Raw genomic sequence first — 144,179 nt, forward strand, 5'->3', positions numbered from 1 at the left:
TAGAAATTTTAAAAAAGTGGTTGACCTTTGACCTTTATTGACCATTTGGCCTATGCTGATGTCAAAAATTGTTGGTGCTTGAATTCAGTTAGCTGATCTGAAAATCACATTCAAATTCCAAGTCAATCAGATGAAAATTGAGGATTTTCGATATTTTAAATTGTTGTTGACCTATGCCTATGTTGACCTTTTGGTCTATGCTGATCTCAAACATAGTTGGTGGTTGAATTCAGTTAGCCGATATGTAAATTATTTTCAATTTTCAAGTCAATCGGATGAAAATTGAGGATTTTAGAAATTTGAAAAGAAGTGGTTGACATTTGACCCATGTTGACCTTTTGACCTTTTGACATCAAAAACGTATAGGATGTTGTCGGACAACGAACTTTACCATTTGGTGAAGTTTGGTGAAGATCTGTTTAAAATTGTGGCCTGTAAGCAAGTATAAGTGAGCGGACATACAAACACACAAACACACAAACACCGGAGTGACTCCGGAGTGACAAGAGTGACCGGAGTGATCCGGAGTGATGATAACAAGCCGGAGTGATTAACATACTTGCAAATTTTTTATTTTTTTTGCCAAGTAACAAACGGACAAACAGGGGTGAAAACATAACCTCCATTCACCCTTGGTGGCGGAGGTAAATATGGGACATTAAAATGAACTGAATTGATAATTTGGGTTTCAGAAACATTTTTGTGATTTTGATGACAAAACAGTTTATTCTTGCTGTACATCATCCATCATGTTGCCTCAAGAGGTTATCTAAAAATATATAAAACAAGTACAGATACATTCAAGGTACACCGCCCCCATGCCAAATAATGAAATAGCCTCTGGCGCCTGGCAATACCGCCGTGCAGCTTATAGAGACTGTATTGGGAGGGGGAGGTGTCCAATAATTGATTGATTAATTGCATAATTAAAATCAAAACAAGATTGTCATAAAATATTTTCTCAATCAATTGGCTAATATCATAACAAAACCACTAGTGCTTCATTCGAAGATGAAACTTTTAGAAATTTTATTAAATAAGTCATTAATAAAAAAATTAAATAATTAATTTATTAATCAATAATAATAAATTAATCGATTAATTGATTCATCAATAAATCAAAAATATCCTTTATAGCCACATCACTTGGTCACTATCGTGTCCAAATATCAGCTTCCTTGCTCAAATGGTGCCTGAGATATTGCCCAGTTGAAAAAGAAAATAAATAAATGACTAATAATGAAAGTAAATAAATAATAATCATAAAAAAATTCAATAATTAATCAATTGGCTAATGGAATACAAAACTCACTACCGTTTAATCCGAATCTGTAACTAAAAAAAGAAAAGAAAATAAGTCATTAATCGAATAATTAAATAATTAATCGATTAATTGATGAATCAATAATTCAAAAATAGCCTTTGCAGCCAAATCACTTGGTCATTGGCATGTCCAAATATCAGCTTCCTAGCTCAAAAGGTGCCTGAGATAATGCCCAGAAGACAAATGAATACATAAGTACTTAATTCATCGATAATAATTAAGTAACTCGTCAAGAAATTGATGAATCAAAAATCAAAAAATAACGTTTTTGACAAAGTACTTACTCACTATTGTGCCTAAATTTAAGCTTCCCAACTCAAATGATGGCGGAGATATCGCCCGGACAAATAACAAAGAAAACAAACAAACAACCAGAGTGAAAACTGAGTACTCCTTTTCAGCGTGCGTCATTGCCGAGCCCCCTTCGGTGCCCGGCAATGATGTTATGCAGCGCCTGGAGATGGCATAGGAAAGGAGTGGTGTACAACTAGCAGGAGTACCCAGCGTGGGGGTTGGGGGAGGAGTGAGGAAAGAAGTGGGGGGGAGTGGAAGGGGGAAGTGAGGGGAGAGGGAGGGGAAAAATATACTAGATATACATGTTTGGGGGGGGGGGGGGGGGGGGGGTGGGCGTGGCTTTGTCAGGCCCCTCCGTTTTGGGGGAAAGGGGGGGGGGGGGAAGGAAGGAAAAATATTCCCATGCAAAGAGTGCTTCATAACCTCAGTGATGACAGGGTAAAAAACGAAATTGTAATACCATTTGCCACCAACACCAGGTGGCGCTGCACCGTACACCTTCACATAGATATTTTACACTACTCTTCCGGGTTCCCACATCCCCGAATGAGGCCGTGGTCACATAGCCTATGTTACCCCCCAGACAAAGTTGTATTTGTATTTGTAACCCGAGTAAAGTATAAAAGTGTTTATAGCTGGAGTACCCAGCATTGCTCAAACGAAAAATAAACATCAACATATTTGAAATGATGGCAAATATAATGGAAAAGCAATTACATACAAATCAGAATCCATCACAAATGTCAAATCATCATTTTACCTTTTCGTTGAATATATGCTGGTGAATGTGCCGTTCATCACGTTTCTGAGTTAAGTACGATGACCTTCAGGAAGAAGAAGCAGCCGTACTACCAACTTCGACCGCTTCCAGAATTGTTTGATTTATTTGTTTTCAAATGTCTGGTGATTGTTTTGTATTTATTTATGCGAATGTGTACTTGCATATAACTGTCATTAATCAAAAAGGTTTAGACACTATAGAGCGAATTTTTTTAAATCCAAAAAAAGGAACTTTTTTTTCAAACATTTTTTTTGCCTAAACCATTCCCAGGCACTCAGTAATGGACCTCTGAAAGTTTGTCGAAGATTCGTTCAGCCTTCTCTGAGAAAAATGGCGACACAGACACACAGACCAAAGGCTCTCTTATATAGTAGATGGACAACCATTCGGCATTCATAACAATTCTGGCTTAACAATGGCTTATATTAGCATGAAAATATACTGTTCCACGAGATAATTTAAAATTCATAAACAATTTTGATGCTTTTATGACGATAATTACCTCATTTTAACCTCTCAAGGTCATCAGAGGTCAAATATTAGTTCACCAACTGAAAGATTATATAAGATTTCTTATATGTTTCACAACAGCTAGTTATCTTCATGTATTATGTAGTTATAGACATTATTTGGCAAACAACCGATGACGAAAATCATACCTATTTTATGATGGGGTACCTAGCTTCAAACCCCGATTTTAGTGGTTTTGCAAGACAGGTAGCAGCTGAGCAGGGCTGTTGATTCTGAATGTGCGAACTTTAAACTAAAATAAAATTAAGCCCTGCAAAGTATAGGAAGAGGTGCCTGGTCCATCCTAAAATTCTGGGTCTGGATCCTGGACTAACTGTTCCAGACGAAATTGCCTTAAAGACTACGCTGCAAAAACTGTTTAAAGTCTGCCGGAACTCAAAGACTGCCAACGTGTTCAGTGCGTGGTATATCTAGAGTCTCGCGGCTCTGAAAACGTAATTTTGGAACAAAATTTTAAAAGGTAACTCATGTGGGGACCCTGCTAAGTCGTGTTTGTTACTTCATTTTTCACAAAGTTTAAGTTTTTCGACGCAGATGAATTAATGTGAATGTCGTGATTTTTCCCATCTACAAGAATGACGTTTTGTAGGAGGTAGTCTCGCGATAACATCTGCGTCATTATCTCGTGCTGCAATATTTTAAGCTCTCGCGATATTACCTTTTGTGTGTACCTGAGATATCGCGAGAGTGTGTGAAGATTCCGTGTGCTCTCGCGAGATGTAATTCGTGAAAAGGCGTTTGGCAGATATCGCTGTAATTGAACGGAATTTTCTGAGTTCAGATAATAATATCACGATTATTTGGTGAGTTAAATACCTTTTAGAGCATTTTTTTTATAGCTGTTGTGGTCCCCGAAACAAGCAAAGAAGCGTTGGCGCGCGTGGTTCGTCGCCCGTGTGGCGCCCGGACATGGCGGCTCAGCTTGAGACCGCGGGAAATCTCGACTCTGGTCCTTGCCAGGGAACCCAAGAGAGCAACGGTCCACAAGCGGAGTTCGAGGAGGTAAGTTTTATTTATTTTTAACCAACGGAAATGCGTGCTCCTTGACGTGTTTATTTATTTATTAATTAAAGTGTATTCAGGCCTGGCGTTCTCGGTTTACCTGTAACCGGAGGTAGAAAGGGCGCATGCTGCATGGTGGGTTCAAGAGGAAGGTGCTCGGCTTTGCTTGGGGGAAGTGATTCCTTACTGGATTGTTTATTTGATTTTGGAAGGTAGTTTGGGATCGGACGGTGTGAGCGGTGATACGAGTCGTGAGATGTATGATGTTTCTGCCCATAGATTGCTATGAGCCAAAATGGTTGAGTTGGGGTTTGATGATACTGATAGGTGGAGGGCGATCCGCCAATCCAACACGGATTTTGATCGTTTTAATGAATGGATGTGTGGATGAAAGCGAGAACCTGGTTTGTCACGGTGTTTGACTTTGAGATGAGTACATTGAACGTTTACACGGTCACGTGTGGAAAGAATCATGATTTTATCTTCCCTGATTTGGATTCCGTTTGATCGTTCTGTCCCATCGTTGGTTTCGATGATCTTAGATGAGTGCGAGGGCCGATTTCTCGTCGATGTTTAAAGCAGGGAATCGTGATTATATGGTAGTTTTAGTGTATTGGGATCAAGAGTATTAAACTTAAAGAGTGGAGTGGAGTGTGTTGAAGAGAAGAGTGGAGGGGAGTGGAGTGTGTTGAAGAGAAGAGTGGAGGGGAGTGGAGTGTGTTGAAGAGAAGAGAAGAGTGGAGGGGAGTGGAGTGTGTTGAAGAGAACAGTGGAGTGGAGGGGAGTGGAGTGGAGTGGAGTGTGTTGAAGAGAAGAGGGGAGTGGAGTGTGTTGAAGAGAAGAGGGGAGTGGAGTGTGTTGAAGAGAAGAGTGGAGGGGAGTGGAGTGTGTTGAAGAGAAGAGTGGAGGGGAGTGGAGTGTGTTGAAGAGAAGAGTGGAGTGTGTTGAAGAGAAGAGTGGAGTGTGTTGAAGAGAAGAGGGGAGTGGAGTGTGTTGAAGAGGGGAGTGGAGTGTGTTGAAGAGGGGAGTTGAGTGTGTTGAAGAGAAGAGTGGAGTGTGTTGAAGAGAAGAGTGGAGTGGAGGGGAGTGGAGTGTGTTGAAGAGGGGAGTGGAGTGTGTTGAAGAGGGGAGTGGAGTGTGTTGAAGAGGGGAGTGGAGTGTGTTGAAGAGGGGAGTGGAGTGTGTTGAAGAGGGGAGTGGAGTGTGTTGAAGAGGAGTGGAGTGTGTTGAAGAGGAGAGTGGAGTGTGTTGAAGAGGGGAGTGGAGTGTGTTGAAGAGGGGAGTGGAGTGTGTTGTTGAGAAGAGTGGAGTGTGTTGTTGAGAAGAGTGGAGTGTGTTGTTGAGAAGAGTGGAGTGTGTTGTTGAGAAGAGTGGAGTGTGTTGTTGAGAAGAGTGGAGTGTGTTGTTGAGAAGAGTGGAGTGTGTTGTTGAGAAGAGTGGAGTGTGTTGTTGAGAAGAGTGGAGTGTGTTGTTGAGAAGAGTGGAGTGTGTTGTTGAGAAGAGTGGAGTGTGTTGTTGAGAAGAGTGGAGTGTGTTGTTGAGAAGAGTGGAGTGTGTTGTTGAGAAGAGTGGAGTGTGTTGTTGAGAAGAGTGGAGTGTGTTGTTGAGAAGAGTGGAGTGTGTTGTTGAGAAGAGTGGAGTGTGTTGAAGAGAAGAGTGGAGTGTGTTGAAGGGAAGAGTGGAGTGTGTTGAAGGGAAGAGTGGAGTGTGTTGAAGGGAAGAGTGGAGTGTAGTGGAGTGTGTTGAAGAGTGGAAAAGAGGGGGGAGAAGTTTTTTTTTTTTTCTTTCTCCATTGTTTAGTTTCATTGTTTCATTGTTTTGTTTGTTTTCAAAAAGTTTCATTTTCATTGTTTAGTTTCATTTCAAAAAAAGCAATTTCATTGTTTAGTCATTCGTGCTTATTATTAGAGTAGAGTAATATTAGTAATATTATTACTATATTAGAGTGGAGTGGAGTGTGTTGAAGAGTGGAGTGCGTTAGTCATTTCAGCTGTGATGGAGGTGCTGGCTTGGAACATAAAGGAGGGATTACCGTGGGAGTTGTATGCAGATGATCTGGTGTTGATTGCAGAAAGTATGGATGGACTGAAGGAGAAGATGAACAAGTGGAAGGAATGTATGGAGACAAAAGGTCTGAAGGTGAATATCGGAAAAACGAAGGTGATTGCAAGTGGTAAAGCATGTGGTGAGGTGGAAAGAATTGGGAAGTGGCCGTGTGCTGTGTGCAGGAAGGGTGTCGGAGTGAACTCCATTCAATGTGCGCTGAGTGGGTTCATCAAAAATGTAGTGGTTTGAGAGGGTCATTAACCAGTGTGGCAGCTACATTCAAGTGAAAGGTGAGCACAGAGGGAGCTGCAGATGGAGGAAATGTTGAGTTGGATCTTGGAGACGGCGTGAAGCTGGAAGGTGTGAAAACATTTTGTTACTTAGGAGACATGCTGAATGGAGAAGGTGGATCCGACTCGGCAACGGTTGCTCGAGTGAGATGTGCATGGAAGAAGTTTCGGGAACTGAGTGGCGTGCTGACGAGGAGGGGAGTTTCGTTGAAGCTGAAGGGAAAGGTCGTTGAAGCTGCATGTGTGAGAAGTGTTATGATTTATGGGAGCGAGACATGGGTAATGAACGTGGAGCAGCAACGAAGGCTGGAAAGGGTGGAAATGCGAATGGTTCGGTGGATGTGCGGAGTATCGTTGAGAGAGAGAGGAAGACAAATGATGAATTGTGAAAGATGATGGGAATAGAGCCTGTGATTGATGCTGTGAAGAGGAACAGGTTGAGATGGTTTGGTCATGTGTTGAGGAAGGATGAAAGTGACTGGTTGAGAAGAGTGATGGAAATGAATGTAGAAGGAAGTAGAGGATGGGGAAGACCGAGAAAGACTTGTCTAAAGATGGTCGAAGAAGAAATTGCGGGCAAGGGGGTTAACAAGGGGAGATACAGAATATAGGGCAAAATGGAGAAGATTGTCATGGGGACCGCAAGGCTAACCCCCGCTCTTGCAGGGAAAATGGCCTTAAAATGCCTGTTGTTTGTTGTAGTCATTCGTGCTTAGTTCCTTGTTGTTTTTCTTTGCGGTTTACTCTTGTTTTTACAACTCCATGCCCTTTCTTTTTAATTGTGTGCTACGACTGCATATCCTCGGTAATGTGCTTAAACAGCGTTCCCCTTTCGATTCCAGATCAATCCATCATTCGATGAACGTGAAGGCGCCATTTATTGAACAGTCTGAGCGATACGTGGGGGAATTATTTTGTACAAGGAATAGGTTCACAAATTATTGGAGATGTTCAGTATAATTACAGATAACGTTTAAATGGATCTGAGTTTGAATCTGACATATTTGAGCTCTGCACAATAAATCGGACCTTAAACGTTGAATATAAATCATTATTTGGTGATTTAGTTTGGTCCTTGCCCGTATAAGTGGTTACATCAAGAGACCTTGAGAGGAATTGTGTTTTCTCTCGAGTTGTAGGTGTGGGAGGGTAATGTGTTCATGGAGGCTGGCGCTAATGATTATTTTCGGTTTAATTTGCATTATCTGCTCTCTTTCAGGTGTCCCTTAGTTATACGACAGTTGCACAGTGGGGTAACAGTGATCTGGACTTTCGCTCACCAGAGCCAATTGGAGAAGATGAGGAACAACCTGCAATGGATATGGACTTCAGTGTAGATGTGGACAGAAATGTCGAGAGCATTATTTGCTCTGACGAAGCCAGCTTGCCAGTTGAGCATGTACTCGGAGATGTGAACAACGGTGTCGTTGATCCTGTCGTAACAGAGGAGGCGCCAATCGAAAATGGGCAGCCGGTTGTGCCAATGACTGTGAGAACAACACAGAAGCAGGGACTTCCCACACTAACGGTTGCTCAGCAGGAGGCTCTGCAAAAGGCAAGTGGAAATTGAGGACCTGAAACCAGGCTTTGAATGCTGGAGATGATTAATATTTTAAGATGTATGTTAAGTAAATTGAGTAACAGCTGGGAGTTATGACCTTTTGGTTGGCATTGTTAATTTGAACTGATTGGGAGGTAGTTTCCTTGCAGTCAAATGTTTTTGTTGTTGAGGGACTTCACTTATTACCTTCTGTTTAAATTATGGACACTGTAAAGTTAATCCTGTTGATAATGACTACCCAAGGAAAAGGTCATCATGGCCTTTGTAGGCAGTATTCTCTCTATACAGGTTCAGGTGGCCATTTTGTTTTATTTAACAATAATATTTATGGTATCCATATCAATACATTTGTGTCCTTCATTAAAATTTTGTTCAAGTTGGTCTCGAGGCTTTTTACAGTCCTGTATTTGTATTATAGTACACTCGGTCCTCACTCGACGTCATAGTTGCATTCTCGAAAAATGAAACGTTAAGCGAATCATATTTGCACATGATAATCAATGCATAAATTGGAGTTGGGTTCCTTTGAACGTTTCTAATCAGGAAATAATCGCACTCGTGTCCGAATGTAGCGGTTCATTTTGGCATTTTTAGTATGATATCGGCAAAGCCTAAACATGAATGTTACCCTTTAGAATTGCTCTTTGGAATTATCCTTTAGAATTATCCTTTAGAATTGCTCTTTGGAATTACCCTTTAGAATTATCCTTTAGAATTACCCTTTAGAATTATCCTTTAGAATTATCCTTTAGAATTATCCTTTAGAATTATCCTTTAGAATTATCCTTTAGAATTATCCTTTAGAATTATCCTTTAGAATTATCCTTTAGAATTATCCTTTAGAATTATCCTTTAGAATTACCCTTTAGAATTGCTCTTTGGAATTACCCTTTAGAATTATCCTTTAGAATCGCCCTTTAGAATCGCCCTTTAGAATCACTCTTTAGAATCACCCTTTAGAATCACCCTTTAGAATCACCCTTTAGAATCACCCTTTAGAATCACCCTTTAGAATCACCCTTTAGAATCACCCTTTAGAATCACCCTTTAGAATCGCCCTTTAGAATCACCCTTTAGAATCACCCTTTAGAATCACCCTTTAGAATCACCCTTTAGAATCACCCTTTTGAATCACCCTTTAGAATCACCCTTTAGAATCACCCTTTTGAATCACTCTTTTGAATTACCCTTTAAAATCACCCTTGAGAATCACCCTTGAGAATCACCCTTTAGAATCACCCTTTAGAATCACCCTTTAGAATCACCCTTTAGAATCACCCTTTAGAATCACCCTTTAGAATCACCCTTTAGAATCACCCTTTAGAATCACCCTTTAGAATCACCCTTTAGAATCACCCTTTAGAATTGCTTTTTGGAATTACCCTTTAGAATCACCCTTTAGAATCACCCTTTAAAATCACCCATTGGAATCACCCTTTAGAATCACTCTTTTGAATTACCCTTTAAAATCACCCATTGGAATTACCCTATGGAATTCCCCTTTAGAATCACTCTTTAGAATCACCCTTTAGAATCACCCTTTAGAATCACCCTTCAAAATTACCCTTGAGAATCACCCTTTAGAATCACCCTTTAGAATCACCCTTTAGAATCACCCTTTAGAATCACCCTTTAGAATCACCCTTTGGAATCACCCTTTGGAATCACCCTTTGGAATCACCCTTTGGAATCACCCTTTGGAATCACCCTTTGGAATCACCCTTTGGAATCACCCTTTGGAATCACCCTTTGGAATCACCCTTTGGAATCACCCTTTGGAATCACCCTTTGGAATCACTCTTTTGAATTACCCTTTAAAATCACCCATTGGAATTACCCTTTAGAATCACTTTTGAATTACCCTTTAAAATCACCCATTGGAATTACCCTATGGAATTGCCCTTTAGAATCACCCTTTAGAATCACACTTTAGAATCACCCTTTAGAATCACCCTTTAGAATCACCCTTTAGAATCACTCTTTTGAATTACCCTTTAAAATCACCCATTGGAATCACCCTTTGGAATCACCCTTTAGAATTGCTCTTTGGAATTACCCTTTAGAATTATCCTTTAGAATTATCCTTTAGAATTATCCTTTAGAATTACCCTTTAGAATCACCCTTTAGAATCACCCTTTAGAATCACCCTTTAGAATCACCCTTTAGAATCACCCTTTAGAATCGCCCTTTAGAATCGCCCTTTAGAATCACCCTTTAGAATCGCCCTTTAGAATCGCCCTTTAGAATCGCCCTTTAGAATCGCCCTTTAGAATCGCCCTTTAGAATCACCCTTTAGAATCACCCTTTAGAATCACCCTTTAGAATCACCCTTTAGAATCACTTTTGAATTACCCTTTAAAATCACCCATTGGAATTACCCTATGGAATTACCCTATGGAATTGCCCTTTAGAATCACACTTTAGAATCACCCTTTAGAATCACCCTTTAGAATCACCCTTTAGAATCACCCTTTAGAATCACCCTTTAGAATCACCCTTTAGAATCACCCTTTAGAATCACCCTTTAGAATCACCCTTTAGAATCACCCTTTAGAATCACCCTTTAGAATCACCCTTTAGAATCACTCTTTTGAATTACCCTTTAAAATCACCCATTAGAATCACCCTTTAGAATCACCCTTTAGAATCACCCTTTAGAATCACCCTTTAGAATCACCCTTTAGAATCACTCTTTAGAATCACCCTTTAGAATCGCTTTTTGGAATTACCCTTTAGAATTACCCTTTAGAATCACCCTTTAGAATCACCCTTTAGAATCGCCCTTTAGAATCGCCCTTTAGAATCGCCCTTTAGAATCGCCCTTTAGAATCGCCCTTTAGAATCGCCCTTTAGAATCGCCCTTTAGAATCGCCCTTTAGAATCACCCTTTAGAATCACCCTTTAGAATCACCCTTTAGAATCACCCTTTAGAATCACCCTTTAGAATCACCCTTTAGAATCACCCTTTAGAATTGCTTTTTGGAATTACCCTTTAGAATCACCCTTTAGAATCACCCTTTAGAATCACCCTTTAGAATTGCTTTTTGGAATTACCCTTTAGAATCACCCTTTAGAATCACCCTTTAGAATCACCCTTTAGAATCACCCTTTAGAATCACCCTTTAGAATCACCCTTTAAAATCACCCATTGGAATTACCCTTTAGAATCACTCTTTTGAATTACCCTTTAAAATCACCCATTGGAATTACCCTATGGAATTCCCCTTTAGAATCACTCTTTAGAATCACCCTTTAGAATCACCCTTCAAAATTACCCTTTAGAATCACCCTTTAGAATCACCCTTTAGAATCACCCTTTAGAATCACCCTTTAGAATCACCCTTTAGAATCACCCTTTAGAATCACCCTTTAGAATCACCCTTTAGAATCACCCTTTAGAATCACCCTTTAGAATCACCCTTTAGAATCGCTTTTTGGAATTACCCTTTAGAATTACCCTTTAGAATCACCCTTTAGAATCACCCTTTAGAATCACCCTTTAGAATCGCTTTTTGTAATTACCCTTTAGAATTACCCTTTAGAATTACCCTTTAGAATTACCCTTTAGAATCACCCTTTAGAATCACCCTTTGGAATCACCCTTTGGAATCACCCTTTGGAATCACCCTTTAGAATCACCCTTTAGAATCACCCTTTAGAATCATCCTTTAGAATCATCCTTTGGAATCACCCTTTGGAATCACCCTTTAGAATCACTCTTTTGAATTACCCTTTAAAATCACCCATTGGAATTACCCTATGGAATTGCCCTTTGGAATCACCCTTTAGAATCACCCTTTAGAATCACACTTTAGAATCACCCTTTAGAATCACCCTTTAGAATCACCCTTTAGAATCACTCTTTTGAATCACCCTTTAAAATCACCCTTTGGAATCACCCTTTGGAATCACCCTTTGGAATCACCCTTTAGAATCATCCTTTAGAATCACCCTTTGGAATCACCCTTTAGAATCAGCCTTTAGAATTACCCTTTAGAATCACTCTTTTGAATTACCCTTTAAAATCACCCATTGGAATTACCCTTTAGAATCACTCTTTTGAATTACCCTTTAAAATCACCCATTGGAATTACCCTTTAAAATCACCCATTGGAATTACCCTATAGAATTACCCTTTAGAATTACCCTTTAGAATCACCCTTTAGAATCACCCTTTAGAATCGCCCTTTAGAATCGCCCTTTAGAATCGCCCTTTAGAATCGCCCTTTAGAATCACCCTTTAGAATCGCCCTTTAGAATCACCCTTTAGAATCACCCTTTAGAATTACCCTTTAGAATCACCCTTTAGAATCACCCTTTAGAATCACCCTTTAGAATCACCCTTTAGAATCACCCTTTAGAATCACCCTTTAGAATCACCCTTTAGAATCACCCTTTAGAATCACCCTTTAGAATCACCCTTTAGAATCACCCTTTAGAATCACCCTTTAGAATCACCCTTTAGAATCACCCTTTAGAATCACCCTTTAGAATCACCCTTTAGAATCACCCTTTAGAATCACCCTTTAGAATCACCCTTTAGAATCACCCTTTAGAATTGCTTTTTGGAATTACCCTTTAGAATCACCCTTTAGAATCACCCTTTAGAATCACCCTTTAAAATCACCCATTGGAATTACCCTTTAGAATCACTCTTTTGAATTACCCTTTAAAATCACCCATTGGAATTACCCTATGGAATTCCCCTTTAGAATCACTCTTTAGAATCACCCTTTAGAATCGCCCTTCAAAATTACCCTTTAGAATCACCCTTTAGAATCACCCTTTAGAATCACCCTTTAGAATCACCCTTTAGAATCACCCTTTAGAATCACCCTTTAGAATCACCCTTTAGAATCACCCTTTAGAATCGCTTTTTGGAATTACCCTTTAGAATCACCCTTTAGAATCACCCTTTAGAATCACCCTTTAGAATCACCCTTTAGAATCGCTTTTTGGAATTACCCTTTAGAATTACCCTTTAGAATCACCCTTTAGAATCACCCTTTAGAATCACCCTTTAGAATCACCCTTTAGAATCACCCTTTAGAATTGCTTTTTGGAATTACCCTTTAGAATCACCCTTTAGAATCACCCTTTAGAATCACCCTTTAAAATCACCCATTGGAATTACCCTTTAGAATCACTCTTTTGAATTACCCTTTAAAATCACCCATTGGAATTACCCTATGGAATTCCCCTTTAGAATCACTCTTTAGAATCACCCTTTAGAATCACCCTTCAAAATTACCCTTTAGAATCACCCTTTAGAATCACCCTTTAGAATCACCCTTTAGAATCACCCTTTAGAATCACCCTTTAGAATCACCCTTTGGAATCACCCTTTGGAATCACCCTTTGGAATCACCCTTTGGAATCACCCTTTAGAATCATCCTTTAGAATCATCCTTTGGAATCACCCTTTGGAATCACCCTTTAGAATCACTTTTGAATTACCCTTTAAAATCACCCATTGGAATTACCCTTTAGAATCACTCTTTTGAATTACCCTTTAAAATCACCCATTGGAATTACCCTATGGAATTGCCCTTTGGAATCACCCTTTAGAATCACACTTTAGAATCACCCTTTAGAATCACCCTTTAGAATCACACTTTAGAATCACCCTTTAGAATCACCCTTTAGAATCACTCTTTTGAATCACCCTTTAAAATCACCCATTGGAATCACCCTTTGGAATCACCCTTTGGAATCACCCTTTGGAATCACCCTTTAGAATCATCCTTTAGAATCACCCTTTGGAATCACCCTTTAGAATCACCCTTTAGAATTACCCTTTAGAATCACTCTTTTGAATTACCCTTTAAAATCACCCATTGGAATTACCCTTTAGAATCACTCTTTTGAATTACCCTTTAAAATCACCCATTGGAATTCCCCTTTAGAATCACCCTTTAGAATCACCCTTTAGAATCACCCTTTAGAATTACCCTTTAAAATCACCCATTGGAATCACCCTTTGGAATCACCCTTTAGAATCATCCTTTAGAATCACCCTTTAGAATCACCCTTTAGAATTACCCTTTAGAATCACTCTTTTGAATTACCCTTTAAAATCACCCATTGGAATTACCCTTTAGAATCACTCTTTTGAATTACCCTTTAAAATCACCCATTGGAATTACCCTATGGAATTACCCTTTAGAATCACTCTTTAGAATCACCCTTTAGAATCACCCTTTAGAATCACCCTTTAGAATCACCCTTTAGAATCACCCTTTAAAATCACCCATTGGAATTACCCTTTAGAATCACTCTTTTGAATTACCCTTTAAAATCACCCATTGGAATTACCCTATGGAATTACCCTTCAGAATCACCCTTTAGAATCACCCTTCAGAATCACCCTTTAGAATCACCCTTTAGAATCACCCTTTAGAATCACCCTTTAGAATCACCCTTTAGAATCACCCTTTGGAATCACCCTTTGGAATCACCCTTTAGAATCACCCTTTAGAATCACCCTTTGGAATCACCCTTTAGAATCACCCTTTAGAATCACCCTTTAGAATCACCCTTTGGAATCACCCTTTAGAATCACCCTTTAAAATTACCCTTTAGAATCACTCTTTTGAATTACCCTTTAAAATCACCCATTGGAATTACCCTTTAGAATCACTCTTTTGAATTACCCTTTAAAATCACCCATTGGAATTACCCTATGGAATTGCCCTTTAGAATCACCTTTTAGAATCACCCTTTAGAATCACCCTTTAGAATCACACTTTAGAATCACCCTTTAGAATCACCCTTTAGAATCACCCTTTAGAATCACCCTTTAGAATTACTCTTTTGAATTACCCTTTAAAATCACCCATTGGAATCACCCTTTGGAATCACCCTTTAGAATCATCCTTTAGAATCACCCTTTGGAATCACCCTTTAGAATCACCCTTTAGAATTACTCTTTAGAATCACACTTTAGAATCACCCTTTAGAATCACCCTTTAGAATTACTCTTTAGAATCACCCTTTAGAATCACCCTTTAGAATCACCCTTTAGAATCACCCTTTAGAATTACTCTTTTGAATTACCCTTTAAAATCACCCTTTGGAATCGCCCTTTAGAATCATCCTTTAGAATCACCCTTTGGAATCACCCTTTAGAATCACCCTTTAGAATTACCCTTTAGAATCACTCTTTTGAATTACCATTTAAAATCACCCATTGGAATTACCCTTTAGAATCACTCTTTTGAATTACCCTTTAAAATCACCCATTGGAATTACCCTTTAGAATCACTCTTTTGAATTACCCTTTAAAATCACCCATTGGAATTACCCTATGGAATTGCCCTTTAGAATCACTCTTTGGAATTACCCTTTATAATTAACCTTTAGAATTAACCTTTATAGATCCTGTTCCCTACTGTTGTTATACTTCCCTCGCTCTCTCCCCCTCTTTTCTTCCACTCCCGTTATTGCAAGTTCTTTGTGTTAGCTCTTATATGAGCCAAGACTAAGTGGACAAAAAGCCCATTTGGAATCGGCATTTAGAATTACCCTTTAGAACCACCTTTAATAACACTCTGGAATTCAACACAGATCGGTGGGTTAGAAAGGTTCTTCTTCATTTTTGATGGATGGAAGGAAGGAATAGCCAAATATTGAAGTGGCTGCACTGCTTAAAACATTAAACGTTTAAATGCTCTGCATGTAGTCATGTTTAGTACATTCTAAAATGAAATAGCATTAAAAAACGGCACTCGGCAGAGGGCATACCTCCGCGAAGCTGAACGGTTTACATTTTGTATCCCACTGATGGGCCCGGATCTGGATCATTCCATAAGTCGTCATGCAAGCTTTTTATCTTTCACTTGAATTGCCATCATAGTAAGAGGCACATGGCATTGGTTTTGATCTTTGTTCCTGATGACCAAGAGCCTTTCCATATTTCCCATGATGCTGTTTTTAGTACAGCTTATCTTGGTAGCTCTTAAAGGTGTCTCACCTTGCGCTCTTTCTTTTGATTTTTGTCAGCATTACTAAATTGTTTTTACCGTCTGAGGAGCTAGCCCATGTGCTCTCCCAATATCAACAGCTCGTTCTCTGGCATCAAATAGGTTTAAAACCTCAAATTTGCTTTACATACGTGTTGTTAGCCCACCCCCCACATAGTTGGAGACGGGGTTTTGCAACCACTTCTGTGTCTGTCTATCTTTGTCTGTGTGTCTGTCCAGGCCGTAACTTTATTTTCAAACCATTTGAGATTTTGTCATCGCATTTTCAAAACATATTTATTATAGAAGCTAAAGGACATGGAGAAGCTAAAGGAATAATTTGGTTTAAATATCAAATGGCATATAAAAACGTTAATTTTCATCCTTGAACCTGAAATTTTAAGAATTTGCAAATTGGGTCACTGAATTGGTTCGCCAATCAAAAGCGAGTAGATTGTTTTTTTGTTTTTTTATATCAAAAGGTCAAGGTCACAATCTATTTTCATTTTATTGACTTGAAATTTGAGCAGGGTTACTTTTGAGCAGGGTTACTTTGACCTTTTGACCAGAGAGCACTCTGTATTGGGTCGTAAAGCCATTGATTTTTTTTTTTTTTTGTGCTGTTTTCGACATTTTTAGCAAACGGAAGAAGAAGAAGGAAGTCCGAATGCAAAGTGGATGTACTTTGCATTTTCAGATGCTTTCTCGTTTTTGTTTTCTTAATACCAGACACTACTGTCACTTATTGAGCATTTTGACTTCTTTGAAGTATTGAATCACTTCAACAACATCAAAATGGCAGTATCCAACTGTTCAATGTCCACATACCATACACCTCTACGTTTACGCAACCCAATGTACAGACTTGGCATTTAATATGGAATATTTTTATTTCTTGACTTGTGTTTACTTTCTTAACTCAGTATATCGATCTCGTGAGTTTCTTTTACACTTTGGTGATTTATTTGTTAAAAGAACCATGTCACTGATTGTCTGTCGCAGCAAGAAGTGAACAACAGGATTATATCACAGGTGGTGTGGCAAAATGTACGGACAGGTGCATTTGATGATTGGCTTCACAGTTGGGTGTACAAGGGTTGTTGTGTTCTGTATTAGTGGAAAACAACTGCTGCACGTCTCCAAAAGTTATTGCCGCTTCCTCTGGAGATGGTCCGTCAACTCGACAATGCTGATTGTCACGGAGTGGTGGCTTTACGAAATTACAGCATGAAACGGCGTGCTATTGCTCGGCAGTATGGCATCACTCAAGGTCAGGTGTCAAAGATCCTGAAACGAAATGCTCAGAGGGGTGTCCCTACTCCAATACCGAGGCCAGGACGTCCCCGCAGAACCACAAGGAGGGATGATCGCCAGCTGCACTGGTTAGTCCGCAATGGCCGTACCAAGTCAGCTAATCGGCTTAGGGCTGAGTGGCAGCAACTGACAAATGTGCCTGTATCCAGAAGGCTAGTCAACCAACGACTGGTTCAAGCAGGCTATCGTGCCAGGCGTCCCCTGAAAAAGCCACGCCTGACCAGACAACACCGCCAGCGCCGATTGCAGTGGGCCAGAGAGCACCGTCAATGGCAGCCAGGACACTGGAATCATGTGATCTTCATTGACGAGTCTAGATTTCTGGTCTATCGTCAAGATGGCCGCGTCCAAGTGCGTAGGCAAGTGCATGAAGCCTACAACGAAGATTGTATAGTGCCAAAAGTCCAAGCTGGAGGTGGTGGGGTGACCGTTTGGGCTGCTTTTCATGCAGGGGGCAAAACTGACCTGGTTGTTCTGAATGGAAACCTGAACCAGTTCAAGTACAGGGCCTTTCTGGAAGAAACATTGCTTCCATTTGCTCGTGCAGCCTTTCGAGGAAACTTTGTCTTCCAAGATGACAATGCACGGCTTCATCGTGCTCACATGATCCAACACTTTCTTGCTGACCGTGGTGTAGAGCATATGGAGTGGCCTGCCATGTCCCCGGATATGAATCCGATAGAGAACTTGTGGGCAGAATTAACGCGTCAAATCGACCACTTGGACCAGCAGCCGACCTCTGTGCATGAATTGCAGCAGACTATTGTCACTGCATGGCAAGCGATTCCTGTCCAAACCTTGGCAATCTCGTGAACAGCATGCCTCAACGTGTACGTGCTCTCCTGAATGCTCGTGGGGGTTACACGAAGTACTGAACTGTAATTTTACTGTCTGTAATCCCAGTCGTAATTTAACTTTTGTTAAAAAATTTTTTGGCTAATGTGCAAAATAGAGATACTTCTGGAAAACGTACAGAAGTTTAACACAGTACTGTCCATGAATTGAGTTCGATATCGGTTTACATCACTTTCAAGGATCAATTTATTTGTTTCGAAATGTCAAATGGGGTTTTTGTTTCTTTTAAAGGTCACATCAACAAAATCTAGAATAATTTCAACATAATTCCAATGAACTTTTGGTTCTAAGACATCTTGAAAAGTAAGTTCACCCCCACAAAAAAAATATTCCATATTAAATGCCCAAGTCTGAAGTTCACCGTGGCCCACTGGCAAGTGACGCTAAAATGATATATGTTCGCCAATGTATCGGCAAAACGACGTCAACCGAATCAACATTGCGAGGAGTTAATTTACGTACAGTGCATTCAGAAAGTATTCAGACTAGAATAACTTCAGACCTCATCCGCAGCTCAATGGAATACTGTTCTCCCCTATGGGCCGGTGTTCCTGCCTCATACCTAGCTCGGCTTCACGCTGTTGGAACCAAAGCTTTCAGAATTATTGGAATCTCCCGCGATGAAGCTTTCTCTGAGGGCCTTTCACTCACTCACCGCAGGCAGGTAGGTGGTCTTTCTGTCTTCTACCGACTCCTCTCTGGCCTTGCACCCCCAGCTCTCTCTGTGCTCTGTCCCCCAAATATTCCTACAGGTCGCACAAGACCTGCCAGCAACCCTCTGATGGTTAAACTGCCGAAATCTCGGCTCTCTGCTCACCTTCACTCTTTCATTCCTCTTTTCTCCCACCTCTGGAACAAACTCCCTCACTCCCTTCAATCCCACTCCTCCCTCCAGGTCTTTATAACAGCTGTTCACCACCATCTCTTATCTTCCCCCATCCAAAACCTTGATCTTTTCTACCCCCGCTAATTCACCCCAGATCCACCTTGTTTGAAATTCCAACTTCTTTCCTGGAAGTCCTGGCCGTGTCCATATGTTTTATACCTCCCCCACCTCCCCCCCCCCTTCCAATGCCCCCGCCCCCCAAAGCCCTCTCCCTCTCTCAGATCTCTCGATGTCTCCATGTCTCTCGGTCCCTGCTCTCAAATGTTGTGTTTGTGTCCTTCCCCCTCTCTCCCCATCTTGTCTACCGCTCCCGATGTTATATGTTTTTGTGTCGGTTTGTCTTTCTGTGTTATTAATGTTCGCTCTTTCACGAGCCTCGATCTTGTATACAAAAAAAAAAAGACCTCTTCACTTTTTTCACATTTTGTTATGTTGCAGCCTTATGCTGACGTCGTTTAAATTCCTTTTTTCCCTCATTAATCTACACTCAATACCCCATAATGACAGAGAAAACAGGATTTTAGAAAGTTTTGCAAATTTATTAAAAAGAAAAAAACTGAAATATCACATTGACATAAGTATTCATACCCTTTGCTGTGACACTTGAGATTTAGCTCAGGTGCCTCCCATTTCTCTTGATCATCTTTGAGATGTTTCTACACCTTGATTGGAGTCCACCTGTGGTAAATTCAATTGATTGGACATGATTTGGAAAGGCACACACCTGTCTATATAAGGTCTCACAGCTGACAATGCATATCAGAGCAAAAACCAAGCCATGAGGTCGAAGGAACTGCCTGCAGAGCTTAGAGACAGGATTGTGTCGACGCACAGATCTGGGGAAGTCTACAAAGAAAAATCTCTGCTGCATTGAAGGTTCCCAAGAGCACAGTGGCCTCCATAATTCTTGGTCACCTCTCTTAACAAGGCCCTTCTCCCCCGATTGCTCAGTTTGGCCGGACGGTCAGCTCTGGGAAGAGTCCTGGTTGTTCCAAACTTCTTCCATATAAGAATTATGGAGGCCACTGTGCTCTTGGGAACCTTCAATGCAGCAGAAATTTTTTTGTAGGTTTCCCCAGATCTGTTCCTCGGCACAATCCTGGCTCTGAGCTCTGCAGGCAGTTCCTTCGACCTCATGGCTTGGTTTTTGCTCTGATATGCATTATCAGCTGTGAGACCTTATATAGACAGGTGTGTGCCTTTCCAAATCATGTCCAATCAATTGAATTTACCACAGGTGGACTCCAATCAAGGTGTAGAAACATCTCAAAGATGATCAAGAGAAATGGGAGGCACCTGAGCTAAATTTCAAGTGTCACAGCAAAGGGAATGAATACTTATGTCAATGTGATATTTCAGTTTTATTCTTTTTAATAAATTTGCAAAACTTTCTAAAATCCTGTTTTCTCTTTGTCATTATGGGGTATTGAGTGGAGATTGATGAGGGAAAAAATGAATTTAAACTATTTCCGCACAAGGCTGCAACATAACAAAATGTGAAAAAAGTGAAGAGGTCTGAATACTTTCTGAATGCACTGTATTTGACTGGTAGAACAACAGAGAAGCAAGGGACTTCCCAAACTAATGGATCTCTGGAGGGAACAAGTTTGGGTGGGGGAGGGGGGGGGGGGGTGGGGGGGATGTTTTGCAAGTGTTGGTGAGGATGCTTTTGTTAGATGTTTGTTTGTTGTTTGTTTATTTATTTCTTTTTTCTTCCCCCCACATATTTCTAGTAAGTGTGAAAGTTGTATTGCAATGTGGAAATAGAGGCAGATTTATTCACTTGCATGTTTCAAGTGGCCCCGAGGAGCAGGTGACTGTTATGCAGAGGTGTCTGCAAAGGCAGGTTTGACTGCAATTGAAATTCTGATTGTTGACAATGCTGGCGTTTATAGGATGCTGTGCAACATATCCTAGGAATACAAGGCAGGAGGAAGTTGTGTCCATAAAAACAAAATCCTTCCCCATTTTGCACTGACAACCATTGTTTGAGGTGAACATCCCAGTGTGACAATCCATTACAGGCAAAGAAATATGCGATGGAGCAGAGCATCAAGAGTGTCCTCGTGAAGCAAACGATTGCCCATCAGCAGCAACAGCTGTCTAACCTTCAGGTATTGCGAGGCACTCCTGTTTCTCTTCCACGTAGTCGTGCCTTTAACCACAACATATATTGTCATTAAATATCGTCTTGATTTGCACTTCTCCATAATCTCATAATGCCCTTCCTGCCTTTGTGCCTGTTCCACTATCAGCTCGCCGCTCAGCGCCAACGAGCATTGGCCATCATGTGCCGAGTATATGTGGGCTCCATTTATTATGAGCTGGGTGAGGAGACCATCCGTCAGGCTTTCATTCCCTTTGGTCCCATCAAAAGCATCGACATGTCCTATGATCCCGTCACCATGAAGCACAAGGTTTGAGCATGATCTTATTTTTCAAGAGACCATGAGATGTATTTGTATAATGCTTTATATTTTTGCCTTAAGTGAATCTTTCACACTCTTCTTTTACGCATTCAAAGCACTTTCAATCTGCTTTAAAGCCCAATGGACCCAATTTTGCAAAATCAGATGTAAGTTACTCAAATCGCCATAACTACAACAGTTTCACCACACAAAACGACATCTGGTTTATATGGTGAAGCAGTTGTGGCCATGGTTACTTTGAGTAACTTCCATTGGGTTTTTGTTATTGGTCCCCTGCCACTGGGTTTCACTGTAGGTTTGCTCTCAGTCTGTCCATCTGTCCATCCCACCTGTGGTTTTCCAGACTGTTTTTTCCCCATACACTTTAACTTATTCAACTGAAACTCGGTACGCAGCTTTATTATGATAAAGCCATGTACCAAGTTTTGTCATACTGTATATGGCTCACAATTGCTGAGTGCTTGGAACAAGAACATTCATTGGGACTAGTAGGGGACATGTATTGCAAAGCAATTCTCATTTTGTGCTTTTTATTTTTTATTTTTTTAAATGCAGGAGTGAGGCTCATGGAATAGCAATGTAGAACTGTTCGTGGGGTTAATATAGATGGTCAGAATTGGGGCTCTGAAGACATGGCAGTGCACTGCTTGCTTGAAGTCTTGGAGGGAATAGCGAAACAGAACCACCTCTCGAACGTGGTTCCATTAACGGAGTGAGCAATAAGAGTTTGTGTGCATTCAGCTTGGATTTTGGAGGTTTAACTGGGGTGGTGGGGGGGGGGGGGGGGGCTTGCGAGGAAATTGGATGCAGGAGGAGGCCATTCGGCACATCATGCTTGCTTTGCACCAACATCAGACCAATTATATCAGTCAGAACGATGTAATTTAATGGGAAGAATGAGGGGAGGAGTGGTGCTGAGACAATGTGGCATGCTTAGGGATATCCCAAGGTTGCAAAAATAAAAATAGAATCGTAAGTCCTGAAGCTCACCTGGATCAGGAGCAACAGTCATTCAAACCACCCACAGATCCCCTCTGACACTGATCTATCTATAATTCCAGTAATCTCTGTATGTGTGTTTGTTTGTTTGTTTGTTTGTTTGTCTGTGACCGCTGTTTCTCGACAACCACGGGTCCGATATACTTTAAACTTGCCAGGTATATTGCTGGGGACCCGAGGATGTGCCTTTTCAAGGTTTCATATTAATCGGACAAGTACTTACCGAGCTATGTCCAAAAAACGATTCAACCAATCAGAGAGCAGCGAGCTATCGCGTGTGCCGAACGTGGCGAACACACTCTGCCTCGGACGGCACATTTGAGAGCGTATTCATTTATTTCACGTTGGCAAACTATGTTGCCGCTATGTTGGCGTTAAACGATGTTTTAAAACTAATTAAAACTACTTTGCGATTCATCGTAACTGCGATTCGTAACTGCCGTTCGCTTTGGCTTTGCGAATGGACCAAACCATTTCATGTAAATAGAGGGGGGGGATTGTCACCGTACTCGCAAGCCGTTCGCTTTGGACCAAACCATTTCATGTAAATAGAGGGGGGGGATATAATTTTAGATATAGATATAGTACGGGCATGCCCTCGTATTTTTAATGCAGTGAACATACTTTGGTACATCATGTGCAATTAAGGTTGTGATTAAGTTTCATTGAAATTGTGTGTAGTTTCGGAGAACAGAGCAAATACCTATTTTGTGTGGCCAAACCTCCCTCCCCCGACACCACCACCCCCCCTTCCCCGAGACCCCCATTATGAGAGTAGATTTTGATGCGGGCAATACACCTTTGTTAGGCATCAGATATGAATCAAAATTGTATGTGTAGTTTTCGGAGAAGAGTGCAAATACCTCATTTAGGGGGTCAAGCCCCCCCCCCCCCCGGTAGACCTCCTTCATTAGGCATCAGATAATGCAGCTCGTTGCCAAGTTTCATCAAAATTGTTTGGTTCAAGCGATGATGACTAAAGTGTTTACAGACCTATTCACTCACTCACTTACTCACTCACTCACTGATTGACTTACACTACATGGCCAAAAGTATGTGGAGACCTGAACATCACACCCATATGTGCTGTTTGAACATCTCATTCCAAAATCATGGGCATCAATATGGAGTTCGTTCTAGTGCTGTTAGCTAGATTCAAAATCCCGTCTCGGAACCGTCTCGATAAATTTTCAATTTTCATAACGGGATCTCGGATCGGCTCGGTTCCCGGCAAAGTAAAAAAATAAAAAAAATAAATAAATAAATAAATAATAAGGCTTCAAAAATAATGGAATTTCATTACAATATATAAACAACAATGAAAAAAATTCATTTCTGATGTTGAGTACTTAAATTCCGACTTAGCTTCCATTTACCGGGATGAAATAAAATACACCGCCTACATGCAGATGATCGGCCACCGATGGGACCGGGTTATCTCATTACAGTTTGTATTGTCATGTAATTTATTGCTCGGAATGTCAGAGAGAGGGAGAAAATGTTTCTGCCCAGGCATATACGAGTCCCGGTTGGAGTTTCATTATCATTTTGTGAGTTGTGATCGCCAAGGGGCTCGCTCCCCCCCGTTCCCCTCCCCTCCCCCGCCCGGCAATGCCGGGTACTTCTGCTAGTAAATTATAAAGCGGGCGGTGTAGTGATCACCCCCCCCCCCCCCTCCTTATTTTGACTCTGTGACTAAAGTAAACGTAATCGACTTATCAGGCCTAAAGTGGAGATAAGATAACCAAAATACTTTCACATTCAAACCGTCAAACCAAACCCCGAGGGATTCTTACAATTTATAGATTTAGCGTTGCAATTAAAACATAAACGTCGTTCATCAAAAACTCATTTCATAAAACTACATAATGTATTGTACTTGTATTAATACATTGTGTGTAGAATAATCCGTTATAAACGTGTTTTTAATCTAAATAAACATCGTCCCTCCATTCACGGAGCCTCGAGCGAGTCCCTCGATATTAATGTGCAAAAGACCATAGCAACCACATTCCGTAACTCGTCTCCAAGGACGGACACGTGACCGCAGCGTAAAGCGGAGCGAGGCGGAGTGATACAGCGGAAGGATTCAACGGTTTAAATGACGCCGCGATGCGGTGGATTTTCATTGTGACCTTCATCCTGATGTCGTTACTTCCGCCACCAAAGGTGGATGGAGGTTATGTTTTCACTCCTGTCTGTTTGTCCGTTTGTTTGTCAACACAATATCTCAAAAAGTTGTGGACGGATTCGGACGAAATTTTGTGGAGATGCAGCGTGTGTGACAAGGACGACATGATTAGATGTTGGTGAAGATCCGGATTCGGAATTCGGATTCGTTTGCAGTGCATTGTTTGTTGACAAGGGGAAAATCCTGGAACAGTGAGTTTACTTTATCTATCATCGTTTGTGTCAGGTCAGCTGCACTTGCGAAAAATGATGCTTGTGCAGAAGCAGAGTAATGAAAGCAAGGCTCAATAAATGCCTCTATTATGGAAAATATCTGCAAGAAGTTGGAATTTTAACCGGGATTTTTTTACCGAGAAATTGCGTCAATCAATTTATCTCGGGACCGTCCCGAGACCGTCTCGAAAGCCGAAACCGCCGGGATTTCGTCCCGGTCTCGGCTCGGTTGACAGCCCTAGTTCGTTCCCCTTTTGCTGCTATAACAGCTTCCACTCTTCTGGGAAGGCTTTCCACTAGATGTTGGAACATTGCTGCAGGCATTTGCTTCCATTCAGCCACAAGGACATTAGTGAGGTCAGGCACTGATGTTGGGCCTGGCTCGCTGTCGGCGTTCCAATTCATCCCAAAGGTGTTCGAAGGGGTTGAGATCAGGGCTCTGTGCAGGCCAGTCAGGTTCTTCCACACCGATGTCGAGAAACCATTTCTGTATGGACTTTGCTTTGTGCACGGGGACATCGTCATGCTGAAACAGGAAAGGGCCTTCCCCAAACTGTTGCCACAAAGTTGGAAGCACACAATCATCTAGAATGCCATTGTATTCTGCAGTGTTAATATTTCCCTTCACTGGAACCAAGTGGCCGAGCCCGAACCATGAAAAACAGCCCCAGACCATTTTTCCTCCAACAAACTTTACAGTTGGCACTATGCATTTGGGCAGGTTGCGTTCTCCTGGCATCCGCCAAACCCAGGCTTGTGTGCGGCTGCTCGGCCATGGAAACCCATTTCATGAAGCTCCCGATGAACCTTTGTTGTGCTGACGTTGCTTCCAGAGGCAGTTTGGAACTCGGTAGTGAGTGTTACAACCGAGGACAGACGATTTTTACGCGCTTCAGCACTTTGCGGTCCCGTTCTGTGAGCTTGTGTGGCCTACCACTTCTTGGCTGAGCTGTTGTTGCTCCTAGACGTTTCCACTTCACAATAGCAGCACTTACAGTTGACTGGGGCAGCTCTTGCAGGGCAGAAAATTGATGAACTGACTTGTTGTAAAGGTGGCATCCTATGACAATGCCACATTGAAAGTCACCGAGCTCTTCAGTATGGCCCATTCCACTGCCAATGTTTGTCTATGGAGATTGCATGGCTGTGTGCTTGATTATATATACCCGAGAGGCGGGGAGGGACTTATTATAAAATATAGCATCAAAGCACAACAACAGTTGAGAACAGGGACATCGGTAGATCTGTGGAAGGGAGAGGGCTGAGGGCTTATGGCTGAGGGGGAGTGTGGGTGGAGGATTACATGGTATAAAGCAAATGAACACCACTCGGAATTTCAGGAATGAAGTTGGAGATTGAAAGAGGTGGAGGTGGAGTTGGGGTATTTTAACGGGGGTAGAAATGATCAAGGTTTTGTACGAGGGAATATAAGAGATGTTGGTGAACAGCAATTTTGAAGACCTGGAGGGATGAGTGGGATTGAAGAGAGTGTGAGTTTGTTCCAGAGGCAGGAAGAAAGAGGAATGAGAGCCGAGATTCTGATTTTGGTAATTTCACCAGAAGAGGGTTGTTGACAGATCATCTGAGACCTGAAGGAATATTTGGGGAACAAGTCAACAGACAGAGCAGGGGGGGGGGGGGTGTGCAAGGCCAGAGAGGAGTCGGTAGAAGACAAAGCCTGCATGGCTAAAGTCGGTAGGTAAGATGTTACAAGACAGAAGCCTCTCCTCAGTGAAAGATACATGAAAGCCCGCTTGGAGTTTGCAAAAAAGCAGCTGAAGGATTCTCAGACTGTGAGAAACAAGATTATGTGCTCGGATGAAACCAAGATTTTACTGTTTGGCTTCTGTCTGGCCACTCTGCCATAAAGCCCATATCGGTGGAGTGTTGCAGTGATGGTTGTCCTTCTGGAAGTTTCTCCCATCTCCACACAGGATCTCTGGAGCTCAGCCAGAGTGACCATCGAGTTCTTGGTCACCTCTCTTAGCAAGGCCCTTCTCCCCCGATCGCTCAGTTTGGCTGGGTGGCCAGCTCTAGGAAGAGTCCTGGTTGTTCCAAACTTCTTCCATTTAAGAATTATGGAGGCCACTGTGCTCTTGGGAACCTTCAATGCAGCAGAATTTTTTTTGTCGGCTTCCCCAGATCTGTACCTCGACACAATCCTGTCTCTGAGCTCTGCAGGCTGTTCCTTCGACCTAATGGCTTGGTTTTTGCTCAAATACGCATTGTCAGCTGTGGGACCTTATGTTGACAGGTGTGTGCCTTTCCAAATCACGTCCATTCAATTGAATTTACCACAGGTGGACTCCAATCAAGGTGTAGAAACATCTCAAAATTATCAAGAGAAATGGGAGTCACATGAGCTAAATTTCAAGTGTCATAGCAAGGTTCACTGGTTCATTGAGTACCAGTTCACTGGTAATTCCCTGCTTGTCGTAAAAGGCGACAAACAGGGTTGGCGGCAGGAAGGGCATCCGGCCGTAAAACATTGCTTCACAAAGGGGACCGAAAAACAACAACAACCACAGTGCCCGAAAAAGGCCAACCCCCGCTTGCGGGGAAAAATGGCCTCGAAAGGTGGGGTCTTTTTTATTATTTATAGCAAGGGGTATGAATACCTATGTCAATGTGATATTTCAGTTTTTTCGTTTTAATAAATTTGCAAAACTTTCTAAAATCCTGTTTTCTCTGTCATTATGAGGTATTGAGTGTAGACTGATGAGGGGAAAAATGAATTTAAACGATTTCAGCATAAGGCTGCAACATAACAAAATGTAAAAAAGTGAAAGGGTTTGAATACTTTCTGAATGCACTAAGTTTGCTGTCTGTCTGTCTGTCCATCCGGCTGTCAGTCCCACGTCTGTTTTCCAGAATTTTCCCCCATACCCTCTAACTCAGTGGTTCCCAACCTTTTCTGTGCCCCACACCCCCAGGAAATATTTGATTAATGTTCGCACCCCCTACAAAAGTGATATCACATTTGAAGATGAAGAAGTCAAATTTTTGAACCACATACAATACTGTGGGTGAACAAATTAAACTAAAAAATAAGATTTTAACTCTGTGCATGAAATGCAAATATAAATTGAGCAATTCGATTATAATTTATTCAGAAAAAAAATGAAACAGTAAAATCAATCCCAATTGTGAACATAAAATTCAATGACTTCTATATTTTTGAACCACAAATAGAACCACAAATTGAACCACCCACCATAGTGCCACAGGTCTGCCTGTGGATTCAGGCGATTCCTAGATTTTGTCTTGATTGACAAAAGACAACTGAATCCAGATTCATACAAGTATGTCGTTGCAAATGGAATAAGGACACGGAGTGCTTTTCCACCAAGTCTTGGGAACATATCCAGTGCTGCACACCAAAACTCCTCCAAAGTCTTGCTTTCAAATTCCAATTCAAGAGCTCGATTTGTCCGCAAATCAATAAGACCTTCCTTCAGTTCTTCAGCATTTGACATTTTCTCCATATTATAGGAATATGGATTCATGATCCATTCTTCTGAAATCTTCAGGTCTCCAGCAGCAAAATATTCATCAAACGATGCTGACAGCATTTCCAAATGAGCCGCAATTTCTTCACGCACAGTAGGAGTTATGGATCCAGCATCAACCATCTCCAAGTGAAGGAAAATTTGAGAGATTGCCTCTTTCCACCCTTTGACGCCAAAGACATAACTTTTCTTTGAAGGCATTCAACTTTTCACAAGCCTTCAATATGTTTATCCCTTTTCCTTGAAGAGAAACACTCAGGTCATTCATACGAATGAAAATGTCAGCTAAGTAAGCCAGCATTTGGGCGAATTGCTGTGATTCCAATGCCCCAACCAGATCACATTCACGCTCTTCCAGAAAAACTTTGATTTCTTCCCTCAGTTCAAAGAAGCGGGTTAAAGCTTGTCCTCGTGACAACCAACGGACTTCTGTGTGGAAAAGCAAAACTGAATGCTCACTTCCCAGATCTTTACAAAATGATCTGAAGATGCGATGGTTCAAAGCTCGCCCCCTGATCCAGTTGATGATCTTCACACAAGTATCAAGGACTTTCTTCAAATTTGGAGGCAATGTTTTTGATGCCAAAGCATGCCGATGAAGAAAACAATGGGTAACTTGCAAGTCTGGAATCTCCTTTTTCATCAATGCAGAAAAGCCAGATTTATTTCCAAGCATTGCAGGTGCCCTGTCAGTGCACACAGAACCAATGACTTTGATATCGAAATCATGTTTGGCAAATAAGTCTTTCACCAGCTGCATCACATCCTTTGCAGTTGTGCTTGTTTTCAAATCTTCACAAAACAGGAAATCTTCCTTCACAGCACCATCATTGACATACCTCACTAATGTGATGAGTTGACAACAACTGGAGACATCAGTTGACTCATTCAAATGAATAGGGATTTTAAGAGGACTAGCCCTGATATCTGAGATGACTTGGTCCAAAATATCTTCACTCAAATCACTGATTTGGTTGTGAATGACATTATTTGATAGGGGCACCTGTTCAAATTTTTTTCTTGCTTCTTTGCCCAGGATAGTTGTTGCCATTTCCAGTGCACATGGCTTGATGAGATCTTCTGCAATTGTATGGGGCTTCTTGCATTTGGCCACTGCATATGCCACTTGGTATGAAGCAAGAAGTAGTGGTTTTTCAACAGAAACGAAACCCAACTTTGGAAGAGTTCCTACAGAATCAAAACGAGCTCTTTTGATTTTCAACGACCCAACATCATCTCCTTCAACATCACCTCCGCCATGCTTGTTCTTGAAGTGCTCTTGAAGCTTGGATGGTTTCAGATTTGAGTTGCAAAACACAACGCTACAAAGAGTGCACTGGGGTTTTTGCAAGCCATTATTTCCCGTTATGCAAAAAAAATACACACAATTTTAATATTATTGAGTGGTCAAACTTTAATTTGAAGAAAATTTGAGCATTTACCTCATGAGTCACTGTTCAACGAAGCACGCATTTAATGACAACATTCTTGGTTGATCTCCCATCCTTCTTTTCTTTTCTTTTTTTTCTTGTAGTGTAAAAGATGGGAGGGGAAGAGAGACAGAGACAGAGACAGACTTAAAAGTTTTATGTTATGTTCAAAAGGCACACTGGCAGATGACCGAGTGATGACTCGTGACACACGACGACAAGGACACAAGCCACTCTTTGTCGCACCCCCAGATATTCCATCTCACACCCCAGGTTGGGAACCCCTACTCTAACTGTTAGAGTCTAACATATTCAACTGAAGCTTTGTGCACGCTGTTACTTTGATAAGTTGCAGAACAAGTTTGAGTGGAACATTTATTGGGACAAAGAGAGGACATATATTGCAAAGTAATTCTCATGGTGTGCTTGTTATTATCGTTAATTTTTCGATTATTTTTTTTGTCCTTGCTCATCAGGGCTTTGCTTTTGTTGAGTATGAACTGCCAGAGGCAGCTCAACTAGCTATGGATCAAATGAATGGCGTCACGTTGGGAGGCCGCAGCATTAAGGTAAGTGTCCCAGCACAACCCCCCTCAGCCTCTCTATTCATCCTACTCATTGTTTGTGTACGTGTGCCTGCTTCTCACTCACCTGCGTACCCTCCATTGCTCACGTTGATAAGAATTATCAGTGCTGCGTTACGATGCAGGTATCTCTGTGATGCCTACGTGCACGCTCGCAGGACGTAACCGATGCTGTGTTGAGCTTTCCACCATTGTGGCCATTTGAAAGACAAAGGGGTCGGTCGCATGCCCACGGACATGTCTTCTGGATTTGGGTCCTGTTGCACTGATTCGTGAATAGTTTTCACACTCCTGGCAGTCCGTAAGTTCCAGGTAATCTTTACGTGACGCATTAATATTCCCGGGGTTGTAAAATCCGATCAACTTGAGCAAGCTGCTGGATTTTGGCTTAGCCTGCGAGCCATCATTCCTGGACGTGACCATGAGTTTCTACAGCCGACCATTTTTCGCATGGCATTCGGTAGATTTGTTAAAGGGTACTTTACATATATGTATTGGAATTGACGAGTTACCACCGTGGTGAACAACCAGAGGTGCTGGAACTCATTGTTGTCGCCTTCTGTCACCGGTACTACTGCACACTAGCTAAACCACCAGGATTCCAGTGGGAAAAAAGTATTTGTGGTAACTTAAACCAATGGAAAGTGGGGGGGGGGGGAAAAAAAAAACCCAACTAAACCTGTTTTGCGATTAACACCTACAATGACAGGACCCAAAAGGGAGTGTCAGTGGCATTGATGGTTTAAGGCCAAAGTTGGTGTTATCCAATGGTTCTCAGATATAAACAGGTGTACGTTGAAGGCGTAGCACACAGATTTACGCTCCCGTAATAAGGCAGCATTCGAATCCTGTTGCGTTAGCCAACACTGGGGAAGGCAGTGTGCGTCTGGAGGCTTAGGCTGAATGTTTCTGGGTTTGAATGGGCAGGTCGAGAGACCGAGCGTCTCTCTTGGCGTGAACGGGCAGGTGGGAAGGCCGAGCAACATCGGACAGGCGCAGCCGATCATTGAGCAGCTTGCGGAGGAGGCGAAGATGCACAACCGTATCTATGTGGCATCCGTACACCCGGACCTTGCAGACGACGACATCAAAAGCGTGTTTGAGGCCTTCGGGAAGATCACTTTGTGCCAGCTTGCACGAGATGCCGTCACTGGAAAGCACCGTGGATACGGCTTCCTTGGTAAGGAAGTGAAGGACGTGGTTGGAGGGGCGGAGGATATTGGAGGTTATCAGCTGTGATATTTGATGAGAATCTTAGCCATGATGATAATTGTTCATTGTCCCACTTCCCACCTTTCGGCTATGTTTATCTTTAGAATACGAGAGGTACCAGTCTGCACAGGATGCGGTGACCTCTATGAATCTGTTTGACTTGGGTGGGCAGTACCTGCGTGTGGGTCGTGCAGTGACACCACCAAATGCTCTTGCCACAATGACTCCAAGTGCTGCCACTACTACAGCACTACCAGCTGCCTCTGCTGTGGCTGCTGCTGCTGCAACTGCCAAGATTACTGCACAAGTAACTGCATAACTTGAGCACCAACAAGTAAACTACAAACCACTCGTAGAATATCGTGCATCGTGTACCCTGCAAGCTTTATGCTTGCCTGCTGAACACCCATATTTTATTGTTTAGAAGTCGATCATGGATTATTCCTGATCATGATGCCTTTTATTTGCATTAACTCACCATTTAACTCTTTGTACAAGTTTGTAATTGCTTTTATAATTGAACAAAGACTTCAGCACTTGTGGACAGCTTCAAATTAGTAAAAACAACTGCACAGCTTTACCCCAACTGTAAATTGGTTTTATTGACTTATTGGTAGTGACATTTGTTGTGTTGCTTAAATTTCTCTCCTGTGTGCATTTTGCCTCCTTGCTATTGCCTTTACTACTATATGGTGTACACCCTCCTTTCTCTCTGCTCCCCTTTAAGGAGGCTGTTGCAGGTGTTACCCTGCCAATTGTTCCGCCTGCAACTACAGCTGTAGGACTTTCGCCAGGTCTTTCTCCGAGCCTTATGGTCACTCAAGCAATTGCAACAACGTCTGTGACACAGCCAGGCCTAGTTGGAGCTTCTGTACAGGGTCTGGCCCCTGGGATTGTTTCGGCTGGACTGGGACAAAGCCTTGGGCAAGGCCTAGGTGGGGGCCTTGCTCAGGCAGTTACAGCTGCCCAGGCACCTGGGCTGGTCACGGGTGAGTGATATATGAGGGAGTAAGTATAAGCAACTATTGTAACAATCATTGTGATTGTCGTGCATGACTTATTGAATTTACCAAATAGGGGATTTTCTTTGAGATGATCGGTAGATCAGACTTTGTAATTGTTAATCTTGAGACTGCTGCACATTAGCTGTTATAAGAGGATAAGACACTCCAGGATGTGAAACCTGCTGATGTCCCCTGTTCTACTCAAAAGATGGGCTTGCTTTGCAAAATGTTTTTATTCTGTGACGATCTGCTGCAGATGATGCAACACTTAAAACGTGAGTTTCTCCTTATTTCCTATGGCAGTTAGCATACCTGGATCAAGGTTCCATTGATTCCAACCATTGTTCTACCTGTCTGCCAATGCTGATCGGCTTCATGAGCAAGAATAGTATTCTTCATTCTGCTGATGAAAATTTTGAATTGAATGAAAATGAAGGCTAAAGTAAAGTCGGCAAAATATAGCAACATTGTTTGTTACCTCTGCCACCGAAGGTATGTGGAGGTTGTAATGATTTCAATTGCAAAACTCCTTTGAGATAATTAGTTTTATTGAAATCTATCTTCCACATCATCGACAAAACATAATCACATATTAGCAGGCAATCATATATAAAACCCTACGCAAAGCATGCCATATAAAGATGCTTCATTTAAACCTACCAGCTCGGATTCGTCACAAAGACAGACCGCTCCCCCGCGCTCAAGCCATCCCTCTTATAGCACATTGCTTATCTCACCACCAGAGGGAACTGCATCAGGTCTTAACCTTCATTTTTCATTACAGAGGTTATATTTTTACCTCTGTCTGTTTGTTTGCCTGTCTGTGACCAGGGTATCTCAAAAGATTTTGGACGGATTCAGACAAAACCTGGTGGACAGGTTGGGTGTGTGACAAGGACCAATCAATTCCATTTTGGTTAAGATCTGGACCCGGATCTGGATACGAGAATTAAACAAGTACAAAAAGTTTTAATTAAAACAAAAGCCGCGTCGATGTTACACAATGCCTAGATGCAGCTGTGCCTATAACGTCGATGTTATAGGCACAGGGCATTCCTATTGATTCGATTACTTGATGTTATTTTTGTGCAAAGTGAAAATATATCTCGGCAATTTCCCGTGTGTGGCGACGAATTTTTAATATATCTCGGCATTTTCCCGTCTGTTATTTCAGGCGGTGTATGACTGACCAAGCCGCGATTTAAAAAATATATATCTCGGCAATTTCCCGTGTGTGGCGACACGTGAACGAAGCTATGCTCCTCTCTCCACATTATTGTGACGACGTATAAATTAAATATTTCATCGTGACGATTGTCATCAAATGGACGAATTTTTAATATATCTCGGCATTTTCCCGTCTGTTATTTCGGGCGGTGTATGACTGAGCATGCCGCGATTTAAACAAAATATATATATCTCGGCATTTTCCCGTCTGTTATTTCGGGCGGTGTATGACTGACCATGCCGCGATTTAAAAAAAAAAATATCTCAATGGTCTTGAAGTTACAGGCCTTTGAGAATTCATTTCGTTCTATAAAGGGCAACTTTTATCGGATTTTCTTCCCGTTTTTTTTCAACCGAGTCTAAAACTATGTTAGCGACTGTGAAAAATGAAATGATATATCGAATTTGATTTGAAAGAAAACTGTGTGAGAGCAAGACACCACGGGCCTACAAAACAGGCCTCAAAGCTATGCGAGTTAATAAAATGGTGGATATTTGTTTATATGAAGCCTCTCCCACAATGGGTGGAGTTATGGTTCCCAGAATGGGTGGAGCTTTGAGGTTTTGTCTTCTCTGCAAGAACAACAAGAACAAGAAGAACAAGAACAAGAACAACAGCAGAGGGCACTCTATGACCAGCGTCTTACGACGCGGCTAAAAAATTTTTTTAAAGCGATTCTTCCTTGAGAGATGTGGCCAAAAATGTTATACTGTGTCGTGTATAGCATTAAATTTCCAAAAAATATGGTCAGATTATTACAAAACTGTGGAAGAGATGGGTAGGTGACAATAGCAAGGTGTTTCGATATTGGTTAAGGTCTGGATTCAAATCCGACCTATCAGTGGGAGAAAAAACAAAAAAAGTTCAGCCTGGCAGAGGTGTGCGCTCTACCGAGTGCCGTTCTAGTTTACTTTTATTATTATTATTATTATTACTAGGGCATGCCCGTACTATATCTATATCTAAAATTATATCCCCCCCCTCTATTTACATGAAATGGTTTGGTCCAAAGCGAACGGCTTGCGAGTGGTGACAACCCCCCCCCTCTATTTACATGCAATGGTTCGGTCCAAAGCGAACGGCTTCCGGAGTTTGGTAAAGAAATCGCCATCGCGTACACAAACGCGCAGGAAAGCGAATGAATCGCAAATTCGTTTTTATTAGTTGTAAAACATAGTTTAACGCCAACATAGTTTGCAAACGTGAAATAAATGAATACGCTCTCAAATGTGCCATCCGAGGCAGAGTGTGCCCGCCACGTTCGGCACACGCGATCGTTCGCTGCTCTCTGATTGGTTGAATCGTTTTTTGGACATAGCTCGGTAAGTAATTGTCCGATTAATATGAAACCTTGAAAAGGCACATCCTCGGGTCCCCAGCAATATACCTGGCAAGTTTCAAGTATATCGGACCGGTAGTTGTCGAGAAACAGCGGTCACAGACAAACAAACAAACGTACAGACAGACAGACAGAGATTACTGGAATTATAGATAGATTATTTCATTTTTTTTGTATATAGAATCGAGGCTCGTGAAAGAGCTAACATTTATCACAAAAAAAAAATCAAACAGACAAACAAAATATATAAAAACAGGGAGCGGTAGACAAGATGGGGAGAGAAGGGGAAGCACACAAATACAACATTTGAGAGCAGGGACATTGGGAGATGTGTGGGAGGGAGAGGGCTTGGGGGGGGGGGGGTTGGAATGGGGAGGGGGGTGGGAGAAGTATAAAACACAAGGACACCAAGGACTTCCAGGAAAGAAGTTGGTATTTCAAAAAAGTGGATTTGGGGTGAAATTAGCGGGGGTAGAAAAGATCAAGGTTTTGGATGGGGGAAGATAAGAGATGGTGGTGAACAGCTGTTTTAAAGACCTGGAGGGAGGAGTGGGATTGAAGAGAGTGAGGGAGTTTGTTCCAGAGGGGGGAGAAAAGAGGAGTGAAGGTGAGCAGACAGTCTTGATTTTGGCAGTTTAACCATAAGAGGGTTGCAGGCAGATCTTGTGCGACCTGTAGGAATATTTGGGGGACAGAGCCCAGAGAGAGCTGGGGGAGCAAGGCTGGAGAGGAGTCGGTAGAAGATGGAAAGACCACCAACCTGCCTGCGATGAGTAAGTGAAAGGCCCTCGGAGATAGCTTCATCGCGGGATATTCCAATGCTTATGAACGCTTTGGTTTCAACAGCATGAAGACGAGCTAGGTGTGAGGCAGGAGCACCAGCCCAGAGGGGAGAGCAGTACTCAATTGAGCTGCGGATGAAAGCCTTGTATGTGGTGAGGAGCTCAGGTGTGCCAAGGAAGGACTTCGCACGACAGAGGATGCCCAGTCGGCGACTGGCTTTGGAGGCCAGCTTGGAAATGTGGTTTTCCCAGGAAAGATCATGGCAGATAGTGAGACCCAAAAGCTTGAGTGACAGAACTTCTTGGAGAGGATTATTCATTTTTCATTGCAGAGGTTATGTTTTTACCTCTGTCTGTTTGTTTGCCTGTCTGTGACCAGGATATCTCAAAATCGCGGGATTTAATTACTTATTGTACAAAATTATTTGTATTTATTATACAAAAACCAAAATTTAATTATTTTCTCAAGTGATTAATTAATATCTTACTCGGTCAAATTTGAAGTTTATCTCACTGAAACACGAGTCGATTTGAAGATGGAAAACACAATCCAAATCAGGGCAGACGATAGTAATGAGCGTCCAGAATTGATGAACAATAAAACACATGCATTGAAATATTGCACTTGGGAGTTTCCTTCACTGAAACGTTTTTTTTTTTTTTTTTTTTTTTTTTTTTAATACGATCTACGGCTTGTTATGGTTCTGCCACTCATATCTTACACACATGGACATACAGATGAGACATGCCACAGGACTATTAAACGATAAAAACACATCCACTGAGTTTTGGGGAAGTGACGTCATGTCCCGAGATACTCGGTCTAACAGCGACGTCACAACAATGGTGCCACTTTTATCACCGGTTATACTGGGTGGTTTGCCATTGTATTCTCAGCATCTCCTCTCTCCTTTCTATCTATCCTTTTATCTGTCTGTCCTCTATCCTTTTAAATGATGAGCATCAAGCAAAGGAGCAGCATGTACCTTTTTCCAAGTCTTTGGTATGACTCGGTCAGGGTTCAAATGAACTATTTCATGACCATAGACGGACAAGATCATATGGGAAGGTCAAGGTCACTGGCATGTTTGTCCGTAAATGACGATAAATAGTATATATCAGCAAACCACTACACCAAGTTGGATATACATGATATGTAGATTGATATTCCTGGGGGTAGGATATCAGATGCAAAATTATTCATGACCTTGGGAAGTCAAGGTCATGAGAAAAGGTCAAGGTGACGTGTTGATATCTGCAATATATAATGCATATTGTCGCGCAACTGCCGAAATTTATATCAGGCGATCGCGGATGCCGATCACGAAGGCTTTAACTCCGAGGCGGAAACTCAATGGCGGATTCCGAAATCTAAAACACCTAAGCGCGCGGAATGGAGGGAAGCGGCGTAAGTCCCCGCAGCCTTAACTATTGAAATCAACCACCCGGTAAACTGCGTTCAGGTATTATGTACAAAAAGTAATATAAGGATTTATTGAATAAAGGCAAAGACAGTAAAAACACGCGCCAGTAATAAAATAAGGTACTAAATTGGGATCTCACGATCAGAGACGAGACGAGGGAGATGAAATACGAAAGAAACACGTCTTTTATGTCAAAATGTATGCGGAGCTCGGGCTTATCTGTCTCGTCGTCTTCCTTGGCTGCTGTCCAGCCCCGCCCGGCCCGACCGCACACCACGAGGCCTTCGCTCCAAGTCCCACCAGGCTTCGCTCCAAGCGCCACGCGTCCCACGCAGGCTAGCAGCTCCACACGAGGTCGACTCGGACCAAAGTCCTGCCGCGTCTCAAGCTCAACTGCTCAAAACTGACTCGGGCTCTGCACTGCACTGCCAGGAATCCAACTGCTCGGGATAAATTGCACTGAAATGCGAACTGCCAGGAATCCAACTGCTCTGGATCAACTGCCAACTCTGCCCGTGCGCACCTCAAACGAACTGCCTGGCGTTCTCTCAACTCAACTCGACTCAGGAATGGAACTCGACTCTCTCAATCCTCCTGCTCAACTCGGGATCAGATCTGCACTCAACTGCTTGAAAGGGCGTCCGGTGCTGTTAATATCCCTGGCTGGTGACGTCTCCTTGGCGCACTGTCCTGCCAATCAGAGCCTCCCCCGACTCGCCGGCTCGTCCAGGGCATGCCCACTGCGCCACTCTCACTCCTGTCCCCTACTCCTTGGTCACAGCACGTGCTATGCGAGGCGGGTAGGCCTCTCGGATGTGCAAATGGTGCGGCCATTATCGGCGGTGTTCTAGCCGATTTCTTTCTAAGTCATGTCAGGGGGGAAGGGCGTCATTAATGTTGTACTAAAGGCCCTAACTAGTGTCTATGTGGTCTGCAGTGCCATAAGGGACAAAGGTTTGACTACCAGGTGAGACATACAAGGGCTCTACTCATTATTCCCTACTTTACTTAACACACGAATCTCCTGGTAGATTCACAATCATACATCTTAGCCGACAAAACGCCTACACATGACTGATTACAGGTAGATTCCCTATAGCGACAGTCGAAGCATGTTACCTACTCAGATCTACTCTGCTCTACATATGTCCCTACCCAAATTCGTAACAATATATTTGTAGGCCTACATCAATTATATCAGAGGGTGTTACCAATAGGTTAAAACCAGACTCATTTATTTTGGGAAACATCCAAAAACGATAACATGACAGAATTGATTAAGCATTTCAAAGTCTCATATTCCATTGTTATGTTTTCATTATTATTAGAATTACAAGAATTATTCAATACTAGGACGTGCCCGTACGTGGGTGCCCGTTCCTTGCCAAAAAAAAAAAAAAAAAAAAATTTGTGTAGGGGTGTGTGTGTGTAAACATCCTAGGGCGTGCCCGTACGTGGGTGCAAAAAAACATGCGTGCAAACAACAACAACAAAAAAAAACTTTGAAACCACGTGGCAGTAACGACCACAGAACCCCCCCCCCCTCTATTTACATGAATGGTTTGGTCCATTCGCAACGACCACAGAACCCCCCCCCTCTATTTACATGCAATGGTTTGGTCCAAAGCGAACGGCTTGCGGTGTTTGGTAAAGAAATCGCCATAGCTCGGTAACTACTTGTCCGATTAATTTCAAACCTTGAAAAGGCACATCCTCGGGTCCCCAGCAATATACCTGGCAAGTTTAAAGTATATCGGACCGGTAGTTGTCGAGAAACAGCGGTCACAGACAAACATACATACATACATACAAACATACAAACATACAAACATACACACAGAGATTACTGGAATTATAGATAGATGCAAGATATATAAAGGTCTGAACACTGTGTACTTGCAGGATGATACTAACGATACACCATTCTAATGGTTTATTTAAAAACCATTAAATAAAATCCTATTTCAAAATGCAATGGAGAGTACCAAACATGATACATCATGCAATTTTGTCACAGATGTGGTGCCTAGGGGGTGGTGGTGGACCATGACATTCATAGCACGTACCACCACACTTGCAACGGTCAGACCAGTTGCCAGTGCAGCTTACCCGACACATTTAACTAGCTCGTCCAAAGCCTTGGCGGCCCAAAGAACCGGAGTCCAATAAGGTTCCCATCCTGACTCTCTCGATCCAACCCCATGAACTGGGACTCTAACAATTCTTGCTTGGTAACAAGAGACTGGCCCCACACATCCCCAGCTTAAATGTGTGAAAAATTTCAATGAGGAAGCATATTTAACCCTTGGATGCAGTGATTGGGCCTCGGAGGCCCACAAGGTTTTTTTTTTGTTGTAAAAACTATGCTGTACAATTTGTTTTGGAATGAGCCTCATTTTCACCGACTTTCATGTTGTTACACAAAATTCAGTGATATAAAAAAAAAATTCATTCAGGCTCGTGGGAAAATCTTCATTCTTCACTTATAACCCGAAAATCCGACACGAATGCAGGCCTGGAGCCTTTGAGGCCCCGCATAAATGTTGTTGAACTACTATGTTATGTCATTATTTTCTTGATATGAGCCTCATATGCTCTGATAACTTGGTTACAAATAATTCAGTGACAAAAATATGAAAATTAAAAAACTTTACACGAATACATTTGTGGGGCCTCCGAGGCCCAATGGCTGCATAGGTGTCGGATTTTTGACAGTTGTGGACATATACATTTTAAATAAAAGGATTAGTGAATCATATTTTTTGAGCAAATACTCCTCCATGAGCCTCAACATTTTAGAGAAAAAAAAAGTTGAAAAACCAAGAACAAATTTATTTATTTTTCCAAAAAAAAAAAAAAAGATTCATTACTTTTATGGGATTCTTCCAACTAATAGGATGAATGATTCACATTTTCTGAGCAAATGCACATCCATGAGCATCGACTTAGATTGACAAAGGATATGAAAGAAAGAAAAAATCGATAAAAAAAAAAAAATACATCACACGAATACATCCGTTGGGCCTCCGAAGCCCAATGGCTGCGTTTATGTAGGATTTTTGACACCTGCATCTTCGAGTTAAAGCTGCTTGTCAGACCATTCCAAAGTTTATGGTCAGAATAATGAATGTTATGCTGAAAAGACGCAGTTCTATGCTTATGGACATGGATACAAGACATTGATCTCATAGTATACCGGTGAATATCATATTTGAAAAGGAATAGGTTGTATAAATGAGAAGAGAGCTGTCTATTTGCATATGTATATATATATATATATATATATATATATATATATATATATATATATATATATATATATATATATATATATATATATATATATATCTATAATTCCATTAATCTCTGTGTGTTTGTATGTGTGTATGTGTGTATGTTTGTCTGTGACCGCTGTTTCTCGACAACCACGGGTCCGATATACTTTAAACTTGCCAGGTATATTGCTGGGGACCCGAGGATGTGCCTTTTCAAGGTTTCATATTAATCGGACAAGTACTTACCGAGCTATGGCGATTTCTTTACCAAACACTGCAAGCCGTTCGCTTTGGACCAAACCATTGCATGTAAATAGAGGGGGGGGTTCTGTGGTCGTTGCGAATGGACCAAACCATTCATGTAAATAGAGGGGGGGGGGGGGTTCTGTGGTCGTTACTGCCACGTGGTTTCAAAGTTTTTTTTTTTGTTGTTGTTGTTTGCACTCATGTTTTTTTGCACCCACGTACGGGCACGCCCAAGGATGTTTACACACACACACCCCTACACAAATTTTTTTTTTTTTTTTTTTTTTTGGCAAGGAACGGGCACCCACGTACGGGCACGTCCTAGCTTATATATAGTACGGGCATGCCCTAGTATATATAAACGAGAACAATGCAACTGTCGCCAATATGCCTCAGCATAGTCCTACAACGGGTAGATGCCATCACTTTGCATATGTATGGGTAGTGAATCACGTTTGTGAAGTTTCGTGTTGATCAGATAAGGTTCGTTTTTCTATCCAAGATGGCTGCCAAACCACGTGACATATGATGTCATCATTTTCAAACTATATGCAACAGTGCTGTTAGATGATATTTGTAAAATTTTGCATCAATAGGGTGAGCAGTTTCAGAGATATAATTATTTAATATTTTCCTTTAATCCAAAATGGCTGCCATCATCCACAATTATGTCATAAATTTAATATTTCAATACAAATGGGTCAAAGATCATGTGCATGCAATTTCAGATTTTTAGGATAAGGAATTCTATTAAAACATTTTTGGCTGGTATACCACTTCACCAATGATGTCATCATTATCATGCTTTTGTTCCCGATTGGGAGTACTTCACAATGTGCCAAGTTTCAAATTTTTCCATTCAGCGGTTTCTGAGAAATAATTTTTTAATTATTTGCTTTTAATCCAAGTTGGCTGCCATACCACGTGACTTATGCCATCACATTTATCATAAAATCATTCTGCACAGTGTCACTCCTACCCTGAATGTTTTGTCTCAATCGGACATGTGGTTGCTGAGAAAAACTAGGTTCAGCCCGGATGGACGGACAGATGGACAACCCGAAAACATGCCTCTGGCGCCTTTGTCGGATTAGGCAGAAAAATACCTTGTTGATAAAGTGTGAGATTGAACAGTTTTAGTAACCTTAGGTTATGAAATAATTGATCTGTTTGAGATCTCGGTTGGATCCCACATATGGAATGTTGTTTTTTTTCTGAAATATATTTCAATATATTAAGATTCAACTGAAATATATTACCCTGTGCAGGAGTACAATAGGATGAACAAGGAAGTACCTGAACAAACAACAACAACAACATGCATTTTAAGGCCATTTTCTCTGCTAGAGCGGGGGTTAGCCTTGCGGTCCCCATGACAATCTTCTCCATTTTGCCCCATTTTCTGCATCTTTCCTTGTTATAACCCCCTTGCCTGCATTTCTTCTTTCAACATCTTTAGCCAAGTCTTTCTCTGTCTTCCCCGTCCTCTACTTCCTTCTACATTCATTTCCATCACTCTTCTCAACCAGTCACATTCATCCTTCCTCAACACGTGACCAAACCATCTCAACCTGTTCCTCTTCACAGCATCAATCAGAGGCTCTATTCCCATCATCTTTCGTAATTCATCATTTGTCTTCCTCTCTCTCAATGATACTCCACACATCCACCGAACCATTCGCATTTCCACCCTTTCCAGCCTTCGTTGCTGCTCTACGTTCATTACCCATGTCTCGCTCCCATAAATCATAACACTTCTCACACATGCAGCATACCCCTTTCCCTTCAGCTTCAACGACACTCCCCTCCTCATCAGCACGCCACTCAGTTCCCGAAACTTCTTCCATGCACATCTCGCTCGAGCAACCGTTGCCGAGTCTGATCCACCTTCTCCATTCAGGATGTCTCCGAGGTAACAAAATGTTTTCACATCTTCCAGCTTCACGCCGTCTCCAAGATCCAACTCAACATTTCCTCCATATGCAGCTCCCTCTGTGCAAACCTTACATTTGAATGTAGCTGCCACACTGGTTAATGACCCTCCCAGACCACTGCATTTTTGATGAACCCACTCAGCGCACATTGTACATTGAATGGAGTTCACTCCGACACCCTTCCTGCACACAGCACACAGCCACTTCCCAGTTCTTTCCACCTCACCACATGCTTTACGACTTGCCATCACCTTCGTCTTTCCGATATTCACCTTCAGAGCTTTTGTCTCCATACATTCCTTCCACTTGTTCATCTTTTCCTTCAGTCCATCCATACTTTCCGCAATCAACACCAGATCATCTGCATACAACAACTCCCACGGTAAACCCTCCTTTAGGTTCTGAGCCAGCACCTCCATCACAGCTACAAATAGGTGTGGACTTAGTACCGAACCCTGATGCACTCCCACCTTCACCTCAAACTCACCACTGTTCCCGTCCTTCGTCCTTACATCCGTGTGCGCTCTTTTGTACGTTGCCATCACTACTCTGATCAACCATTCCTCCACTCCTACTTCCTCAATGCCCATGTCAATACTTTGTGTGGAACCCGATCGAATGCTTTCTCCAGATCAACAAACCCAAGAAACAGCTTCTTCCTCTTCTCCATGTACTTCTCCTGCAACTGCCTCACATAAAGAGCGCGTCTGTGGTTCCTCTTCCTGGCATAAATCCAAACTGCATTTCGTCGATCTTCACCTTCTTCCTTATCCTCCTCTCCAACACCCTTTCCAATACCTTCATTCCATGCTCCGTATTGCTGGGCATTTTCTACAAGCTATGGAATGTCCCTTCTTTTCTATACTTTGCCACATGCCACATACCCATATATAATAGGGCCGTTAACAAAAGGACTAAACCCGATTATAGCAGTTGGTCAAATCGTGCCACAGGTACTCAATGGGGAAAAGACTAAAGCGACCGGATGAGAGGAAGCCAAAGAATAAGAAGGGTAAAGGAAGAACAAATATGGTTTATTACTATCTACAAGAGGAAACGAAAGAAGGGAATATACAAGGAGAGGAAACAAAAGGACTTAGGGCAACCTTAGACACTCTTATACAACACGCCCCTGACAATACAAACAGACTCACACGAAAGGTAGCTGGTAGGGGAGGAAGGTCCAGGCGGATGGTTCCAGGCGAGGGGATGGTCCAGGCTCCGTGTCCGCGGGTGAAGGACGGTTGGCAGCTTGACGTCGTTGGCACGCGACCGGACCTTACAAACGCGAGGGGCTGGAATGAATGGACGTATCGTGTACCGAACGCTCTCAAAACCACGGCAGTTCGTATTGACAACGATCGTCCCAAACAATCCTCTGCGCAATGTTCTTATGTTCGCCGCCTCTGCGCTGTTCTCTCGCCTCTGCTGATCTCATTCATCTCCCTCGGTCTCTGCGTGAAAAGGCTTTGCGCTCCCGCTTTTATTGGAAGCCTCGCGTATTAAGCCGCGTCCGCTTTGCTCCGCCTACCCGTGAACACGCCTCGGCCCGGATTGGTCACAAGGGTTCATCAGTACCTCCCCTCGTGACGCGTCGATGGGGCCACGCCTATGTTCCGGGCCGCTCCTCCCTTTTTCTCCCACTCTGACCGCGTGCGTAATGGCGGCTTGGGGCCAGCAAACAAACCAAAAAGGGCAGCGAACGCTGCAATACGGCTACTGGCACTTTGGAGAGAGAGAGATGATTGGGGATAATTGAAGGGGCCTATCTTATTTGATTAATACAACGCAGAGTCAACCTATTGGAAACAGATCCTTACCTGAAACACATACTAATGAAATAACTAAAGAAGAATCGATGGTGTCCTACGTGTTGCAATATGACCTAACTAGGGTGCGACCTTTACAACAACCACGGTCCCCAAAAAAGGCCAACCCCCGCTTTGCGGGGAAAAATGGCCTCTAAATGTGGTTATTTTTTTTTTTATAAAGTGAAGGTTCTAAAAACCGTAACACAGCACCCGTCTCTTCTCCAGGGCCGTCCCGGCCTGAAAGAACTTTAACTTAATGTGACACTCAGGTGTAGTAACCCTCTACTATTAACCCTACCCTGAGTGCGACAGTTTTAAAACAATTAAGTATGTCCCGCCTGCTGCGTTGCATTCTGTCTGACTGATTCCCGCCCACAGGATAACCGAATCACGGAATTGTCTTCAAAACTACATATGGACGGTTGGGAGCATTATTTGCACAGACACTATTTGGTATTTACAAAACTAAACCCAGGACCTGTTCTTTTGGGAAACAAAAGCAGAGTTTTTGAAAAGAGGAAAGGTCATGCACTGCACTGCACCGGTACACCACACCCACGGGCGCTCCGAGACGCACAATTGATATTGCAGTGCAATCTCAGAGCACCAAAAGCACCACCATAAAGCACCCAATAAAAACACAAAGCACCATCCAGTGCACATTTCCACAATAAACAATAATCATGGCGTCCGACGTCTTCTTCTCTCTGCTGGTCCGCTGGTTCTAGACGACTTCTTGTTCTGTGCTTGCGGCCTATTTGATAATAATAAGAAGGCATAAAATGCGTCCATTTCTTAATTATGGCCAGCAGGGGCCAACTAAGGGTGGTCCACCTGCTTGGCATAGGTGCCACCTTTACTGTGGTCCGCAAGCAAGATTCCCAGCAGCGATGTCAGGCCCCAAAACGTGGGATCCATGAGTGGTGCTCAGCCACAACAACGTGCGGTCCGTAAGTGTGGTACCGGTCCAGGCAGGCAGCAGCGAGGGTGCGGGCACACAACTGCGGTGCCTGCACGCTTGCCCCTCGGTGCCCAGAGAGCACGGTCCATAGGTGGGGAAGGAAGGCAAAGCAGAGTTAGCGGGGTGCAAGGGCGCAAGAGTACACATCAACACAAGGTAATGCAGAGGTGAGGTGCGCAGGAGAGCGAGCCGAGAAAGCTCGTCCCTACTGTACGTTCCCCCCCTGTGACCTAATCTACCCTTGCCCTTACCCCGTATTTACACAATTTACAAATCCGTCACTATCGTCTTGTCTTCCCCATATTTCCCCTCTATACCAAATTCGTCCACAATCCCTCTAACCAAATTTGCCATCAATCAATTCCCCATCAATCCCTCCTAAGGAGGAAGAGATGGAATCACGAGCACAATGTCACCCCCACGTCATGATGCGTCTTACATACCAAATATTTGCAAAAACCGGTGGTGTGAGTCCTGTCACCCTGGTGAGTGAATGCGGATGGTGCGAAGAGACTTTCTCCTAACTACCTTCTAAATGATTTTAACACTCTTTACTCTACCCGGGGTCTTTCCCTGCAAAACGATTGGCCATCTTACACTATGTGGTTCTAAGAACCGAACTCCCATTGACCAAACTGTAGTGCTCACCAATTTGGGGTCTCACTCCCCCGAAACTACTCCCTGTGCCCTCGCACAATTTCCGGTCTGGGTCGTGTGGCACTCCCAGCAGGTCCGCTCACCTGCGCACCTCCGCCACTGCAGTTGTCTCCGAGCTTACCTGCTCCTTACCCTAATCTACCTGGGGAAGGCCCTCTGGCGCTCTCACCCCCTACCGCCCTCTCTGGCGTCGGGCTACCCGGGTCCGTCCTCCGGATCCTCGGGCCCCATTGAACAACTCTACTGGCTCCCAGAGCCTACCTGCGGCCTCACCTGGCCGACATACTAACAGTGGCGGAGTGCTCATTTAATCTTTCTCAGCAACAGGCCACACGCCCAGCCATGCCACTTTACTCATGCACCAATCACAACACTCTTGTGCAACTACCCGCACCACAGTTGCCAATATCCACCCACAATTTACCTACTCCCTCTACCTACTTTTAAACTACCCTCCCCGGGTAATCGTGAAGGGGGTCCATCTTCCCCATCCACTCCTTTCGCACCAACCACTCCACTCCACATATTCCACACGACTCACCCCACACCATCCATTCCATACTCCATACCATCTATTCCAGGGGTCAGGAACCTTTTTGACTGGGAGAGCCATAAAAGCCAAATATTTCTAAATATATTTCATTGAGAGCCATATAGTATTTTTAACGTATAATAAATTAAATATGTCTTACTTTTAATGCGACTTCTGCTCTGGTGCTGCATGGTTTTGCTGATGGCCTTGTAGTCTGGTTCATACGTGGTGAGGTTGAGCTTCATGCAGGCGTTGAGGCTTCCATCAGTTAAACGTGAGCGTAGGTTGGTCTTAATGTTCCTCATATGCGAGAATGACTGCTCACATGCATATGTAGAGCCAAACATGGTCAATACGGCAATACTCACACGCTGCATTGTGTGGTATGTCACAGGAAGCTCGTCCTGTGACACATCTTCTTCAAAACTTCTTCAAAACTTTATCTTCAAAACTAATTTCTGTTTACTTTAAAATGACACAGTATTATTAAGAAATATCACAAGTATTTTAAAATCAGTTCCAAACTGATTTTTTTTTTTAATTTTTTTTTTTTCAACTCAAAATTGTCTGGGAGCCATCCATATGCCGTCACCGGAAGAGCCATATATGGCTCGCGAGCCATAGGTTCCCGACCGCTGATCTATTCCATAACCATACCATCTATTCCATACTCCATACCATCTATTCCATGCTCCATTCATTCCATGCTCCATTCACTCCAGACCATCTATTCCATGCAACCGTTCTCCATTCACCTGTATTCCACTTGCACACCTGTGCCCACACACCTGGTGTCACCTGCACCCTCCTTCCCTCCAGGACCATTCACTCAATACAATACACTATCGCACCTTTCACAATACTCTGCTCAATCACTTCCTACACACACACTGCATCATCTGATCTGACTACTCCCTTCTGAAACTCGTGCTTCCCAGTCGCCCCTTATACTATTGCACATCCCACGTCGTTATCATCCAAACTAATCTACCTACGTCCCCTACTACAGGTATGATGTCGCTACTTAACTCTACAGTTACCTATGGTCATCTTTCTAAACCCTAACATTATAACCTAACCCTCCCGGGCTAGTTTTCACAGCCATACCCCACAAATCCTATTGCTCCTTTTCCCCCACGAATGTGAGGTGAATGGTAAAGCTACCATTTGCCACCACTATCGCCATTACTATCGCTATCCAGTCCACTATCTCGAGCCTCGGTACGTCATTACATCATCAAAGCTCGGCTTTTGAATACAGGTGGTTTGGTCTCCTGCGGTTGGGTCCGTCCGGTATTCGATTCAGGGGAGGAGGTTTCGTCGGACCAAGGTTCAAAGCACCACCCCTACGCGGGGCCTTGCGCTCCCAAGCACGATGGCCTAGCCTTGCCCGGGTGGAATGCCGCCACCACAAGGGGGCGCCGTTCCGACCCCTGCTGCCTCCCCTCGAACCGGGCCGGTGGCTTTGCCTAGCAAAGCGTGGAACTGACCGTGCAGGGCGGGGCCCGGCGCGGATCGTGCACGACGATCCGAACAGGAGCGATGCGACACCGATCCCCGCCGGCTCCCGCAGTACACAAAGCCCGGCACGGACTGGGAGCTCGCGTCGGCTATACGTCGGCCTAACTGCTGCCCCGGTCAACGTCTGCTCCCCGTACATGCTCACACGACTCGTTCCGTTCTTTGCTCATACATCCCATGCACTCCGTCAACTCCACCACCGCACTCTGTTACACACCACTCGCTGTACGCACACTCCATAAAACACCACTCCTCTGTTACGTACTCCGTAACACTCACCACGGGTGTGCACTCCTGCACATACCCACTGACGCGCTCCGATGTGCCCTCCCGCACACGCGCCACAAACAACTCAGGTGTGCGTTCTCGCACACTCTCAACCATTCCAAGTGTGCATCCTCGCACCCGCTCCTCATCCATCTCACTCTACGTATCACTCATCGTTCCACTTCCACACTCCGATGTGCATTCACTCTCGCACTCGGTATCACTCCCACACTTTGTAACACACTTGCTCTTCGACGCACACTTTTTTCTCACACACGTGCCATTTTCTCTCACACAGCGCACCACGGACCTCCCACAACCGCCCGCGGTACGCTGGGATCCCAAGCGCGCGAAAATTCTTTTCGCGCCAAACACTGTCCTGCAAAATCTTTTTGCACCATATACCACCTTACTCACCTTTGGGATCCTCCTCTCCACCCGCACCTGCAAATCTTTATAAGGATTAGCAAGTACGGCATCAGGATGTGAATTCAGACTTTGTACATTATCCATTTCTCCCTGCCGCGAGTGCTTTTCTGCATCTGCGGTCTCTCCAATTCCAATTTCTGCGACTATTTGTTCTGTTTCTTTTCCAATTCTAATTTCTTTTTCCGCCACTGCACATGAATTTGCCTTGTCCAATTCGGCGGCCGTCGGGTTTTCCACACCCTGTGTCGCGATCTCTACCCCGGTCCAGTTACCTGCGCTGCGCCTTGCTCCGCCTCGCTCAATCCGCGCTCCTCGAGTCGCGTTACCTCGCTGCGTACAAATGCGCTTTTCCCGCTTGACCTGCGGTCAAAGTCCTTCCCCAATGCTTTTATTTGGCCACCTATTCGGGTTCTAAACCCTTCAATTTGATTTCCCATGCCATTTCTTAATTCACCAATTTGGCTTCCCATATCATTTCTTAATTCACCAATTTGGCTTCCCATCTCAGTTTTTAATCCACCAATTTGGCTTCCCAAATGTTCACCCATTCTAGTTTCCATTCCCTCACTATCGGCCCTCATTTCTCCCATCTCCTTCCTCAATCCCCCAATTTGGCTTCCCATATCAATTTTTAATTCCTCATTCCCCATTTGTATGGCTGCATAGATCTGCGCCATGAGGTCCAGCACATTCATTCCCCCGATTTGTGCCGTGGCCACGTGCGAGGTGCCGCCATCTTGTGCGCCTGCAACCCCGTGTGAGGCGCCGCCATCTTGTGCGCCTGCAACCCCCTCTACCACACCTTCCTCAACTCCCTCTTCCATTACCCACAATTGTGCCCTGGGTCGATTCTAACCCCTCTTCTATCTCCCCCACCGGCATCCGATCGCCTTGACCATCCATGGCATGACTCAATTTGGATGTTAAACAAAATTTCGGCCGCTCGTAATTTTGACCAAATTTTTCAGATGGTTTAAAATTTGGTTCGGGTCCAATCCCACTCCTGACACCAATTGTTACGGCCAATAGCACAAGTGGTGTCCAAAATTTGGTCTAAATAAATTTAGTCCCAGGTTCTAAATCCCAACTCCTGACTACCAATTGTTGCGGATCTCGGTTACGGCACTCCCCTTACCGAGGGGGGTTTAATCCCCTCGTCTATCACACTGGCCGTCCGAGTCCTAGAAGGTATCGCGCTCCTTTGCGGGGTTGAGGCTGACCAGGGTGACTGGTCAATGGAGTCCCAGATACCTTCGCCTACCTCGCCACAAAGCAGGGCGCTACTTCTGCCCGAGCCACGGACAAGATGGAAGATTGCCGAGCGGCTTAGCAACCCGCAGCTCGAGCCGTTAACAAAGGGACAAACCAGATTATAGCGGTTGGCCAAATCGTGCCACAGGTACTCAATGGGGAAAAGACTAAAGCGACCGGATGAGAGGAAGCCAAAGAATAAGAAGGGTAAAGGAAGAACAAATATGGTTTATTACTATCTACAAGAGGAAACGAAAGAAGGGAATATACAAGGAGAGGAAACAAAAGGACATAGGGCAACCTCAGACACTCTTATATAACACGCCCCTGACAATACAAACAGACTCACATGAAAGGTAGCTGGTAGGGGAGGAAGGTCCAGGCGGATGGTTCCAGGCGAGGGGATGGTCCAGGCTCCGTGTCTGCGGGTGAAGGACGGCTGGCAGCTTGACGTCGTTGGCACGCGACCGGACCTTACAACCATACGCATATCGCGTACCGAACGCTCTCAAAACCACGGCAGTTCGTATTGACAACGATCGTCCCAAACGATCCTCTGCGCAATGTTCTTATGTTCGCCGCCTCTGCGCTGTTCTCTCGCCTCTGCCGATCTCGTTCATCTCCCTCGGTCTCTGCGTGAAAAGGCTTTGCGCTCCCGCTTTTATTGGAAGCCTCGCGTATCAAGCCGCGTCCGCTTTGCTCCGCCTACCCGTGAACACGCCTCGGCCCGGATTGGTCACAAGGGTTCATCAGTACCTCCCCTCGTGACGCGTCGATGGGGCCATGCCTATGTTCCGGGCCGCTCCTCCCTTTCTCTCCCACTCTGACCGCGTTCGTATGGCGGCTTGGGGCCAGCAAACAAACCAAAAAGGGCAGCGAACGCTGCAATACGGCTACTGGCACTTTGGAGAGAGAGGGATGATTGGGGATAATTGAAGGGGCCTATCTTATTTGATTAATACAACGCAGAGTCAAACTATTGGAAACGGATCCTTACCTGAAACACATACTAATGAAATAACTAAAGAAGAATCTATGGTGTCCTACGTGTTGCAATATGACCTAACTAGGGTGCGATCTTTACAAAGGGGGATATTTACAAGAATTATTATTTTACAAAGTGAAGGTTCTAAAAACTAACAATATATATATATATTATTTTATACTTTTTTTTTCTGGCATTACTCCACGGACCGGTAAGCCCTGCCTGTCTGTGGATCGGCGGTTAAGACTATTTTAGAAGACCCTGCATCATTGGCGGTAAATTCCTGAATTTTTTGTTTTAAGACTTTCAAATCTTTATTTTATTTCAATTGAATTATATACTTGAACACTGCAGAACACAAATTGCCTTCTTGTCACTTCTAAAACCCTTCCGTTTTGCAGTACTTGGACAAATTAAATGGGGTGTTGTATAATAATGCTTCAATGGTACTAATACTAATAGTAGTTCTAATAATAACTAATTATCGTTCAATGGTACAAATAGTAATGCAACTAAACAAACCGGAACTTTTTAAAACGTTCTTTAAAATCATTATTTTATTTAAATTGCAGGACGTACTTGAACACTGCATGGGGTGACATGTTGTTTGAACTGTCTAGTCTTTCTTTCTTTGTTTTAAATACGAGTTTAATTGGTTTTTCTTTAATCCCCAGGACTCTTGTATAATATTTTTCTCTTTTTTTTCCTTTTCTTCTTGCAGGTGTTACACCAATCCGTCCTGGCTTGTTGTTACCTCTTGGAATTCCCCAGGTGGGGCTTGTTAATCCCATTCTCTCCACGCTACCGCTCACAGCCATGGCAAAGACAGAGGAGCCCCATGTACCGACCATTGAGCCAGACAAGTTGGAAACCCTGAGCGAACAGGAGCACATGACAATCTCAGGAAGTAGTGCTCGGCACATGGTCATGCGGAAGTTGCTACGCAAACAAGAGGTACTTGCAAGTTCCAAAAAAAAAAAAAGTGAATTTCAGCCATCACCTTTGTTGATAGCTGTACGATTCAACATTGCTACCGTGGTCACCAGCTTTGTTTTTTGCCACATAGAGTTAACAATTGTGTTCCTGCTATTGCTTCACGATTTTTCAACTTGCCTGCCTTCCTTTACCAAGCAAAGGATGTGTTGTGCTTCTACAACAGCCAACACAGTTGATGTTGGCTGTTGTAGAAGCACAGAATATCCTTTTGCTTGGTAAACTTTTATTTCTTTACTTGGTGAAGGTAAAATTTTATTTCTTTACAAAGTCAAAGCTCATGGACAAGTTCAAACACAGAACTGACCCAAACATAATGGAACAAAGAAAACATTGTGGAAAGGGAGGAAACACCAACAGCAAGGTAAAATGACAGAGGGACACTTAGGAAGAATGAGCATGGGTAAGAAGTCGATCAAGGGGAGTGGGAGGAGGACACATGGTGTGAACAGGCTGGATGCAAGCTCACAAGGCAAAAAATAAGGGGAAACCAGTGGATGAAACAGAAATGGAATAAAAAGTGAAAAACAGTGTCAGGGAGAGAAAACTGACCACAGGTAATGTTGAACAACAGCCTTGAATGAGATTGAACAGACTGAGGAAGTTGTTTCCACAGGTGAGAGAGAAGAGGAATAATGAGTGGAAGTGAGAGGTAAGCCAGGATATTGAGAGTTTCATCAGAAGTAGGTTGCTGGCAGACAGTTGCACCCTGGAGAAAGCTGGTAGGGGTGTGGGAGACAGAGAGAAGGTGCAAGACCAAAAAGGATTCTGGAGAAGGCAGAGGTCATCAACTTGCCTGTGATGTGAGTAACAGGCCCAGAGACTTTGCTTCATTGTGAGAGATTTCAATGATTTTTGTGGGTAATAGCTTGCACATCGGGTAGTGTAAGGTATGGGACATGGGTGGTAGTCCAAAGGGGAGGGTAGTACTCAATCGAGCTGAATATTGTTGTGGATATGAGGACTGTATTTTTTTTATTGTGTGTATTATTATTATTGTTATTCTGCGCCTCCTGCCTCCGGAGCTGTGTAAAGGTCAAAGGGCGTCCCATAATTAGTCCATAAAGCATCCACACCACAGCTAATCATAGACTACCCCTGTTCGATAGCTTATATCTTATTATGTGTTTTAGGGTAAGGCTGTGTCTCCCATTAATTGAAATATTCCATTGCACCAGTGAAAGAGATAGATTCCCTTCATCCCATTCCCAAAACCTCCATTCCCCCTTTTCGTAAATTGCCATTCGCATTGCCAACTGCATTTTGGGCGGTTTTCTCTTCATCCGCCATTGACCACGAGGCAGGGTTGGGGAAGAAAGGCGGGTCCCCACCTCGTCATAGAGGGGAGGAGTGAGTCAGCCCCACTCAACCAACCACGAACAAGGGGTTGGACTTGGAGAGGGTGTGGAGAGAAACATCGAGGAGGTTCGCGAAGGTTGAGGGGCGGGGCCTATATAACCCGCAGGCAGGGCGTGTCCCCAGGAGATGAACCATTACAGGGAGACGAGAGGAGGTCCAAAGAGATGAGCTTTGACAGAGACACGAGAGGAGGTCCAAAAGAGATGAGCCTTTACAGAGAGACGAGAGGGAGTCCAAGGAGTTGAGTCCAACCAAGAAGTCCAGAGTTGAACTGCAGCTCGAGCCACCGCAACTGCATTTGCTGCAGCTGGAGCCACCGAAACTGCAGCCACAGCAGCGTGAGGCCTGGACGGCAGTTTGGAGCAGGGCCGCGAAGGAGCGGCGGCTGCCCACGAGTCGATCGGCTGCAGGACCAGTTGGACCTCCCTATCCGGCCAGCCATCCATCTCCAGCCAAGTCCTATCATCATTCCCCGCGTGAGTCTGTCCTTGTTTGTTCTGTCCCTGGGTTAATTAAGACTGTAGGTAAGCTAGCGTTGCACTGTGTATCTAATCTCGTCTGTAAATAAACGTGACTGCTTCCTTCCTACTTATATGTGTAAATAATAAATCAAATTACTCTTCTGTACGTCTTCTTCCTCTTTGTATTCGGTCGCTTTAGAGTTTTCCCGATTGAATAGCGGTGGCGCGATCCGGCCAAAGTTTGGGGCAAATCGGGTATTAATCAAGGAAGCACTGTTCGGTCGCGGTAATACCACCGCTCGGTCAAAATAACATCTTTAACCGCGTCCGTAACAATATGAAAGCTTTGTAAATTGAGAAAAGTTAATATTTTTCCAAGGAAAGACTGATGCATCATCGGAGGCTGGCTTTGGGGGCCAACTTGGATGTATTCTTTGCCCGTGAATGATCATGGCTGATGGGAGGCCCAGAGGTTTGTGTGGCTGAACGTCTTCCAGAGGTTTGTTAACGAAGATGGGAGGGTTCGGCATAGTCCTTTCGGAGAGAATGAGAGTGTGTGTTATTTGTCAAGATTGAAAGACGTATTCCAAGCGTTTGACCAGTTCATGATTCTGTAAAGGTCTGTAGAGAGGGATTCAGGCTGCTATCTGCCTTTCTGAAGAATACGAGATGATGTGGCAGAAGCTGAAGTCATCATCAAAGAGATAGGCAAGATTTTCCAGAGAATGGGAAAGATCATTGATGAAGATGACGCACTGGACTAGGCCAAAATACTGCAATTGGGCACTCCAGCCTTGATAGGCAAAGGAGATGATGAAGTCCTTTTAAGAGCCACATGCTAGTTACGAGGAGGCAATCCATGAGAGGTGGTGGCCTGGGATGCTGTAGAGTGTTGACAGAGATTGGAGAGCAACCTGTGTGCCAGACTTGTCAAATGCCTCACATCTTGCTCGGCTTCACGGTGCAGAAACCAAACCTTTCAGAATCGTTGGTATCTCCCACGATTAAGCCGAATCTGAGGGCCTTTCACTCACTCACCACAGGCAGTTTGGTGGTCTTTCTGTCTTCTACTGACTCCTCTCTGGTCTAGCTCCCCCTGCTCTGTCTGTGCTCTGTCCCCGAAATATTCCTCTTCTGGTGAAACTCATTGTTCTCCATAAAGGCCAGCGGTATACGTACACCTGTTGGAGACAGTACCGCCGGCTGTTTTGGATAAATTAGCAATAAAAACAACTGATTTTTGGGTAACTATACATTCGTACAATGTTTGTTGTTACTTCCCTCTCCACTGAAACTAAATCTCCATTCACATTATACTTTCTACGAACCACATCTGTAAAACAGATCATTGTCGAAATGCTGTCGAAATCTGATCACTTTCCAATAGGAACGATTTCCTGTTCCATTTCATTACGCTTCTATTGGTTGGCGGATACTGGAAATGTAGCCAATCAGCGAGCGTGATACAATTAGGTCACGGTTCACTCCAAATGCACATGGTCTGTGTATTGGTGACTGTCATATTCGTTACAACAAAACAAACGTGTTATGAAACGAGTTAGACAAATCAGCTTGGCGGAAGCCTTCACCCAAAGTAAAAGACTTCACAATGAAAGTCAAGGGACAAATGACAACGAAACTGATGATGTGCATGACGACGACATGCCCACAACAACAACAGACGTTGATGAAGTAGAACTTGTAGGTAAGCCTTTTGATCCGAAGTTGGTCAGTTACTATGCGAGTTCATTTTCCATTGGTCGTTGTAAAATCGTTTATTTGTTGTCCAATGGATGGGTTGCACAAATTTTGTTACTTCCTATTATTTCATTTCCTAATTTCATTGTATCATTACTTAGTATCCACGATGCTAAGCATAAATATCAGTCCAATGGATGGGATGGGTTTTGTTTGGGGGGAGGGGGGGGTGGTCTGTGAATTCTGAACTGATAATTATTCAATTCACATCCTTGACTTGAGCATAGTTGTTCTTATGAATAATTAATAACAATAACACAATTCTGTGTGTACTTTTAAAACAATTTATTCTTTCTTTCCACAAACTGCTGAGATCATCCATGATCAGCTGGAAAATGAAACTGAACACAGATTAACACCAAATGCATCCATACCAACTTCAAGTGATCACGCAAACATCCATTCCCATGATAGATGCATCCAAGAGAACTGCTGTGCAGTGTCCAGCACAGAACAGACAAGGCTGTCTAAGTTACCAGATCGATTTCAGCATAATTGGTTCATGAATAAAGTAACATTTTGTGAGAAGACCCAGTCATGGTGGCTTTTGTACGAGGAGAAACGGGGGGTGTTCTTTTTGCTCTGTCAGAAGCATGATGCTAAGAACAGGCACAATCATCAAAAGAAGTGGAATGTGGAAGCTTCTGTCAGATATACAGTCACGTGAAAAAGTAAGTACACCCCATGCAAAGTTTTGACTTTTTCAACATATTTCAACATACAGCTATTTGATCTTCATTTCAACAATATTGATAGATAAAGGTGATATAATATAACAAATATCATGAAACATTTACATTTTGTAGTCCATTGTATAATTTAAATAAACATAAATGCAAATTTCGCATGTGGAAAAAGTAAGTACACCCTTGGCTCTCATAGGTGGTATTGCCCCCTTTGGCAGAAACAACCTCAAGTAGGCGTTTCTTATAAGTCTACCAGTCTCTGACATCGACTGGGAGAAATTTTTTCCCACTCCTCCATGCAGAATTCTTTCAGCTGTGCGATGATTGAGGGGTTTCTTGCATGCACAGCTTGTTTCAAATCCCTCCACAACATCTCGATGGGATTTAGATCCGGGCTTTGACTTGGCCATTCCAGAACCCTCCATTTCTTTCTTTTCAGCCATTCCTTGGTGGATTTACTAGTATGTTTAGGGTCATTGTCATGTTGCAAGGTCCACCTTCGGTTGAGCTTCAACTTTACGACAGATGGCCTCACATTATCCTCAATCACCCTCTGGTATAATGAAGAATTCATAGTAGTCCATGGGCTGGATAGACCCACCGTGCACGCCCCCCCCCCCCCCCCCAGATTCCTCACCCACTGGTATATTTTTGTCCGTTCGGGTCTCCTTGATGGAAAAAAAGATGTTAACAAGGAAAATGTAGGGATGGACTTTGTTATCACCCTATTTTCATAGGTACCCCCTGGACGACATTTTGTGATTTTTGAATATTTAATTTAAGGGGGTATGGTTACTTTTTTGGCTAGTATGTCAGTATCAACAATCTGATCAATTACAATTTATATATCATTTAAAAGGTAATTGAATTACCTCTCCAATGGTGTATTAATATTTCAGCTTCCACCACAACTCATACATCTACAACCGTTCGAAGTGAATATATATCGACATGTCTCATAAAACATCGAAAATATCCCCTCGTATACCAAAACATATTTTTAAATATATTTTTTAAACAGGTACACGCTATTAATGAGTATTTATAAGATGGAAACACATACAAGAAGATAATCAAAACATATTTTGACTTTCAGATTATTATAAGCCTCAGGAAAATGTGAAAAACCAAGATGGCCGCCAAATCGTCAGACGAAAATCTGTAAATTCTCATATTTTCCCCCTCAGATGCGATACATACATGAATGAAAGTTCCTTTTGTACGTTTTCAGACCCAAGGAATCCATTTCCACCAATGTGTTTAGAAAATAAGTACAACTTATCAAGATGGCAGCCATGTCCAATTGAAAATTGCTAAACATTGGTGATAAATTGATAATAATATGCAGTACTAAAATAACAAATACAAAACTATGTTTCGTAACCTTTCGTAACCATGATTAATTCCAAATATGATCAAAATCCATTAACCATGTTCACATTTGTAGACTGCAGAGCTGTCGCAAGGAAATCTCTCGGACGCCGCGTATCCCTAAACCACGGCGTTCCCGACTTTCGTCCGGGGGATACAATATTTAATCACCCCCGGAAATCAAAACAAAATACAAAGTGAGTGAGTGATATGGAAGTTTTACAACCCTGTCGACACCTTAATGGACCATATTATGGTTAAAAACATGTCGACTATGCACAATAACAACTAAAAATTGGTAAAACCAAGGCAGGTCAACTACCGAACAGCAAATAACAAAATACAAAGACTTATTTCATTATGGTAATACTGAATTAAATGACCAGGTAATTAATGTGGACAGTAACATGGTAAATCACATCTGCAGAAACATAATATACATAATTATATTGTGAAAGTATTCCTAATTGATTAACGATGTTTTTGCAATATCAAAGAGCAAACTCTTTCATGAAACAGCTGGCTAAGTGCCATCATCATCATCATCATCACTGTCATCATCGTCTTGCGAGAAGTCGTCGACTCCTTCATCTTCATCCTCATCGGAGGCACCCGAATCATCTGAGTCCTCGGTGTCGGTATCACTATCTACATCCGCACGGTCGACTGGTAGTGCGTCTCCTTCAAACCACACCGGTTCAAGCTTGTCACCTTTTCCAACTTTCCAACCATTACCGTCTGCAGGACTTGGGACATCAGGTTGTGGAACGTGTGCCCTCTTCCAGATGGCCACCTGGTAGTTTACTCGCCTAATATGCTGATGCAGTACTGTTACGCAAGGGGGAAGCTGGCTGAGGTCAATATTCCGACCGAGATTAACTGCTCCATCAGGACTGCCACATTTCTCCTTAAGCATTGCGTCGCGTAAGTTGTCTACCTTCTTATACCGGGGTTTCCCGTAGATAGCACACGTGAATGCCTCCAATTCAGTGTACACAGCTTCAGGAACAGTCCATTCGTCTCCAAGGCTCGCTAATACAGACTGGAATGCTGGCATCTTTTGGAGCACTTTAATTGGTCACATTTTCCCAATGCCCTTGAAGGCACTAGTGGTATCACAGTGCGTAAATGCATGTAAGGCCATCACGGCAGTGCAGAACTGTTGACCATAGCCATGTGCAAGATCTGTGACATTTATGAGCCACTTTTTATTTCCAGAGCCTGTGTCGAATAGCAGTGTTACATCTAGGGTCGGAGCGTGATGAAGAGAAATGAAGAACACATCGCTATCTGGACTTCGGATACGTACAACCTGGTATCCTCTCTTGTGCAAAGAGACAGTATATGATGACTCGCGTGTCTGTCTCCTCTTGTGTTGAATACAGGGAAGTAATTTCAGTTCTTTTCATTGTGTTTCCATCATCTGAGCTCAACATGTAGGCATGTCCTTCAACTACGACAACCATCTTATGCTGGAGCAGTTTTGAAGCGAATTCGTTCTCACTCCAAACATCACTCAGAACTTGGCTCAGTTGTATTTTGTTGTGATCATTCATTAAGAAGAGCTTCCAATTGATGGGTTTCTTTGTCAGTGGTCCACGGATAATCAACTTGTCTCCGCATCCTCGTCTTTCACGTTCCATCCCCTTCACCGATTGAGCTTTGTACATGTCTGTGCTGAATACAATGTCGTTCTGCTTGGGCATAGCATCATATATTCTGTAAGCGATTTGTTGGAAATTGCCTGGGATGTCCTGCAAGGTGTGAAATAAGGCATTGCCATCTTGAATAATTAGGGTATCAGCTCTTGGTAGTGGAACATCTTCTGTATCCTTCAGGAGATATTGCAGACCCTTCGCTTTGTCTGTCTTGGCCAGGAATCCGTCTGCGGTACCCATGCTGTATGGAACTGGAGTGATAGGGTTCCATCTTGATCACGGGCTACACATCGTTATGGAACATATACCTGAAATGATACAAAAACAGGATTCGGTCATAAACTGTACAAAACAACCTTTCATTGTTGTAACGATAATTTCACTATGGTACAAAAATGTTAAAACATAATTGATGTTCAGCAATTTTCAATTGGACATGGCTGCCATCTTGATAAGTTGTACTTATTTTCTAAACACATTGGTGGAAATGGATTCCTTGGGTCTGAAAACATACAAAAGGAACTTTCATTCATGTATGTATCTCATCTGAGGGAAAATATGAGAATTTACAGATTTTTCTTATGACGATTTGGCGGCCGTCTTGGTTTTTCACATTTTCCTGAGGCTTATAATAATCTGAAAGTCAAAATATGTTTTGATTATCTTCTTGTATGTGTTTCCATCTTACAAATACTCATTAATAGCATGTACCTGTTTAAAATATATATATTTAAAAATATGTTTTGGTATACGAGGGGATATTTTCGATGTTTTATGAGACTTGTCGATATATATTCACTTCGAACGGTTGTAGATGTATGAGTAGTGGTGGTAGCTGAAATATTAATACACGATTGGAGAGGTAATTCAATTACCTTTTAAATGATATATAAATTGTAATGATCAGATTGTTACTGACATACTAGCCAAAAAAGTAACCATACCCCCTTTTTTTTTTCTTTTTCTTTTTTGTATACAAGATCGAGGCTCGTGAAAGAGCTAGCATTAATCACACAAAAAGACAAACCGACACACAAAACGCAAAAAACAAGGGGAGCGGCAGACAAGATGGGGAGAGAGGGGGAAGGACACAAACACAACATTTGAGAGCAGGGACATCGGGAGGACTTGGGGGGGAGGTGGGAGAGGAATAAAACATATGAACACTGCAAGGACTCTGGGGTGAATTACCGGGGGTAGAAAAGATCAAGGTTTTCGATGGGGGAAGATAAGAGATGGTGGTGAACAGCTGTTTTAAAGACCTGGAGGGAGGAGTGGGATTGAAGGGAGTGGGGGAGTTTGTTCCAGAGGCGGGAGAAAAGGGGAATGAAAGAGTGAAGGTGAGCAGAAAGCCTAGACGTTGGCAGTTTAACCATAAATATTTATTAAATTAAAATTAAATATTCCTTAAATTAAATTAAATATTCGCTTAAATTAAATATTCAAAAATCGCAAAATGTCGTCTAGGGGAGGGGGTACCTATGAAAATAGGGTGAGAATTATAACATAAAATCCATCCCTACATTTTCCTTGTTAACATCTTTTTTTTCATCAAGGAGACCCTAATGGACAAAAATATACCAGTGGGTGAGGAATCTGGGGGGCGGGGGGGGGGGGTGCACGGTGGGTCTATCCAGCCCATGGACTATAGTGGATTCTATGATGGTGAGCTACCCAGGCCCTGATGCAACAAAGCTGCCCCAAACCATAATATATCCACCACCATGCTTTACAGTTGGTATCAGGTTCTTGTGGTCAAATGCTGTCTGGTTTTCGCCAAACATGTCTTCTGGTACTGTGGCCAAATAGCTCTAGCTTTGACCATTTGTCCAGAGCACATTGTTCCAGAAGTGCTGGTCTTTTCCTAGGTGTTCATTGACAAACTTTAGTCTTGCCCTGATGTTCTTTCTGGACAGCAAAGGTTTCCTCCTGGCACACCTCCCATGCAGATCAAATTTGTGCAGCCTCTTTCTAATGGTAGACTCGTGCACTTTGACATCAACAGTGGCAAGAGCTACCTGTAGGTCCCGTGATGACATTCTGGGGTTCTTAGAGACTTCTTTCAGCATCTTGCGGTCTGCTCTCGGGCTGAACTTGCTGGGGCAGCCTGGCCTGAACAAGTTGGCAGTTGTTTGGAATCTTCTCCACTTGTAGATGATCTTCCGGACAGTCGAATGATTGATTTCAAATTGTTTGGAGATCTTTTTAAATCCCTTCCCAGACTCGTAGGCATCTATAACCTTCTTTCTGAAGGCCTCAGAGAGCTCTTTTGATTTTGGCATGGTGATGCCGCACACTTTAACAATAAAGAGCAAACCAAACTAAATGTCTGAGGTTTAAATAAGACAGGTTCCTCCAAGATCCTCTCTGACGATGTTCTTATCATTTGCACCTGAGCTGGTGCACCTGATTCTAATTTTAGGTATTTGAAGTAGTGATAAATGTAGGGGTGTACTTACTTTTTCCACATATGAAATTTGCATTTATGTTTATTTAAATTATACAATGGACTACAAAATGTAAATGTTTCATGATATTTGTTATATTATATCACCTTTATCTTTCAATATTGTTGAAATAAAGATCAAATAGCTGTATGTTGAAATATGTTGAAAAAGTCAAAATTTTACATGGGGTGTACTTACTTTTTCACGTGACTGTAAACGTAGCCAACTAGACCTCCATAACAACTCTCAGCAACACCAGAATGCCATATCTGCAGAATTGAATCAACGTGTGAGTTTCTTCCACATGGAGAAAGAGAAGAAAGATCGGGTAAAAGATAAAGTCCTGTTTAATGCATTTCTTAGTGCTTACTGGATGGCGAAAGAAGAGGTCAGTAACAGAAAGCTGCCATCGCTTCTGGAACTTCTACAGACAGCTGGTCTCAACTATATGAAATACTTTGCACACCGTTCCGCCAGTTCAGTGCATGAAATATTTCTTGCCATTGGACAGACCATTCAACTATACTTTCTGGATTCGGTTCAGAAGTCTCCTTCGTTCGGATTGCCAGCTGATGAAGTCACGGGCATTGCAATTAAAGAACAACTCCTGCTCTTTGTCCAATACGTTTCTCAAGATGCCACTGTCCAAGCGAAGTTCCTAGTTGTGAGAGATGTTTTGGACCAATTCACAAGCCCAGCTGCAGAATCCCTCCATGTAGTCATCACGCAAACTCTCCAGGATTTGGCCCTCGAAAGCCGATGCCTGGCATCATTTGTCAGTGATGGAGCCAGTGTCATGACCTGAAGAAACACAGGTGGAGCTGCACGATTGAAAAGATCAACAAATCCACGGATGATCAGCATTCACTGCATTTGCCATAGACTTGCGCTGGCCTGCACAGATTCGACAGATGAGATCTTCTCAAAACCTGCTGGAAGTTTTTCAACAACTCAGCCAAATTTCAACGACAGACATCGACTTTCCTTGCCACATACAGGTAAATGGAATTGAAGGGAGAACACTGGAAACTGCCAAAATCAAGACTCTCTGCTCACCTTCACTCTTCCATTCCTCTTTTTTCCTGCCTCTGGATCAAACTCACACACTCTCTTAAATCCCTCTTCTCCCTCCAGGTCTTTAAAACAGCTGTCACCATCATCTCGTATATTCCCTCATCCAAAATCTTGATCTTTTCTACCCCTGTTAAAATACCCCAAATCCACCTCTTTCAATCTCCAACTTCATTCATGAAATTGCGAGTAGTGTTCATTTGCTTTATACCGTGCAACCCTCCAACCACCCTCCCCCTCAGCCCTCTCCCTTCTACAGATCTACCGATGTCCCTGTTCTCTGCTGTTGTGCCTGTGTGCTGTGCTTCTTGTCTCCCTCTCCCTTTGTTGTATGTGTTATGTGTCCGTGCATGTTTTCGTGTTTAATGTGTTAGCTCTTCCACAAGCTTCCACAAGGGGGGGGGGGGGGGGGGGGTGAATAAATAAAGCCTTGTAACACGACACCCGTAAAAAAAGAAGTATTTTTCCATTAAAGACAACAACATCCATGAACGGGGGATATCGTTTAACCATGACACTCTTCATCCCGACCAACAACAAACAACAGGCATTTTAAGGCCATTTTCCCCGCTAGAGCGGGGGTTAGCCTTGCGGTCCCCATGACGATCTTCTCCATTTTGCCCTATTTTCTGCATCTCTCCTTGTTAACCCCCTTGCCCACATTTCTTCTTCCACCATCTTTAGCCAAGTCTTTCTCGGTCTTCCCCGTCCTCTACTTCCTTCTACATTCATTTCCATCACTTCTCAACCAGTCGCTTTCATCCTTCCTCAACACATGACCAAACCATCTCAACCTGTTCCTCTTCACAGCATCAATCACAGGCTCTATTCCCATCATCTTTCGCAATTCATCATTTGTCTTGCTCTCTCTAAACGATACTCCACACATCCACCGAACCATTCGCATTTCCTCCCTTCCCAGCCACTTCATCCTGACCATTCAAGATAAATGAGGTTCTACTGTATGTTGTAATTTGACCTAATCCTGACTTATTTTTGTTTTTTCAATAATTTACTTATTTTCTGTCTTTTTCCATGTTGGATTCAATTTTGAGTTTCAAGTCACCGATTCTTTAAATGCTGTCTGTTTTGGATGACTGTGAAGAAATGACTGGCTCTACCCATGCTCTTTTTTTTTTTTTTTTTTTTTTTTTGTATACAAGTTCGAGGCTCGTGAAAGAGCGAACATTAATCACACAGAAAGACAAACCGACACATAAAACATATAACATCGGGAGCGGTAGACAAGATGGGGAGAGAGAGGAGGAAGGACACAAACACAACATTATTTTGAGAGCAGGGACCGAGAGACATGGAGACATCGAGAGATCTGTGAGAGGGAGAGGGCATTGGTGGGGGGGGGGTAGGGGGGGGGGCAAATGCTCTGGAAAACATCTTCCATTTTGCAGACTACTCCACATTGTGTTGTGTGGTACCTCATCCCACTGCTAGGCAGACTGCAGCTGCATCATTCTCCACTCATCTGGAATTGATAAAGTGTTAGTCTGAAAAATGGAACATGTTCTTCAATCCTGTAAATCTCAGTATCACCCTTTTGCTTCAGGATTGCCAAACGAACCCACCTGTCTAGTTTCCATCATCAGCTACTGGAAATAGTTCAATCTTTATAATTTATCGGCCTTCCCATCAAGCATGACCTCTCCTGGGCCAACCATACAGCAAAGCTGGCCTCCAAAGCCATCCACAGACTGGGCATCCTCTGCCGATTGAATCTTTCCTTGTGAATTCGGAGATACTCACTCTAGATGACCTTTGTCCGTTGCTCAATGTAGTACTGTACTCTCCCCTGTGGTCTCCTGGGTTCTGTGGGATTCTATGGAATGTCTCCTGGATTCACATGCCTCCTGGATACACCAATTCATTCATTCCTCATCATAAAAATCTCTTCCTCCTCTTTTTCAAAACGCTTATTTCACAAAACCTTTTCACTCCCAAATGCTGAGTTCACCCAGCCTCCTCTCGTACCCACGGTTCCCATTTTCTCCATGCCTTCAATGGAAAACATTATTACCACCCCACCCATGAAGTGTGTCACCATATATGAATGATCGTTTTAAGGCCATTTCCCCCGCTAGAGCGGGGGTTAGCCTTGCGGGCCCAATGACAATCATGGTTCCCTGTTTGAGGCAACGTTTTTATGGCCGGATGCCCTTCCTGACGCCAACCCTTGGTCACGCTCTTTCGATGCGCAGGGATACGGTGTACCTATTCTAAATCGGGGTACACACCGTGATAATTCATCCCAGCAAGCTGGTACTCAATTTGCCGACCTCGGAAGGATGACAGGCTGAGTCAACCCCCCTGGCGTTAATTCAGCGATCGACTGGGATTGAAACCCAGGATCCTAGGATCCCAAGCCGGCACCCTAACCACTAAACCAACACCAGGCTATATCCAGTTATATGGATATAGGATAGTTATATGTTAGTTATATAGTTATATAGGATAGTTATATGGATATATAACACCAGGCTATATCCATATCCAGATATATGTGTCACCATATATCCAGTTTGGGAATCCTGAGAATCCATTTTGCAGAGGCTGTGTGTACAAGACATTCAATTCACCTTGAAGTCCATTCAAGGTGTCAAATCCATATATATTGTTGCGGACGCGGTTAAAGATGTTATTTTACCGAGCGGTTGGTATTGCCGCGACCGAACAGTTATTCCCCGATTAGAACCCGATTCCACCCAAACGTTGGCCGGATCGCACCGCGGCTGCTCAATGAGGGAAAAGACTAAAACGACGAATGCAAAGAGGAAGACGAAGGCAAAGAAAGGTTTGGAAATACTACTAAATTTATTTACTATTTACACACATAAGCAAAAAGAAAGCAGTCACGTTTATTTACAACACATAAGACGCAGGTGACACAGGGCAAATACTAGCTTACCTACAGTCTTAATTAACCCAGGACAGAACAAACAAAAGACAGACTCACGCGGGGAATGATGACAGGAATCGCAGGAGGTGGATGGCTGGAGGTGAACGCTTGGTGGAGCCAACGCGGAGCTTGGTGGAGCTTTGGTGGAGGTGAACGCTTGGTGGAGCCAACGCGGAGCTTGGTGGAGCCTTGGTGGAGGTGAACGCTTGGTGGAGCCAACGCGGAGCTTGGTGGAGCCTTGGTGGAGGTGAACGCTTGGTGGAGCCAACGCGGCTGGTGGGGGGTTGGTGTGACGGGTTCTCTCTCCTTCCCTCACAAGCTTCAGGACTCTTTCTCTCTCTTTCTTAGTCCCACCCAGTCCAACAACTTCCTCTCTTGCTTAGTCCAACTCAAGGCCTTTCTGTCTTCTGATCTCCTCCCTCCTCGACTCTCTCTGGGGGCCTCTGCCTCGGGTTATATAAGCCCCACCCTTGACCCTTTTGCGAACCTCCCCAAAACGTTCTCTCTCCGCCCTCTAAAGCCAACCCCTCGTTCTGGGTTGGTCGGCAAGGGCTGGTTCACTCCTCCCCTCTATGACGAGGTGGGGACCCGCCTTTCTTCCCCAACCCTGCCTCGTGGTCAATGGCGGCAATTGGAGCGGAGGTAGTTGGCAATGGCACTCGAGGCCTGGCAAAGACGAAAGGGGAAATGGAAGTTTTGGGAATGGGAATGAAGGGAATCGATCTCTTTCACTTGGTGCAATGGAGTACTTCTATTAATGGGAGACACAGCCTTACCCTAAAACACAGAATAAGATATAACTATCGAACAGGGGTATTCTTTGATTGGCTGACGTGTATGCTTGTGGACTAATTATGGGACGCCCTTTGACCTTTACACAGCTCCGGAGGCAGGAGGCGCAGAATAACAATAATAATAATAATAAAGCACACAATCAAAAAAAATACAGTCCTCATATCCGCAACTATATATATATGTATATATATATATATATATATATATATATATATATATATATATATATATATATATGTATATATTCAAAACACACCTGGTCACAAGTGTGCCGCACTGACCGGGTCCTCAGTCGAGGTCCTCAGCATCATCCCGTTTCGGCCCTTCAACCTCGATACGGTCAGCTAAGGTGGGCCAGCAGGGGCACATACACATCCACATGCAGCAACTGCACCTGGATGCGTACATACCCCCACCCCCAGCCAGTGCGAACAACAACAACAACAACAACAACAACACCTCCACATCCAGAATCCACAGCACCAAACAAACATGGTGGAACACTCAAACACCCACCTTTATACCCTTCACCACTCACCAACAAAACACACCAGATCATTCATATACACACATACACCCCCATACACACACATACTACACACATACACACACAACACCAACCAACCAACCACCTACCCTTGCATCATACACCACTCAACACACAAAAACACACTCATGCAAAAATTAATTCATGCAAAAACACACACCCTCACCCACTCACTCATATACACAAAATAAGAAATAATAATGGAAACAAAAAACAAACAAACAAAAAAACACACACAACCAACCTGCACCGTTCGACGTGCCTCCGTAAACTTCCTCCATATCCAACATGAGCCTTTCAAGGCAACCTGGGCCACCTTGTCACACATCCTCCTTCTTTCTGTCCCACACACTCCCAGCCTAGCAAGAAATGCAGAAAAGGAATTGCCAATATACCCTCTACACCCCACCTCAATTGGCTGACACGAAACTCGCCAACCCTTCTCCCGGCAGTCTGCCTCCAGCTGACTGTACTTTCCTCTGTTCCTCTCGTGCACCTCCTCCATGTTCTCTTCCCAAGGTACCGACAACTCCCCGAAGATGACGTGTCTTGTTGCACTTGACCAAATGACAATGTCAGGCCGCAACCTTGTCACACAGATCTCCTCTGGGAATACCAATTGTGGCTTTAGGTCTGCCACTACCTGCCAATCACAAGCATCTGGCAGCCGTCTTGCTTTCCACCTCCTCCTCTTTCCACTACCTGCCAATCACAAGCATCTGGCAGCCGTCTTGCTTTCCACCTCCTCCTCTTTCCACTTCTTACCAATTGGCCCTCTTTGACAAACCACACCTCTCCCCCATCAGTCTCCTTCTCTCTCTCGATCTCAGCACCTCTTGTTGCACCATCTGCACCACCACCGCCAGCACCTGATCATGTCGCCACCTGTATCTTCCTGCTGCCAATGCTACTGAGCATGCACTCAGTGCATGCTGCACTGTTCCCACACCTCCACACAAATAACATCTCTCCTCCTGCAACAACCCCCACAATCTCAAGTTTACTGGTGACGGAAGCACATCATACGTTGCCCGCAACAGGAAATTCAACAATATTGGCTCCATCCTCCAAATCTCTTGCCACTTCAATATCCTCACCCGCACACCTTCCCACTTAGTCCAAGCACCTTGCTGTGCCTGACCGATTGCTTTCACATATCTCCCCTCCTCTTCCTTTCTTCTCACCTCCCTCTCAACCATCTTCCTCCTCTCTTTCACACATGCCTTTCCCCATCGCTCATGCTCCATCCACCCCAAGCCATATATATATATATATGACTCCAGGGTAAGATCTCCAACCTTTAATTGAACAAACAATGACTCAACGTTTCGATTAACAACATGTGACAAAGCCACACGCCTCCGTTAATCTTCCTCAAGAGTGATAAAATCATCTCAACATCCCCTTATATGCAAAGTGGGCGGGGTATATGCAAAGTGGGGTGGGCAAAGCTGGACAGCCAATGAAACCGTATCACACCGCTCTCGTGAACGGAGACGTTACTGACCAAATTCAAAAATCAACCGCATATTAACGGCTCAAAACAATCCTGAAAGCAATGCTGGATTATAACTCAAGTGATTAGAAAATCATGAACAATCATTACATTTAATTAAAAGTTAAACTTGTAAACAATTAAATTGTAAATTACATTAAAACTAAATATATTAAAGCAAAAATTTTGAAGATAAAATAAAATTGCCATAATATCAAGAGCATCACATGTGGCCCTATGCGGTAAAGGGGAATGCGGGAAGGAGGGGGGTTTCAAGGGGGGATAAAATGGGGGGGGGGGGGGAATCGGAGGGTGGGTTGAAGCGAAGGGGGGGGGGGGGGTTTGGGAGAGTGGTGGTTTGGAGGGAAGGGGGAGGGGGCAAATTGTCCGAATAAAAACCTTGTGTGTGACATATTATGTGGACTCGTTCAAAGTACGGAATGCCTGCTTCGTTTACACAAGAGTGGGTCAAACGCTACCGGTAAGTCAACTACCTCTTGTGTGATCGAGGTAACAGTTTGTTCTGTGTGCCAAGCCTCCAAAACACGTCTTCTGTTTCTGTTGGGTGTGGAACCCAAAATATTAACCCTATCCCATAAAGGTGTATGGCCTTCCTTAAGGCCGTGTTTGGCAATAGCAGATCTGCTGGGATAATTACATTCAAATGCTTTTTGGTGTTCAGCAATACGTTGACCTAAGGTCCTCCCGGTTTCACCCACATACTCAGATCCACAACCACAGGGCACTACGTATACCACCCCTGACCTATCCTTCCTCGGAAGCTTGTCCTTGACCCTCATGAGGGCTTGGCGAAGGGTGAAAATGTTCCTTGTTCGCCAAGCCAAGCCAGTTCGTGTACCTATTCTAACCAGGGTACACACCGGGAGACCAGGGTACACACCGGGATCTGTGCTCTGTCCCCCAAATATTCCTGCAGGTCGCACAGGATCTGCCAGCAACCATGTTATGGTTAAACTGCAAAAATCTGGGCTCTCTGCTCTCCTTCACTCTTTCATTCCCCTTTTCTCCAGCCTCTGGAACAAACTCCCCCACTCCCTTCAATCCCATTCCTCCCTCCAGGTCTTTAAAACAGCTGTTCACCACCATCTCTCATCTTCCCCCATCCAAAACCTTGATCTTTTCTACCCCTGCTAATTCACCCCAGATACCCTTTTTCGAAATTCCAACTTCTTTCCTGGAAGTCCTTGAGTCTCCCACCTCCCCCCAATCCCTCTCCCTCCCACAGTTCTCTCAATGTCCCTGCTCTCAAATGTTGTGTTTGTATCCTTCCCCCTCTCTCCACATCTTGTCTGTAAGGCGAAGAAGTCTGACCATGTTACTCCGCTTCTTGAATCTTTACACTGGCTGCCTGTCTCTGCTCGTGTGCAATACAAAATTTGCACACTATGTTATAAATCATTGTGTGGAGCGGGACCTCACTATCTCTCCGATTTGCTCACTCTCTATGAACCTCGGCGACGGCTTCGTTCAAGCGACGACTCTATGACATTAGAGCCGCCGCGCACCAGCACCAAGTCGTTTGGCGAAAAGCCTTTTCCTTTGCTGCACCTCTGCTCTGGAATGACTTGCCTTCCTCTGTTCGACATGTTGACTCTCTTCCTGCCTTTAAAACCTCCCTCAAAATCTATCTGTTTCACAAGTCTTTCAAAGTCTAAGTCCTGTTTTCCCTTTGGTTTGAGGTGGGACAGAGATCGAGAGTATGTCTGTGTACATGTGCGGGGGAGGGAGGAGGAGGGGGAGTACACATCTGTGGGTTTTGAATGGGGAGGGAGAGGAATATGGCAAGAGTGAAGGTGTGTCTGTGTGTGTGTATGCTTGTGTATGTGTGTGTGGTGTGTGTGCGTTCGCATGATAATGTAAAGCGCCATGAGGGTAGTTTACTCTGCTTGATGGGGCTATATAAGACTCCTTTATTGTCCCCCGTCGCACAGCGGAGCGAAAGGGGGACTATGGTTTTCCCCTCCGTCCGTGTGTCTGTCCGTGTGTGCGTGCGTGTTTGCGTGCGGGTGTGCGTGCGTGCGTAAGCGAAGGACCGCATTCGAATTTGATGTGTGGGTGCAACCCATGTCAAAATCCAAGATGGCCACCGCCATGTATGTCTGATGCCATGTATGTCTTGAAAAATAAGCAAAGTACCAACTTCTAATCAGGTGTGTGGGTGTATCTAGGCATAAGGAAGAACGTTATTGAAAATTGGGTCGCCACGTCAAAATCCAAGATGGCCGCCTCCATGTATGTCTGACCCTTGTGAGCGAAATATCATATCATAGCATGTTTTCTGCGTCTTCCACTTTGTCAACTCACATCACTTCACCGACGGGGGAGCTAGGCGTAACGCTTGTTGTTATTATTATTATTATTGTCTACCGCTCCCCTTATTTTGTGTTTCATGTATTGGTTTGACTTTTTCTGTGATTAATGTTCGCTCTTTCACGAGCCGCGATCTTGTATACAAAACAAAACAAAACAAAAAAAAAAAAAAAAAAAAAAAAAAAAAAAAAAAAAAAAAAAAAAAAAAAAAAAAAAAAAAAAAAAAAAAAAAAAAAAAAAAAAAAAAAAAAAAAAAAAAAAAAAAAAAAAAAAAAAAGCCAAAAAATTTCTCCCAGTCGATGTCAGAGACTGGTAGACAGTTGTAAGAAACGCCTACTTGAGGTTGTTTCTGCCAAAGGGGGCAATACCACCTATTAGAGCCAAGGGTGTACTTACTTTTTCCACATGCGAAATTTGCATTTATGTTCATTTAAATGATACAATGGACGACAAAATGTAAATGTTTCATGATATTTGTTATATTATATCATATCACCTTTATCTATCAATATTGTTGAAATGAAGATCAAATAGCTGTATGTTGAAATATGTTGAAAAAGTCAAAACTTTACATGGGGTGTACTTACTTTTTCACGTGACTGTATCTGAAGGGGCGTGGGTTAAACAAAGCACAAAATCCCCTCCCCAATGCATCAGAAGCGGGGTAAGGCACACCACCCTTAACTAGTAAAGCAATTTACATGGGCCATTTTTGTATTTTATTTTGGTGTAAAGCAGGAGTTCCTCCTCAAATATCTTTCTTTATAGTCAATCATCATCCCGATCCCAATTGTCACAACAACCCCAACTCTGGACCTATTCAAGCACCCCAATGGATCCAAAACTGCCTCCCCTCAGTCGCAATAAAAATGACTCGACTCCTCCATTGCATTGTTGCATACCCAAAGTTTGTGACCCCCAATTAACCAGGCCTTCCACAGACTGCGCGGGTGGGGGTATGTGACCCCATGTTGTACACTCTGTGACCCCATAAGTCATAAGTGACACTTATGTGACCCCATAAGTACACCCCATGTAAAGTTTTCACAGGTGATCCAAGCACTCTGGAATTGCAGCCCCAGGACTCCAATCGCATAGCCAAACTGTGCCCTTTCCTGTACCTCAGCACTGTGATCTCCTGGCACTTAATCTCCAAGGGGGGTACAGTTGCATGGGCTCTCCCACCTACATGTGCCACTGGCCCATAACCCCTTGCTCAATCTAATTCCCGTGACCCACAGGCATCTACATCCCGAGGCTGGGTGCGCCTCGCTCCATTACTGTCATCGAACCGGGTGGCATAACTTCACTTTTAAGATCCACGCTACTAACAGGTTCAGTGTCCAGTCCACGGTGGCGCCACAGTTTCCAGTGGTGTGGGGTTCCGTTAACTCCAATTACTCGCCCTTCCAACTACAATCATAGCTCTCCAGTTTGCAGTACACCACTGCTCATCATAACAGACCTCAGAACACCAATCGCCTCACACTCAGCTTTCACGTTTATAGTTGAACATATCTCCTATGTTTGATCCATCCCTGTCGCCATCCCTCTCATTGTCCTTCAATTTCTATTTCTGTATGCGGCATGTTCTCACTACTCCTTCCCCTCAATTATCACCTGCTGCATTGATTTTTTTTTTGATTTTTTTTTTTTTTTTTTTTTGTATACAAGATCGAGGCTCGTGAAAGAGCGAACATTAATCACACAGAAAGACAAACCGACACATAAAACATATAACATCGGGAGCGGTAGACAAGATGGGGAGAGAGAGGGAAGGACACAAACACAACATTTGAGAGCAGGGACCGAGAGACATGGAGACATCGAGAGATCTGAGAGAGGGCGAGGGCTTTGGGGGGGGGGGGGGCATGGGAAGGGGGCGGTGGGAGAGGTATAAAACATATGGACACTGCCAGGACTTCCAGGAAAGAAGTTGGAATTTCAAACAAGGTGGATCTGGGGTGAATTAGCGGGGGTAGAAAAGATCAAGGTTTTGGATGGGGGAAGATAAGAGATGGTGGTGAACAGCTGTTTTAAAGACCTGGAGGGAGGAGTGGGATTGAAGGGAGTGAGGGAGTTTGTTCCAGAGGCGGGAGAAAAGAGGAATGAAAGAGTGAAGGTGAGCAGAGAGCCGAGATTTCGGCAGTTTAACCATCAGAGGGTTGCTGGCAGATCTTGTGCGACCTGTAGGAATATTTGGGGGACAGAGCACAGAGAGAGCTGGGGGTGCAAGGCCGGAGAGGAGTCGGTAGAAGACAGAAAGACCACCTACCTGCCTGCGGTGAGTGAGTGAAAGGCCCTCAGAGATGGCTTCATCGCGGGAGATTCCAATAATTCTGAAAGCTTTGGTTTCAACAGCGTGAAGCCGAGCTAGGTGTGAGGCAGGAGCACCGGCCCATAGGGGAGAACAGTATTCCATTGAGCTGCGGATGAAAGCCTTGTATGTGGTGAGGAGCTCAGGTGTGCCGAGGAAGGACTTCGCACGACGGAGGATGCCCAGTCGGCGACTGGCTTTGGAGGCCAGCTTGGAAATGTGGTTTTCCCAAGAAAGATCATGGCAGATAGTGAGACCCAAAATCTTGAGCGACAGAACTTCTTGGAGAGGATTGTTGAGAAAGTAATGGGAGGGTTGTCCAGTCGATCTTTTCGGAGAGACATAGTAAGAGTGTGAGATTTGTCAGGATTGAAAGACATGTTCCACTTGTTTGACCAGTCTGTGATTTTGTCCAGGTCTTCAGAGAGTGAGGAGGCAGCAGACTGCCGATCTGAGGGAAGAGGAATGGAGCGGCAGAGAGTGGAGTCATCAGCAAAGAGATAGAGAGGATTTTCGAGAGAGTCAGAGAGATCATTGATGAAGACCAGAAAAAGCACGGGGCCCAGAACACTGCCTTGGGGAACTCCAGCCTGAACAGGAAGAGGAGATGAGAGAAACCCATTCAGGGCCACACGTTGACGACGACTAGAGAGGAAGTCCGCCAGCCATGCGTGGAGATTTCCATGGATACCAAAGGAGGAGAGTTTGGTGAGCAGAGCGGGGTGCCAGACCGTGTCGAAGGCACGTGATATGTCGAGGGAGACAGCTCTAATTTCCTGTTTGGCATTGAGGACCTCCATCCATTGTTGAGACAGCAGAAGCAGCATGTCCAGAGTAGAGTGACCTGGTCTGAAACCAAATTGATGATCAGAGATCAAGCCATTGGAGAAGAGGAAAGATTTCATATCCGAAGCAATGATGGATTCCATGACTTTGCTGATAATTGGGAGAAGGCTGATTGGTCTGTAGTTGCTAGGATCTGTTTTTGCACCTTTTTTGTGCAAAGCGGTGATGTTGGCTGATTTCCAAGCAGATGGCAGTTGACCTTGAGCAAAAGAGAGGGTGAAGAGAACAGAGAGAGGGTGAGATAGAGCAGCAGAGCAGGATTTTAGGACCCGTGGGCTGATGCCGTCGGGTCCAGTTGCAGAATCAGAGTCGAGGGTTGACAGAAACTTTTCCACCTTGTCAGGAGGAAAGGACACGGAGTCCAGGAGCAGCAGGGTACGACTGGGTATGGTGGGTACAGAGAGGGATGGGTTTGGGACACAAGATTTAGAGGCAAACACAGAGTTGAGGCATTCAGCTTTTTCACGTGCGGAGTCAGCTGTGTAGCCGTTTGAGGTAAGGGAGGGGATTGTGGGGGAACAAACACCAGAAACGGATTTGACCAGACGCCACCAGGATTTGGAAGAGGGAGACAGATAAGAGAGTTCGGTCTTGAGAACGGAGAGATATTGTTTCCTGGCTCTCCTGAGGGTGGACACACACTTGTTTCGGGCTTTGTGAAAGGAAATGAGATTTCCTTCCGTTGGATTTGCTTTCCAGGAGACGAAGGCAAGTTGTTTCTGGGCAACAGCCTCACCACAAGATTCCGTGTACCATGGATGGGAGGAAGGGTATGACAACTGAAGACGAGATGGGATAAATCTGTGCATGAGAGAGAGCAATTTACTTTGGAAGAATTCCCAGGATGAGTTGATGGCAGAGGTGGTAGAGATGGGAGACCAGTCCAGATGATTGATGGCTGCTTGAAGACCGTGCCAGTTGGCCTGAGTGAAATGCCAGACTCGTCGACGCTGAGCAGGCTACCTGAGGATGGTCAGAGAGATGTCCACTTTAACAAGGACATGATCAGATGATCCGATCGGAGCAGAAGAAGAGCAGCAGACATTTTCAGGGAAGTTAGTCATAACCAAGTCCAGAAGAGAAGATGTTCCGTTGACTGAGATCCGGGTCGGGAAATTGACAGATTGTGTCAGTCCCAGTGAGTCGCAGAAGTCCTTTGCTGAGGAGCCATGGCTGGTGAGAGAGGTACCCACACCCAGTCAACTGGCATGATGACAGTTGAAATCACCACATATGAGGAAGAGAGAGTTGGGATGAGTAGATAGAAGTTGGTCCATATCATCAGACAGCGAGATGTAGATGGAGTCATCACTGTTTGGTGGACGGTACAACACACATATGAACAAGAGGTGGGAGCGAAGGGGAAGCCGTAGCCAGAGGTATTCCTGGGGGTGAGGTGGAGAGAGTGCAGTGCAGGGCGAGTGAGGAAGAGAGTTTTTGATAAAGATAGCAACCCCGCCTCCAGGACGAGGCTCAGGTCTATCATACCGGAGGAGGGAGTAGCCCGGGAGAGATACTATGGAATCAGAGACATCATAAAGGAGGAAAGTTTCTGTTAAGCAGATCACGTCTGGTTTGACAGAAGCAACCTGTATGGAGAGATCAGTTAAGTTTGAACGAAGGCCCCGGATGTTTGAGGTCCATACCGTTAATGAAGAGGAAGGGGGAGCATCAGATACAGAACAGGGGGGAGGAGGGGTAGGGTAAGATGTGGAAGAGGTGGAAGAGGTAGGGAGAGCTGTTGAAGGTGTGTCAGAGATTTCAGAATAGCTCGGAGAAAGGGAAGGATGGGGCGGACAAAAGGTTTGATGGTGATTGGGTGAGCCACAATGAGGTGTTATTTGAGGAGGGGGAAGAGCGAGGCAGAAGGTTGGGGGAGATGGAGGTGAGAGTTTGAAGGGGGAAGAAGCGGGGAGGACGCTTTGAGGAGGGGGAGTGAGAGGGGGGAAATTGAGAAGCAATGAGGGTGGGGAGATTTGAAGGGGAGGGGTGAGGGGGGAGTTTGGGAGGGAAGGGACAAGGGGAGGGATTTGAAAGGGATGGGATATGGGGGAGATTTGGAGGGGAGGGGTGAGGCAGGAGTCTAGGAGGGGAGGGGGCGTCTTGGCGGGGAGGGGTGAGGGGGTAGTTTAGGAGGGAGGGGGCAAGGGGGGAGATTTGAAAGGGATGGGTGATGGGGAAGATTTGGAGGGGAGGGGTGATGGGGAAGATTTGGAGGGGAGGGGTTATGGGGAAGATTTGGAGGGGAGGGGTGAGATTGGATTTTTGAAAGTGTACGATTTATGGGAAACGAACATTTATTGCAAAATGAGTTTCTTGTGACCTTCGAGTTAAAAATTAACGTTTAAGGACGCTGGATGGAGGATGGAGTACAGGAGAGTTTAGGGAATGTAGAAAAAAGGCACTATAGGAGATGGATATTTTTTTTGGGATGAATTGATTTGGTGAGCAAGTCGAAAGCAGCCTTTTAAAGAAGAAGAAGAAAAAGGTGTTATAAAATATGACGGAATACATAACTTGAGGGGAAAGTGTAAACATTGAAGGTTAATGAGTGAAAACTATCTACTGGGGAAATGGGGGAGAAACACGTGGTCGAAGAACGAACGAACGAATAAGAATGAATAAACGAATGAGAACAGAGAAGGAAATGATTTTTTTTTTTTTGGATTCAGGGGGTTTATAACCATAATGAATATTGGTGTTCCTCTTCTTCCTTGCTTTGTAATTCTGTTGTTTCCTATCGAAACAACAATGAACCTTGCTCATTTTTGTTTTCTTTCCTGACTTTATAATTTTGGCTGGTTCTTGGCTGAAGAACCATGAACCTTGCACCTCTTCTTTTTCTTCCTGACTTTATAATCCTGCCGTTTGTCTGAAGATACGTGTGTGTGTGTGTGTGTGTGTGTGTGTGTGTGTGTGTGTGTGTGTGTGTGTGTGTGTGTGTGTGTGTGTGTGTGTGTGTGTGTGTGTGTGTGTGTGTGTGTGTGTGTGTGTGTGTGTGTGTGTGTGTGTGTGTGTGTGTGTGACGTACGTACGTATGTATGTATATATATATATAATATATATATATATATCTATATACAGTGAAACCTTGACTTACGAGTGCACCAACTTACGAGTTTTCCGAGATATGAGCCGTCGCGTCGGTCGGTTTTTTTGCTTTGTGATGCGAGCCGAGATCTGAGTTACGAGCGAGCGAGCTTGGATATAAAACACGTAATCGTCGAAAAACATGAGCGAGGGTGTGCGTGTTGTCGACTTGGCGAGGCAGTACGATCGTAGTACTTCTACGATATGTACGATTTTGAAGCAGAAGGAGTCGATAAAGGCTATAACGCCAGCCAAGGGCGTTAAGATTATTTCAAAGCTCCGGACCTCAGTCCATGAAGAGATGGAGAAGTTGTTGTTTGTGTGGTTGACGGAGAAGCAGCTCGCAGGAGATACCGTGACCGAGAGCATCATCTGTGAGAAGGCACGAGACATTTACGGGATTTGGTGCAGCAGACGGCGGGAACATCAACGGACGAGGCATCGGAAGAGTCATTCAAAGCCAGTCGGGGATGGTTTGATAATTTTAAGAAGAGGACCGGCATTCACACTCCGTCGTCAGGCATGGTGAGGCAGCAAGCTCGGATGTGAAGGCAGCTGAAGATTTTATTATAACTTTTGCCGAACTGATAGAAGCCGAAGGATACATCCCCCAGCAAATCTTCAACTGTGACGAGACAGGGCTCTTCTGGAAAAAGATGTCGAGGAGGTCGTATATAACGGCAGAGGAGAAGAGCATGCCAGGCCACAACTTGTTCAGAGTGCCGGCGATAGCTCGCCTTCTCTTTGTGGAAGACACGGTGAGATCCTTAACATCCAACAACTAATGGGACGCAAACGGGGCGCCCAGTTTAGCGGTACACACATTGATGAATCACCCTGCCTGTGAAACACCGACATGACAGGTTATAGCTGGGTCGGGATTCAAACCCAGGCTGGACAGTTTAGAGTCAAGTGTGCGTACCTCCAGTCCAGGCCATCCTGCCAACTTGTATGCTGCATACAGGTGAAATATAAAGCGTGAGATATTTATTTATATATATATATTTCAAAAAAAATTGGTGTGGTTTTTGGGGGGGCTGGAACGGATTAATAGCATTTCAATTCATTTTAATGGGGAAATTTAATTTGAGAAACGAGCAAATTGAGTTACGAGCTCGGTCACAGAACGAATTAAACTCGTAAGTCAAGGTTTTCACTGTATATCTATATATATCTATATATATCTATATTATAATAGCCGTAGATGATTCTGTCTGTTGGGCGTCTGTCCGGGGTGTGGCTTACTCGGTTTGCAAAGTAGCTCCACCCATAGCTCCACCCATTCTGGGAGTGGCTTCGCCTCATTTTTTTTTTTTTTTTTTTTGTTTGTATACAAGATCGAGGCTCGTGAAAGAGCGAACATTAATCACACAGAAAGACAAACAGACACACAAAACAAATAACATCGGGAGCGGTAGACAAGATGGGGAGAGAGGGGGAAGGACACAAACACAACATTTGAGAGCAGGGACCGAGAGACATGGAGACATCGAGAGAACTGTGGGAGGGAGAGGGCTTTGGGGGGGAGGCATGGGAAGGGGGGGGGGGGTTGGGAGAGGTATAAAACATATGGACACTGCCAAGACTTCCAGGAAAGAAGTTGGAATTTCAAACAAGGTGGATCTGGGGTGAATTAGTGGGGGTAGAAAAGATCAAGGTTTTGGAAGGGGGAAGATAAGAGATGGTGGTGAACAGCTGTTTTGAAGACCTGGAGCGAGGAGTGTGATTGAAGTGAGTGTGGGAGTTTGTTCCAGAGGCGGGAGAAAAGAGGAATGAAAGAGTGAAGGTGAGCAGAGAGCCGAGATTTCGGCAGTTTAACCATCAGAGGGTGGCTGGCAGATCTTGTGCGACCTGTAGGAATATTTGGGGGACAGAGCACAGAGAGAGCTGGGGGAGCAAGGCGGGAGAGGAGTCGGTAGAAGACAGAAAGACCACCTACCTGCCTGCGGTGAGTGAGTGAAAAATAAAATACCACCATTTTTCATATAAACAAATATCCACCATTTTATTAACTCGCATAGCTTTGAGGCCTGTTTTGTAGGCCCGTGGTGTCTTGCTCTCTCTCCCAGTTTTATTTCAAATCTAATTCGATATATCATTTCATTTTTCACAGTCGCTAACATAGTTTTAGACTCAGTTGAAAAAAAACGGGAAGAAAATCCGATGAAAGCTGCCATTTATAGAACGAAATGAATTCTCAAAGGCCTGTAACTTCAAGGCCATTGAGTCTCTCACGCCTTTATCTCCAATCTAACTCACCATCTGATTTCATTTTTATCGATGGTTTTAGACTCAGTGTCAGCAATAATTGAGAACATTCCACACACGCGGGAAAATGCAGAGATATATTTTTAAAAATCGCCTCATGATGTATCATACACCGCCCAACATGACACCGATGGCAACGTGTCGACATATATTAAAAATTCGCTTTTGCTTTTCCGTTAAGATATATTACTTTTTCGTTTGATGACAGTCGTCACAAAAACGTCAACAATGATGCCGACATATATTTCTTCGTTTTTATTTCATTCAACATTATTATCCGGAAGTATAATATGTTTCAGGAAATTACCGAGAGATATTTCTTCGTTTTTTTTAAATTCGTTATGTGCGCAAACACTTTAAATAGGTTTATTTGAAATCTTTAATTTTCCACAATATAATTTACTTGCCATTTATCATTTGATGATTACGAGACACTTCCTCAGTCCTCTTGAGGATCGTGACAATTCATGCGCTGCATGGAAACTTCCATTTCTAAAATGAATGAGACGATCGATGAAGAACGCAGACTTGAACAGGATGCAGCAAGAAAACGAATGAGACGGGCGAACGAGTCCGTCGACGAACGTCAATGCAAACTTGAACATGATGGAGCAAGAAAAAGAACGAGACGGGAGAAAAGCCGATTGGAGAGGCGAGTGAGGAGCGATTGGAGGGGAGTGTGAGGCGCAATTGGAGAAGAGTGCGAGGCGCGATTGGAGAGTGTGAGGCGTGATTGGAGAGGAGTGCGAGGCACGATTGGAGAGGCGAGTGAGGAGCGATTGGAGAGGAGTGTGAGGCACGATTGGAGGGGAGTGTGAGGAGCGATTGGAGAGGAGTGTGAGGTGCGATTGCAAAGGCGAGTGAGGAGCGATTGGAGGGGAGTGTGGGGCACGATTGGAGGGGAGTGTGACGTGATGGGAGAGGAGTGTGAGGCGCGATGGGAGAGGAGTGAGGCGCGATGGGAGAGGAGTGTGAGGTGCGATGGGAGAGGAGTGTGAGGCGCGATGGGAGAGGAGTGTGAGGCGCGATGGGAGAGGAGTGTGAGGCGCGATGGGAGAGGAGTGTGAGGCGCGATGGGAGAGGAGTGTGAGGCGCGATGGGAGAGGAGTGTGAGGCGCGATGGGAGAGGAGTGTGAGGCGCGATGGGAGAGGAGTGTGAGGCGCGATGGGAGAGGAGTGTGAGGCGCGATGGGAGAGGAGTGTGAGGCGCGATGGGAGAGGAGTGTGAGGCGCGATGGGAGAGGAGTGTGAGGCGCGATGGGAGAGGAGTGTGAGGCGCGATGGGAGAGGAGTGTGAGGCGCGATGGGAGAGGAGTGTGAGGCGCGATGGGAGAGGAGTGTGAGGCGCGATGGGAGAGGAGTGTGAGGCGCGATGGGAGAGGAGTGTGAGGCGCGATGGGAGAGGAGTGTGAGGCGCGATGGGAGAGGAGTGTGAGGCGCGATGGGAGAGGAGCGTGAGGCGCGATGGGAGAGGAGCGTGAGGCGCGATGGGAGAGGAGCGTGAGGCGCGATGGGAGAGGAGCGTGAGGCGCGATGGGAGAGGAGCGTGAGGCGCGATGGGAGAGGAGCGTGAGGCGCGATGGGAGAGGAGCGTGAGGCGCGATGGGAGAGGAGCGTGAGGCGCGATGGGAGAGGAGCGTGAGGCGCGATGGGAGAGGAGCGTGAGGCGCGATGGGAGAGGAGCGTGAGGCGCGATGGGAGAGGAGCGTGAGGCGCGATGGGAGAGGCATGGGAGAGGCGCGATGGGAGAGGCGCGTGGGGCGCGATGGGAGAGGCGCGTGGGGCGCGATGGGAGAGGCGCGTGGGGCGCGATGGGAGAGGCGCGTGGGGCGCGATGGGAGAGGCGCGTGGGGCGCGATGGGAGAGGCGCGAGGGGCGCGATGGGAGAGGCGCGAGAGGCGCGATGGGAGAGGCGCGAGAGGCGCGATGGGAGAGGCGCGAGAGGCGCGAGAGGCGCGATGGGAGAGAGGAGAGTGTCAGGTGGAGAGGAGTGAGGGGTCACATATTATGTGAAATAAATAAATTGTGTTCATTACACTATTTCTGGATCTGATGACTTGCCAGTAACCATTTTGTGAAAATGAATGTGCAGCATCTAACTCAATATGTCGAAATGTCACACACGTCCATGCCAGTGGGATTCCCACGGGTGACCCCACTAGTGTGTGTATATATATATATATATATATATATATATATATATATATATATATATATATATATATATATATATATATATATATAACATAAGTTCAAAACACACCTGGTCACAAGTGTGCCGCACTGAGCGGGTCCTCAGTCGAGGTCCTCAGCATCATCCCGTTTCGGCCCTTCAACCTCGATACGGTCAGCTAAGGTGGGCCAGCAGGGGCACATACACATCCACATGCAGCAACTACACCTGGATGCGTACATACCCCCACCCCCAGCCAGTGTGAATGCAGACTACAATAACAAAATCGCCTCCACATCCAGAATCCACAGCACCAAACAAACATGGTGGAACACTCAAACACCCACCTTTATACTTCCCTTTCTCCCATACCTGGCCGTGTGTGTGTGTGTGTGTGTGTGTGTGTGTGTGTGTGTGTGTGTGTGTGTGTGTGTGTGTGTGTGTGTGTGTGTGTGTGTGTGTGTGTGTGTGTGTGTGTGTGTGTGTGTGTGTGTGTGTGTGTGTGTGTGTGTGTGTGTGTGTGTGTGTGTGTGTGTATATGTGTATATATTTATATATTTATATATATATATATATATATATATATATATATATATATATATATATATATATACACATATATATATACAGTATATATATATATATATATATTCATATTCCGGAGATTAAATCAGACGCGGACGTAGCTTCAGGACTTCGATCTTTAATTTGACAAGCTTTCGACCAACAAAGGTCTTCTTCTGAGTCGGCCCCAAGTTCAACAGAAGTCAGAAGAGGGGCCGACTCAGAAGAAGACCTTTGTTGGTCGAAAGCTTGTCAAATTAAAGATCGAAGTCCTGAAGCTACATCCGAGTCTGATTTAATCTCCCGATTATTTATTCAATGCAAATGAGACGCCCTGCTCGTACTGTGGAGTTTCTACTATTTCTCAGTTATATATATATATATACGAGACGACCCATGACCCGTTGGGTCAATGTTATTATATATAATTAAGGGGTTACCATGGTTACAGTGGGGGTCAAAGGTCAACCTATGGCGAAGATATATAATTTTCTCACACTTTCTAATAGAGAGGCAAAATGCCATATAAAACTAAATTTACTGGTTGTAATTGCTTTTATTTATCAATCCTCACATAGAAGAGCAGTTTTTAGTAATGAGCAGTGAGGAGAAGACCCCTCAGCCAATGATGCCACCCCGCAGCCAATGATGTGACCCCTCAGCCAATGATGCTACCCCTCAGCCAATGATGTGACCCCTCAGCCAATGATGCTACCCCTCAGCCAATGATGCTTCCCCTCAGCCAATGATGCTACCCCTCAGCCAATGATGCCACCCCTCAGCCAATGATGCCACCCCTCAGCCAATGATGCCACCCCTCAGCCAATGATGCCACCCCTCAGCCAATGATGCTACCCCTCAGCCAATGATGCTACCCCTCAGCCAATGATGCTACCCCTCAGCCAATGATGCTACCCCTCAGCCAATGATGCTACCCCTCAGCCAATGATGCTACCCCTCAGCCAATGATGCTACCCCTCAGCCAATGATGCTACACCTCAGCCAATGATGCTACACCTCAGCCAATGATGTCGCCCCTCAGCCAATGATGTCTCCCCTCAGCCAATGATGTCGCTCCTCAGCCAATGATGTCGCCCCTCAGCCAATGATGCCGCCCCTCAGCCAATGATGTCGCCCCTCAGCCAATGATGTCGCCCCTCAGCCAATGATGTCGCCCCTCAGCCAATGATGTCGCCCCTCAGCCAATGATGTCGCCCCTCAGCCAATGATGTCGCCCCTCAGCCAATGATGTCGCCCCTCAGCCAATGATGTCGCCCCTCAGCCAATGATGTCGCCCCTCAGCCAATGATGTCGCCCCTCAGCCAATGATGCTACACCTCAGCCAATGATGTCGCCCCTCAGCCAATGATGTCGCCCCTCAGCCAATGATGTCGCTCCTCAGCCAATGATGTCGCCCCTCAGCCAATGATGCCGCCGCTCAGCCAATGATGTCGCCCCTCAGCCAATGATGTCGCCCCTCAGCCAATGATGTCGCCCCTCAGCCAATGATGTCGCCCCTCAGCCAATGATGTCGCCCCTCAGCCAATGATGTCGCCCCTCAGCCAATGATGTCGCCCCTCAGCCAATGATGTCGCCCCTCAGCCAATGATGTCGCCCCTCAGCCAATGATGTCGCCCCTCAGCCAATGATGTCGCCCCTCAGCCAATGATGTCGCCCCTCAGCCAATGATGTCGCCCCTCAGCCAATGATGTCGCCCCTCAGCCAATGATGTCGCCCCTCAGCCAATGATGTCGCCCCTCAGCCAATGATGTCGCCCCTCAGCCAATGATGTCGCCCCTCAGCCAATGATGTCGCCCCTCAGCCAATGATGTCGCCCCTCAGCCAATGATGTCGCCCCTCAGCCAATGATGTCGCCCCTCAGCCAATGATGTCGCCCCTCAGCCAATGATGTCGCCCCTCAGCCAATGATGTCGCCCCTCAGCCAATGATGTCGCCCCTCAGCCAATGATGTCGCCCCTCAGCCAATGATGTCGCCCCTCAGCCAATGATGTCGCCCCTCAGCCAATGATGTCGCCCCTCAGCCAATGATGTCGCCCCTCAGCCAATGATGTCGCCCCTCAGCCAATGATGTCGCCCCTCAGCCAATGATGTCGCCGCTCAGCCAATGATGTCGCCCCTCAGCCAATGATGTCGCCCCTCAGCCAATGATGTCGCCCCTCAGCCAATGATGTCGCCCCTCAGCCAATGATGTCGCCCCTCAGCCAATGATGTCGCCCCTCAGCCAATGATGTCGCCCCTCAGCCAATGATGTCGCCCCTCAGCCAATGATGTCGCCCCTCAGCCAATGATGTCGCCCCTCAGCCAATGATGTCGCCCCTCAGCCAATGATGTCGCCGCTCAGCCAATGATGTCGCCGCTCAGCCAATGATGTCGCCCCTCAGCCAATGATGTCGCCCCTCAGCCAATGATGTCGCCCCTCAGCCAATGATGTCGCCCCTCAGCCAATGATGTCGCCCCTCAGCCAATGATGTCGCCCCTCAGCCAATGATGTCGCCCCTCAGCCAATGATGTCGCCCCTCAGCCAATGATGTCGCCCCTCAGCCAATGATGTCGCCCCTCAGCCAATGATGCCGCCCCTCAGCCAATGATGCCGCCCCTCAGCCAATGATGCCGCCCCTCAGCCAATGATGCCGCCCCTCAGCCAATGATGCCGCCCCTCAGCCAATGATGCCGCCCCTCAGCCAATGATGCCGCCCCTCAGCCAATGATGCCACCCCTCAGCCAATGATGCCACCCCTCAGCCAATGATGCCACCCCTCAGCCAATGATGCCACCCCTCAGCCAATGATGCTACCCCTCAGCCAATGATGCTACCCCTCAGCCAATGATGCTACACCTCAGCCAATGATGCTACCCCTCAGCCAATGATGCTACCCCTCAGCCAATGATGCTACCCCTCAGCCAATGATGCTACCCCTCAGCCAATGATGCTACCCCTCAGCCAATGATGCTACCCCTCAGCCAATGATGCTACCCCTCAGCCAATGATGCTACCCCTCAGCCAATGATGCTACCCCTCAGCCAATGATGCTACCCCTCAGCCAATGATGCTACCCCTCAGCCAATGATGCTACCCCTCAGCCAATGATGCTACGCCTCAGCCAATGATGCTACCCCTCAGCCAATGATGCTACCCCTCAGCCAATGATGCTATAGTGTAGCAGCATAGCAAACCTGTTGTGCATTTTGTGATACAAGCACCAAATTTGGTACACTAGTAGACTATCATATTATGAAAAGATCTGGATATTGGGCCATCTCAGATTCAGAGATATGATTTTTGCAAGATTTCGATTCGATTGGGATCGAAGAGAACACCTTCTTCGTCTTCTGTACAGTGAAGTTGCCAGCCCTGAATTCTCTGGCTACATCTGGGTGCTTCATTGGGAGTGCAACCGTGTCCCTCAGGTGAACAGGGACCCACCTGGCATAGTGTGTGTGGTCTAAGGCATGGAACCATGGGACCAGTTCCGTCAGGGCATCAAGGTACGTCGTGAATGAAGCCCTGCCGCAGAGAACGCATGTAGACCAGTTCCAACATCTCTAGTTCCAGCACAGTTGCCCAGTACTGAAAGTTGGGAATGTCTTCTCCTCTCTGGTGACACCAGTCTTCGAACTCAGGCAGGTCTTCTGCATCATCAGCATATGTCATACAGTGGCGTTCATACGCACGGTGTTGCAGGATGTGCAGTGCCGCTGCAGTGATTTGATGAGCTCTTCTTGTGCGGGTGACGTGGGCAGCTCGTAGGAAGGAGTCGGCCGTCCCTGGCGTTGCAATCTCAGCTTGCAAAATCTGCAAATCTTGCAAAAATCAAATCTCTGAATCTGAGATGGCCCAATATCCAGATCTTTTCATAATATGATAGTCTACTAGTGTGCCAAATTTGGTGCTTGTATCACAAAATGCACAATTCTTTTGAATATTTGGGCTAAGCCGCCCCACTACTACGCCTCAGCCAATGATGCTACCAATCAGCCAATGATGATGATGATGCTACCCCTAGACGACCCATGACCCATGGGGTCAATGTCAGTTTGAATAGATATGAGAATAGAACTAAAGCGAATGCTGGACATCATCAGGGAGATTATTTGGGCCAGCAAGCCATAAGGCTCACCTCTCCAGCGTTCTAAATCACTTACCTGTGACACGTGATTTCGGCCCTTATCTCCGATCACGTTGACGGAAATCACCACAGCATATCGTCAAGATCCCTCCAAAAGGCTCGTCTTTGTCACATACATCACGCAACGTGCGATCCACAGCCTCGAAACTCTCTCTCCTGATCATAGGACACTCATCCCACACGATGAGTTTTGTACTTCGAAAGAGGTCTGCGATAGTGGAATTTTTATCGATGTTGCATACGCCATCTTCCCTCGGTGTCAGAGGGATTTGGAACCTTGAGTGCACTGTTCTTCCACCAGGCATGAGGGTAGCAGCTATGCCAGATGAGGCCACCGCAGGGGGCAACTTCTCCACTCGCTCTCACTTTAGAGAGAATCAGGTTAATAAGAAACGTCTTCCCTGTGCCTCCAGGCGCGTCAATGAAAATCATTGATGACTGATTCGTGCGGATGTTGCTATTCGCGTCCATAGACGTGAGGTGTGATTCGTTGTCCGCGTCCGTAGCGCCGTCGGAGGGTTGATACGACATTCTTCCTGCAAATAGTATTGTGTTTGTGCTATCGTTTTGCCGATCATCAAATGACAAATAAATTACATTGTGAAAATTAAAGATTTCAAATAAACCTATTTAAAGTGTATGCGCATATTAATAATAAAAAAAATCGAAGAAATATCTCTCGGTAATTTCCTGAAACATAATTTACTTCCGGGTAATAATGTTGAATGAAATGACGAAGATATATACTGTATGCCTGTTATTTTAGGCGGTGTATTTTCGTATATCAACGTGGCGCGATTTTTAAAATATATCTCTGCAATTTCCCGTGTGTGCGTGAATGTTCTCAATTATTTCTTTTACCGAGTCTAAAACCATCGATAAAAATGAAATCAGATGGCGACTTAGATTGAAGATAAAGGCGGGAAACAGACTCAATGGCCTTGAAGATACAAGCCTTTCAGAATTCATTTCGTTCTATAAACGGAAACTTTCATCGGATTTTCTTCCCGTTTTTTTTCAACCGAGTCTAAAACTATGTTAGCGACTGTGAAAAATGAAATGATATATCGAATTTGATTTGAAATAAAACTCAGAGATAGAGCAAGACACCACGGGCCTACAAAACAGGCCTCAAAGCTATGCGAGTTAATAAAATGGTGGATATTACTACTCTCTCAAAGGGGTAAGCCACGCCCCCGGACCGATCGAATGTTACATACAAACACGCAAGATTTCAATTTTATAATTATATAGATTAGGGTGGTCCTCAAATGTACACCAAAAAATAAAATTGGACTTTTTCAGGTGCTTGTTGCTAAAATTGTTCCTTATTGTGAAAAAATGAAATGTACCAAAGATGGTTTCTATACGACTTTATTTACTACTGTCTCACATGGGTTGAAAATTACAATGTTTCAGTATCGACACACAAAATTGTTTTTAATAAACTAACACTCAGATGTAATCCCAAATCAGTAAGAATGTATGACAATCATCATAAACACACAGAGTAAGAGTCCTCCAGACAATTGATTCCTCATTAATAAGTTCTGTGGTAAATTATTTCCTCCTTATCTTCTTTGCGTCGGGGAACTGATGGTGATGCCACTCAACAACTTGCAACAGGTACTGGCGCTGCTGTTCATCCTTTGTCAAGACTTGATTGTAGTCCTGTATTAATGCTACACCACGTTCTGCAAAGTCGTTGACAGTGGCAATACCGCGCAAGACTTGTTGTGATGACTGAAATGATGTGTCATCGGCCCACTCACCAGGGTCCTTTTCTAGGAAGTCAGTATTGACTTTGAATGCAGTAAAAATTCGCAGTGAGGCAGAAGTAACAAAATCTGCAACAGTCTTGGCAGCGATGGCTTCTTTTGCTGTAAGATACACATGTACCTGTGGTTGAGGATTCCCTTGGCATTCTTCTTTAAGAGCAGCTACTATCATTCGCTTGACATCAAGCTCAACACTATCGTCAAACAGAGCAAGGCCTGCCAGTTCTTCGCTGAGGTACCACAAGTGTTTGGAAAGCTTTTTGCTGGTGGCTTCGGCAATCACTGAATCAGGATAGAAAATGAGTGCTTTTAAGAGAGCTAGGTCTCCAGCGGGAGCACCAATGGCAGATGGAGCGCTGAACCAGGCTTTGGTATACACTGCTCCAACAAATGCTGTAAAACGCTTTATGCCAGTGAGTTCCTTTGGGGTCAGTCGAAACTGATCACGGAACAAGTAGATCTTGATTCCATAAATCACACGGGCCATCCATCTTGCCCGATGCATGGCTCCTGGCTGCATGAACCTGAATCCTCTCGGAGGACGCTCACCAAACAGAATAATAGTCAACTCAAGAAGTTCACGGTAGTCATCTCGTAGTTGGCCTGATGCCAGTTTCTGGATGCAGAATGAAACGACATCTTCTTTGCAACTTAAAAATACACCTGAAACTACAGAGTCCAGGTCATCAGGCATCATTGGCTTAAACTTGCTTTGGTCAATGGAATTCCAGTTTGACTGGAAACGCTTGAAGACGGCTATCTCAGGTCCTTTTGATGGACCAAGAAATGGTTTGAATGCTGCCATTGCTGCCTCTACCACTAGTTCCAGAATGTGATGCCGGCATGCAAAATGTAATAGTGGTCGTCCAAGCTTTTGCTGCAAAATAGTGCATGCACCAAGTGCTGAACCAGTGTTGCTGGCTGTCGTGTCAAAGCTCATACCTGCCACCATGTCTTGCAAATGCCATTCTTCGAGGCATTGCATAACAGCAGCAGCTGTTGCTAGTCAAGTTCCTGCTGGCAGCTTTGGCACACCCAGAAGCTTTCCAGTTCCTTGTGGGTCACTGACAATGACAGGAAGGCGATCAACTTCGCTGAAAATGTCTGCTGCTCTTCCTCTGCTACAATCGGCTTTTCTGATCATGTGCTTGTTAAAGTGGACATCTCTCTGACCATTCTCAGAGAGCCTCCTCAGCGTCGACGAGTCTGGCATTTCACTCAGGCCAACTGGCATGGTCTTCAAGCAGCCATCAATCATCTGGACTGATCTCCCATCTCTACCGCCTCTGACATCAACTCATCCTGGGAATTCTTCCAAAGTAAATTGCTCTCTCTCATGCACAGATTTATCCTATCTCGTCTTCAGTTGTCATACCCTTCCTCCCGTCCATGGTACACGGAATCTTGTGGTGAGGCTTTGCCCAGAAACAACTTTCTTTCGTCTCCTGGAAAGCAAATCCAACGGAAGGAAATCTCATTTCCTTTCACAAAGCCCGAAACAAGTGTGTGTCCACCCTCAGGAGAGCCAGGAAACAATATCTCTCCGTTCTCAGGACCGAACTCTCTTATCTGTCTCCCTCTTCCAAATCCTGGTGGCGTCTGGTCAAATCTGTTTCTGGTGTTTGTTCCCCCTCCATCCCCTCCCTCACCTCAAATGGCCACATGGCTGACTCCGCACGTGAAAAAGCTGAATGCCTCAATTCTGTGTTTGCCTCTAAATCTTGTGTCCCAAACCCATCCCTCTCTGTACCCACCGTACCCAGTCGTACCCAGCTGCTCCTGGACTCTGTGTCCTTTCCTCCTGACAAGGTGGAAAAGTTTCTGTCAACCCTCGACTCTGATTATGCAACTGGACCTGATGGCATCAGCCCACGGATCCTAAAATCCTGTTCTTCCGCTCTTTCACTCCCTCTCTCTGTTCTCTTCACCCTCTCTTTTGCTCAAGGTCATCTTCCATCTGCTTGGAAATCTGCCAACATCACCGCTTTGCACAAAAAAGGTGCAAAAACAGATCCCAGCAACTACAGACCAATCAGCCTTCTCCCAATTATCAGCAAAGTCATGGAATCCACCAGCCTACCTCTGTGCGTGAATTGCAGCAGGCTATTGTCACTGCATGGCAAGCGATTCCTGTCCAAACCTTGGCAAATCTCGTGAACAGCATGCCTCGACGTGTACGTGCTCTCCTGAATGCTCGTGGGGGTTACACAAAGTACTGAACTGTAATTTTACTGTCCGTAATCCCAGTCACAATTTAGCTTTTGTTTTTGTTGAAAAATTTTTTTGGCTGATGTGCAAAATAAAGATATAGTTCTGGAAAACGTACAGAAGTTTAACACAGTACTGTCCGTGAATTGAGTTCGATATCGGTTTACATCACTTTCAAGGATCAATTTATTTGCTTCGAAATGTCAAATGTGGTTTTTGTTTCTTTTAAAGGTCACATTAACAAAAGCTAGAATAATTTCAACGTAATTCCAATGAACTTTTGGTTCTAAGTCATCTTGAAAAGTAAGTTCACCCCCACAAAAATAATATTCCATATTAAATGCCATGTATATATACAGTGGGGAGAACAAGTATTTGATACACTGCCGATTTTGCAGGTTTTCCCACTTACAAAGCACGTAAAGGTCTGTAATTTTTATCATAGGTACACTTCAACTGTGGAAGACGGAATCTAAAACAAAAATCCTGAAAATCACATTGTATGATTTTAAAGTAATTAATTTGCATTTTATTGCATGAAATAAGTATTTGATCACCTACCAACCAGTAAGAATTCCGGCTCTCACAGACCTGTTAGTTTTTTCTTTAAGAAGCCCTCCCATTCTCCACTCATTACCTGTATTAACTGCACCTGTTTGAACTCGTTATCTGCATAAAAGACGTCTCCAGACCGTCTCCGACCACAAAGACCGCAAAGACCGACCGCAAAGCCGTCTCCAGACCTGTCCACACTCAATCAGACTCCAACCTCTCCACAATGGGCAAGACCAGAGAGCTGTCTAAGGACATCAGGGACAAATTTGTAGACTTGCACAAGGCTGGGATGGGCTACAGGACAATAGGCAAGCAGCTTGGTGAGAAGGCAACAACTGTTGGCGCAATTATTAGAAAATGGAAGAAGTTCAAGATGACAGTCAATCTCCCTCGGTCTGGGGCTCCATGCAAGATCTCACCTCGTGGAGCCTCAATGATCATGAGAAAGGTGAGGGATCAGCCCAGAACTACACGGCAGGACCTGGTCAATGACCTGAAGAGAGCTGGGACCACAGTATCAAAGAAAACCATAAGTAACACACTACGCCGTCATGGATTAAAATCCTGCAGCGCACGCAAGGTCCCTCTGCTCAAGCCAGCGCATGTCCAGGCCCGTCTGAAGTTTGCCAATGACCATCTGGATGATCCAGAGGAGGAATGGGAGAAGGTCATGTGGTCTGATGAGACCAAAATAGAGCTTTTTGGTTTAAACTCCACTCGCCGTGTTTGGAGGAAGAAGAAGGATGAGTACAACCCCAAGAACACCATCCCAACCATGAAGCATGGAGGTGGAAACATCATTCTTTGGGGATGCTTTTCTGCAAAGGGGACAGGACGACTGCACCGTATTGAGGGGAGGATGGATGGGGCCATGTATCGCGAGATCTTGGCCAACAATCTCCTTCCCTCAATAAGAGCATTGAAGATGGGGCGTGGCTGGGTCTTCCAGCATGACAACGACCCGAAACACACAGCCAGGGCAACTAAGGAGTGGCTCCGTACGAAGCATCTCAAGGTCCTGGAGTGGCCTAGCCAGTCTCCAGACCTGAACCCAATAGAAAATCTTTGGAGGGAGCTGAAAGTCTGTGTTGCGCAGCGACAGCCCCGAAACCTGAAGGATCTGGTGAAGATCTGTATGGAGGAGTGGGCCAAAATCCCTGCTGCAGTGTGTGCAAACCTGGTTAAGAACTACAGGAAACGTCTGATCTCTGTAATTGCAAACAAAGGTTTCTGTACCAAATATTAAGTTCTGTTTTTCTGATGTATCAAATACTTATTTCATGCAATAAAATGCAAATTAATTACTTAAAAATCATACAATGTGATTTTCAGGATTTTTGTTTTAGATTCCGTCTTCCACAGTTGAAGTGTACCTATGATAAAAATTACAGACCTTGACGTGCTTTGTAAGTGGGAAAACCTGCAAAATCGGCAGTGTATCAAATACTTGTTCTCCCCACTGTATACTCATTGCAAGACACCATGATCCTCACTCTGTGAAAGAAGTGATAAACTGAACCTAAACGCATACCTAGACCAGACCCTCTGACTTACAAACCCAAACCTGAAACTAACCATGTCCCACTGGTAACCACCTACTTCCCTACATCATCACAATTGCCAAGTGTTTTCAATAAGGCCTTTCCTCTCCTCCATCAGTCAGAAACACTCTGCACCACATTTCCTCAACCTTCACTGTCATCATTTCGACGTGGTCAGACACTCGGGGACCTTTTAGTAAAAGCAAAGCACCCACAGCCCCACAGCAAAAAAACTAAGATTATTCAGGCTTCCATAAATACACAGCAAACAAATGTATTATTCAGAAGCACTTATTAGAAGGAAACAAATTCTGTAGTTCTAGCACTGGACTAAAGTTCCCCATCACCACCTATACTGTAAATTTACATGGGTCATATTCCTAATCACTTGTCAAAAGTGCATCAAATAATATGTTGGAAAAACTGAAAACGCTCGACATATGCTTCAATAATACATGGTCAGAGATTAGTAACTTTCACACCAATCAGGGTAAATCTCTCCCTTACACTGTACTTTTAACCAATCGGATCATTCTATTAGTCAGGTTCACTATGTTTTTTCGTTCCAAATTTTTGGAGATTAGCAAAACTATACGTTTTTGGAATATTCAGAGCATGAGGAATCCAAAAATTAATGTTGGCATTTGCGTAGACACCTTTGTGAAAATGACTCAGGACAGTGATGAAGATCTGTAAAAGCATATTCCTGAACGGTATAGACCTGGTAGATCCTGTGTATAGGACTTATAGTTCAATCTGATACGAACAAGGCTGCTTTCTTGCTTTGTAATGTTACAGATTCGTCACTTCCGTTGTTGTGGTTTTCATCCACTGTAAACATTTTTGATTCCATGTACTATTATTGTTGTCGTTTAAGGGAAATAGAGGTTACTATTTTCAAAAGGTAAAAAAGTCAATGTTTTAAATGGAACCGGATGAAGATGAAGAGGAAGAGGAGGAAGAGAAGGCGGAGCGAGTGAGTCGGACAAGAAGCCTAGTTGCTTTGAGGTCTGGAGCGAACGTTGGCGAACGAGTCACGCGTGAACTTTGGGTTTCCCAGGAAAGGGATTCCTGCGACAATTGTTATCGCTGTGACAGATCAACCTGCGTGTCAGGTTTTGCGGTTGATTCCGAGGAGAATCATCGTCGTGCCGTTACGCCTGGAGAACGGGCCGTCGGCCATTTTGACTCGCGCGCTTTGTGCATCGCTCAAGGTTTTTCACTTCGCTTCAACCATTCTCACCGCATCCAGACGTTAATTTGGTGTGTGTGTGTGTGTGTGTGTAACCTGGCTTTTGAATGGGAAATCTGCGGTTCGCCGATTGAGAGCCATCAAATGGCCATACCTGTAGGTGTGATTTCCCCGTCGCTTTTCGAGGACACCTTCGCCCATCTTTGGCAGTGTAACTGTCAACCCAACGGGATTCTGGTCTCGATACGACATCGTACGGACGATCACTGGAGTGGATCGACTTTGGCTTGAAGCCAGAAGCAACTTTGGCTTGAAGCCGGGAAAGAGACATTGGGGATGTTCTTTTCGCTCACTTGGAGCACAGTGAGTTATATATTACGAAACTGATGGTACCATCATAGGAAATATATATTGGTTGTACAATTGATTACTATTGTTGTTGTACTGTTATTCTTGTGTGATCTTAATACAATACTTGTTTGTTGGTAACAATTTGTGTGGTTACACCATTGATCTTTGACATACAGAATAACACATCTTTCTGCCGTGACTCCTATCGGGGCTCGGAGGTACACCCTGACCGGGGTTTGGGGAGGAGCACGTAACAGTAAACCCATACCTATAACTTCAAAGGACTTACAATATCATGTATTATGTAATACAGTTATATCACAAATATAAAGATAATGGTTTTCAATTACCTTTGTTTGTTGCTTTTCTATAATCCTGAGCACTTTTGAGGCCTTTATTGGATTATTTGATCCAGAAAACATAGGATCAGCATATTTAATTAAGTTTCTAGGTTGACTTGAAGCAACGATAGCGCAAAATATGTATTTTATGGCGGCCATTTTGAAAATCCAAGATGGCGGCCATGCAGGTGTCTGTGCAAATGCCAACATTGATTTTCGGATTCTCCATGCTCTGATTCCAAAAATGTACAGGTTTGCTAATCTCCCAAAATTTTGAACGAAATTATATTTCTTAACATAGTGAACCTGACTGTATAGACTATATTCAAATCTCTGCCATTGAATCGATTACATACCGTAATACTGAGACGTGTCTTTTTTGATAAACACTTCGAACAAACTTCCCTCATGGCATAAATTTTGACGATTAATGGATGTTCCAACTCATTCAATCGACCTCCCTTTATTCACTGTAACTCATTCACTTTTATTTTTTTCATCATTTTTTTTTTCATAAACATCCCTTTTACTTTTATATATGTCGTTAACAAATGTAGGCACTGTATTTTTAAAATATGAACAGTATATGAATATGTGCTTGTATGTGTTTATATATGTGCGCGTGTACAGTACCAACTGTAACGTAAGCTTACTTTCGTTTAAATCCAGGAAGGTGAGTGAGTGTTAATTCCTGCTGCTTCTTTTTGTATTTATTTTATTAATATATTAACATCATACCAATGATATGCATTCCTGCTGCTCTTGTAGACTAAGAAGAAGGCCGTTGTTGGCCGAAAGCTTGTCTGAATATTACAGATCGATAGTCTTGAAGCTACGTCCGCTACCTATTTAATTTCCTCCGATTATTTATTTAATGCAAATCAGGCACCTTGCTCGTATCGTGGAGTTTCTGCTATTTCTCACAGGGGAGGGGATGGTCATGGAGGAGGAAAAGGGGGGTTTGTGTGCACACCTGTAATTGTTCATTCGAAGACGAATTCATTACTCACTGCCCTGGCTGGAAAGTAAATGTTTAATAGTAAAGAATGTAATGACCAAGAGTGTGGATATGCCACAAATAGTTTCCCTGTCTTCCCCGTGGATTCCTCGTTTGATTTTGAAGACTCATTTTGAATCTGTGCTCCTTTTGCAGTCGTATGCCATGGTGTTGCGTAACATGGTGGGTCCCGAGGACATCGATGACGATCTTGAGGGAGAAGTTACAGAGGAATGTGGGAAGTATGGGGCTGTGAAACGTGTTGTCATCTACCAGGAGCGCCAGGGTGAGGAGGAGGATGCGGAGGTTATTGTCAAAATATTTGTGGAGTTTTTGTCGAATGAGGAAGTCACAAGAGCCATTCACGGGCTCAATGACCGCTGGTTTGGTGGCCGCAAGATCATTGCCCAGATCTACGACCAGGAACGCTTTGACAGCAATGACCTTTCGGCCTGAGTGTTACATCGGCTTGTACAACCTCACGTTCTTCACAACAATCTACCCCATGCCACTTACAATGCATTTCGTGCACTCTGTCCATCGTGCACAGCACTGCACATACTGTACTCAGAACTGTGCCAAGAAGGGTGGGTGGAGAAGGGGTGAAGGTGTGACGTAAGTGATGAGAGGGGTGTTGATTGTGGGTGGGAGAGTTTTGGATGCCTGTTATGTTGGGATAGAAGGTATCGTTAATAAATTTTAACCTTATCCTTCGATTTTGTTTTTTTAGACAAATCCTGTCTTTGCTCTTTATACTCGTGTTGTAAGCAGTTTGATACATCCTGGTTTGGTTTCATTCCAGGGACATGCACTCGGCTTCACTTCATGTTTTGTGCCCTTTGGTCGCATACCTCTGTGACTTGGTTTTATAAGTAAATAAATCGAAATGGTCATGCTGAAATGTTTGCACATTTTGAGCCTTCTAGTGTGTCCTGCACTGGTGTGACGACCAGCGATGTATATTTTGATGAGCTGTTAATATCTGCAGGTTCCAATAAGAGTGTTTACTTTTAACGAGTCCTTACACTTAACTGCGCAGATGATCCACTTATGGACATGTTATATGTGGTTGTGTTTTCAGGAAAGATACACCATTGAAGTTGTAGCTCTATGGGTCCCACCCCTGCACACATGTCTTTGTAGCCCAATCATTGTACTTGCAGAAGTGGATGTAGCATTTCCATGATATTATGCCACACAGCAACCCTGTAAAATGTCGAAATGGTGCATACCACAATGACACCATCAAAGGAGATAAACAAAATTTAAATGTACAGTAGTTTATTTTTATTTTTATTTTTATCCCCCTCCCCCATCTCCCCGACCAACAGACAGGAAAGCGAAATAGCCCAAAATTTTAAGCAACCTCTTCAATAGTCTGCCTTATTGCTTGCACCAATGTTTCACTATTCATTATTTCTGATTTTCCCTTCCCCCCCCCCCCCCCCCCCCCCACCATTGTACATAAGCCAAAACTGTATAAGCTTTTCATCAATGGTAATTGGCTTTTCCTTGAGCCTTCAATCCTTTATACAAAAGTCATGTGCTCTTGGGATCTGACAGCATTGTTAAAAATTTTCATTTTTTCTAATACACACCCAGCTGTGAACAGTGGACTCTGATTTTAATAGGTATATTTGCGTGACCATTTAAAATGGTGGGGGAAAAAAAAAAACCCCATGCCCAACTTCCTGCATCCTTTTGCTTCTGCGACTTTACTGTACATTGTTGGTCATTGTAATAAAAAAGAAAGTATTAATAATTACATTTTACTTTACATTATAAAAAAAGGCAATTGGAAAAATTGTTGGTGTTTGAATTTGTGAGAGTGGTCCCCATTTAACCATTAGAGTGGTCCTATTCTGCTTTTTTCATTTTTATTTGGATGTATTCAAATTGCTGTCAATTGTTACATCTTGATTACGAAACTGTCATAATTTCATGTACAGTTCAAACAATTTGTGAAGATTAAAACTAACTTTTATAACGTTGAATATATCTTTTGTAAACGATTCTATTTTTGACCATTTCGAAGTGTATTGTTCAGAAAAAGATCCACCTTAAAATTTGATCCTCAAATTTAATTGGTGAGAATTGAGCCCAGCCTATATGCCAAAGGTGCTCTTGATTAGATGCAAACAAAAAGTCTTGTTTTTCTTTAAAAAAAAAAAAAAATTCATATTGATGGGGATCAAACTGTTGTGGAAGATTTCTGCAGGTAGAAATTTCCGTAGTAGTCTCGTGACTGAGGTTGGTCCTGTTTGCGTTTTGATGTGCCCTAAGTTACACTTCATTTTCTTTTAGATTTTAGAACATACGTAGGGGCAATAAGAAAAAATCGAGGGTAAAATTTCCCAACACCGACGAGAGGGTGGGAATCAATTAAATACGTGATGCCTCTTTTTTGCTTCAACAAAAGTAATGATGTTTAATTGTTGTCCACCGTCGCACCGCGAAGCGAAAGGGGGACTATGGTTTTCCCCTCCGTCCGTGTGTGCGTCCGTCCGTCCGTCCATGCGTGCGTAAGCGAAGGACCGAATTCTAATTTGGTGTGTGGGTGTGTCGAGGCATCAGGAAGAACGCTATTGAAAATTGGGTCGCCACGTCAAAATCCAAGATGGCCGCCGCCATGTATGTCTGAACCTTGTGAGCGGAATATTTTGAAAAATAAGCGAAGTACCAACTTCTAATCTGGTGTGTGGGTGTATCTAGGCATAAGGAAGAACGCTATTGAAAATTGGGTCGCCACGTCAAAATCCAAGATGGCCGCCACCATATATGTCTGAACCTTGTGAGCGGAGTATCTTGAAAAATAAACCAACTACTCACTTCTAATCTGGTGCGCGACTGTATCTAGGCAGAAGGAAGAACGATATTGAAAATTGGGTCGCCACGTCAAAATGCAAGATGGCCGCCACCATATATGTCTGAACCTTGTGAGCGGAATATCTTGAAAAATAAATGAACTACTAACTTCTAATCTGGTGTGTGGGTGTGTCTCCAACCCACTCGCAAATATTATCGACTCTTCCATGTTTTCTGCGTCTTCCACTTTGTGAACTCGCATCACTTCACCGACAGGGGACATAGGCGTAACGCTTGTTTTTTTTGCAACACCTATCAATTTGCATATTAAATGAAAGGTTATAACTCCCTTGTGAAAAAAACATTTCCCACCAGCCACGCACATCACTTCGAAAAGCATCTTCCAGTGTCATGCACAAAGTAGCAGTATGTGCGTGTAAACCATCCTCCACCATGCCATTCGACGTTTGCAGTTTTTCGGGAGCATATTTGCAGTGTACTTAGCGGTTTTTGCGCGCATATTCGGTTTTCACAGGATTTTTTATTTTCCCTTATGAATGACGAACTGCTGGGAACCTATCCCCCTTTTTCCATTGAAACAGTCCCCACATTCGTGGATTCAACATTCACGGCGTTTTCCAGGAACGTTTCCCTCGCGAATGTCAGGGTCTGACTGTATACATACTAGTGGAGTATGCTTACACATTGTGTAAGCAATAACCGTGCCTCGCACAGAGTACATAATAAATAGGTAAGGATCATAATAAATATAGCAAGCATATTAAATAGGTACATCATAAATAGGCAATATAAGCTTTATGATTTTTGGCAAGCATCACCGACCTGCTGCTGGATATTAATTTGTTTATTTATTTATTTTTAAATAAATTTTCATAGGGGTTTTTATTTCACAGTTTATAGTTATAGAAATAAAAAAATTTAAATGCTAGATATTGATTGAGGTGTTTTTTTTGTTTTTTGATTTTTAAGGATGCGTTTTTTATTTTTCATTTACGGATATTATGACTTGCAAAATCGAAGATTATTCAAGTATATGGATCGGTCGACTTTGGTATTCTGTCTGTTTGTCTGTCTCTTTGTCACTCGCCTGCAGGACACAATTCCAAACTGATCATCATGAAACTGCCAAGTTGTGGAGATAATCACAACTTAGAAGCCTATTGATTTTGAGGTCAAAGGCCATCTTTAGGTCGCATTTCTAAAATCATTTTTCATCCGATTGACTTGAAAAAAAAAAAAAAAAAAAACACCTTTAGAGGCCATTTTTCCCCGCAAGCGGGGGTTGGCCTTTTTCGGGAACTGTGGTTGTTGTTGTTTTTCGGTCCCCTTTTTTGAAGCAATGTTTTACGGCCGGATGCCCTTCCTGACGCCAACCCTTTTTGCCGCCTTTAACGACAAGCAGGGAATTACCAGTGAACTGGTACTCAATTTGCCGACCTCGGAAGGATGACAGGCTGAGTCAACCCCCCTGGCGTTAATTCAGCGATTGACCGGGATTCGAACCCAGGATCCTAGGATCCTAAGCCGGCACCCTAGCCGCTAGCCCAACACCAGGGACTATCCGATTGACTTGAAAGTTTAACAGAATTTCCATACTGAGTCAATGATTTGGGAAACCAACTATTTTCGAGGTCAAAGGTCAACTCAAGGTCAAACTTCTAAAATCATTAATTTTCATTAGAAAAATGACCAATTTTCATCTGATTGACTGAAGCTACGATTAAGGTCATCAATTTTAATCTTGATAAGATGGACAATTTGATGTTTCCATGGCAACCTTTTTTAGGGGAGAGAATTGGGGTGGATTTTGTGGACAACTTCTTTCTTGTTTGTCTGTTATTTGCCTGCAGGTCACAATTCTAATCTGTTCATCATGAAACTTTACCCTGTTTTAGAGGTAGACAACTGAGAAGCCTAATGATTTTGAGCTCAAAGGCCATCTTGAGGTCGAATTTCTAAAATCGTCATTTTTCATTGGATTTACTTGAAAGTTGAACAGGATTTGCATATAGGGTCACTGAATTTGGAAACCAACTTTAGGGTCAAAGGTCAACTCAAGGTCAAACTTATAAAATCATCAATTTTAATCTGAAAAATCATAAATTTTTCAACGATTGACCTCGGTATTAAGATCGTAAGATCGTCAGTTTTAATCTTTATGAAATGGACAATTTGATGCATCCATGGCAACTTTTTTTGGGGGGCGTGGGGGCTTATTTTGCAAGTATCATGCTCTGCATGACGTTTTTTGTTTGTTACTTGCAAAAATTGAAGATTTTTCAAGTATACGCATTGTTTGGTCTTGTGCGTTATTCTGTCTGTTTGGCTATCTATCTGCATGTCAATCACCTACAGGTCACAATTTAAAACTGATCTTTACGAAACTTCACCAGATGGTGTCGTTGGCCATAAGGAAGAAGCCGTTTGATTTTAAGGTCAACATAGGCCAACAGTTTGAGATGGTTTGGTCATGTGTTGAGGAAGGATGAAAGTAACTGGTTGAGAAGAGTGATGGAAATGAATGTAGAAGGAAGTAGAGGCCGGGGAAGACCGAGAAAGACTTGGCTAAAGATGGTCGAAGAAGAAATGCGGGCAAGGGGGTTAACAAGGGGAGATGCAGAAGATCGGGCAAAATGGAGAAGATTGTCATGGGGACCGCAAGGCTAACCCCCGCTCTTGCAGGGAAAATGGCCTTATAATGCCTGTGGTAGTGTAGTAGTATAGGCCAAAGGTCACCAACTTTGTCAAATTTCGAAAATCCTAAATTTTCATCTGATTGACTTGAAATTTGAAGAGGATTTCCATATCAGACAACTGACCAACTACCAATTGTTTTTGAGGACATCACAGTCCAATAGGCCAAAAGTCAACAACTTATTTGAGGGATTTTTGAAGTATCATGCTATGCATGACATTTATTGTTTATTTGTCTGTCAATCACCTGCAGGTCACAATTCTAAACTGATAATCATGAAACTTTACCAAGCTGTGGAGGTCATCACACCTGAGAAGCCTATTAATTTTGAGGTCAAAGGCCATCTTTAGGTCGCATTTCTAAAATCATTTTTCATCCGATTGACTTGAAAGTTTAACAGAATTTCCATACTGAGTCACTGATTTGGGAAACCAACTGTTTTCGAGGTCAAAGGTCAACTCAAGGTCAAACTTCTAAAATCATTAATTTTCGTCTGAAAAAAAAAATCGATTCTCATCTGATTGACCCAAGCTACGATTAAGATCATCAATTTAAATCTTGATGAAATGGACAATTGGATGTCTCCATGGCATTTTTTTTTTTTTTTTTAGTGGTGGGGGATCGTGGTTGGATTTTGCAGACATCTTTCTTGTTTGTTTGTCTGTCATTCGCCGACAGGTCACAATTCTAAACTGATAGTCATGAAACTTTACCCAGTTGTAGAGGTAGGCACAACTGAGAAGCCTATTGATTTTGAGGTCAAAGGCCATCTTGAGGTCCAATTTCTAAAATCGTCATTTTTCATTTTATTTACTTGAATGTTGAACAGGATTTGCATGCAGGGTCACTGAATTTGGAAACCAACTTTGAGGTAAAAGGTCAACTCAAGGTCAAACTTATAAAATCATCAATTTTCATCTGAAAAATTGTCAATTTTCTTATGATTAACCTGAAAGTTAAAGATAAATTGCATAGTGCATCACTGAATTGGGAAAGCAACTTTTTGAGGTCAAAAGGTCAAAGGTCAACTCATGGTCAAACTTCTAAAATCATCAATTTTAATCTGAAAATCGATTTTTCTCCCATTGGCCTGAGCTTTGATTAAGATCGTCAATTTTAATCTTTATGAAATGGACATTTTTATTATTTTATTTTTTTGTATACTGAATCGAGGCTCGTGAAAGAGCTAACATTTCTTTCACTAACAAATCAACCAGACAAACAAAATATATAAAAAGAGGGAGCGGAAGACAAGATGGGGAGAGAAGGGGAAGCACACAAACATAACATTTGAGAGCAAGGAGATGTGTTGGAGGGAGAGGGCTTGGGTGTAGGAGGTGTGGGAAGGGGGGGTGGGGGTGGTGGGAGAAGTATAAAACACAAGGACACCAAGGATTTCCAGGACAGAAGTTGGTATTTCAAAAAAGTGGATTTGGGGTGAAATTAGCGGGAGTAGAAAAGATCAAGGTTTTGGATGGGGGAAGATAAGAGATGGTGGTGAACAGCTGTTTTAAAGACCTGGAGGGTGGAGTGGGATTGAAGAGAGTGAGGGAGTTTGTTCCAGAGGCAGGAGAAAAGAGGAATGAAGGAGTGAAGGTGAGCAGAGAGTCTTGATTTTGGCAGTTTAACCATAAGAGGGTTGCAGGCAGATCTTGTGCGACCTGTAGGAATATTTGGGGGACAGAGCCCAGAGAGAGCCGGGGGGAGGGCAAGGCCAGAGAGGACTCGGTAGAAGACGGAAAGACCACCCACCTGCCTGCGGTGAGTGAGTGAAAGGCCCTTGGAGTTAGCTTCATCGCTGGAGATTCCAATGATTCTGAACGCTTTGGTTTCAACAGCGTGAAGACGAGCGAGGTGTGAGGCAGGAGCACCAGCGCAGAGGGGAGAGCAGCATTTCATTGAGCTGCGGATGAAAGCCTTGTATGTGGTGAGGAGCTCAGGTGTGCCAAGGAAGGACTTCGCACGACGGAGGATGCCCAGTCGGCGACTGGCTTTGGAGGCCAGATTTGAAATGTGGTTTTCCCAGGAAAGATCATGGCAGATAGTGAGACCCAAAAGCTTGAGTGACAGAACTTCTTGGAGAGGATTATTCAGAAAGTGGATGGGAGGGTTGTCCAGTCGGTCTTTTCAGAGAGACATCGTAAGAGTGTGAGATTTGTCAGGATTGAAAGACATGTTCCACTTGTTTGCCCAGTCTGTGATTTTGTCCAGGTCTGCAGAGAGTGAGGAGGCTGCAGACTGCCGATCTGAGGGATGAGGAATGGAGCGACAGAGAGTAGAGTCATCAACAAAGAGATCGAGAGGATTTTCAAGAGAGTCAGAGAGATCATTGATACAACAACAACAACATGCATTTTAAAGGCCATTTTCCCTGCTCGAGCGGGGGTTAGCCTTGCGGTTCCCATGACAATCTTCTCCATTTTGCCCTATTTTCTGCATCTCTCCTTGTTAACCCCCTTGCCCGCATTTCCTCTTCCACCATCTTCAGCCAAGTCTTTCTCGGTCTTCCCCGTCTTCTACTTCCTTCTACATTCATTTCCATCACTCTTCTCAACCAGTCACTTTCATCCTTCCTCAACACATGACTAAACCATCTCAACCTGTTCCTCTTCACAGCATCAATCACAGGCTCTATTCCCATCATCTTTCGCAATTCATCATCATCATTCATCACATCATCCATCACATCATCATCATCATCATCAGAGAGATCATTGATGAAGACCAGAAAAAGCACAGGGCCCAGAACACTGCCTTGGGGAACTCCAGCCTGAGCAGGAAGAGGAGATGAGAGAAACCCATTCAGGGCCACACGTTGACTACGACTAGAGAGGAAGTCCGCCAGCCATGCGTGGAGATTTCCATGGATACCAAAGGAGGAGAGTTTGGTGAGCAGAGCAGGGTGCCAGACCGTATCGAAGGCACGTGATATGTCAAGGGAGACAGCTCTAATTTCCTGTTTGGCATTGAGGACCTCCATCCATTGTTGAGAAAGCAGAAGCAGCATGTCCAGAGTAGAGTGACCAGGTCTGAAACCAAATTGATGATCAGAGATCAAGCCATTGGAGAAGAGGAAAGATTTCATATCTGAAGCAATGATGGATTCCATGACTTTGCTGATAATTGGGAGAAGGCTGATTGGTCTGTAGTTGCTAGTATCTGTTTTTGCACCTTTTTTGTGCAAAGCGGTGATGTTGGCTGATTTCCAAGCAGATGGCAGATGACCTTGAGCAAAAGAGAGGGTGAAGAGAACAGAGAGAGGGAGTGAAAGAGCGGAAGAACAGGATTTTAGGACCCGTGGGCTGATGCCGTCAGGTCCAGTTGCAGAATCAGAGTCGAGGGTTGACAGAAACTTTTCCACCTTGTCAGGAGGAAAGGACACATAGTCCAGGAGCATCTGGGTACGACTGGGTACGGTGGGTACAGAGAGGGATGGGTTTGGGACACAAGATTTAGAGGCAAACACAGAGTTGAGGCATTCAGCTTTTTCATGTGCGGAGTCAGCTGTGTAGCTGTTTGAGGTGAGGGAGGGGATTGAGGGGGAACAAACACCAGAAACAGATTTGACCAGACGCCACTAGGATTTGAACGAGGGAGACAGATCAGAGAGTTCGGTCTTGAGAACGGAGAGATATTGTTTCCTGGCTCTCCTGAGGGTGGACACACTTGTTTCGAGCTTTGTGAAAGGAAATGAGATTTCCTTCCGTTGGATTTGCTTTCCAGGAGACGAAAGCAAGTTCTTTCTGGGCAACAGCCTCACCACAAGAATCCGTGTACCATGGACGGGAGGAAGGGTATGACAACTGAAGACGAGATGGGATAAATCTGTGCATTTGAGAGAGCAATTTACTTTGGAAGAATTCCCAGGATGAGTTGATCTCAGAGGCGGTAGAGATGGGAGACCAGTCCAGATGATTGATGGCTGCTTGAAGACCGTGCCAGTTGGCCTGAGTGAAATGCCAGACTCGTCAACGCTGAGGAGGCTCTCTGAGAATGTTCAGAGAGATGTCCACTTTAACAAGCACATGATCAGATGAGCCGATTGGAGCAGAAGAAGAGCAGCAGACATTTTCAGGGAAGTTAGTCATAACCAAGTCCAGAAGAGAAGATGCTCCGTTGACTGAGATCCTGGTCGGGAAATTGACAGATTGTGTCAGTCCCAGTGAGTCGCAGAAGTCCTTTGCTGAGGAGCCATGGCTGGTGAGAGAGGTACCCACACCCAGCCAATTGGCATCGTGACAATTGAAATCACCACATATGAGGAAGAGAGAGTTGGGATGGGTAGATAGAAGTTGGTCCATATTATCAGACAGCGAGATGTAGATGGAGTCATCACTGTTTGGTGGATGGTACAACACACATATGAACAAAAGGTGGGAGCGAAGGGGAAGCCCCAGCCAAAGGTATTCCTGGGGGTGAGGTGGAGAGAGGGCAGTGCAGGGCGAGTGAGGAAGAGAGTTTTTTTATAAAGATAGCAACCGCCCCTCCAGGACGAGGCTCAGGTCTATCATACCGGAGGAGGGAGTAACCTGGGAGAGATACCAAGGAATCAGAGACATCATGAAGGAGGAAAGTTTCTGTTCAGCAGATCATGTCTGGTTTGTCAGAAGCAACCTGTATGGAGAGATCAGTCAAGTTTGAGCGAAGGCCCCGGATGTTTGAGGTCCATGCCGTTAATGAAGAGGAAGGGGGAGCATCGGATACAGAACAGGGGGGGGAGGGGTAGGGTAAGATGTGGAAGAGAAGGAAGATGTCGGGAGAGCTGTTGAAGGTGTGTCAGAGATTTCAGAATAGCTTGGAGAAAGGGAAGAATGGGGCGGACAAAAGGTTTGATGGTGATTGGGTGAGGCGCAGTGAGGTGTTATTTGAGGGGGAAGAGTGAGGCAGAAGGTTGGGAAAGTTGGAAGGGGGAAGAAGCGGGGAGGATGCTTTGAGGAGGATGGGTGAGAGGGGAGGAGCGAGGGAGAGTCTCTGAGGGGAGGGGTGTGGGGGGAGTTTAGGAGGGAAGGGGAAAGGGGGGAGATTTGAAAGGGATGGGTGATGGGGAAGATTTGGAGGGGAGGGGTAAGGGGGAAAATTTGAAAGAGATGGGTGATGGGGAAGATTTGGAGGGGAGGGGAAAGGGGGTAGGTTTGGAGGGGAGGGGTGATGGGGAAGTTTTGGAGGGGAGGGGTGATGGGGAAGTTTTGGAGGGAAGGGGGGATGGGGGAGATTTGGAGGGGATGGGTTATGGGGAAGATTTGGAGGGGATGGGCAAGGGGGAATATTTGAAAGATGGGTGATGGGGAAGATTTGGAGGGGTGGGGCAAGGGGTTAGATTTGGATGGGAGGGGTGATGGGGAAGATTTGGAGGGGAGGGGTGATGGGGAAGTTTTAGGGGGGAGGGATGATGGGGAAGTTTTGGAGGGAAGGGGTTATGGGGAAGATTTGGAGGGGGGGGCAAGGGGGGAGATTTGAAAGAGATGGGTGATGGGGAAGATTTGGAGGGGAGAGGCAAGGGGGTAGATTTGGAGGGGAGGGGTGATGGGGAAGTTTTGGAGGGGAGGGGTGATGGGGAAGTTTTGGAGGGGAGGGGTGATGGGGAAGTTTTGGAGGGGAGGGGTTATGGGGAAGTTTTGGAGGGGATGGGGAAGATTTGGAGGGGATGGGCAAGGGGGCAGATTTGAAAGGGATGGTTTATGGGGAAGATTTGGAGGGGAGGGGCAAGGGGGAATATTTGAAAGAGATGGGTGATGGGGAAGATTTGGAGGGGTGGGGCAAGGGGGTAGATTTGGAGGGGAGGGGTGATGGGGAAGATTTGGAGGGGAGGGGTGATGGGGAAGTTTTGGGGGGGGGAGTGGTGATGGGGAAGTTTTGGAGGGAAGGGGTGATGGGGAAGATTTGGAGGGGAGGGGTGAGATTGGATTTTGAAAAGTGTACGATTAATGGGAAACGAACATTTATTGCAAAATGAGTTTCTTGAGACCTCCAAATGCAATTATGATGCATTTATGGCAACTCTTTTGGGGGGGGGGGGGGGCGGAGGAGGTGGAGGGTGGATTTTTGCAAGTATCGTGCTCTGCATGACATCTTTGTTGTTATGTTTATTTCCCAGTTAATATTTCTAGAAATTACAATTTTCAAATGCAAGATATTGCTTGAGGTTGTTTTTGTTTGTTTAATTGAATGTATGCATTTACGGTTTTTGAAATGTAAATTTTTATTTATGGATGCTTTCTGATAGTTTTTCCTGGTGTACTGGCTTCGATGTCCATTGTGCACGTCCACGATGCACGTGGACGTGGACAATGTCCACAATGTATGCCAAATTTGAGCTTTATATGACACCGGGAAGGTACCGAACATGAGGAAGTGCTTTATATATTAGACATACATACAGTGCCTTCAGAAAGTATACACAAAGAATTAAGTTAAGCACCCCCCCCGTTTTTTTACAACCTCGCACATTACAAGTTTGTTGTCGTCAAAACAGTGTAATATACCCATGATATTGCTATATTTTCTGGAGAAGTGATATTATGGTCACATAAAAACATAACAATCATGCCGTTTTCAATATTTTATTCTGAATAATTTAAGGTGAAATTTTTTGGGAATTTTAGGCATATTTTCACCTCAATTTAAGTATGGAGCTATAGGTCCATCACGGACAGTGTGGATGACGTTTATGTTTTCTAACGTACAGTCATTGTTCTGAGAAGACCTCTAGCGATCTTTGCGTCAATAACGTGTGTAGGACCCACGTGATCGGATCACTGACTCAACCAATCACTTTTTTTCACTTTGATCACTCAATTTCATCAATGGATAATTGCTAATGTCATACCAATCATTATTTGATCTCACATACCTTAGAATATATGCCAATGTATACATATACACAAATAATATATATTAGGGGGTGCTTACCTTAATTCGTTGTGTAGGGGTGCTTAACTTAATTCTTTGTGTATATTTGCACCCCCTCGACTATTTCGTGTTTTGTTGTTACATCCTGAATTTCAAATGCATTAAACATAGATTTTTTTTGTCACTTATCTACAAATAGGCTAACCCCTGCTCTAACAGGGAAAATGACCTTTAAATGCCTGTTGTTGTTTGTTGTATCCACAAATAATACCCCATAATGTCAAAGTGGATTTTTAAATTTTTTTTATTTTTTAGAATATATTACAAAGTAAATAAAAATGAAATGCATAAATATGAAATTTACGAAAGTATTCAACTTCCTGAGTCAATACATCGTAGAAGCGTTTTTGGCAGTGACAAGTGACAAGTCCAGCTTCAAGTCTTCTCGGGTATGTCTGTATCAGCTTTGCACATCTGGATTTTCGGAGTTTCTCCTGTCTTTCCTTGCAGATTTGCTCAAGGTCTGTCAAGTTCGATGGGAAGTGCCTGTGAACAGCAATAAAGTCATTCCACAGATACTCAAAGGGATTCATGTCTGGGCTTTAGCTGGGCCACTCGGACTTTCACATTCTTGTTTTGAAGCCATTCCAGTGTTGCTTTGGCTGTATGATTGGGGTCATTGTCCTTTTTGAATGTATAACTTTGCGGCATTCTCGGGTCTTTTGCCCTCTAAAGTAGATTCTCTTCAAGGATTTGCCTGTATTTGCTCCATTCATTGTTCTCTCTGTCCCTACAAGTCTCAGTCCCTGCTGCTGGAAAGCATCCCTTTTCCTTTCTCATATCCGTTGCTTGAGCGTTCGCCTCCACTTACCCTGTACACTAACAACTTTGTGTTGCATGTACAGAAATGCACTGCTGTGGAATAGTTAAGAGGCAGCATAAATGTGTTACCTTCGAAGCTAAATTAGATGTTTTTCATGAACTGGATGCTCGTGAATGTGCCGTTGATGTTGCCATGTTTTGTCAAAAAACATGTCAAACAAAACATGTCAAAAACATGTCATGTTTTTGCCTCTGACTATGGTGTGTACCATGTATACAAATGCTGACATTCATTGCAAGTCGTGACTGGTTTGACCACTTCCTGAAGAGGTACCGAAGGTAAGAAATATTCAACCTCTAAAATATATTCTTCATTATAATTTAAATACGTCTCGTAATTGTTTTTTGTTTGTTTATTTATATGTGTATTTGAATATCACTGTATTTATCCAATAAGAAGGGTAATATCATAAGTAACTGGAACAACATTCTTCGACGTCACGACGTCTTCCGATATGGCTCCGTCCACATTATTACATCATTGTAATACTTGTACCAAGTTTGATTTAAATCCATTCAGCTGTTCACATGTTATCACAATTTTACCTCACATGACCTTTGGCCTTTGACCTCGGGACCCCAAAATTGAATCGGTGAATTGTTACATCATTATACATATTCTTACCAAGTTTGAATAAGATCCATTTCGCCGTTCTCAGGTTAGAGACCTATTACAGCCTTTGACCTCTTTACCCCAAAATCGAATCAATTAATCTTTACATTGTTATACATACCTGTACCAAGTTTGACTTGGATACCTTCAGCCATTCTCAAGTTATCGCGGTAACGAAAACCTATCACGGCCGGACGGACAACCTGAAAACATAATGCCTCCGGTGACTTCGTCAACGGAGGCATAAAAAGGTAAATATAACAGGTGAAGTGGTGATGTTAGGAATTTCCCTCCCACCCTCCATCCCCTTGTTCCATTGATTCTTACGAGAACTTGCTTTGATGTGCGTCCATGAAAGGTATGGTGTATATTCAAGCGACGTAAACCGGGGTTAACTATACAAATAAAATATTTTTTGTGAGTTACTGGAAGCTATGAATCCACTCCCGCAAATTGGAATTGACTAAGTTTGCATGAGCAATGCATGCAGGTTTGAAATGCCTTGCAGTTGAGAGAATAGCGGCAACTTTTTAAAATGTGTAATTATACATTGGTGTGGTTTGCATTGCTAAGATTGGTATCCATTAGACCCCATTCCACAACAACAACAACATGCATGTTAAGGCCATTTTCCCTGCTAGAGCGGGGGTTAGCCTTGCGGTCCCCATGACAAACTTCTCCATTTTGCCCTATTTTCTGTATCTCTCCTTGTTAACCCCCTTGCCCGCATTTCCTCTTCCACCATCTTTAGCCAAGTCTTTCTCGGTCTTCCCCGTCCTCTACTTCCTTCTACATTCATTTCCATCACTCTTCTCAACCAGTCACTTTCATCCTTCCTCAACACATGACCAAACTATCTCGACCTGTTCCTCTTCACAGCATCCATCACAGGCTCTATTCCCATCAACTTTTGCAATTCATCATTTGTCTTCCTCTCTCTCATCGATACTCCGCACATCCACCGAACCATTCGCATTTCCACCCTTTCCAGCCTTCGTTGCTCCTCTATGTTCATTACCCATGTCTCACTCCCATAAATCATAACACTTCCCACACATGCAGCATACACCTTTCCCTTCAGCTTCAACGACACTCCCCTCCTCGTCAGCACGCCACTTAGTTCCCAAAACTTCTTCCATGCACATCTCACTCTAGCAACCGTTGCCCAGTCTGATCCACCTTCTCCATTCAGCATGTCTCCGAGGTAGCAAAATGTTTTCACACCTTCCAGCTTCACGCTGTCTCCAAGATCCAACTCAACATTTCCTCCATCTGCAGCTCCCTCTGTGCACACCTTACATTTGAATGTAGCTGCCACACTGGTTAATGACCCTCTCAGACCACTGTATTTTTGATGAACCCACTCAGCGCACATTGTACATTGAATGGAGTTCACTCCGACACCCTTCCTGCACACAGCACATGGCCACTTCCCAGTTCTTTCCACCTCACCACATGCTTTACCACTTGCGATCACCTTCGTCTTTCCGATATTCACCTTCAGACCTTTTGTCTCCATACATTCCTTCCACTTGTTCATCTTTTCCTTCAGTCCATCCATACTTTCCGCAATCAACAAAGATCATCTGCATACAACAACTCCCACGGTGAACCCTCCTTTACGTTCTGAGCCAGCACCTCCATCACAGCTACAAATAGAAGTGGACTTAGTACTGACCCCTGATTCACTCCCACCTTCACCTCAAACTCACCACTGTTCCCATCCTTCGTCCTTACAGCTGTGCGCGCTCTTTTGTACATTGCCATCACTACTCTGATCAACCATTCCTCCACTCCTAACTTCCTCAATGCCCATGTCAATACGTCGCGTGGAACCCTATCGAATGCTTTCTCCAGATCAACAAACCCAAGAAACAACTTCTTCCTCCTCTCCAGGTACTTCTCCTGCAACTGCCTCACAATAAAGAGCATGTCTGTCGTCCTCTTCCTGGCATAAATCCAAACTGCATTTCGTCGATCTTCACCTTCTTCCTTATCCTCCTCTCCAACACCCTTTCCAATACCTTCATTCCATGCTCCAATAACTTTATCGCTCGGTACGAGCCACACTCCAGAGGGTCACCTTTCCCCTTGTATAGAGGGACGAGGATACTCAGTTCCAAATCCACTGGAATGCAGCCTTCTTTCACCACCAGATTACAGATCTCTGTCATTCTCTTCACATCCCAACTTCCTGCTGCCTTCAACATAACTCCCGTCGGCCCTCCCGCTTTTCTACTGTTCATTGCTTTTATCGCTTCCTCAACTTCCTTCTCAGTTATTTTCTCTGCCGGTCCTAAAACTGGGTTAATCTCTATGTTGCCGTCCCATTCATTCTCTGTATTCAACAGCATTTCCATATATCTTTTCCATCTTCCTTTAATTCCATCTGGATCCACAACGATTTGTCCCACTTCATCCTTCAAGCAACTCACCCCCATCACATCACACCTCTCTTTCGCTATCTGCTTTGCAATCCTGAATACCGCTCTCTGACCCTCTTCCGAATCCAAGCGTTCTCCGAACATTTTCCTACATGCCCCCTGCGCCTTTGCTACCTCTTTCTTTGCAGCCTTCTTGGCTGCCTTATAACTTTCATGCTCTGCTTTTTTCTGCTCCCGTACACTTCGCCTTCTGCCACTCCTTGAACTTCTTCCTCTTCTCGTCAATCCTCTTCCCAACTTCATCATCCCACCACCATGTTTCCGATTGCCTCGGTGGTCCTTTTGTCCATCCACATATCTCACCAATGGCTCCCAACAGACTATCTTTCATTGACATCCAACCACTTTCAAGCTCAACCACATCATCCTCTCCCCTACTCAGCCTCTCTTTTAATGCCTCCCCTACTGTCACCTCTTTCAACCTCCACACCTTCATTCTCGGTTGGTACTTCACCCGCCGAGCTCTCCTCGCACCTTTCACCCTTATGTCGCAGACAACCAAGTGGTGCTGTGAAACAGCCTCCTCCCCCGGGATCACCTTTGTGTCCCGGAGGTGCCCCCTATCTCACCTACGCACCATCAGGAAGTCAACGGTTGTCGTCGACCCACCTGACATGTATGCAACAAGCTTATTATCCTCTTTCTGGAACTGAGTATTACAATTCAACAAATCAGCTCCATCAGCAAACTCCAAAATCCTTTCACCTTCTCCTTTTCTCACACCATATCCGTAACCCCCATGAACTCCCTCAAAACCCTCCATACTCCTTCCCACATGTCCATTTTGGTCTCCTCCTCCCACAACAACTTCCTCATCTTTCACGTTTTCCATCAGCTTCTCTGTCGCACACCAGAACTTGTGCTTCTCTTCATCGCTCCCCCCAACCTGCAGAGCATATCCCGAGATGATGTTCACCAAGAGCTTTCCAATCATCATTTTCACCATCATCAACCTATCACTCACTCTAGTCACACTCACCACACTGTCTAAAAACATTCACCATTCATGCCCTCCAGGCACCCTTGCCGCACAAACTTGTATTTCTGTCCCTGCCTACCCTTCACCATTCTCACACCACTTCCCTTCCATCTCGTCTCTTGCACACAACATAAGTCCACCCTTCTTCTGACCAATACTTCCACCACTTCTCCTGATCTCCCCGTCATTGTCCCTACATTCCATGTCCCAAACCTCAGAAACCGATCTCCACTTCAGGCTGTACCCTGCTCATATGTAGTTGTAATTGTCATGGTTCTCTTTTTGAGGCAATGTTTTCATCGCCGGATGCCCTTCCTGACGCTAACCCTCTTAGTCGCCTCTTACGACACGGAGGGATACGGTGTACCTATTCTAAACCAGGGTACACACCGGGAAACGTTTAAAACATGGAAATTCTGGGGGTGGGGAGGCGGGGGGTGGGGAGGCGGGGGGCGGCGTCAGCACCACAGCTGCGGGGGCCTGGTCAGCACCACACCACACCACGTCGGTCTGGTCAGCACCACCACGTTGGTCCGGTCAGCACCACCACGTCGGCCCGGTCAGCACCATATCACGTCGGCCCGGTCAGCACAACACACCACGTCGGCCCGGTCAGCACAACACACCACGTCGGCCCGGTCAGCACAACACACCACGTCGGCCCGGTCAGCACCATACCACAGCGGCCTGGAGCCTGGCGTGAAGTCCAAGGACATCAGCACGTCATCCGAAAACAGCTCCGGTTGGTGCGAACCACTCTGTCAATGGCGAGAAACCAGGCCCCGACACGCCCTTGCTCGCTCGGCCCCGATGAAGGCCTCGCTGGGTGTTGTCCAAACGAGCGGCAAAATCGCCCAAGCTGCACTGGATTTCGGCGGCGGAAGCGGCCACGAAGCGACGATATTCGGTCAGGCTGTACGATTCGCTGTACGCTGTATGATTCGGTCGGGCTTTTTCAGGTTGTCCGCGCTCTTCAATCTTCGTCCGGATAAGCAAGCCCGGTCAGCACCACACCACGTCGGCCCGGCCAGCACACACCACGGCGGCCCAGTCAGCACCACACCACGTCGGCCCGGTCAGCACCACACCACACCACGTCGGCCCGGCCAGCACCACCCCCAGGAAATTTAAAAAAAAAACCCACGATCGGCTCACCACTATGTCCTCTCCCTTCACTTCACCACGACGTCCCATTAGACCCCATTCTGATTATTATATTTTAATGGCAGATATTCAAATTATTGAGGACTATTAGACCATAACATGAATAAACATCCGATCTTTTGAAACAATTAAAATAAATTAAAACTAGCTTTTGTAACATGTGAAAATAATTGACACAATTCGATTTTTTTAAAATAATCTTACCACTGCAGTGGTGAAAAAAACTTCTACCTCAACATAAGCAACTTTTAAACCAAAAGAAACATGTTTCACTGTTAAGAAATTTGTTTGTGAAGTGTATGCAAAACATGGCAATAGAAGAAAGCAACCCAATCATGCAATATTGCATTTGCAATAAATCCTGTTACATTTGTGCACATGACCCATGACGATATACCCTCGTTATATATTGGCCACCCATTTGGTCTGAGTGAGCTCAGTAATGGTTTGGTGTCAAATGTGTTTGTTGACTCGGACTGGCATTGCTTTCCAGTACAATGCTCATCACATTTATAGGAACTGGACATTGTATTGTCAGACGAGACCAATCACTGAGAGATCTCATTGAGGTCTCTTAAGGGATGTAACTTGTGGGAATTATCTTTTCAGCTTCAAGCCAGAAGGAGCCACTTTTCAACTGCACAATCTTTTTTGTACAATATGCAAAGAGCTGTCAATCATCAAATTTTGACCCAGACAGTTTGGAGGAGGCTTCATTCCAGTGTTGAGGTCTGGAAGACCTGCTCATCATCCCTCTAACACTGCCATGACATCAGCACATGTGACACAACCTCACAACTGCACTGAACCATTGATGCCCCATTCTTTTTACTTTTTCAAGGTTCTGCCTGGGCTTAAACTATGGACATGCTGGAGTGGATCAATTTGCTAATTGTGCTGTTTGGCAGCCTTGTCTTGATGGTATGGGCCGGCATTCAAATTGGCCAAAGAACTGATTTGTCATGGAGAGGGGTGCCATGAGTAATTTGAGATCACCTGTTGTTTATGAGAATGCAGGGATGGGGGGATACAGGGATGACAAGGTCCCAACGATCTTTATGGATGACAACACCCCCTTCATACCATACACGTGACGTCAACGCTGAAATTCAGGACCACAGCAACACTGGAATGGACTTCCCTGCATGATCTTCAGACTTCATCCGATTTAAACATGCTTGGGTGTTCTGAGGAGTTGTATTTGTGGTCATTTGGTTCTGCACACATTCTCTTGCTCAACTGGAACAAAGTGCGCCATGTCGAAGAATGGTGCAATATCCCACGAGAACAGTATCCTCTGATTTTGTCGACGACAAGATGTACAAGCATCTGTGAAACTTCTGGGGTCATTTGTAAACTTGCACTGTTGCCAATTTGCCTTCTCATTTAAAACAGCCATAGTGTTTGCACATAACTTCTAAACTTTGATTTAGCCTGACATGTTTTTTTTTTTGTGTGTGTTACAGATCAATGTGTTCAAGCAGAAAAAAACGCATTTGAATGTACCACAGATCCAATGCAAGCGGAAGCTTAAGCATTTGTTGCTTAATATAGTTGTGACGTGTATTTTGTATGCTTGACAAGTCTTTACACCAGAGTACCAAGTAACAATTTATCAGTATTTAATGTTATTTTTGTACAATTGGATATATTGAAACATTGTGGTTTACTTCATGCCTCCCTGAATACAAGTAGAGAGGGTTTTTGAGAATGGGGGAGAGGTGGTGTGTATGGAGGGAGAAAAGAATCACATCATTATTTTTATCTACCACAATGCTCTCAAATGTGATGCAGCTTAATATCTTACCACAGGATTATATCACAAACTAAAATATGCAATTTGGTGTCTGTCTGTCTGACTGTGATACTTTTGGAAGTTACTTATCCAATCTCAACGAAACTTGACAGGAGGACGACAGGTCACACGATGGATGTTGTAGCGATTTAATATGGCCACTTCCCCAAGGGGGTTTCCGCATTTGGAAAAATCAGTTGAGGTGTAATCCATGTTAAGACAGCTAATCGTGGAGTTTTTCCAAAGCCGCTCCTAATTACAAAAGGAACTAGAAAGAGCAATTAGAGATTTTAGACCCTCACCAGGACGTATTTTCAGTGGTTGTTAAGACTTCTGTGTTAAAACGAATATGGCGGCCGAACCACGTGACCGATGACGTCGTCATTGTCGCACCGCGGAGCGAAAGGGGGACTATGGTTTTCCCGTGCGTCCGTCCGTCCGTCTGCATGCGTGCGAAAGCGAAGGACCGCATTCAAATTTGGTGTTTGGGTGCAAACCACGTCAAAATCCAAGATGGCCACCGCCATGTATGTCTGAACCTTGTGAGCGGAATATCTTGAAAAATAAGCGAAGTACCAACTTCTAATCTGGTGTGTGGGTGTATCTAGGCATGCGGAAGAGCCCTATTGAAAATTGGGTCGCCACCTCAAAATCCGAGATGGCCGCCGCCATGTATGTCTGAACCTTGAGCGGAATATCTTGAAAAATAAGCGAAGTACCAACTTCTAATCTGGTGTGTGGGTGTACCTAGGCATAAGGAAGAACGCTATTGAAAATTGGGTCGCCACGTCAAAATCCAAGATGGCCACCACCATGTATGTCAACCTTGTGAGCGAAATATCTTGAAATATAAACGAACTACTCATGTCTAATCTGGTGTGTGGGTGTACCTAGGCATAAGGAAGAACGCTATTGAAAATTGGGTCGCCACGTCAAAATCCAAGATGGCCACCTTGCGTCTTCCACTTTGTCAACTCGCATCACTTCACCGACCGGCGACCGAGGCGTAACGCTTGTTATTATTTTTTCTCCACCAATTTATCCCTAAATGATGCTCAAGAAATTTCAATTTGATCGGATGAAGTTTTGTACTTGTCGAATTATGACGTCATAATGGAGGCAGCTATGACATCATGAACATATTTTATTCCCCATGGGGAGTTCTTTACAATGAGCCATGTCTCAATTTTGTCGATGCAGCGCTTCCGGAGATAGAGGTGCAAAGTTTTTCGGTTTTTCCAAGATGGCGCCCAGGCCACGTGACCTATGACATCATAATTATTACAAATTTTACAGGTGGAATTGCACCTGTGGTGAAAATTTCCTGTCAATTCTGATTTACAGTCAGATCCCGACATTTGCAGGTTCCGTGTATTCACGATTGATAAATTGCGACCTGTTTCTACATTCGCGGCCCTGTCTCCTTTGTATTCGTGGTTTTCGTGGCTGAAAAAAAAATAAACTTCTCACTAGCCGCACACATGACGCTTCTAAAAGCATCTTCCACACATTACGCACATGTATGCATGCGCAACCACGTGATTCAACGTTCTTTTCGCGGGCGTATTCACAGTTTTCACCGATCATGAATCTCTCTGAACCTATCCCCCCTTTTCCCATCAAAACAATGCTTCCACATTCGCGGATTCGACGTTCTTTTTGCAGGTGTATTCACAGTTTTCATGGATCATGAATCTCTCTGAACCTATCCCCACTTTTCCCATCGAAACAATGCTCCCACATTCGTGGATTCGACGTTCTTTTCGCGGGTGTATTCACAGTTTTCATGAATCTCTCTGAACCTATCCCCACTTTTCCCATCGAAACAATGCTCCCACATTCGCGGATTCGACGTTCTTTTCGTGGGTGTATTCACAGTTTTCATGGATCGTGAATCTCTCTGAACCTATCCCCCCTTTTCCCATCAAAACAATGCTCCCACATTCGCGGATTCGACGTTATTTTCGTGGGTGTATTCACAGTTTTCATGGATCATGAATCTCTCTGAACCTATCCCCCCTTTTCCCATCGAAACAATGCTCCCACATTCGCGGATTCGACGTTCTTTTCGTGGGTGTATTCACAGTTTTCATGGATCATGAATCTCTCTGAACCTATCCCCACTTTTCCCATCGAAACGATGCTCCCACATTCGCGGATTCGACGTTCTATTCGCGGGTGTATTCACAGTTTTCATGGATCATGAATCTCTCTGAACCTATCCCCCCTTTTCCCATCGAAACAATGCTCCCACATTCATGGATTTGATGTTCTTTTCGCGGGTGTATTTGCAGTTTTCATGGATCATGAATCTCTCTGAACCTATCCCCCCTTTTTGCCATCGAAACAATGCCCCTACATTCGCGGATTCGACGTTCTTTTCACGGGCTTGATCTTTGTATATCAGACAAAGTCCACAACTCCGTCCGGAAGTCTGAATCCATCCACAACTTTTTGAGATATCTTGTTCACGGACAAACGGACAGATAGGGGTGAAAACATAACCTCCATCCACCTTTGGTGGCAGAGGTAATAAGATTGTTCCCCTTTATTTTCTTTCAGCCCCCATGGCCTAATTTGACCACCATGCTCGTGTAATTTGTTCGGAGAACTCAGATTTGTTTAAAACGGCTCACTCTGTAATTAGTTGGAATCTTGAATCGTGCAGGAGCTAAACAGCAAGGGGAAAACAGATTGACAACAACAGCTAAACATATTGACAAAATCAAAGGGGAGCATCGCTATAAGGACATCCCACGTGAATGGATGAGTGGCAAAAAGGAGGGTTTGTCAGCTGGAGTGAAAAAAAAAGAAGAGTAGAGACGTGTATGTGATAATGGACAGTAGACTTGAAAGAGTGGAGGGAAACTCTTCCACAGAGGAGTGAATACAGAAATGAAGATGTTTCGATAAGAATTGGGGAGGATAGGTTGTGGGATTCTGGGAAAATGTGTGACCTGGTAATGGCAGGATAGGACATGGCATGACAATATCGTAGAGGGTAAATGTGTAGGTCCCTTGACAAGTATGCGATGTGAGGACAAAGCTTTGAAGGTGGTTTCTGTACAATTAAAGGGTGCTGAACAAAATGGGTGAGGATTGCCCTCTCAAAAATCATGACCTCTTTGGCCACGTGCCAAAATCCAATATGGCGACCACCAGAACATAAATTGGTGCCACCAAGACCATAAGAGGCCTCCAAAAAATATTTTCGTCTGTTTTATAGTTAATGCATGTCAAGCAATAAATTTCTACCACCAAATAATATTTATATTCAAATTAAGTGGCCAAAACCCAATATGGCTGCAATAACTTTTCAGTGGAGGAGTTTTGTTTTTTCCAACCATGTTGGGTTTTTGTTTGTTTGTTTTGTTTTTCGACTTATTCGGCTCATTAAAAAAAATTGCCATTGGGGGAGGCGAGGGGTGTTACTGATTCCCCTTCTTAGAGCTTCCTCGGTTTACCAAAGTCTTTCCACTTCCTGGGTAACTATCTGTGCTTCCTTGGTTTTTTTTGTCCCCCATCGCACCGCGGAGCGAAAGGGGGACTATGGTTTTCCCCTCCGTCCGTGCGGGCGTGCGTGCGTAAGCGAAGGACCGCATTCGAATTTGGTGTGTGGGTGCAACCCACGTCAAAATCCAAGATGGCCGCCGCCATGTATGTCTGATGCCATGTATGTCTGAACCTTGAGCTGAATATCTTGAAAAATAAGCGAAGTACCAACTTCTAATCTGGTGTGTGGGTGCATCTAGGCATAATAGTTAGGTTCACTATGTTTTTTCATTCAAAATCATGGTAGATTAGCAAACCTATACATTTTTGGAAACGTTATTACATGGAAAATCTGAAAATCAATGTTTACATTTGCCAATTCGATCAATCGACCAATTCCATTCGACCAATCGCTTCGATCGACCATTCGATCGATTCGATTCGATTCATCGAATTCGATTCGATCGACCATTCGACCAATTCGATTTGCCAATCGATTTGACCGACCTTTGCTTGTGTGGAACGGACTGTGAAAACGATGCGGACTATATTGTCGGATACGACACACAGGACAGTGATGAAGAACTCTAAATGGCATATTCTGTAATCGTGTGTGTTTGATGCCATTGATTGCCTGTGTATATTTTGTCATTGACTGCCTGTGTAGATGTGAAGTTATACTGACTGCATGTGTATACTGTATATGATTTTGCTGACTGCCTGTGTATGTTTGGTGATATGAATTATTGTGACACATTTTTATGTTAATAACTGCCTGTACAAAATGATAACATGTATTTGATTATGCAACTTATCGCGAATATAAAGACAGTATTTTGCAATTCAAAACCTTTGATTCGTATTGTTACGGACACGGCTTAAGATGTTGCTTGACCGAGCGGAATGGCCGCCGTGTTCGCACAGTTTACCCGATTACCCCCAACTCACCCGATTCCACTTGAACGTTGGCCAAATCGCGCTACGCTAAATCAATGATGGAAAGGACACAACGACTGGGATAAATGAAACGACGCAAGGGGTACAGTTCTCAAGACCTCCGGAGGAGGATATAATTAGTGGTGGAGAAAAGGGGTAGATTACAAGGTAATGAGGTAAAGACACAGAAGAGATAGGCACTTAGACACAATCTTATCTATCCCAGACAGACCACAGACAAACGGAACAAGACTGACTTACACAGGGATTGATGGCAGGGAAGGACAGGCAGTCGACAGCACAAGGTGCACCTTGGCTCAGGGACAGGATAAAGCACGGTCCAGTCCAGAGATGCGGGGAGGTGTCAAAGCGCTCGGAGGTGGCGTCCTTCTCTCTCCAAGCTCAGGGCGCATCTGACGTCACCTCCCTCTTCCTGCGCATGCTCAGCGGGGAGTCACACGCCCTCGGCTCGTTGGCTCCGCCCCAGATGGGACCGGTCCGCCGCTTCTATTGGGTGCGGGGGTTACCGGGCTCCGCCCTTGACGAGGAGCTGACAGCGAGCCCCTACTTGGTAACCCCGTCGAGCACATGCTCGATGGCGGCTCGTTGGAAAGGCCTGGTGCACTCCCAACACCCCCCACCAACCAAGCCGGAGTGAGGACGCACACTCCCCGCGCCGCCGCCGTTGTTGTCGTTGTTGTTGTTGAACCGTGAGGAAGAGCTGCGGGGAGGTATTGGGAGGTCCTAAACTTCCTAACGGTGCCATACAATCACATTCTGGTGCAACGAAGAGTCAGAATTAATGGAAACGAGTCCTTAACTGACATAGACTAAGAATAACTAGCAAGATGTCCTATAGTTGTCTACGTGAGATGCGGTGGACCTGGATGCGACATTTAATGGGGGAAATAGGGGGAGGTCGGGTCTACAGAGTGTTGTTTACAGAAAATGGGACTAGGGAATGGGGGATTGGGGATAGTTGGGAAGTATGGAGGAAATAGGGGAATATTTACAAGCGGATATGGATGGATGTAAATCCCATATCCGCAACAGTATCTTACCATTCCCCATAGCACTAATTTGATACTTTCATTGGATTCCTTGTCCCTGAAAATATAGGTTTAGTATATTTTTAAACGTTTTTCGGGTAATTAGAGGCAGAAATAGAACAAAATATGTATTTTACAGTGGCCATTTTGAAAATCCAAAATGGCCGCCATACAGGTATCTCTCCAAATGTAAACATTGATTTTTAGTTTCCTTATGCTATAACCTTTCCAAAAATGTATAGGTTTGCTAATCTACCATGATTTTGAACGAAATATAATTTATTGACATAGTGAACCTGACTATAAGGAAGAACGCTATTGAAAATTCGGTCGCCACGTCAAAATCCATTATGGCCGCCGCCATGTATGTCTGAACCTTGAGATGAATATCTTGAAAAATAAGCGAAGTGCCAACTTCTAATTTGGTGTGTGGGTCTATCTCGGCATAAGGAAGAACGCTATTGAAAATTGGGGCACCACGTCAAAATCCAAGATGGCCGCCACCATATATATGTCTGAACCTTGTGAGCGAAATATCTCGAAAAATAAGCGAAGTACCAACTTCTAATCTGGTGTGTGGGTGTATCTAGGCACAAGCAAGAAAGCTGTTTAAAATTGGGTCGCCACGTCAAAATCCAAGATGACCGCCGCCATGTATGTCTGAACCTTGTGAGGTGAATATCTTCAAAAATAAGCGAAGTACCAACTTCTAATTTGGTGTGTGGGTGTATCTCGGCATAAGGAAGAACGCTATTGAAAATTGGGTCGCCACGTCAAAATCCAAGATGGCCGCCACCATATATATGTCTGAACCTTGTGAGCGAAATATCTTGAAAAATAAGCGAAGTACCAACTTCTAATCTGGTGTGTGGGTGTATCTAGGCACAAGCAAGAAAGCTGTTTAAAATTGGGTCGCCACGTGAAAATCCAAGATGGCCGCCGCCATGTATGTCAACCTTGTGAGATGAATATCTTGAAAAATAAGCGAAGTACCAACTTCTAATTTGGTGTGGGTGTATCTCGGCATAAGGAAGAACGCTATTGTAAATTGGGTCGCCACGTCAAAATCCAAGATGGCCGCCACCATATATATGTCAACCTTGTGAGCGAAATATCTTGAAAAATAAGCGACGTACCAACTTCTAATCTGCTGTGTGGGTGTATCTAGGCATAAGGAAGAACGCTATTGAAAATTGGGTCGCCACGTCAAAATACAAGATGGCCGCCTCCATGTATGTCTGAACCTTGTGAGCGAAATATCATATCATAGCATGTTTTCTGCGTCTTCCACTTTGTCAACTCACATCACTTCCCCGACCGGGGACCTAAGCGTAACGCTTGTTTTTTTTGCATTGTATTAATGGGGTGTGATGCCCGGCTGCATGACATTTAGTGGGACAGAGCTTCTGATTGGCACCCCACCCTAGCAACGATAGTAAACTATTGGGTAGGACACCAATATAGGGCTCGATAGCTCAGTGTGGATTGCTGAGCAGCCGGGGCTCAATTCCCAATTTAGTGAAATTTCCTGAGCTCATTTCATGTGATTAATAATGCCCGCAAATACTCGGGAACTAGCCGAAACCCATGGAACATCCACGGAAGGGAGGATGTGGTGTATGGATAGAGTGTACCATTATGGATGGCATTGGGGATTTGCTTGTCCGAGTAAGAGTTAGGAAGAAAGATGAGAATGAAGAGTGCGTATATGAACAACGATCGCCGACACCGGCACAAATGCATGCTCTGGATTGTCCACTCAGTGGACGGCTTGCTTTCGCCTCCGCCTGTCCAATCAGCGGACGGCTTGCTTCGCCTTCGCCCAGCAGACGCCAATACGATGGCGTCGTAAGATGGCGTCGTATCGGCAGTTAATCGGATGCTTTTGGGCCCCAACGTCGGCTAATTCAGATTTTTCGAGTATGGCTGTATGTGATAAACAAAGAGCGCGGTTCGTAGATCATAAATCCATTTGTGCCGTGGGCATCAGGTCACTCGGTGCGGCGTAAAAGGGATAACAAAATCGAGTCCTCACGCTATTATTATATAGACTAGCCGAAACCCATGGAACATCCACGGAAGGGAGGATGTGGCGTATGGATAGAGTGTACCATTATGGATGGCATAGGCCATAGGGGATAGATGGTAAATCCATGAGTGCCGTGGGCTTCGGGTCACTGGGTGCGGCGTAAAAGGGATAACAAAGTCGAGTCCTTACGCTATTATGATATAGACGGTATTATTATTTAGGTACTCCCCGTCGATGTGCTTCTGTGGTAATCGCGAATATGAGTCACATACACGGTCACAGTGCCTGACGCCACTGTGACCGTGTTTTGATTAGTAAATCTACGAGTCACAAAACACGAACCGAACTCGCCTCAAGCAGTAAAAAGGTGCAAATCGCTCCTAGAAACCACCTCATCTCTAAAGACCTCAACACACCTCGATAAGTGACGGCAGCGCTCATGGGATCTTCTTCTTCCGTTAAGCTCCAATTTTTTCTCTTTCAGTTAAGTCCAATCAGTCCTCTCTGCTCGAAGTGCACAGGCCATGCCTGCCCGCTCTCATACTTTTATTTCCGTTCGGTGTAGAAAGAGATTGACATATCGTTCGTCTGTTTTCAGCTCGTTATCTTTAAGCTTCCTTACGTCTCGCCACCTGCTACACCTCTGAGTTACGAGGATTTATGCAACGCACCCCGAGTATCGCAACGTCACTCCATTTAACTTTATTAAAATGACGATAAAGACGTTTCCTTATATATCCTAATTTAAAATGTTCAAGGGAATAAAAAGACCATTTGGTTCACACCACTCATGTTCACACCACTCGACTGTCCAATCAGCGGACAATTCGCTTCGCCTTCGCCCAGCAGACGCCAATACGATGGCGTCGTAAGATGGCGTCGTATCGGCAGTTAATCGGATGCTTTTGGGTCCCAACGTCGGCTAAATCAGATTTTTCGAGTATGGCTGTACGTGATAAACAAAGAGCGCGGTTCGTAGATCGTAAATCCATTAGTGCGGTGGGCATCGGGTCACGAGGTGTGGCGTAAAAGGGATAACAAAGTCGAGTCCTTACGGTATTATTATATAGATTATTATATAGATAGCTCTTAAAGGTCCACAGCCACGGAATCTCACTTAAAATGCATTTGATGTCATCTAAATGTCTTTTTATGGTGAATTCAAATATGGCATTGATTTTTTGTTATATTCACTCTGAAACATTAAAAATGAAAGAAAACCGAACCACTTGGGAACGCCCCTAAAAATTCTGCCCCATACCTCAAAGCCGATGACGTAATCCATGTGACGTCACCTCCAGAACGCAGCTCGCTCGCAAGCATGCTCCACGTGCATTTGCTTGATACAAAACAAACACTTATTTTAACTCCGATTTACATTCCGTTTCCACTTTTAGTGAGAAGTAGGGGTCTGTGCAACCATTCATAAACTTTATTTGGTGCAAATCGGATACTTTTTAGCCGCGTTACCTCAGACCGCGAGTTGTTATTTATATATTAATTCACACATAGTTGAGTACGTGCAGGCTGCTCCACGGAGCGACCTTGCGGGCTTGTTTTAACTCCGATTCACATTCTGTTTCCACTTTTAGTGAGAAGTAGGGGTCTGTACAACCATTCATGAACTTTATTTGGTGCAAATCGGATAATTTTTAGCCGAGTTACCTCAGACCGCGAGTTGTTATCTATCTATAATTCCAGCAATCTCTGTGTGTATGTTTGTATGTTTGTATGTATGTTTGTCTGTGACCGCTGTTTCTCGACAACTACCGGTCCGATATACTTGAAACTTGCCAGGTATATTGCTGGGGACCCGAGGATGTGCCTTTTCAAGGTTTGAAATTAATCGGACAAGCAGTTACCGAGCTATGTCCAAAAAACGATTCAACCAATCAGAGAGCAGCGAGCTATCACGTGTGCCGAACGTGGCGAACAGACTCTGCCTCGGACGGCACATTTGAGAGCGTATTCATTTATTTCACGTTTGCAAACTATGTTGGCGCTATGTTGGCGTTAAACTATGTTTTAAAACTAATAAAAACTAATTTGCGATTCATCGTAACTGCGATATACGACCTTCCGGAGCTCCCGTGAGAGCGTGCGCCATTACGGATAGTAATTCAATTAAAAACATAAAAACATTGTCCCAATTCAGTCAGAGCGAAGGGCGTTGTTTTAAGCGAAGAGCGTTTTATTTTTCCCCTTAAATTCAGTCGCCGGACGGTGAAAGCTTTTTTTTGGGGGCAGCTACTGGCAGCGACGTACGGCCAATCACAGGACACGTTGTTGTGTCGACGTGCCGTGTTGTTTTCCCTCGCGGTTTGGAATGTTTTTCCTTTTCATTTCTTTTCTCTTCCTTACGGAAGTACGGGCATTTCCTTAAATTTGCGATTCTTTCGCTTTCCTGCGCGTTTGGGCACGCTATGGCGATTTCTTTACCAAACTCCGAAGCCGTTCGCTTTGGACCAAACCATTTCATGTAAATAGAGGGGGGGGGGATTGTCACCGTACTCGCAAGCCGTTCGCTTTGGACCAAACCATTTCATGTAAATAGAGGGGGGGGATATAATTTTAGATATAGATATAGTACGGGCATGCCCTAGTTTATATAATTCACACATAGTTGAGTACGTGCAGGCCGCTCCACGGAGCGACCTTGCGGGCTTGTTTTAACTCCGATTTACATTCTATTTCCACTTTTAGTGAGAAGTAGGGGTCTGTACAACCATTCATGAACTTTATTTGGTGCAAATCGGATAATTTTTAGCCGAGTTACCTCAGACCGTGAGTTGTTATTTATATAATTCACACATAGTTGAATACGACCCGAGAATCGCAACGTCACTCCATTTAACTTTATTAAAATGACGATAAAGACGTTTCCTTATATATCCTAATTTAAAATGTTCAAGGGAATAAAAAGACCATTTGGTTCACACCACCTATGTTCACACCACTCGACTGTCCAATCAGCGGACGGCTCGCATCGCCTTCGCCCAGCAGACGCCAATTTGATGGCGTCATAATATGGCGTCATATCGGCCGTTAATCGGATGCTTTTGGGTCCCAAAGTCGGCGAATTCAGATTTTTCGAGTATGTCTGTACGTAATAAACAAAGAGCGCGGTTCATAGATGGTAAATGCATTGGTGCCGTGGGCATCGGGTCACTGGGTGCGGCGTAAAAGGGATAACAAAGTCGAGTCCTTACGCTATTATTATATAGACTAGCCGAAACCCGTGGAACATCCACGGAAGGGAGGATGTGGTGTATGGATAGAGTGTACCATTATGGATGGCATAGGGGATTTGCTTGTCCGAGTAAGAGTTAGGAAGAAAGATGAGAATGAAGAGTGCGTATATGAACAACGTATTTATTGCAATCTACTTAAATGACAACGCTACGATATACTTTTGAAAAATGAATGGATTCGTAATAGGAATCGGCATAGCACCACTCTGGGATTGTCCACTCAGTGGACGGCTTGCTGTCGCCTTCACCCAGCAGACGCCAATAAGATGGCGTCGTAAGATGGCGTCGTATCGGCAGTTAATCGGATGCTTTTGGGCCCCAACATCGGCTAATTCAGATTTTTCGAGTATGCCTGTACGTGATAAACAAAGAGCGCGGTTCGTAGATCGTAAATCCATTAGTGCCATGGGCATCGGGTCACTGGGTGCGGCGTAAAAGGGATAACAAAGTCGAGTCCTTACGCTATTATTATATAGATGTTAATGAGTTTCTCATGGTAATACAATTTGTCATCATTTTTTCATTTTCTGGGGGAAGGTTATGCAGACTTTTTATGCCTCCGTCGACGAAGTCACTGGAGGCATTATGTTTTCAGGTTGTCTGTCCGTCCGTCCGTGATAGGTTTACGTTACCGCGATAACTTAAGAACGGCTAAAGGGATCTTCGTCAAACTTGATGCAGGTATATATAATGAGGTAAAGATGAACTGATTCGATTTTGGGGTCACTAAGTCAAAGGTCAGAGGTCATGATAGGTAAAAATCCTGTTACCACGATAACTTGTGAACAAGTGATGTGATTCTGACCAAAGTTGCTACAAGTATGTAGTATGATGCAAAGATGTACTGATTTGATTTTGGGGTCAAATGTCAAGTCTGTAATACGTTTTTAACTTGAGAACGGCTGAAGTGATCTAATTCAAACTCGGTACAGGTATGTATAATGATGTAAAGATCAACTGATTATATTTGGTGTCACAAGGTCAAATGTCAGACTTATGTTCGGTTAAAAATTATGTTACCGAGCTAACTTGTCAACCACTCATGGAATTTCTTTAAACCAAACTTGTTATTATGATGCAAAGATAAACTGATTCGATTTTGGGGTCAAGAAGTCAAAGATCAGAGTTCATGTTAAGTTATAATTATTTCATTACCGCAATAACTTAAGAACGGCTGCAGGGATCCAAATCAAAGTTGGTATAGGTATGTATAATGATGAAAAGATGAACTGATTAGATTTAGAGGTCAAATATCATGTTAAGGAAAAAATTATGTTGTCGTGCCAACTCATGAACCAGTGATGGGGTTTTGAACAAACTCAGTATAAGTTTGTATGATGCAAAGATGGACTGATTAAATTTGGGGGCCGATGTCAAAGGTCAGAGGTTAAGTAAAAATTATGTTAACGCGTCAACTTGTGAACAAGTGATGGGATTTTTGAACAAACTTGGTAAAAGTATATACGATGCAAAGATGAACTGATTAGATTATGGCATCAACAGGTCAGAGGTCATGTCAGGTAAAAAAAGTGATAACTTGAGAACAGCTGAAGGGATTCAAATCAAACTTGGTTCAAGTATGTATAACTAGCTTGGCTCGGCTCGCTGCGCTCGCCTCACCAAGCGTCAATACTGAGGAACGGGCTTGTTTTAGCTGAGGATAATGACTGTACCTGAGTTGCTGTGTTGTCATGATTTACACCAATCATATTACAAACAATTATTTTGCACAAATTTATTTGTAGTGTTTGTGATATTACATTTTTATAAACAATTTAGGTTGAAGATTTAGGTTGAAAAAATATATGAAATTCAAAAAAGAACCCCTCAGCACATATAGTCAGGTTCACTATGTCAATAAATTATATTTCGTTCAAAATCATGGTAGATTAGCAAACCTATACATTTTTGCAAAGGTTATAGCATAAGGAAACTAAAAATCAATGTTTACATTTGGAGAGATACCTGTATGGCGGCCATTTTGGATTTTCAAAATGGCCACTGCAAAATACATATTTTGTTCTATTTCTGCCTCTAATTACCCTAAAAACTTTTAAAAATATACTAAACCTATATTTTCAGGGACAAGGAATCCAATGAAAGTATCAAATTAGTGCTATGGGGAATGGTAAGACACGAATCAAAGGTTTTGAATTGCAAAATACTGTCTTTATATTCACGATAAGTTGCATAATCAAATACATGTTATCATTTTGTACAGGCAGTTAATAACATCAAAATGTGTCACAATAATTCATATCACCAAACATACACAAGCAGTCAGCAAAATCATATATACACATGCAGTCAGTATAACTTCACATCGACACAGGCAGTCAATGACAAAATATACACAGGCAGTCAATGGCATCAAACATACACGATTACAGAATATGCCATTTAGAGTTCGTCATCACTGTCCTGTGTGTCGTATCCGACAATATAGTCCGCATCGTTTTCACAGTCCGTTCCACACAAGCAAAGGTCGGTCAAATTGATTGGCAAATCGAATTGGTCGAATGGTCGATCGAATCGAATTCGATGAATCGAATCGAATTGGTCGAATGGTCGATCGAAGCGATTGGTCGAATTGGTCGAATGGAATTGGTCGATTGGTCGAATCGAATTGGTCGGAATTGGCAAATGTAAACATTGATTTTCAGATTTTCCATGTAATAATGTTTCCAAAAATGTATAGGTTTGCTAATCTACCATGATTTTGAACGAAAAAACATAGTGAACCTGACTAATACATACGGGAGGGGTAGGTGCAGACTGGAAGTTTGGGACGATTACACCTCACCACCACGTAATTCAAAACACCTCAGCACCAAGTAATTTAAAACACCTCAGCCATAAAACACGTGATAAAAGCACCTAACCACCACGAAATTAAAAACACCTCACCACCACGAAATTGAAAACGCCTCACAGCCATAAAACACGTAATAAAAACACCTCACAACCATAAAACGCCTAATAAAAACACCTCACAGCCACGAAATTAAAAACACCTCACCACCACGTCATTTAAAAAAACCTCACCACCAAGTAATTCAAAACACCATCACCACCATGTGATTTCAAAACGCCTCACCACCATGTGATTTAAAAACACCTCACGACCACATAATTCAAAATACCTCACCACCACGTGATTCAAAACCACCACGTGATTCAAAACCACCACAACGTTATTAAAAACACCACAACCACGGAAACAAAAGTTTGAGGGAGTCGTTAAGTGACAACACTGACACTGCCCAGATGTGTAGATATATAGATAAATGACTACCCGAGTTGCCGTTTTGTCATGGTTTAAACCAATCATAATTCAAACAATTATTTTGCACAAATGTATTTGTACTATACGTGATATCACATTTTATAAACAATTGAAGTTGAAAAAAATAAATTTTCCCAAAAAAATTCCCCAAAAAAAAATATTGGAATTTTTTTTAAAATAAATACCCTTAGGACATACCAACGGGAGAGATATGTGCTTTCCAGAAGTTTGGTACGATTTCACAAAAGTTTGAATAAGTAGTTCAGTGACAACACAGGACAACACAGACACTGCACAGATATATATATATAGATGATGTAAACATTAACTGATTCAATTTTGGGGTCAAAGGTCAGAGGTCATGTTGAGTAAAAATTATGTTGCCGCACCAACTTGTAAGCAATTAATTGGCAATGCATACAAACATAAGAAAAGGCTATTTGTAAAATAAACATTACATCATGAGTATTTTTATCTTCCAAATTGGTTAGGTTGTGACATATCATGGAATATATCAATCTATAAACTGTTTGAATGAATGCCCATCATTCTTCAAATGATCATGTGGATCTTGCTACAATTAATTTATGCTATTGTAATTTTGAAAACATTTTGTTTTATATATGACTTTTAAACAGCCAATCAGGTTTACTGAAACTTCAACGAAATCAGTTGCATTCCAGGATTACTGTGAAGGTGCTTTCGCGCATTGTAGGAGTAAGGCTCATTTATACAATGAAAAATTTGAGTTGGATTGAACTTTTTTTTCCCCTTTTTCTTGACTTACAAATTGCAATCCTCATTAAATACCATTGATTTATTAGTATTGAAGTTGCCATATTGGAATACGCTTTTCTTTCAATCCAACAGATGCAAGTTGTTTGATCACCCCCACCCCTATATATACTGTGGGTTGTCTTTCATGTTATGTTGGTGGCGTCATTGCAACAGCGAGAACAATCGCAGGCACCACAAGGTCTGGTCTTGGTTTTGCATCCACATGCATGCACGAGCTGTCTGGGGGCGGCTTTACCAAGAGCCTGTGTGGGAGATGGTGGATTTAACTCCCACTGCTTGTGTTTGGTTTTCTGCCATTGCCAGCCTCCTCCTGTCCTGTTTTTGTGCATGACGTGCAAGCACGATCAGTACCCAATTGTGTTAAGCACAAACCTAAAGCAGAAATTACAAGGTTTGATGAACAGATCAGATTTATAATGGAATCATTTTGGTGTAAAATTTGTACTTTACGTTGGCAAGTATTTCTTACCCTTCACTGTCCACTGTCTTGATTTTAATTATTGAATTATAGTACAAAATGTTGATTGTGTGATCTATTCCTTAGGTGTACTATTCTAATGATGATTTTCTGCATTGAACCTTGTAAATGCTAGGCATCGTTGGTTAAAGTACCATAATATTCTGCTTATTGCAGTCGGGCCATACTGTGCGTTATGAAGTGACAATTTGAGTCAATTTTCGTAAAGTCCACGCTTGTGGCACTTAAGCCATGCAACTAATTCCTGCTCTCTATACACCAGTTTTTTTTTTTTTTTGAATGTTAAAGGCCGCAGGCGCAGACTATATAGTCCTCATTAAATGTTTTATGTGTTCGTTTATGTTTATTTGTGATTAATGTTACCTCTTACACGAGCTTCGATCTTGTATACAAAAAAACAAAAACCAAAAAAAAAAACGGTCCAACCAGATGTGTTTTTTGGGAGACACCATCTTCTTACTGGATGGTCATTGGTTCCCTAAGAGAGCTCATCCACCCTTTAACAAGAATTGTTTTTAGTCCTGCAGGGTGTCACAGTCACCCTCCCCACAGGCAAGCCAGTGAGGGTTGCCGGTTTAGTCGCAGACGACCTGACCATGCGGCAGGTAGCACTAGGTTACATGTTACCAGTGGCAGTCAAGAGACCGACCTGATCTATAAATTCTATTAATATACCTATCATCCTATACTCTATTAATTCAGCATCACAAGGAATGAAGTTCTTACAAATTAAGGGAATGTCAATTAATTAATGACCAAGAGGTCCTTTATGGAGTGACGCTCTCTTTTGGTGCAAATCAAACAACATGAACAATTATTTCAAAGTCAGCTCTCCACATGGTAATAATATTCTCGGCAAATTTTAGTTAGATATTCTGTTGATTGCATTTCCAGGAGAGGTATTCTGGAACTCTCAAACATCTCTCAATATTGCAGATTAAACTGAAATGTTACAGTTATGGAGTGACAAGTCACGACCATCAACGCCTGGAGGCACAAAAAATATTCGTACAATACCAGAGTAGAGAAGTAACAAGCTAACGAAGAATTAGGAACATTAATCGATAACTCGGCTTTAAATCTTTAAAACAAAACTTTTGAAATTATTTTAAACATTTGCTAATTATAAACATGAACTTTGGATAAATGCGAGACCAGAAAATGATTTGTGCACGAATGAATGAAAAGATGTTCAGAACATTCTGTGCATGACGTTTCACTCCAGTAAAGTCATTGGACATTAATCAAACACGTAACGGTTATGATGGTCGATGTAACATGGATGGACATTCACAATGCGTTTGTACATCAGCCCAGCACTTGGCTTCTTTCTCCCGAAAAACAAAAGCTAAACCAGGAGAAACCTTTTTAAAAATCTCGAGGCACCTATCATCTTCCACTTGTCATCTGACCTACCAAAACATTGGTGGACCTTTTGGAGCAATACTGCACAGTGACAAAGTCGCCAGGGCACACGTTGGGTTGATATTCTGACGTAGTTGGTTCCTCAGTTTTTGTCATCGGATCTACGAGCATCATACTTTGTGGAGACTGATCGCTCGAAAGTGCTCATCTGTTGAGTACATGGCAGCCTCAACTATAATGGACTCACTGATTTAATAGTGTGTTTGGTGGGTTCTTGGTCATGATGATACAGATGGCCCGCGGTCATCTCGTTCTGGCTTATCCTTCTCAACGTCTGCTGATGTGACAAACAGCACCTCGATTTTCCTGCAGTATTTCTTTGTAACTTGGACAAAGGATTCAGGATCTGACACTGGTTCACCAGCCAGATCAGCCAACCACACCTTCCCCTTGACATAACCACCAATCCCAATGACAGCTCCTTTCCCATGAAAAATTGCAAAAAAAATCCATGATAATTTTATTCCAAGGTTCCTGGAGAAATGTGAGATTTGCAAACATTAATTTCTGTTTGAACTGACTCGCTGCCCCCATCTGAGACAAACTCTCACGCTGATATCCCGGAACTTTGAAGTCAGCGTTGTGATGATTTTGCAAAGGAAGCTCTGTACTGCACAGCATATTTTCTATGTTTAAGATTATCAGTGACAATAATGCAAGAATCGATGACATTACTGTCTACTCAAGCACTTACGGTGAACTGGGTAACTTGAAGGTTGGCTCCTGTGAGCACTCTGGATTTAATTCTGCTCTATCACAGGATAGTTCTCAGCAAAGTCAACTTGAACAATGACACGACGTCCACCAGCAGGCTTGCATCACTCCTCAAATAAATCGCCTCATTTCCTCAATGAATGTATGCAAAGTGAAGAAAGGAAGTTGCTTGAACACCTCAGATAACGCTTCCTGGACAGTTCTACTTTTGGTAACTTTTTACCCGCTGCTCAATAGTGGTTCTTAGCTACATAAGGCAAAAAAAAAAAAATTGAATTGTTTTACTCCTGACGTTTAATGTTTTTGGTATTGAGGTAAAACTTCTGCATGTGAAATTTTCTTTGAATACATCAAGTTTTAGAGGTTGCACAGTGACTCATGGTTGCCAGCCACTCATTGTTGCCTGATAAGAGTTGTGCCCGATAAGCGTTGATTGCCTGCAATCGGGAAACCTCTTTCGATGTTCTGTCACAACTTGAAGCAGATACTGCGTTTGCTGTTCATCCCTTGTCAGGAGACGATTGTACTCTTCAATAAGAGCAACTGCATACACCAGCGTATGGCTGTACTGTATTAAATTAACTTAAAAACAACTTCAAAATGTGCAGTGCACAGCAAGGTCAACTGTAATGGTCAAAATCACAAGTCTAGCAGAGCAGAATAAATAATCAACTCCAAACATTTATGCGAGCCAAATATGTGAAATTACAAACTCTGTGTGGAACCCCTAAATTTAGTCCAAATGGCTTAAAATTACATAAGGGTTTTTTCACATACAAACAATTTTAAGTGTTAGGAGCATGTCTTTTTCAACTTTCATTTTGAAGAACCATCCGACAACTCAATTGTCGCCCAATGAAACTACTTCAGATGCACACTCCCGATTTCATCGTCAACAGCATACACTTACTGTGTCAAATTTGCCATGACAGTTGAGGGGTTTTCCCGACATGCATTCAAAATCATCCTGATTACACACGATGGCTCTGAGGAATTATTGATAGGTGGTGGACAGTCCGGCTCCATGGTGTTTCAAGGCTTCCAAGAAGAGGTGGATACTTTCTCCTTGACCTTTCCTTTTTAGGCAGTTGCAAAGTCGTCACTTGGTGACATCCATGAAATGTCTATCTGCTGATAAAACTTGATGACTGCTTCCCCAACATCAGCAGATATTATATTTTGAGGATATTAATTGATGACTTTATGGCAAATGGGCAGATCCACGAAAGCCAGTTGTTTCCCAACAGCAGTATGTTTCCTCGGTGCCTTTGGGAGGGCTCCACTGGCTCTTTTCACTGCCTATCCAAGGGTGGATCTAGTCCTGTAATCTGAGGATGCAAAAGCACGTGCAGCCACAGTTGTGGAATTCTTTTTATTTTAATTCTCCAGACATCGCCGTTGACAATTTAGTTCGTTTCCCTGAGCTTTCACAAGATGCACTGTTCGTGTATCTTTTTCCATTTTGCATCCCACACCCTGTAATCTGTCTTTGTGTTTCTCTCGAGAATGCTTTTGTCAGCTGCAGTCAAAAGCATTGCGACTGCAACAATAATGCAGTTGTAAATCATCCAGATTTCCAATTGAGTAATTCACCGGCCATCTTGTTAAACATTGCTCGGTCTTGGAGAAATATCCATTTCACCACATGGATACACCCGCTCACTACGGGAACGGCAGGTGGAGTCATGTTATTATCCTTATTATTATTGACAATTATTATTACTCTAACTTGTTAGATCAGGTCATTGAAAAGATCAGACCGTGCCTCATCTATCTATAATTCCACTAATCTCTGTGTGTGTGTGTATGTTTGTATGTTTGTATGTTTGTTTGTGACCGCTGTTTCTCGACAACCACGGGTCCGATATACTTTAAACTTGCCAGGTATATTGCTGGGGACCCGAGGATGTGCCTTTTCAAGGTTTCATATTAATCGGACAAGTAGTTACCGAGCTATGTCCAAAAAACGATTCAACCAATCAGAGAGCAGCGAGTTATCACGTGTGCCGAACGTGGCGAACAGACTCTGCCTCGGACGGCACATTTGAGAGCGTATTCATTTATTTCACGTTGGCAAACTATGTTGGCGTTAAACTATGTTTTAAAACTAATTAAAACTACTATATAATTCCACGGGTCCGATAAAAAACACCGTACTCGCAAGCCGTTCGCTTTGGACCAAACCATTTCATGTAAATAGAGGGGGGGGGGGGGGGATTGTCACCGTACTCGCAAGCCGTTCGCTTTGGACCAAACCATTTCATGTAAATAGAGGGGGGGGGGATATAATTTTAGATATATATATAGTACGGGCATGCCCTAGTCATTCTAAATTCCACATAATAAAATATACTTCCGTGAGGGTGTCGAGGTGGGGGGAAGGAGGAGGAAATATTGCAATTCAGAAAACCCATTGAGGAGGTGCGATATCACAAGTATTAATATTGATTTGTCATAACATTATTATGCTATTATCATGAGCGCTGTTACTTTTGTTATTAGAAGCGGCATTGGAAAGACGCCACAATAAAGCTATCTTAACACGGATATACACCTCAACACACAACCCCCTTGGTGGGGAAAACCCCTTTGGGGTAGAGGGGAAGTTAAATTGCGAAAACCTCCATCGTGTGACCCTTGGTGTCCCTGTTAAGTTTGGTTGAGATTGGATAAGTAACGACTGAATGTATCGCGATCAAAATCCTCAGACAGGCAGACAGACACCAAATTGAGTATTTTAGTATGACCAGTGGGGTCACCCATGGAAATCCCACGGGCATGGACGTGTGTGACATTTGGACATCTTCATTTAGATGCTGCCTGCACATTCAATTTTACAAAATGGTTAATGGCAATTTATCAGATCCACAAATGATGTAATCGACACAATGTATTTACTTCTGATAACGTGTGAATGCATGTACGTGCACATGGGAATTACAGTTTGAAATGTGTGATTACACCAAATATAAAATGTGAGTTCAAGAGCTCAAATCCTCTCTCCCCGCCCCCATCCCTCCCACATCACGAACACTGCACAGGGGAGTGGGTCACACACACATATGGGGGAGTGCGTCACACACACCCATACGGGGGAGTGGGTCACACACACACACACACACATATGGGGGAGTGCGTCGCACACACACATACAGGGGAGTGGGTCACACACACATACGAGGGAGTGGGTCACACACACACATACGGGGGAGTGGGTCACACACACAGACACACACACACACACACACTCACGGGGGAGTGGGTCTCACACTCACGGGGGAGTGGGTCACACACACACATGGGGGAGTGGGTCACACACACAGGAGTGGGTCACACACACACACACACACACACAGGGGAGTGGGTCACACACACACACACACACAGGGGAGTGGGTCACACACACACACAAGGGGGAGTGGGTCACACACACACACACAAGGGGGAGTGGGTCACACACACAAGGGGGAGTGGGTCACACACACACAAGGGGGAGTGGGTCACACACACACACGGGGGAGTGGGTCACACACACACACACGGGGGAGTGGGTCACACACACACACACACACACGGGGGAGTGGGTCACAAACACACACGGGGGAGTGGGTCACACACACGGGGGGGGGGGTGAGGTGAGTGGGTCACACACACACGGGGGGGAGTGGGTCACACACACACATGGGGGATTGGGTCACACACACACACACACACACAAACATGGGGGAGTGGGTCACACACACACACACACACACACACACACAGGAGTGGGTCACACACACACAGGGGGGTGGGTCACACACACACAAGGGGAACTGGGTCACACACACACACAAGGGGAAGTGGGTCACACACACACGGGGGGGGGGAGTGGGTCACACACACACACACGGGGGAGTGGGTCACACACACATACACACGGGGGAGTGGGTCACACACACATACACACGGGGGAGTGGGTCACACACACATACACACGGGGGAGTGGGTCACACACACAAACACACGGGGGAGTGGGTCACACACACACGGGGGAGTGGGTCACACACACACACGGGGGAGTGGGTCACACACACACACACGGGGGAGTGGGTCACACACACACGGGGGAGTGGGTCACACACACACACACACACACACACAGGGGAGTGGGTCACACACACACACATGGGGGAGTGGGTCACACACACACACACGGGGGAGTGGGTCACACACACATAAGGGATAGTGCATCATACACACACAGAGTGGGTCACACACACACACACGGGGGGGAGTGGATCACACACACACGGGGGTTTGGGTCACACACCCACATGGGGGAGTGGGTCACACACCCACATGGGGGAGTGGGTCACACACTCACATGGGGGAGTGGGTCACACACCCACATAGGGGAGTGGGTCACACACCCACATGTGAGAGTGGGTCACACACCCACACGGGAGAGTGGGTCACACACCCACATGGGGGAGTGGGTCACACACCCACATGGGGGAGTGGGTCACACACACGGGGGAGTGGGTCACACACACGGGGGAGTGGGTCACACACACACACAGGGGAGTGGGTCACACACACAGGGGAGTGGGTCACACACACAGGGGAGTGGGTCACACACACAGGGGAGTGGGTCACATACACAGGGGAGAGGGTCACACACACCGGGGAGAGGGTCACACACACAGGGGAGTGGGTCACACACACATGGGGGAGTGGGTCACACACACATGGGGGAGTGGGTCACACACACATGGGGGAGTGGGTCACACACACACACGGGGGAGTGGGTCACACACACACGGGGGAGTGGGTCACGCACACACTGGGGAGTGGGTCACGCACACACGGGGGAGTGGGTCACGCACACACGGGGGAGTGGGTCACGCACACACGGGGGAGTGGGTCATGCACACACGGGGGAGTGGGTCACGCACACACGGGGGAGTGGGTCACGCACACACGGGGGAGTGGGTCACGCACACACGGGGGAGTGGGTCACGCACACACGGGGGAGTGGGTCACGCACACACGGGGGAGTGGGTCACGCACACACGGGGGAGTGGGTCACGCACACACGGGGGAGTGGGTCACGCACACACGGGGGAGTGGGTCACGCACACACGGGGGAGTGGGTCACGCACACACGGGGGAGTGGGTCACGCACACACGGGGGAGTGGGTCACGCACACACGGGGGAGTGGGTCACGCACACACGGGGGAGTGGGTCACGCACACACGGGGGAGTGGGTCACGCACACACGGGGGATTGGGTCACGCACACACGGGGGAGTGGGTCACGCACACACGGGGGAGTGGGTCACGCACACACGGGGGAGTGGGTCACACACACACACACGGAGGAGTGGATCACACACACAAGGAGGAGTGGGGCACACACACACACACACACACACACACGGGGGATCACATGCGGGGGAGCGTGGGTCACACACGCGGGGTCACACACTGGGCATCCTCCACCAAGTCCTTCCTTGACACACTTGAACTTCGATACATCTACAAGGCTTTCATCTGCAGCTTGATGGAGGACTGCTCTCCCCTCTGGGCTGGCTCCCCTGCATCACATCTTGCTCAGCTTGACGCCATGGAAACCAAGGCCTTCAGGATGATTTGAATCCCCCACACGTTGAAGCTGAGTCTATGGGTCTATATCACTTCGCCATCACATTCAGGTCTCTGGTCTCTTTGTCTCCTACCACCTCCATTCTGGTCTTGCACCCTCTGCTCTTTCTGTGCTTTGACCCCTCTCCTGGTTTTTGCAGGGCACACATGAGGCATCAACAACCAAACCCTTCTGATGAAACTTCAAAATTCCTGCTCACCTCCATTTATTAGTTGCTGTTTCTTTCCCCACCAATGGTACTAACGTCACATTCTCTTCCATTTTATTCTTCCATCCAACTCTTCAACACCGCTGTTCACCACCATCTCAGATCCCCTCCTCCCCCATGCAAAAACATCATATTTTTTACCCCAGTTTTCAGTATATTGGTGATAACTTGCCTGCTCTCTACACAAGACTGAGATCTTTGATATCGACTAACACCCAGTGCTGGCAGACAAGTCCTCAGAAAACGACATTCCGATGGTCAGGGACACATTGATGTATTAACAGGTTGGCCGAAACATTTCTTTTAAACATCTCATGTTTTACCTCCTAGAAAATACAACTTATAATTAAAAAGACAATTAAACATGCTCGGTGTTTGAGAGAATTTCTTGCTCCTAAAGGAACAAAAATAAAATTCCATTTTTTGGCATTCCAAAAGGGAGATGCACAAGAACGCACTTAATGTCTTTATTAATTAGGGAACAATTTGATCTCAGACCTCCAGAGAGCTTAAATGGATTTCCAACTTTTTGCTCGACCTCCTCACAGATGATGACCCAAAGTCCTTTGGTGTGTTGTCATTAATGAAGTCTAATGCGACCTTGCAGATCATCTTGGCCATAACCCCAGGTGGGGAAGGGGGGGGATAAGTGACACGATTCATTTCTACATTATCTGGAGACTTAATTGGTGTAAATTAGCAGCCAATATCTCTAAGGATGTTGAGATTGGTAAAAGGTTTCACAAATCAAGCTAAACTGAAGATGGGAGATGCTGGCAAACCCATTGTTGTAAGTTGTGGGGTTTGGCTGGCAAACCAAAATCTTATAATTTCGTTCTTTTCACATACGCTACATCTCTGCCAAATTTCGTCCGAATCCGTCCACAACTTTTTGAGATATTTTGTTCACAAACGGACAAACAGACAGGGGTGAAAACATAACCTCCATTCACCTTTGGATGGAGGTTTTACACATTTTAATTCATGATTTTGAGGAATACATTTTATGGTGTAAAAAAACTTTAAAACGTCTTTGCTTTTTTTTTTTTCTGAAGATAAATGCTGATTAGTCCTTGAGCCAGACCAAAAGTAATGCTCCGGCGGGGGGAGTAATTCTCATTATGATTTTCCATTAGACCAATGTCTCAAGTGTCAGAAAAGGTGTGATGGACATCTGAGAACGGTAGCTTAGTGCCCGGATGGACGCCATCTTTGAAACCACCCAGCTCGAAAATGCCCATTTGGTGGGGTACATTGTTGCACGTGTATCTGGACTTCTATACTAGCTATCGATGTGCGGTTGACGACTAAATATACGTCCGATGTGTACCGTCTAAATAAAAAATAATATGAAGCATTTTGTTTTAGATTAATTATTATAAAAATCAATTATCGAAAAAAAATCATATATTTTTCAATATTTTATTATTAGACTTGTACTTTTTTTAGTGAAACAACACTGGTATGATTTTCCAAATTATGCATTGTGCTACACCGTTTATCTGTCTATAAAAATAACTCAAAAACTAAAACATATCATCCACCACGAGTTTACAACAAATAAATGTAAAGACGCATAAAATGACTTAGGCCGCCGCTGGCATTATCTATTCTGACGATAACGCAAGTTAGGAATGTCGTACGGAGAGGATTTTAACACCATACGATATCTAATAAGCAGGCGGAAATTGTTACATAGGAAATCTGCACTTTGGTGGCCATCTTGGATTTCAAAATGGCCGCCAATTATATTAATTATTCATTACTAGAGTTTGGAAAGACGTATGGAGCTGATTTTAACACCATACGATGTATATTCCTAATAAGCAAGTGGAGGTATCATTGAACATGTCATGTTTTAGTCAAATAACACCGGTATGATCTTCCAAATTATACATTTTGCTAAACCGTTTATCTGTCTATAAAGATTTTCAGGCAATTTGGCCTGCATTATAATAGAGAACAACATATGCTATACAATATACAGTGCACACAAAGTTAATCATCAGAGTCGCCATCAGAGTCATTGGCATCCTGAGCCACGATAGCATCATCCTGCACCATGTTGGAGCATCCCTGCAGCTTACACACAACAGTGCACTTCAACCCATTCAGTATGCAGGAGCAATCTGACGGTCGACACGTCCTTCTGCATGTGCATGAGATGAGATTCAAGACGACATCTGGAGCTGGTAGACCCGCCATCCATCGGATTGTGAGCGAACCGCCATCATCGAGTTCCCAACCATGTCCTGCTGATGGTGTTGGGACGTCTGGTAGGTTTTCAAGGCTGCGTCGCCAGATAGCCGCCTGATAGTTGGCCCTAAGCGTATGCTGCATTAAGGAGTCTTCACAAGGCGGCAATTGTCCAGATTCGATCTGGCCCTTCTTTGCACAGAACATGTGATAACGGAGCGAATTAACACCGACGATCTTCGTGTTCTTGGCGTACAGCTGACACGTGAAGGCCTGAATGCTATTGAAGACGTCTGTTGGTACATTCCACGAAGATCCCAGATCTGTGAATGCTTGAAGATACAGCTCATTCGCTTGCACAAGCTTCAAAGCCTTTATCTTTCCTTGGCTAGCCAGAGCACTCACAGTGTCACACCCGCTCCATGCATGAAGCCCTGGCAATGCACTGCAAACTCCAGACCCCAATACCGCAGCCAACTTTCCAACGTCGATCATTCTGACACGAACCTTTGTTCCTCGTCTGATGAAGAGCTGACTATCGATGGTTCTGCTGAGATGAAGACTGATGATCAGAACGTCGGTGTCATCTGCCACTAAGATGATCGTCTTGTAGTGGGTAGCGGCGTGCTTTGCGTGGAGAAACATACGCGTGTCTGCTTCCTCGTGGCTACATTCGAGTGCTTGCACCAACTTCCACCTATCGCGGGTCAGTACCAGACATTTTTCACCACAGGTGACATACAGTGTTCTGTTGCCTAGCTTTTCGCGATTTGTTTCATGTTTCCACGACTCCGCCAGAAACACAACCAGTTTCTCCTTTGTCTGGCTGCAAGCAAGGAGACGCCGCCAGTTCATGATTTTGTGTGCGGGTCTGATCTCGCTGAAACTGATGCCTTCATTTGAACCGCGGTTCACACGCTCAGCTGCTTTGATGGATTCTTCTGTGTATGTGTCAAAGACAACATCGATGCACTCACTGCCTTGACCAGCGTGAAGCGCTGCAGCAAGGATGCGGTCAGATAGTTCTTCGAACGTGTCGTTCTCGCCATGCATCTTTTGTATGAGAGCCATCGCATCAATTATTGTTGCACTTCGCTTGTCAACGTTCTCGGCTGGTTCCACAAGACCTTCCATGTGTTTCGCAAGTGCAGCTTTGTTCGTTTTTTTCATTGACCCATCAACGTTTGCCAAAGACCATGGTAACGGCCCTTGTGGGTGACAAAGGACAAGTTGCATGTCGAGGTTCCTTGTCTTGGCGATGAGTATCATGGTGGCAAACAGTTGTCTGTCAGCTCTCAGGACGATCTCCTTGTTTGTGCCCTTCACAACTTTCTGCTTGATCTTACCAAAGGTCTTCAAGTTTAGCTTGTTCAATGTGTCATGAAAGCCTGTTCCCTCTTCAAGACGTTTCTGGAAGCTTTGATACGCCGCTTCCCCCTTTTGCAGGGTGTTGAGTAGGTCATTAGAAACGTCCTCCCTCGCAGCCGCTCCGGTAGATATACTGAGAAGACATGACGGATCATCGGCGAATGGATTGGTCCAGTCATTTTCCAGTAGATCACAGATAGCTGTGACGCCAGACTCATCACGTTTGATGCGAGAAGTAGACAAGTCAGGGTGCTTGGCGTGAGATGTGTCGCTGCCATTCACAAGGATAGTTTCTCGTAGTTGCCTCAGTGCAGTAGCCCGATTTTCTGCAGTTAGATAGTATCGTGACACAGCCCCTTGTCGAAGACTAAAACCTCGTGTTCCTCCAGCTGTTTGCGTATCTTTGTTTACTGTTTCTTCTGTTGTCTGATCAACAGCGATTCTGGCAAATGGATTCCCTGGTCTAAGCTGTACGGAGAAGTAGCCTTGATTGAAATGCCTGTACAACTCGGGGCATGTTTCGTGGAGTTGCGTCATCTGTGCATAGTACACTGGTAGATATCTAGCATAGTTCACCTTGTTCATTGCGAAACACCAAGGGATCACTCTTCTGACACAAGCCAAGTGAAGCATCCAGTCGCCTTCTCTATCCGCACGAATCAACCCCAGCAGGGTCTCTACCATATCAATATACATCATCCAGAAGCGAGCCAGGTCTCCATGTTTGGTTCGCAGAAAATGTAGGTATTTCGCGAACATGTCAAAGCTCTGTACACATGAATCATCATCGAGAGCAGCAGCGAGAGTCTCGTGGCAAACAACCTCCTTGATGCTGCGAATTTTGAGGTCAGTGCTTCGAATCTGGGGTTCCTTGTCAGGATGATTGCTTTCTATCCACACCTGGAAGCCCTTCCAAATGATGCGCATTAGTGCCTCGTACATCAACTTGTGGAGTCGCACAGCACGGTTGTATTGCTTGCCTTCCAGAACCCTGTTGATGGAACCTTCAGCGATTACTCCTGACTCAACAGCTACATCCCGAAGGCCTGCATCTCCAAACATTTTCCCAATGCTCGACATGAAGTTACAGATGGTATGGAAGTTCCCCATCATGAGCACGATTCTTCCATATCGATCGACATCTTTCCATGCTATTTCGGTCGCCTTAGCAAATAGTGCCTGGTCTAGCACCACCGGTATACGCTCAAGCTGAAGTGATGACTTGATGTTCAGAGCTTCTCTGAGGATTTCTTGCACTGTTGCCATATCTGTGGCAGGCGCGTTTATAGTCGGCAGGTAGCCAACTACATCTTCCGTCACCTGAACACGATCTCTAGTCATGATGTTGAAACCAGTCCACGAACTGATTGTCTGGTCGCATGGTTTCAGCATGCGAGTCATAATCCATACGTGATTTCGGCGCTGCGCAAGGGATGTTGCGCCTGCAAGAGTGTCAGAAAGATCTGCAGGCTTGATTGCAGGTGGGCCCTCTCGTTTCCCACCGCTGTATATTGGAACTAAATCGCTGGATGACGGGATAGATCGCTTCTTATCTGCTTTGGATACTGCCGATGGAGGTTGGGGCGGCAAACACGACTGCGACTTCGGTTGGACGATGATACCGTTGACGCGATGCGATGTTCCGCCACCACTCAGCGATTCCTCTAGCCTGTCGATGTTATCGAATGCTAATACAGTCGGGACCGAAGGGTGCACATGTGACGGAAGTGGTACTGTATCTTTCT

At 44.3% G+C, this 144,179-nt stretch overlaps 1 protein-coding gene across 2 annotated transcripts; it reads left to right on the forward strand.

Moving 5' to 3' along the window:
• Positions 1 to 3,611: 3,611 nt before the first annotated feature.
• On the forward strand, positions 3,612 to 97,306 carry LOC137430025 (poly(U)-binding-splicing factor PUF60). 2 transcript variants are annotated; one of them, XM_068120484.2, is made up of 10 exons: positions 3,612 to 3,932; positions 7,488 to 7,823; positions 20,871 to 20,960; positions 21,102 to 21,263; positions 30,093 to 30,185; positions 31,128 to 31,380; positions 31,517 to 31,719; positions 32,140 to 32,401; positions 51,780 to 52,012; positions 95,467 to 97,306. In XM_068120484.2, exons 1-10 carry the CDS (start codon positions 3,840 to 3,842, stop codon positions 95,764 to 95,766), a joined length of 2,025 nt encoding a protein of 674 aa, XP_067976585.1. In that variant the 5' UTR covers positions 3,612 to 3,839; the 3' UTR covers positions 95,767 to 97,306. The 2 variants fall into 2 exon arrangements, with proteins under 2 accessions (XP_067976585.1, XP_067976587.1); XM_068120486.2 differs by having other exon boundaries at positions 31,167 to 31,380.
• Positions 97,307 to 144,179: the final 46,873 nt, after the last annotated feature.

The sequence above is a fragment of the Myxine glutinosa genome, chromosome 6 (genome assembly GCF_964187855.1).
Source record: "Myxine glutinosa chromosome 6, kmMyxGlut1.1, whole genome shotgun sequence".
Taxonomy (NCBI): domain Eukaryota; kingdom Metazoa; phylum Chordata; class Myxini; order Myxiniformes; family Myxinidae; genus Myxine; species Myxine glutinosa.

Excerpts from the sequence above, each read along its gene's own strand:
- LOC137430025 (XM_068120484.2), top strand. The coding sequence starts at position 3,840 with ATGGCGGCTCAGCTTGAGACCGCGGGAAATCTCGACTCTGGTCCTTGC. Across the intron at positions 30,186-31,127 it reads TGGGAGGCCGCAGCATTAAG|GTCGAGAGACCGAGCGTCTC; the intron begins GTAAGTGTCCCA and ends TTGAATGGGCAG. Across the intron at positions 31,381-31,516 it reads CCGTGGATACGGCTTCCTTG|AATACGAGAGGTACCAGTCT; the intron begins GTAAGGAAGTGA and ends GTTTATCTTTAG.